This window comes from Ambystoma mexicanum, chromosome 3q (assembly GCF_040938575.1).
Source record: "Ambystoma mexicanum isolate Mex_15411 chromosome 3q, UKY_AmexF1_1, whole genome shotgun sequence".
Lineage (NCBI taxonomy): Eukaryota > Metazoa > Chordata > Amphibia > Caudata > Ambystomatidae > Ambystoma > Ambystoma mexicanum.
Genome location: NC_090926.1, coordinates 31,546,725 through 31,690,903, shown reverse-complemented (window position 1 = coordinate 31,690,903; position 144,179 = coordinate 31,546,725). Strand labels below are relative to the sequence as shown.

At 46.9% G+C, this 144,179-nt stretch overlaps 1 protein-coding gene across 1 annotated transcript; it reads right to left on the bottom strand.

Annotated features, from left to right (window-relative positions):
• Positions 1–40,803: 40,803 nt before the first annotated feature.
• SLC16A8 (solute carrier family 16 member 8) lies at positions 40,804–111,258 on the bottom strand. The gene is made up of 4 exons (XM_069604453.1): positions 110,321–111,258; positions 97,656–97,799; positions 93,152–94,006; positions 40,804–41,312 (listed from the first exon to the last, which is right to left on the bottom strand). Exons 1-4 carry the CDS (start codon positions 110,547–110,549, stop codon positions 40,804–40,806), a joined length of 1,737 nt encoding a protein of 578 aa, XP_069460554.1. The 5' UTR covers positions 110,550–111,258.
• Positions 111,259–144,179: the final 32,921 nt, after the last annotated feature.

Here is a 144,179-nt window from a genome sequence, read left to right as displayed (position 1 = left end):
TGTCTGGTGAGTTTGTCCTTGGGAAGCAGCTAGCATTTACCTCAACCTTGGATTATGAGTGCATCCTTAGTATTACAACTATTAGTGTTATTGCAGATGTTGCTGGTTTCTGGCTTTCTTTCACGCTTTTCACATCTGCCTCAATTACACATACACTCCACTGCAGCTAGTAGCAGCTGCCACCTTATGGAATCATGTAAGACTGTGTTGAGGATTTTTTACTTGGCCGGTCATATTTGAGGAGAAATAAGTAATCTGTAATTTCTCTATTAACAGGTCCTCCATTGTCAAGACTTCTTCTATTTAATGACATTTGAGGTTCATGTTAAAATAAACTACACACTAGAAGGTACTATTTCCACCTGTCTTTTTGTGTCTATTGTCTATAACTGTCTTCTACATCCTTCATATATTATTGTATACATATTTTTACATTCGTCATTTTCTTTTTTGAGTTTAAGGGTTAGGGTTGCTGAATGATTTATTAGTGCACCAAGTATGTCTATTGAGCCTCTCTTTACCTAATATTTTAATGTTTTGTATTGTTTTATTTTTAATTGGTGTTACAAATACATTATACTTAATGTCTTATGTCATGACTTGAGCAGTCCATGCTTAGAGTGGACATATCTGAAGCATGTTCAGGGGAGACCATTGATGGTTGTCTCTGACATTTGTATTTTTTTTATTTCTCTTCAGTCCACGGGACCAGGGGCTCTCCTTATCTCCCGCAACCATACAATTTGTGCAATGTTTCTACAAGTGTATATCATTCTATTTTTTTTTTTTAATTTATTTTATTATTTTTAATGTAACATCAGTTTGATACAAAAGAAAGAAAAAACTTTAAGTTACATCACAGAAGTCAAATAAATCTCAGAATCTCGTGCCTGTCACTCTGTGTTGTTTATCCTCAAAGCGTCCATGAAATTTATAATTGCACAGGTTAATTGAGTATTAAAGCCTCCAATCAAATAACACCACCAAGCATCCATATTTCCCGACAAGGGAGCAAAATGTGCTAGGTGTAGGGATCTCTGAACTTTAATCGCATCACATTCAATAATTAGGTGCCGCACGGATTCAGTTGCTTGACTGCAGAATCGACATGAGGCATCCTGTACAAGTGGATCACGCCTCAGTACTTGAGTCTCTTTGGTTTTGTAGAGATTGAGCCTTAAACGTAGGAACATGTTCCTGTGGTAACTTGACGGAAATCTATCCAAGTACTTTGGCGGAGCATCGAGTTTATTTATGGCACATCCAAGATCTAGGGAAGAAGCCAGATTGTTTCGAATTTCTTCATTTGTTATCCAATTTTGCAGACGAATTTTCTTTTTTGCAATCTGCGGACGCATCATTACTGTCTCAAGAGACACATCAGCGTTATGCAAAACAAGATGTAACTTTTCTCTCCACTCATTCAATAAGAAGGCAGAAGGGTGCTCAGAGACTGTGTGCATTATTTCATATGGTTTCGCTGAAGGCTCCAACCGCATTTTCCTAAATGCGGAGATTGATTTCCACAGAACCGATCCATAGAGCGACTCAATACACAGTTCGTATCGGATTGCAGCAACTGAAGAGTTGTTCGGAAGTCTTAACACTTTACGCCAGAATTTCACTTCAAGCTTGTTCCACACGTTTTGTGGGATATTCCAGCCTGATTCGCTCCCAAAGGTTATCGCGGGCACCACCTTTTGAAGGTAAAATGTTAGAATTGGTTTGAAGGAAAACTTTCCGTATGCCGCATGAAATTTTGCTCCCTGTAGTGCAAACATTTGCATCTAGGCCAATAGATCTTGCGTCCAGTCCCACTCACGAATGGAATTGTTGAATAGAACACCTAGCTATCTGATGCTATTTGATATTTCAAGGTGTTCTTCCATTATCTTCCACTGGAAATTCCTTGACTTTTCTTGCGTTCCTTTGCCAACGACAATGATCTTAGACTTTTTGGAGTTTATTCGTAGATCATTTTGCAAGCAATAGTCTTTAAATGCATTTAACAGTCACTGTAGACCAGTTGGCGTAGAGTCCATGAGCACGATGTCGTCAGCGTAGATGACCCAACTTATTTTCTGCCCGTTAACTGCCGGTGGGAAGACCCTTAGGTCTTTTAAAGCCAGTGGTAAGTCTGAGATGAAGAGTTTAAATAATTGCACTGCGAGTGGACAACCTTCCTTCACACCTCTTTTTGTATGAATTTCATCGGATAAATCACCCTGCTCGTTTAACCTTACTCGAATGGATGTCTTTGAGTGAAGAGCAATCAGGGGCGCCAACAGATCACTTGGACAGTTCCAGTCGTTTAGTTTTTTCCATAAAAGGTTGCGGTTTATACTGTCAAATGCCTGACTCAAGTCTATGAAGGCAATGTATAACTATCTCTTCCGCATCAGGGACTCTAATTTCAAGCAGTTTAGAAGGACCAGATTTAACTCGACTCCGACTCCTTTGGTAAATCCTGTTTGCTGAGGATCAACCACGGCGACCTCATTCGCCCAAAGTGCCAGGCGTTTTTGAAGAAACGAGCCAAAGACCTTGGCAATTGTATCCAAAAGGGTGATTGGGCGATAGTTGTGGGGATCGTCCCGATTACCCTTTTTGAATATTGGCACCATTACCGCCCTTAGCCACGAATCCGGTAGGACTTTTTCAGATGCAATTCTTTCAAAGAGTGTACAAATCAAATTGGCCCATAGAGTTTTATGAGTTTTCAGCATCACTTTAGATATTCCGTCGGGACCTGCTGCCCTGGAAGACTTTAACTTCTGGATTGCCCATTCAATGTCTTCTACTGAATCTGCGACGTTCCATTTTGCAGTGGTTAGGTATAATGATGGAACCTCAATACAATTGTCATCATCGAATACTTGTGTAAAATGAGCGACCCAACTAGCTCCATTCACTCCATTTGGCATTGAGTATGTGTGATTCAAACTGCCAGTGTTGATAATCTCCCAAATATGTCTGCTGTCTTTTTGTATAATGAGTTTTAACATCTGTTCTGCTTGGTTCTGCACACGAGACACATTGAAAGATTTGATCCAATTCCGATAGCGTTGGCGTCTTGTTTTTATTTGCATGATGACGCATCCTGAGTAATCTTTTTTCAAAAGCCTTATATCGGCTCGAAGTTTTTTCTTTTCGCTACTTATTGTTGCATTGAAGGGATGTTTTACTTCAGTATCAAACCCCTTATGTGTTTTCTTCCTCACTTTAAAATGGTGCAGTAACAATGGGTAGTTTATCCTTGAGGTTGCTGAATTTGCGTTTTCAAGGTTACTTTTCAACATTAGCAACTGGGGTGCACTCAATCGCAGTCTATTTGCTCCATTATTGATAGTAACGCTCTTGTGATATTTGAATGATGCAATTTTTGGAACTTTTAACCAATTTAGCAGCATTGCGTCATGGTCGCTCTTGTCCGTCTTTTTTACTTCAAGCGATATGACTTGGGGTAGGAATTTCCTGGACACCCAGATATAGTCGAGAGTCTTCTTACTTTCGGCTCGCTTCCAGGTAAAGCTTGGGGGGATATCCCCCCGGGTGGATCCATTCAGCATTGAGCACTCTCTTAGTGCCATCTCGTTTAGCCATCGGTCACCACAATCCTGCATTCTAGCATTGATCTTTTGTCCAGATGTTATACATTTTGTCAATGGACTATTTAGCCAGGCATAGTTAAAATCTCCACATATTATAATTGCAGGATCTTCAAAGGATAGTAAACATTCATTGACAGCCGACATTACTGCTCCAATAAAAATTGCTTGTGAAATCATTTCAGTATTCCAGTAAATGTTGACAATCAGTATCACTTGACTGCGTGGAAAAGATGTCCAAGAGTTTTGGATTGAGGTTACTTGCACAAACATATTAAGGTTTTTCGATAATACAATCTTCCAATCAATATTATTTTTAATCATGGTAACCAAGCCAGAAAAGGGTCGACCAAAGAGATTCTTTCCAGCAGGGTTTAGGAAAACTGTATATCATTCTTAGTACTTTTGCTGTGTACATGCCCATACCACTATATCCGCACAGGTAATAATGCCATGAGAGAGCTAAGAGACAAATCAGCTTTCTGGATGTCAATAATATTTTCATGATATGAAATGATTAATTAGTAAAAAGCATTGTATGTCACCATCAGCTTCTTGTAGCTATATATAAAGCAACACTGTTTTAAACCATGCATGAGTTAGACCTTTTCTATTATGTGCACTGAGCTGAATCCCTGTTAGGTGATCCCAATGTCATCAGTTAAGCAAAGTAGGGCCCAGTGCAGTAAAGTGATTGCTCAGGAGCACAGCCTGTGGTCAACTGTAGAAGCTGGGATTTTAGCTGGGATTTCCAATTCATAATTTAGGCAGTACCATGACATGTGCCATTCCATCCTTAGTTTTAGAATTAATGTAGAATGCCTCCTCCATAGCTGTCTTTCAAAATCTAAATAAGTATTCTGTCTTGAATAAAACTGACTTATATAGCTCCAGCTCACATGATCAATCAACCGGACAACATATAACAAATATTTATTGAAAAACATGCTAGGGTAAAGAAATGCAATTCTCTCCTAAATGGGGAAAAGCAAAACAGAGATGACATCTGCAAAATGACGAAAAGGCCTTATGTGGTTTAAAATGTATCTGTGGTGCTGTTCCCTATAGTACAAGGCAAAATGCAAAGACGTGAAGAGAATGGGTATGTTACAATCAGTGATCTCTTCTGATGTACAATGAATTACTCTTTGGGAAGTTGACCTACTTGAATAAATAGACCAGACTTCCACATACCAATAGAGACAAGGAGCGGCTGAATTATCAAAACATTAAGACCACTTCCTAACAGAGCTTGCTCTTAGGTTACATGTTGAAGAATTGTGAACAATGTAATAGTTTTCACATCGAACTTCTCATAAGCCAGTGCATAGTGCTTGCAGTTCTATAGCTTGAATTGTGAGCCAAAGGACTCGGGCAGGAAGGGCTCTGTCATTTATTGTCTACTTTGACACAACGTAAATTCACCACTGTCTGGTAGGACTTCTCCACTTTGCTCACGCAACCCCCCTTTCCATATTCCATCACTCTCAAAGATGAAAAGAGACGACTTCTTGAGGGGTTTCAAAGTTACCCCAAGCATATGGCTAAGCACATGGGATGTGTCAGTGGACATACATGGAACCGGGTTCTTCCTCTCTTCACCCTCTGTTCCTCACAAAATAGGTGAAACTGGCTGTTCGTATATCAGCCCTCATCCCTACACTATGAAAGGACATTTTCTCAACACACCTCCATGGCTTGTGTCAGTGGTGAGGGAGGATTTTAAAGCTCCACTTCCCACCTGTCTCCCCTTTTTTTCATACCCCCACTCATCTACTCTCTTTGAAAGTACTAGTAGGGCTGTGAGAAACCAGAGGATATTTTCACTCCTATTCCCCACGGGTCCTCTGCGCAGGTGGCCTGGCAAAGGCCATCGCTCTTGGATCCTGACCCTAGGGGTGGACAAGTAAGGGAGTGGGATGCCCTTGGGAAAGACCTGGTATCCCCCTTTTCCTACTAACGACCAAACCCAACACTTTCCCAGCATTGATGGGGTATTATAAACCAACTCCCCTGACTTCCTCATATAAAACTACAAAAAGTACTGAGACGAGGAAGAGGCAACCGGGAGTAATGAGGACCAGTTACTTTTACCACTCTGGTACTGGGACGAGGAAGAGGCCTGCTGAGAGCAGTAGAGGTCAGACATGTCCTCTTAATGATGGTCAGGCAGGGCTAATTGTAAACCTGTACCTGCAGCCTGTTAAGGGGCCGCAGGTGTATAAAAAGCCCTATCAAATACGAGTGAAAAAGGCAGCGATGACAGGAGAAGTGGCAACAAAATTGCAGCAGCAGAGAGGCAAAGAGACACAGTGGGGTGCAGCCTGTGTGGAAAACGCATATGGTTTTGGGAAGAGCGGCCCGGGAACTGGGGCTCTGTGGAAATGAAAAAGCCTTGAAAGGGTAGTCGTGTCAGAAGACTGCCCCTTTTTCTATTGCTTGAAGTGCTCATTCTCCTGAGTGTCCAAGGGTGAAGAGGTGGAGCCCTGAGGTAACGACCAGAAGGCCGGCAGATCTGCGCTGCAGGAACTCACATCAAAGCAACTTATATGTTTCTAATCAACAGAAAAATGGATTGCGAGTGGTTGATCTTATGTGCAAGGTTATTTTGTATCAGACTGGTCACGTGAATGGTGAGAAATGTTTCGAAGGTCTCTGATCCGAATACTTTCAAACCAGCAACTAAGAAGACTTGTTAATCCTTGAACCAATGAGATTACTTTGTTACGGAGTGGTCAAGTGCATATGAGAGGACGTTTACGAAAGTCTCTGAAAGTGATAGATGTGTCTGAGGGGCTGAAGCATAGAGTTTTGGGGGTAATTGAGGGAGAAGAAGACTACGGGTGGAGGTGCCTGAGGGTGTTAGATGAGAAAAAGTTGCTGAGCACGGAGAGGAGGATTAAGGAGAGAATGTATGAGTGATGAGAAGGAAAAAGTGAGAGTATTTGAAGGTGATGGATGTCAGAGTATTTGTGTGGGTGGTGTAAGGGTGCAGAAGAAGGTGGCATATTTGTGGCAATAGACTTATATTAGTAAAAGTAAAGCAAGAGAAACCCCCTCTTGTCCTAATTCTAAGAGGGGTTTCCCTGCCTCAATTCAATATCTAAGGTGACTGTCAGGATATCTCTTAAAGTAAAAGTGTCCACCGTCCTGTGTCAAGAAAACCCCACTTCTGGCCCTAACACTATAAACTAATAAATAACAAAGCATTGGGCTGATCCCAGGTGAATGCCCCCCTTCTCCTGGATTGTCAACATTCCACACAATATCTCCTTGGTGGGCCAGGAACTGCCTCCCTTCTCCTGGCATTTATTCCCAGTCTCAAGTTAGCCCTGGGGAATGACTACCTTCCCCAGGCTTGTTGGACCTTCCTCCCGGTCCACATTACCAGGAGAATGACTCCCTTCTCCTTGTATTTACGACAGTCTCCTACAACCATGGGTAATGACTCCTTCCCCCTGGCCTTCTCATCATTAGATGTCACACTGACAACACCCAGCTCTGAGTGCTGTGAGGGTCTGCAACCCTAGTTTCTCTTCTTCTTTGGTTTGTCCCGTTTGGTCCACTTCCCCGCTAAGTACTGCCACGAGGAAGATGACTTGTATTGCACTCTTGGTTTGGGTCCTCAACCCTTGTTTCTCTTCTTCTTTGGGTTGGTCCACTTGGTTCACTTCCCTGCCAAGTACTGCCACGAGGAAGATGACTTGTATCACTCTCTTGGGTTGGGTCCTCAACCCTTGTTTCTCTTCTTCTTTGGCTTGGCCCACTTGTTTCACTTTCCTGACAAATACTGCCACGAGGAAGATGACTAGTATCACTCTCTTGGGTTGGGTCCTCAACCCTTGTTTCTCTTCTTCTTTGGTTTGGCCCACTTGGTTCACTTCCCTGCCAAATACTGCCACGAGGAAGATGACTTGTATCACTCTCTAGGGTTGCATCTTCACCCCCGGTTTCTCTCCCCCTCTCTTTACGTCCCCTTGGCTGCCTTGCTGGCCAGGTACTGACATGAGGAAGATTGTCCTGCTTGCAATCTCTGTACAGGGTTTGTGCTTCTGGCAACTTTTGGGCCCCTACGGTCCCCACGCCTCTCCTGTTACCATGTCTGCACCCGGGATGCATGCCCGGTTCTTCCTGGGGTCCTTCTCCTGCTCGGAGTGTTGCACAGGCTTCTCCACATCTCGGTTCCTTTGCCTTGTGTATCTCCTGCCCGGCCCTTGGAGTGATGGTATTGACGCTGCTTCCTGCGTTCACGTCACTGTCTGCCAGCTTACTGGTACCGTTTGGACGCCATCGGGTGAAGGAGTCCAATTGTCCTCTTCACTCTGGGAGCCGGCTGTTCTCTGCTCTTTCCTTTCCTGGCTTTCTGTGCGTCTCCTTCACGGTCTCTTGTCCTTTTTGTCTGCATCTCCTCAACGAGCAGTCCTTCTTTGGTCTTTATCGCATAAGCAGGACCACGCCTCCGCGGAAGTATATACCACTGCAGTTCCATCTTGGCATTGTTCTTCATTGCTTCTGTGTCCCACCTCGTCCCAGTACTTGAGATGGCTATGTTTCTGATGATGTTCTTCGTCTCTGCACTTTCAAGGACCTTGAGGTCACACATAGGCCTACTCTCTACAAATAGATTATCAGAGGAAGAAGAGGCTAGAGTGTGTGGCAGTGTGATATTCCTATAAGGGCTACACCTTAGATGGTCATCCTTCTCCTTAGGGGGGAGACCCTCCCCATGAAATCCTCTCTAATTGAACCACCACCAGGGGGACTATCGGGTAGCAGCCTCACCTCCCTGGCCTCATGGGAAGGGGGTCCCCCTCTAGGAGAAGTGTCTGAGGGGTCCAAGAAGAAAGAGGAGAAACAGTGTAGAAGGGGGGTGGAAGAAGCGAATGTACTGAGGGTGCAGAAAATAATGATTTCTGTGGTGGCAGAGAAAGAGGACCTGAGGGGGCAGAGATGAATGAGTGCTGGGTCAGCAGAGAATGAGGGCCTGAAGTAGCAGAGAAATATGAGTGATGGGGCAGCAGATAATGATGGCCTGAAGGGGCAAAGAGAATGGGTGCTGCAGTGGCAGAAAATGAGGACCTGAGGGGGCACAGATAAATAAGTGCTGGGGTCGTGGAAAATGAGGGGAAATAAAAGTGATGGGGCTATAGAGAATGAGGTCCTAAAGGGGCAGAGAAGAATGAGTGCTGGGCAGTGGAGGTTGAGGGCCTCGGGGGCCGGTAAGAGTGAATGCTGGAGTGGTGGGGAATGAGGGTATGAGGGGCAGAGAACAATGTGTGCTGTGGTTGTGGAAAATGAGAGCTGCAGAGGGCAGAGAAGAATGAGTGCTTGGGTGGCGGAGAATGAAGACCTGAAGGGGCAGTACAAATTGAGTGTTGTGGTGGTGGAGAATCAGGGTCTTAGGGGATGGAGAAGAATGAGTGCTGGGCCAGCGCAGAATAGGGGCCGGAGGGGGCCCGAGAAGAATGAGTGCTGGCACTGAGGGGAATTAAGTTCTGAGGAGGCAGAGAAAAATGTGTGCTGGGCTGGTAGAGAATGAATGCCCGGAGGGCAGAGAAGATGAGTGCTGTTCAGAAGAGAATGATGTCCTAAACCGGCAGAGAAGAATGAGTGCAGGGTGGCTGACAATGAGGGCCTGAGGTTGCAAAGAAAAATTAGTGCTGGGTCAGAAGGAAATGACATCCTGAGGGGGCAGACAATGAGTGCTGGGGCAGCGGAGAATTAAGGCTTGGGGGCAGGGAAGAATGACTGCTGGGGTAGCAGAGAATGAAGACCTGATGGGTCACAGAAGAATGAGTGTTGGGGCAGCAGGAAATAAGGGCCTGGGTGTGGCAAGGAAGAATAGTGCTTGGCTGGCACAGAATGAGGGCCGTAGGAGGCAGAGTGTTGGGGTGGCGGCAAATGAGGACCTGAGGGGGCAGAGCAGAATGAGTGCTGGAGCAATGGAGAATAATGACCCGAGGAGGCAGAGAAGAGTGAATAGTGGAGAAGCATAGAATGATGGCTTGAGGGGGTAGAGAAGAATCAGTGCTGGGGAGGCAGAGAATGAGGACCCAAGGATACAGAGAAGAATGAGTGATGGGGTGGCAGAAAATGAGCGTCTGAGGGGTTAGAGGAGAATGAGTGCTGGGTCATCAGAGAAAGAGGGCCTGAGGGGCAGAGAAGATTGAGTGCTGGTGCTGTGCAGAAATAATTCCTAAGGGGACACAAAATAATAAGTGTTAGGGTGGCAAGAATGGTTGCTATGTCTGCAGAGTATAACGGTCTGAGGAGCAGGGAAGAAAAAGTGCTGGGGCTGTGCAGAATGAGGGTCTGAGAGGCAGACAAGAATGAGTGCTGGGGCAGTGAAGAATAAGGGCCTATGGGGCAGATAAGAATGATTGCTGGGGTGTCAGTCAATGGTAGCTAGAGGGGAGAGTGAAAAATGAGTGCTGGGGCAGCAGAGAATGAGGTCCTGGAGGGGCAGAGAAGAATAAGTGCTGGGGCTGTGCAGAATGAATTCCTAAGGGAAAACAAAACAATAAGTGCTGGGGCGGCAGAGAATCAGGGATATGGGGGTTAGAGAGGAATGAGTGCTGGGGCGGCAGAGAATCAGGGCCTGAGGTGCCAGAGAAGAATGCGCACAGGGGTGATGGAGAATTAGGACCTTTGGACCTTGTTAAACACCTTATTAAACACTAAAAACCAAACTTTGTGAAATTATTCTCCAGGTGTGGCAACCAGCCGACTGCTCCATCTCAAAACATTGTTTCCCCCATTTTCCAACCAAGTCCACTCCAGGCCAAAGCTCCCCCAACCATTATTGCCTGTGCACCTCCTGCCTTTGCAGGTGTTCCTGGGCTGGAGGAGTGCCGTTTTTGCCGGGGGAAGCCGAGCCCTCATCAATACCTCCAGGGTCCTTGGCGCTATGCCTCAGAGGAGCGCTGATAGCGAGAGGAGCGAAAACCCTTCCTGCTTTTCCATGGCTCGTTAGTAGTACCTACAGTGTCACTGGTTGCTAAAACACTGCCTCGCCGTTATGCGACTGCAACAGTGAAGCCTTGCACTTTCTTCTTGCCGAAATCCTTATGTAGGGTGGGTGGGAGGAAAAACTGCTCTCGACCTTGTTCCTCTGGCACTTGTTGGGTGAAAAGCTGGTGCTGCCAGTGTTACGCGCCGCTCTCATCCTCAAGGGCACGCCCCCTTCCATTGTTGCCCTTTCGCTGACTTCTCGGCATGTTTGGCGAGCTTCCCGCCCCCTCACATTCTTCCTGGGCTAAAAGACCCGGCTTCGCTGGCTTTTGCCCAACCCCTCCCCCTTACCCAGGCGGGAGGAAGGAGGACGCTGCCCTGTTATCTGGGTGCCTCCTCAAGAGTTTAACCCCGTTGTCACCTCCATAACCTGGGCATTTGTCCACCATAGTTACACCAACATTATTGCTCTTTCCATTAGCTACCCTTACCTCCCTCTTTTGGAAAAAGGTGCAGATTGAGACATTTTTCTTTTGTTGGCATAAAAGGCTGCAGATTTATTTTCCCAACATTATTAAACACTACATGCTTCTCATCACTGCAAAACCAAACTTTGCGAAATTGTTCTCCAGGTGTGGCGACCAGCCGACTGCTCCATCTAAAAACATTGCTTCCCCCATTTTCCAACCAAGTCCACTCTAGGCCAAAGCTCCCCCAACCATTATTGTCTGTGTCCAACCTGCCCTTTCAGGTGATCAGGGGCTGGAGGAGGGCCGTTTTTGCCAAGGGAAGCCAAGCCCTCATCGATACCTCCAGCGCCCTTGATGCTAGGCCTCAGAGGAGCGCTAATCGCGAGAGGAGCGAAAACCCTTCCCTCTTTCCCACGGCCCATTAGTAGTACCTACAGTCTCATTGGTTGCTGAAACACTGCCTCGCCGTTCTGCGACTGCAGCGCTGAAGCGTTGCACTTTCCTTGCTGCCAAAATCCTTATATGGGGTGGGTGGGAGGAAAAACTGCTCCCGACCTCATTCCTGGTGTTTGTTGGGTGAAAAGGTGGTGCTGCCAGCGCTCTGCTCCACTCTTATCCTCAAGGGAACTCCCCTTCCATTGTTGCTCTTTCACTGGCTTCTCGACATGTTTGGTGGGCTTCCAGCCCCATTAGTGTCTTCCTGGGCTAAAACACCTGGCTTTGCAGGCTTTTGCCCAACCCCTCCAACTTATCCAGGGGGGAGGAAGGAGGAGACAATGGGCCTCATTACGAGTCCGGCGGTAACCGAGGCGGTAAAACCGCCTGGTTACCGCCGGACTCGTATTACCATTCCGCCTCCGTGATTCCCGGAATTACCGGGGCATTACAACCCCGGTTTTCTGGGAATCACGGAGGCGGAATGGTGTTAATCCCCATTCCCATTGAGTCCTATGGGACTCAATGGGAATGGGGATCATGGAAACACCGGCAGCATCTCGTAATGCTGCCGGTGTTTCCTCGTCCGCCTGCAGGCGGGCGGTGTTAAACCCGCCAGGTCAAACCTGGCGGGAACATCACCTCCCGCCTGCAGGAGTTGTGATCGCCCGGCATTGGAAACAGCGGTGGCGGCGGGTTTACCACCACCGTTGTTTCCATACCGGGCGATTTGTAATGAGGCCCAATGTCCTGTTACCTGGACGCCTCCTCAAAGGTTTCACCCTGTCATCACCTCCATAACATGGGCATTTGTCCATAGTGACATCAACATTATTGCTCTTCCATTAGCTACCCTTAGATCCCTCTTTTGGAAAAAGGTGCAGATGGAGAAATGTTTCTTTTATTGGCATAAAAGGCTGCACATTTATTTTCCCAACATTATTAAACACTACATGCTTCTCATCACTGCAAAACCAAACTTTGTGAAATTGTTCTCCAGGTGCGGCAACCAGCCGACTGCTCCATCTCAAAACATTGCATCCCCAATTTTCCAACCAAGTCCACTCTAGGCCAAAGCTCCCCCAACCATTATTGCATGCACCCCACCTGCCCTTGCAGGTGATCCTGATCTGGAGGAGTGCCGTTTTTGCCGGGAGAAGCCGAGCTCTCATCGATACCTCCAACGCTGTTGCCGCTAGGCCTCAGAGGAGCGCTGATTGAGAGAGGAGCGAAAACCCTTCCCGCTTTTCCATGACTCGTTAGTAGTACCTACAGTGTCACTGGTCGCTAAAACACTGCCACGCCACAGATGGGTCCATGCCCCTCCGTGGCTCCCCCATCCTTGCTCATAACTCCAGCAGCTTTGTGCACAAGTTCCAAAAAAACAAATCCATGCCTGCCAGAGACCAATGCACTCTGTCCTTCTCGTAGTACTCCAGTGATTTTAGGTTGATCAAACCGTGCCTGACCAGAGTGAAATCTCTGCCCCTGCAGAGCTTGGCCATTGCGCCATTTAACTTTTTCCTCGATCTTTCCACAGCTGAATGACTTTCAGCTCCCCTCCATTTTTGCCTTGATATAATTTTGGACCAGACGATCTCTGTGTCTCCAAACTGGGAGGCCAATTCCTGCCGGGGGCCCATCATTTCCTTCATTAATACCCTTCTGCCAAAGCTTGTAAGGGAATTACCCCCCAAATGAATTATTAACATCTCAGACCTGCAATGTCTACTACACAGTTTTTGCACGTGACCGTGCAGCTGCCCCCATCTCATCCTGGGCATCCCATACCACCAGATCCGATAATCGCCACCCGTCATCCTCTCCCTTTCCATCGTCCATTTATCCTTGGCCTTTGTCACAAAAGAATGACCCACCATCCACACAGACCACTTCCTCCTTTGAGCTGTTGTTTTCGAGAGGAGATGAGAATGTGGCATATTAACATCACATTTTGTCCAGCCTTATATATCTCTTGAAACAGCTAGACTGCCATACCCCTTTTTTCATAATTGCTTCTGGCCTCATGCCCAGCCCCGCTGCTGATGTGGCTGCCCTGATTCTGAATTAATGGGTCCCAAAAGAAACTTCTGTCACTCCCATGTCTCCCATTACGCTCTTGAACTGGTACCTGCTCAGGGACATCCCATCACTGTGCAAAAATAGGGGTGAGCCTGCTCCCTCGGGCCGTCTTACTTGCAGGTATGCGGCCAGACCAGCTACCGGGCAAACTGGGCTTTCCTTAATACAGTAGAGTGTGATCGCTCTCCTCATCCCTTCTGATCCGTCTTCGACTTCCTTAGATGTATGAGGACCTGATCCTCTGCCATTGTAACATCTTCATGCCTCAAAAACTCTGAATCCCGGCCCTCTTTATTCTCTGGAACGAACTTGCTTACTCTGAAAGACCCAAAGAAGGCCAAAGTGAAGGCTGCCCTGAACAGTACCATCTCTCCTTCACTCCAGTATGTTTTTGGAAGTATTCCTGTCAACTTGTGCAATTTCAGAATATCTATGGGTCGCCTGGGATCGGTCTTTTTCTCAGTGCGCTTCGCCCAACCTTTCATAGCCATCATGACGTAATGCTCCTTAGTGGGATACGGCATCCCTCCCAGCGTATGGTAGTGTGCTATCACTGACAAGTGATAAGCTACCCAGGCTCTAGTTTTCTGATTCTGCCAGCCACACCCGATGAAGGCACGCACTGGCGATCCCTCTTGGTGCTTAGAATTGCTCCCAACACACTTTGTATCGTCTTCCCATGCCTGGCGCCAATGCTGTGTCAATCAGTGTGCTCAAATTTTCCCAATCATACCCCACCATGGCCCTTGAATGGGGTCATCCTCTCGCTTGCTTCTGGTCTGTTCTCCCAAAACCTTCCCCACTGTAAATGAGAGAGAGAATCAGCTGCTACGTTCCTTACCCCTGCCATGTGCCGTGCTCTAACATCAGAGTTTAACCTGAGAAGGCTTGTTGTCAGCTCCCTGAGCAACCTCAGCACCCTTAAATTGCTAGATGTCCCTTGATTTATGATTTATACCACTGCTAGGCTATCTGATGACAAGCTCACCCTTTTATTGGCCAGTGGCTCCTTCCATAGCCTGAATGCAACTACGATGGGAAACAATTTCAGCAATGTGATGTCTCTTGTTATGCCCTCCTCATGCCATGCTGTCGGCCAAGCCTACCCGCACCACTCATTCCCTAGTATTGCCCCAGAATCGTGGGCACCTGAAGCATCTGTAAAGAGTCTCAAATTATTGCTACTAGCCCACTGCTAAAGCCACAGTAGGACCCCATTGAACTTATCCAAGAAACCCTCCCACATCTTCAGGTCCTCCTTTACTTCAGCACCCAAACACACGTGCTGGGGTGTATACTGCAGCCTCACTGTCTTTAGCTCAATGCTCCTGGCAAACACCCTGCCAGCTGGGATCACCCTCCCAGCGAAATTACATTTCCCTGCCAATGATTAAAGCTCCCTCAATGTGGCATTGTTCTTGCCCCTCAACTCCTTGATAGTGTCCTTTAGGTTCTCCATTTTTTCCACTGGAAGCCTTGTTATCCGTGCCTCTGAATCAATCCTGATTCCCAAGAATGTTAACCTTGCGAGAGGACCCACTGTCTTTCCTTTCGCTAGGGGAACCCCCAGCTCCTGCCTCAATGCCTTAAACCTGTTCATTAGTGAGCAACATTCATCTGTTCCTTTCCTACCGATGAACAAGAAGTCATCCAAGTAATGCATCATTTTTCCCATCCCCGGAGCTCTGCTTTACCGCCTATTCCAAAAACGTACTACTTTTTTCAAAGTACGCACACGTAATTGAGCAACCCATAGGCAAGAATCTGTCATAATAATACAAGCCATTGACCTTGAAGCTCAGCAAGTTATAGCTCCCTTCATTGATTGGTAATAACCTGAAGGCTGACTCAATGTCTGCTTTCCCCATTAGAGCCCCTGTCCCCATGGCCTTCACCAGTTCAACTGCATCCTCAAAGGAGGCATAATGCACCCTACAGTTCTCTTCTGCTATGCCCTCGTTTACTGATAATCCCTCTGGGAAGAATAGGCGTTGGATGAGGCGAAACTGCCCTGCTTCTTTCATGGGCACCAAACCCAAGCATGATACCCTAAAGTTCTTGAAAGGGGGGGTAGTGAAAGGACCGGCCACCCTACCTGGACTAACTTCTTTTGCAATTTTTTGTTCCACTACCTCAGTCATTTTTAGCACTGACTTCAAGTTGTCAGCCTCCATGCTACCTACTGGCCTTACAACCCCCCCCCCAAAGCCCTCCCAAATCAGTTTAGCATCTGAACTATTATGGTAAAAGTTTAGGAATGGCATCATTTCAGCACGCGTATGTGTGAGGGCAGAGGGGTGTCAATTTCGCTTAGCATTCTCCTTTGGCTTGGGGTTGGAGCTCTTCTTTCCCCCATCGCATGATGTCGTGCTATGACTCCCTGCACATTTGGTGCACGCATGCTTAAATTTTGCCAAAGGGGCAATAGCCTTGCTCAAATTTCCAGCTTGTCACTTGTTCCTCCTGCTGATAGCTGGTTTTACTATTCCAGGAGGAGGGGCCGCGAAAGGATCGTCTCTTCCTGTCCCCATATGTCCATTTCTTTTTCTTCTAATAGGTCCTCTCCCCTTGTGCCCTTTGCCCCACCTCTTTTGCTGATACCATCTTTTCAATGTAACCAGTCACATCGGCTTCATTCCATGACATAGCTGGCCTAATATGTTTTTTCAAACGGAAGCCCCTTTCATATTTCAACCATGCTTCTCCACCATACGTTAAGTAGGCGGTATGAATGTATTGCTCATAGGCAAATAACGCCCCTGCTTCCTCAGGGAATTTCTCTACCATAATGGATGCCAGCATTGGAACTCTGCAAGCCAGTTGTGAATATTCTCCTCCTTCTTAACCTTCTCTCTGTCTTTCTTCTGCCTTTCTTTTTCTGAAATCTGGTGCATGTCCAGCCTGATTGGCTCTATGTCAAGGAGGCTGAAAATATCAATGAATTCCTTTTGCCAAATCCTCTCTTTGAATGCTGTTGGGATATGCCACACTAATGCATTCCACTTACCTCGTACTGGTGCACAACTTGGCATCCCTCTCCCATAATTGGTACTACTCCGAAAAACCTCTCCATGCCCCTGGGTGCTGGCTGCCATTCCGGTCCCCTGCTGTGAATGCATGGCCACCCCTTGTGGCAGTTCCCTAGGCACTCCACCTGCTTGGCCCGGTGTGCCAGGATCCACAGCCCCCTCATGGCTGGGCCCCACGCCACTTTGGGCAACCCCCTGTTGGTGAACCACTTCAGCATTCCTCCCCACCTGATTAAAAGCATTAACATTCCCACACAGCATTTGCCCATTCACCCCATTGCCCCATGCTTGCAAACATTGCATCACTATACCTTTTACTTTCTCCAAGGATGAAGGTCCCTCTGGTGCCATCGCCGCAATGGTGGCCGCATGCGTGCTGAGTCCTCTGCCACTGTTCCCTTGGAACACCTGCAGGCGAAGCTGCCAGGTTGGCAACAGGCACCTGCTTCTTCCCTCTGCCTTTATCTCCCCCAGCTGCTTTCTCCGCTTCCTTTTGTTTCTTGGCTGCTTCATTCTGCTGTCTAATCACCTTAGCTTTGCAGTTAAAGTCCTTTTTCTTTTGGACCCAGCTTCCTCTTCTTCAATGGCCAGTAACTCCTGCATGGCCTGCTCCTCTGTGTAGATGGGAAACAACAAAGGGGACTGTGACCGGTCATTTGAAGTACCAGCTACTTCTCCATCGAGCTCTGTAGCCACCCTTTGCAGCCAGTTTGCCCTGTGCCTGGCTGGAGCCATTCTAGCCATTTGTAGGAACTGCTCCAAGTCCCTTTCAATACTGCTAGTGCCTGGTGTGCCAGGCCCCTGCACCTCCATCTTGTAACGGGCCTTGTGTAGTTCTATACATTCTCCGCCGCGGCCTGAGTCTTACTAGAGTTTTCCCTGCTTGCAATTGCACGTTGCGACCTGCTTCCGGCAGCGGCTTTCCCAGCACACACACTGCCGCCTTCCATTCTCAGTACCTTGCTATTTCTGCGTGTGCTGCTTGTTGCGGAAATGATTTATTGATTCGGATATTGAAGCTGCTGTTTCAGTCTGAGTGTCCTGAGACGTATCTCCCTTTGCCGCGGCCCGCCAGGCACATGCACCACTCTGGGAGCTGCTGCTGTTTCAAAGGCTCAAATGTCATAAAATGTTATCAAATGTTCGCCTTGTTCACTGCCATGGCCCCTTGTCTTTTCTGCTCCGCCGCAATACTGCAATTCAAACGTGAGCATTCCATTCAAACGTTCGCCACCCACACACTGCATGCTGCAGCTCCTCGAGCTGGGCGCGGCTTAGGGCCGTGAGCGCACTATACTGCAGACGTGGAAGTATGCCCTCTCTTCACCCTCAACTCACCGTGCGGCTTCCAATCTCCCATGTTCCACACGACAGCTGCAGCGGCCTTCAGGCACATGCACCGCGCATTGGCTCGAGTCCCAGCTCTGCTGCCTACTGTTGCTCTTCCACGCCAGCGCCTTCCTCGCAGCCGTATTCCCGTCGGGATGTTCCTCATCTTCATGGCGGCCTCCTGGTACACGCGCCGTCTACTACGAAGCCGTTCACAGCTGACTGCTTCCCTCTGTCCAAAAACTGCTCCCGACCTCGTTCCTCTGGCGTTTGTTGGGTGAAAAGATGGTGCTGCCAGCACTCTGCACCACTCTTATCCTCAAGGGCACGCCCCCTTCCATTGTTGCCCTTTTGCAGGCTTCTCGGCATGTTTGGCGGGCTTCCCGCCCCCTCACATTCTTCCCGGGCTAAATCACCTGGCGACGCAGGCTTTTGCCCAACCCCCCTTACCCAGGGGGAGGAAGCAGTATGCTGCCTTGTTATCTGGGCGCCTCCTCAAGGGTTTCACCCCGTCGTCACCTCCAATTTCCTTATTTAGCAAATATCTGCTTTTGCCCATGGTATTATCAGCAATGTGTGAGAGTGCTATTATTAATGATTAATGTGCTCTCTTCCCAATGTTAAAGTGATGCTAAAGTAAGGGACTTGTGTACCATTCTGACTAAAGCGAATAGACTCAGCGTCCAAAACTGTGACCGGGATAACATTAGTGTAGAAAGGTGGCCTTCTCCCCTCCAGTTTCCAGCACCACCATTCTGAGCTGGGTGGAAAGATTGGAGAGGCAATGTTGTGCTTTCCAGCTGTAAATGGTGATAAAATATGTCTTTATGAGGCCAGCGAGTGCATCAGGTTTCTAAAAAGTAAGCCACTTTTCTTATTTACGAAACCTGCAGCCACCACCTTCCTTTAATGTAACGCATCTCTATATTGCCAGGCTGCTAATTTTGGAACCCCCCACCCACCCACCGCACCAGTTTGCAACAGCAACCCCTGCAATGAGGAATACCGCCACTTTGAAAAAGGCTTCGAATCATTGATTGCGGGGCTTTCATGGGCTTTGGCGAGGCTGGGTCCCAAACATTTACAGGGTAATTCATAGAATTTCACACAAAAGTGGCGCACGCAGGTGGCGCACAGTGTGCTTGTGCGAATGTCTGCGGCAGCCGCGTGCGCTAATATCGATATCTGCGCACAGCGTATTGATGGATTTTAGCCTCCAAAAGCAGCCGTGGCGCAGAGTGGCGCAGCGACCTTGCAGCAGCGCCAGTTACGCCCCCCAAGAACGCCCTCGCGCAAGGAAAAGCCATCAAAATTCCCAATTCAGCACAAAGGGCTGCGCTAACCCTGGACCAGTATACAGGGCTGGCAAACAGCAAACGCAGAGCGGGGAACGTGTATTACTGGGGTGCGCGGGAAGTTCCACACGCGATTTCAGCAGGGTATGTGTATTTCTGGGGTGCAGGGAAGTTTAACACGCAATTTCAGCAGGGTACGTGTATTTCTGGGGTGCGGGGAAGTTCTACACGCGATTTCAGCAGGGTACGTGTATTTCTGGGGTGCGGGGAAGTTTAACACGCAATTTCAGCAGGGTACATGTATTACAGGGGTGCACGGGAAGTTCCACACGCGATTTCAGCAGGGTACGTGTATTACTGGGGTGCGGGCAAGTTTCACATGCGCTAGGCCCTGTGCGAGTGGGGTACGTGTATTTTGGGGGTGCAGGGGAGTCCTACACGTGAATTGGCAGTGTGGGTCCTCCCAGGTGTTCCCTCTAAACCCTCCACGGCCCCTGCAGGCAGACCACACCACAGGGGACAACCCTGCACCCCTGGTCATGTCACGCAGGCAGCCCATCCACCATGGGCATGCCCCACCATCCAAGCCACATGTCACCTTGCACTAGTGATCACCAACGCATTACCCCCTTGCACCCCCACCCCACAGCAGTGCAGGGCACCTGCCAGCAGGCCCCCACTCATGTCCCCTTGCACCCCCACCGCCCAGCAGTGCAGGGCACCTGCCAGCAGGCCCCCACTCATGTCCCCTTGCACCCCCACCCCCAGCACTGAGGGGCACCTGCCAGCAGGCCCCCACTCATGTCCCACTCATGTCCCCTTGCGCCCCCACTCCCCAGCACTGAGAGGCACCTGCCAGCAGGCCCCCACTCATGTCCCCTTGCTCCTCCACCCCCCAGCAGTGCGGGCCACCTGCCAGCAGGCCCTGACACATGTCCCCCAGCCAACACTTCATCACAATCTAGATCCCTGGCCCTTATGGCCAGCCTCCACATGCCAAAGACCAAATCAAGTATTGCATCCACCCACATAGAAATGCAAATTACATGATACAACCCCAATGGCAAGTATGTAAATGAACACATGTCCGTCACACACACACAATGGGTGCAAGTGAATGTCAAAACACATATCATGACATGCATGAAACCAATGAGATGATACCACAAATGGAAGTATAAAAAAATATATATTAAAGATAACATGAACGTAAATCAAAATAAACACACAACAATGGGAATAACAAAAGAAATGGTCCATGTCCGATAAATTATGAAAATCAAGAAAACATAAGCAAAAGAAATCCAAAAAGAAATGTTGTCCAAAGTCACAGTTCAAAAAATCAAATCCAAGGGAAAATAAAAAGTAAAATCCATTGCTCCATGGAAAAGTCAAAAAAGAAAAAGCCGACAAATGCACACTCCAACTATTTACAAGGATGAAATCCTGGGTCCATGAGCCCAACTGGTTAAAGGAAACCTACAAAAAAGCCTACAGAGGAAACAACTATGTACAAAAATGTGGGGCATAGTCCATGCGCCCCAAAGGAAAGAAAAAAAGAATGGAAACTTAACACTAATGAACTATATACAATGGCGGCGGGCAAGTCCAACGGCTCACTGGTTGATGTCATGGGCCAGGGCATCATCGAACTCCTGATCAATGGCTTGGAGGCGGGCATGTTCACTGGCCCCGAGGTCTTGCAGGGATAATGCAGTGTCCAGCTCCAACTCCCTGCGTATACCCTCGAGGCACTCAGCCCACTTCAGCGCCCTGCGCATGGAGTTCTCCGCCCTGACCATTGTGAGCCGTACCTCCTCCGCCCGCCGCCGCTCCGCACCTATCTGCTGACCCAACCGCTGCCAACCGGAAGACACTCCCATTCCAGGGTTCTCCTGCCCTCCGGCCGATGCCTGCCCCTCTGATGTAGATGGCCCGAGCCATGATGCCTCCCACGTCGAGCCTGCCGCTGCCTCCGACGCAACTGCCTCTGCCAGCATGACGGCATCCAAGCTGATGGAATCCACCGAAGCCGTCGTGAACGTGCCCTGCCCGATGATGCCAGCACATCCTCCATCTGCTGGGGTCCAGTTGCTGGTGTGTCCACCCCTGCTGGACCTCCGACCCCCGACTGTGGCAGGGATGGGAGCCCCACCGAGCTGGCTGCGTTGGTCAGGGCAGGTCCACAGGGGGCCCTGGTGGCATCTGGGCCGGAAGACGGCATGGAGAACGACTGGCGCATAGCCTCCACAGAGGAGAAGAGGGTCGCCAGAGTGGCCGACACATGTATGAAACCCCCGACCATGGTCGCTCCCAACTGGGCCAAGATGGCACGCTGCTCTTCGTGATGACGTGCGTGCTCTCCCCGGAAAGCACGCACGTCATCACGAATGACACCCTTGCGCAACGCAACACCATTCATGAGCTTCTCCAATGCGGCCAGGGGTCCCCTCGTCCGCAGGTAGAGGAGTGTCAGATGACATGGACATCCCCCCTACCTGCGGACGGGCCAGGGATGGGGCATCCCTGCTGGTGCATGGTGGTGCAGTCACAGTGTCAGGGACAGTGACATGCACAGGCCCCTCCACGGCGACCTGTGCTGCCTCCTGCCCCTGCCCTGCACCACTTGCACCAGTGGTACCACCCCCACCAGGCCCCATGTGCAGCTCAGTAGCGGCCTCCTCCTCCTCTGTGGAAACCACCAACCTGGATGGCTCCACACCGTCTCCCGCCGTTGCAAGCCCTTGTGGGGGCTCACCCACCCCTTCCGCTGCAGCCGTGGGGGCATCCCCGCCGCTTTGCTCCACAGCGCCGTCTCCGCCCTCTTCTTCACTTGCCGCTGTGTAGAGGGAGACATAGAACACAAGCATCAGGGTACTGTACAATGGTCCCCTAGACAGGAAGCAATAGCAGATGAGTGGCACTTTCAAACATCACTTCCATCATGTCCCTCCACAACACATGGGTCAGTGCAGGCAAAACACATGCAGTAACAGGCATGGCACATGCTATGGACATTAGCATACATTTCCAAGGGACTCTTGAAACATACAATGTTGGTTTGAGACTCACATGCATCATGGGTCATGCCTATCACATGCACACACTTCACCGTAGTTTCATCCATCTGGCCTCGTACACCCCAGACACAGTGGATACAAGGATGACTAGGCTGCATCAGTGAATCTGAACATTGTCACAGACATGTGTCATGCATCGATGGCATTCACAAGTCACAGACACGCAGGTCAGACACACAGACATGGACACCATACATGTACATGGCATCAGCACCCATCCCTCACCCCCACCCATGTCCAGGAACAGAGACTGGCATGCTCTCATGTGCCCATTCCGCATAGAGCTCCCCATGTTGCATTTAAACACATGCACCAACCATGTGGTTCACACATTACTGGTCTCACATGCATGACCATGATGTCCCTGCACACACACATACGTACATGGCCTATGTCACACATGCAGGCAAGTATCAGACAACCAGCACACTGCAAGATGCCCCATCTCACACAGCAATGCCTGGCCACTTACCGCTCAACTCGAGACAGGTCTGCCTCTCAAGGATCTGGGCGTGGAGTGCTGGGCGTACGCGTTCCAGGACCCTCAGCTGGATGGTACTCATGCGGCCCCGGCCCCCCTCAACGAGGCGCCGGGCCTTTAAGAGGGTCCTGGACCTCAAGTCCTCCCAGCGCTTCTTGACTTGCTTTATGTTGCAGGTTGCCACCCCCTCCGCGTTAATGGCAACCACAAAGTCATCCCAGATCCTGTCCTGTCCTTCCTTGTTGGTGCGTGATGATCCGAAGAGGGCATCATAATGCCCCAGGACAAGCTCCACCAGGACACCAACATCCTTCTGAATGAAGATGGTGGCCCTCTGCCCCTCTGGCTGGGGGTCGCCAGTGGTCTCAGATGGTGTTTTCCCCGACACGGCGACCCCCGAGGGGCGTGGGTGGGCAACTAGGTCCTGGGGCTTGGCTGTGGAGCGATGGTATACCAGTCGGGAGTCTTCTGTTCCAGCAGGAGTGGACACAACAACTGGACCCCTGCAGATGGCAGATGCGCAGGCACAAAATGGCAGGGCATGATGGCAGCAGGCAGGCAGGCAGCAGCAGATGGCTCGTGGGAGGCTGCTCGGGGCTCTGGGGGGCAGTAATTCGGCCTTTTGGGCAGGAGCGTGGTCTTCCATGTGTTTTCACGTGGCCAGCTTGATACGGAGTGATTTGGCACGTGAAATTCTTGCACGTCAGCGTGTAATTCGAGGAAAGGCCCTTAGTGTGTAAGCGTGTCAGCACGCATACGCGATTTCATTGGACCAAAGGCCCTCAGCGCGTAAACGCGTCTGTGACGTATCGTGCACGGGCCTGTACGTGCTTTTCGTGGGGTGCGGTGCGTGTGTTTTCCAGGCGTTGGGGTTCACACGCTATTACTTCACAGCGGGTGGGTGTTGGTTACGCGTTCTTCTACACGCAAGGCAGGCGGTGAGTCGTACCCCGCTCGCCCAGGCCCAATCGCGTGTGAAACTTCACGCGCACCCCTGAAATACACATACCCAGGCCAATCGCGTGTGGAACTTCATGCGCACCCCTGAAATACACGTACCCAGGCCAATCGCGTGTGAGACTTCACGCGCACCCCTGAAATACACGTACCCAGGCCAATCACGTGTGAGACTTCACGCGCACCCCTGAAATACACATACCCAGGCCAATCGCGTGTGAGACTTCACACGCACCCCTGAAATACACGTACCCAGGCCAATCGCATGTGAAACTTCCTGCGAACCCCAGATTTACACGTACCCCGCTCAACCAAGGCCTATCGCGTGTGAAACTTCACGCGCACCCCTGAAATACACGTACCCAGGCCAATCGCGTGTGAAACTTCATGCGCACCCCTGAAATACACGTACCCAGGCCAATCGTGTGTGGAACTTCACGCGCACCCCTGAAATACACGTACCCAGGCCAATCGCGTGTGAAACTTCCCGCGAACCCCAGATTTACACGTACCCCGCTCAACCAAGGCCTATCGCGTGTGAAACTTCACGCGAACCCCCGAAATACACGCACATGCTATTTTTCACACAGCGGGTGTCCGAGTTTGTCGCGTACCCCTTTGCACGTCATTTGTCCTAGAGGCCCACAGTATGGGACATTCTACATAGCTGTATATACCTGCTTTTTGTGGGCGCACATTTTGGCGCACATTTTTTTCATGCGCAGGGACGCGACCGCCTGCCTTCGTGTGGCGGACGTGTTTAGGCCTGTGCGCGTCTTTGCCCTTGCGCTGTTTTGCCCTATTCAATTCCATGAATACGTGTTGTAGGCGAGCGTGTGGGCGTTCCGCGCACTTGCCTCCTGTACTTCCCCCGTGATGCCCACATTTTCACGAGTTGTTCCCCATTCCGCGTGTCACGCCCTGTGTTCCGCCTATTTTTGTTATGTGCGCCGCGCTATGTGCGCTTTCGCTGTGGCCTTAACGCATGCATTAGATGACCTGTGCGCCAGCGTGCGCCGCGCACTTTTTCAGCGCACATCCCAGATTTTACTCGCGTACAGACTTCCATGAATAGATGTGCGCTGGTTTCCCTGCGATATTCGCACTTACACTGCGATTTTCGCACTTTCACTGCGATTCGCACGTTTTCGCACGCTTGCGCCGATATTTTCAGTGCACATTAATTCCATGAATCGGCCTGTTAGTGAGCCCCTTTATTATTTTTTGCCACGCCCCCAAAAGGAGATTGGAGACGTTTATGGATGGAGGGTCCGGAATGTGAGTGTTCTTATGATTGCAAATCCTGCAAAAGGTAACACATCCACTCTCAAGACAATGATCAATGGACAAGGGTAATAGCTGCATAGAAGTGTCCATGCACACCACCAGACACCAATACACACCAATAACTAGTTCCTAGGTGGGCCTGGATCAACTCTTTGCGTCTCCATGGCAGTGCAGACGACCAAATATCCACAGGCCACGAATGAATCCAGAGAAAGCTGTTTGTAACTCATTGGCTGATATTTCCAGAAAGCAAAAATGAGGACCAACATTTTCCATAGACGTTTGCTTGAGAGCCGCGAGTAGTAACTATCGGGTGCCTCTCCCTCACTCTCTAAAGCAGTGCCGTACTCGCCCTGTCAAGCCTTCACAGCACCTTCCTTCAGAGAGGAAAGACCCACCTTTGCCCCATAAGTATTTTTTCCCCAGACATCCTCCTTCCCTTTGTGCATGCCAGTTATCTTCTGCGCATGCTCATGCCTGCCTATGAGGAGGCACCTATCTCAGCCGGACCCAAATATCCCCAATGCTAACTCAAAAACCCTCCACTTTGGACTTGTAAGCGCCCTGCAGCGGCACCCCTTTGCCTGAAGGTTTTGGAGCTGTGTAAAACAGCAGTATAATGCAATTAAATGATTATGCTATGCACCGTGTCTCTGTGGGTAAGACTGGCCCGACCATGTTCCAGAAAGACCTAAAGACCCTACTCTTCAAAGAACATCTCGCCCATCACTAATCTCTACACTCAGCCCTACTTCTCCCCCTCCAGAGCTCCTAGCTCCGCTGCGCACCCTTCCAATTCCAGCTCTTCTAGCACCTCTGCACCCTGCGTGTAATCCAGCCCCTGGCCCCCATTGGGTGCGTCCTCAGTGCACAGCGCTCCGGTGATTCCCAGCTAGGTTTACACTCCATAGATCCCATGCATATATGCATAATGCCCCTGCATATTAAGCTTCTTCGGCATAGGCAAGGAGTGGTGGCCCACTATTACTGGCAGATTCCTGCCGGCTGGCGAGCCACAGAGACAAGGCATTTCAAACAAGGGGTGCATGGAAGAAGCCTGAGAGAAGACCCCAGAGAAGACGAGGGCCATTTTACTAGTGTGAGAGGCGGAGCAAATGGAAGAAGAGATTCTGTTTATGCCCTGGAAAAGGATGCAACATGTATAATGGATCACTTGGTATGTACAGATTGGCCAAGCCTTCCATTATTTGAGGGAGTCGCTGTGATTGTCTAACAATCTCTTTGATCCTAGTGTTCCGTCCAAGCTTCCAGTCAACAGACTCCAGTCCCTCCAAAATGGTCCCACAAAGACACCCACATGAATCTCATACAACCTTGGAGGACATCTCATTTGGCCAGTTGGAAATGGTTTCTACTGGATTTTGCTGCTGCACATGGTGGTTTGACATTGGGCCAAGATAAAAGAAAAGTATACAAGGGGACTTGTACCTTATAAATAATAGAAACTAAGCGCACACTTCAGAATCACATGAAAAACCATAACTTGTCTGCCTTGGCCTCCATATGCTGCATTTCCTGCATACATCTCTGAAAGACTCATTTAAAGACTACGAGCAAGGAGCATGGTAAAAAAGAAATTGCAATGTTCTCCACAGAGTACCTATAGGTAAAATGCTGTGCCTTTTATAAAAGGCATTTTGAAGATGCATGGAAAATGAAGGAGTATTTACTTATATTAAAAGTCTTTTGTGATGATGCATAAACAAGGGTTCCTATGCATATTCTGCTATTTGGATAGGTTACCCAACTGTCAGGAAAATAGAAGTCTGCATCTGTATCCTGTAGAGTCAGCCGACCCATCCCTTCCGGCTAACTATCACCCGATCTCTATCACCCCTTTCCTGGGCAAACTCCTAGACAAGTTGGGCATCTCCCAGTTTCATCTTCACACTGAATCTATTGGTGGTCTCCATGACCATCAGTCTGGCTTCACAGCTGCCAGAAGCACGGAAACTGCTCTCCTGAACATCTGTGAAGACCTGCTCTCTAACCTTGACTCTAATCTCCCCCTATCCTCATCCTACTTGATCTCTCCTCTGCCTTTGATATGGTCAACCATGCCATCCTGCTCAACCGGCTCCGCGATAACCTGGCCATCACCGATCAGGCTCTGACCGACCCGCTCAGGTCCAACTTGGGTCCTTCCTCTCCTCTATCTCTCTCTCCACCTGCAGTGTTCCCCAGGGGTCTAACCTTTCTCCCTGGTTGTTCACCCAATAGCTGGCACCTCTCGCCACTGCATTGCTGCTCTCTCCTCCAACTGCCAGTGATATGCGGATGACACCCGGCTCGCTTTCAGGCTCCCCTCTGCTGCCTCTTCTCCTTCTCTCATCCCAGATTGTTTGTCTGCAAGACAAGACTGGTGTGCTGCCAATGATCTTTGCATGAAGGCCAGCAAGATGGAGATCCTCCTCATCGGCTCGCCTGCACCTCTCTTTCCCCTCACTCTCTGGCCTGCCTCCCTTGGCCCTCTCCCTGCTCCAACCTGTGAAGGTAAGAACCTCAGCGTTATCGTCGACTCCACACTCTCCTTATCTTCTCACATCTCCAATTATCTAATAAGTCAAACTACCAACTGCACCTACTCAGTGGTATTCTTCCTTTCCTCTCCTTCCCCCAGAAGTTCACTGTCTCTAGAGGTCTGGTTCTCTCTAGACTTGACTACAGTAACAACCTCTTTATAAATCCGACAGCCTCTACTCTCCATCCTCTACAACTCATCCAGAACAGGACTGCAAGACTTGTCCTTTGCCTCAAGGCCAGGGATCGTATCTCTCCAGCACTGAAATCTCTCCATTGGCTCCCAGTGGCTGCAAGGATCAAGTTCAAGACCCTTTGCATTGTCCACAAGGCCTTCTGAGACCTAGGACCAAAATATCTCCAGATTTCTCTTCTGAAGTATCTTCCTTCTCGAGCTCTTCGCTCCTCCACCTCCAACTACTTGAGGGTCAGTCGCTTTTCCAAGCAACGAGCTGGGGGCAGATCTCTCGCTTCAGCCGGCACCTCCCTATGGAACAGCCTTGCAGCCTCTCTGAAACTTGAGCAAAGCCAATTCCAGTTCCGGAAGCAGTTCAAGACTTTTCTCTTTGCTTCTGCCTTCTCTCTTCCGCTACCTTACTGATCTCCTGTCAGATACTGCACTGGCTTCCTGGCTAACCTATGAACCACGGGGCCTGGTCCCTGCCCTCCCAGTTGCACACCTGCACTGCCTCCTGGCAACCCTGCAATTGGGGGCTGTATCTGCAAGCCTACAGTTCCCCTACCCGCACTATCTAACACTTGGGGTGGATGGGAGAAGAGAAGGCAGTGGTCACTCCAGGAGAGAGGAGTGGTCCGAGGGGTAGAGAGGGGGAGGCTAGGGGAGATCATGACATCAAGTGTGTATCCAGCAGAGTGCGTCGGGCCAGAGGGAAGGATAGAGAGGAAGAGGGAATCACAGAGGTTTCGAAAGAGCAGAGATGAGGGACAGGAAGAATCGAGGTGGATGTTGAGGTCACCAAGGAGGAGGAGCTGAATGGTTGAGGCAAGGAGGGAGGAGGAGAGGTCAGCCCATTCAGAGAGAAAAGAGGAGATTTGCCTGGGAGACCGGTAGAGAGTAGCAACAGTAAGAGAGTGGTTAGGAGAGATTGAGAGCCTGCAGTCAAGGCATTCAAAAGAGGAGTAAATCTGAGTGGGAATGATAGTGGCAGGAATGCCTTGAATACTATAAGCAGTGCACTATTCATATCATTCTCTTAGTGCGGCCTAGCTAGCAGATGGAAAGCAGTGCACTATTCATATCGTTCTCTTCGTGCGGGCTAGCTTGCAGACGATAAGCAGTGCATAATTTATATAATTCTATTAGTGCAGCCTAGCATGCAGACTGTAAGCAGTGCACAATTTGTATCAGGTGCTTAGTCCAGCCTTACACAGGTGCTAAATGGCACACTGTTTGTCTCACGCTCTTAGCTCAGCCTGGCACAGAGTTTGTAAATGGTGCACTGTTTGTATCAAATACTTAAATGCCTGGGACGCAGAAGACAGGAAAAAGATGACTCTCATTTTTTACTCACACTCCCTGTTATTCTGTCAATTTCTGCCCTTCACAACTCGAGGGCTACCCATAGGGCTAACCTGCCCGGTCCGCACACAACCACAAACAACATAGATATCTTCATACTGGCACACAGGTAATGGTTACTTCGGGTCTGCAGGCATCAACACCAACGGTCTATGCTTCTGCCTTCCTGCTATCCGATGAACACACCCTGCCCTCCTTTCTTACAGAACCATGCACAGGGAGGCCAACATTATTGGCAGAAGGGTGCTATATTTACATAGGAACAGTTAGGGCCTGCTTCATGGAACGTTTTCCTATAGGATTGTGCCATTATAAAACACTTCCATGAATCGGGCCCTTAATGTTCTACCTGAATGGGTCATTGGAGCTAATCGTATGTGATATGGCATTTAAGCCTTCGTCTGCTTTTAAATGCATCATTTTACACTACCCCTCGCCCCAGCCTACTTGGGGAAGCCACTGCCGATCTCCTTTCGAAAGAGGTATTAAATCCAGTTAATTTCTGGCCAATAATACCAGAAGCATGTGTATTCAAAATCCACCAGTTTCCCCAAATGTCTGCCAGGAGGACACTTCTAGTACAGGCAGAGAGGAAGCCCACACGACTCCTGTTTTGGTTTGAAAACGTTGACGGGTATGAGGCACTTGACTAGATGTTACGCAATTCGTCTTTAGTAGGACGATAGAGAATGCTGAAAAGGAAAGGTGTCTAAAGTAACTCTGATAGGAAGTGAATCACGGTTCCGTTTCTCCCAAATAACCTGTGTACTTACTTTTTGGCCGACCGGGACGGTGACAAAACCTTGGGTGTAACCACCAGGCAGTTTGGCCCCGTCACATGTGCGTATACCTACAATAGGCCCAATCGCCTTAGTGGTGACCCTAGCAGACTTTCAACTGAGTGGCATTCGACTGTGGCAACAGGAGGCAGCTGGTGTGAAGGACGCAGGTGGGGTTGGACCAGCAATGTCAGCATTAAGATCCTGGAAGGCACTGGCACCTCTTTTCCTGGCAAGAAACTGTGAAACGCCACCTAGCTGCAGCACAAATCTTAGGCTTGCCCTCAAGTCCAACCTAACTGGCAACTCACGAGGCTGTTCTCGTAGATCAGGGGCAAGGAGTCCACGGCAATTCAAGGGAAGTAGAAAACAGCTGAAGCAACAAGATCCCAGAGAAAAGGGCATTAACACACAGGCCACATTTTAAATATAGCAGCAACACAGAAGTTATGTGGGCTGCAGTACCAATGCAGGCCAGAGACTTGTAGCCGCACAAGAGTGCTATGTATCCCCTAGCATAGGCACAGAATTCAGATTAGCAGCCTCACATAATGTACAAGTGCTAAAGTATAACATGCGACAGACGACTGGAAGCAACAAAGAAAATGCCGATACCATGGCATAGATAGAGGCAGGTTTGGACGCGGGCACAAAATTGTCTCGAGCACCAATGAAAAAGTGGGCCACAGTTGCAAATGGCAATTCATTCCTTTTGTAACAGACTGTTTGAGTAGTACCTAAGGGAGGCGTGGGGGGTGTTGATAAAATGTGATGCAAATTGGGCATTTCAAAGAATATTTATTCAGCAACACTGGTCAAAACTACTAGACGCATGGCCAAGTGACTCATCAAACTTGCCCACAATGGCCAAATAAGTGCTCCACTTTGATCAACAAAAACTGGCCCACAATAGCATTTGGTGTTTTTGATTTGGGCATTGCCCTATTGCCCTATAGGCCAGTCTGAGCCTGGATAGAGGATATGGATCAGAGGTTACCAGGAAGCGCATGCATCCGAACATAGACTGCAATTAGAGTATGGCCAAAGCTTTCAAGTGCCATGAGTGAGCAGTGGTGTGCAATGCAACAATAGTCATTACATATGAAGCAAAACTACAGCTAGCTAAACAAGGAGCCAGGCTTTCTCGAAGAGTCAAACCTGAGAACTAAGCTTCTCTCAGGAGCCAACAATTTTGAAACACTCAGGGAATGGAAATTGTAAAATATGAAATGAATGAATCAGGATCACACACACTGGTTAGATGTTGAAGCTGGGATTTGAGCCCACTCTGTAATTTCGGCACTTGATCATAATGTTTCCCAGTTCTTGTCATACAGCAAATGTAATTATTAGCGAATGTTTGACATTCATGAACTGAAACAATGCCCTGCTTTGTAGACCTGACTTGAAAAGTACAAAACTCACGTGATAACTCAACATGACAAAATAATTTATTTAATCCTAATAGAAATGTGTTATGTAAAGGGAAAATGATTCCACTGCAGCTTTATTTTCTTCCTTCTTGAAAGGAAGTCTACATGCACCAGAACACGAATTACTTTGAGTGTAAAAAAAAATCTCATCTGGTTTTAATAGTGTATTTTAAAGATTTGAATACAACAAACAAAAGAATATGTGTTATAAGGTCACCTGTGTATAGTTATTTGTTGACACAAAGTCGCAGTTTGTTATTCATGTTGTGATGAAGAACATTTGAAATTGGACAAAAAAGTGCATTGATGCTTGTGTCAAACAAGCAGACCTGAAAGTAAGCTTGTTAGAGACCTGTGATATGGTGGTGCCTCGCCTGTCTAGGATGCCTTCCACTCAAATGGCTGGCACGAAAAGAAAACAAGCCATGGACTAAGCAATGCCACCAGTAGGCAAAGCTTTTCACAGCAGAGAGCTTAGTAGCGTAGAGTAAGATAAGATGATTTTTCCAGGATCACAGTATCGTCCAATGGCAAGGCTAGGATATAAGCGTCAACGTTTTTAGTTCCACATTATCACTTTTAGCTGCCTAATCACCTCTCACCACTAATGCCTTATGCTCTTCATTGAGAGTGGCTGCCCAGTTTTTTCATCCCTTGTTGGGAGGGACCAAACTCTAGACATGCATATTATACGGTTTTATAAGTAGTGATTTTTGTGTAAGTGCATTGTTTAGAAGCACAGCAGGTGTTACTGTCAGATTTTTTTTTTTAGCAATCTCAGAGAGAGGAAAAGCTGGGTTTCCGGGATTGTGTCCTCTGAAACCTGGATCTCTGCAACAAGTGCTTAACACACTGTGCTGTCTTCAGAATGATCGCACATTCCTACATGTTAAAATGCATTTCAATTTTGGTTATTGCACATGATCAATATATTCCCCCTCACCTCCAAAAAAGGTGAAACCGCTATAGGTTATGCTATAGTGGACGCCGAGGCTGCCTGTAGAGTGGCGAGGACAACGTGCATTACAGCGTGACCCATTGGTCAGATCTGTAAACACCAGGCAGCTTGCAGGGTCAGAGCCGCAGCAGCGCAATGGACAACATTATGGCATCTGCTATGTAGGCTTTGTAAAAATAATGTGCACTGACTTCTTTACATCGTAGGAGTGTGGTCTCTGTGTTTGGGGTGTCACCTTGAAGCTCTGTGAGCATCAGAGCCTCATCCAGCTGAGAGGGGGGTCAGTGCCCGATTATCCATTAAGCCAAGTAGGTACCGGTCTATGGGCCCCTCTCCCTTTAGGGGCCCTGCGACAACGGATCAAAATAAAGCGGTGCAGAAAATTAAAAACATATTAGGAGATAACTTGCGAGGGGGGCCAGACATTTCAACTATGTAGGGGCCTCCACAGGGTTCAGTCTGGCACAGGAGGGGTTGGAGGGGCTAGCAGGATCAGAGTGGGAGCTTAGCATGAGGGCGAGGAAGCACCACAGAGCTGCACGTCTGCAGGAGCTCAGGAGAAGATGTGCACCCTTGATCCTCCAGACAGCCCTCCCCCCACCCCCATCTGCATGTCTAAACCTTTTGGTAATCCGCCTTCTTCGCCCTAATACTGTGCCGGCAAATCAGGCAATGCACAACAGCACATCTCTGCTGCAATGTACGCCTCGATGGGTAGGACAATCAGATATGGAACATTCCCAGGTGCCAGCCATTGCACCATCATTGGGGGTCACGCCCCATACGCCCCCTCCTTTCCCCCATGACCCGATCCCTTATTATTTTACCCTGTGCCCCCTACCGCCGCCACCAAATACCGCTTTAAATTGCAGTGAAATGTTCCGTGGTACAATACAGTAAAATGGCTACGGACAAATGGCGGGGTGCCAGGAGGGGCTGCTTGCCTCTAAGGTGGGCAGGCAGGCTATAGTGTCTAATGCCGGAAACGCTTTGTCAGCGAGTGGGCACTCTGGCACAAAGAGAAGAAGGTACTGAAATTCAGCAAAGCTCCCCCCACTTGGCACCTGCCAAGTACATTCTAAGTACTGTTGGCTGTGGACTCGGACTGGTCTGCGCTGTTCCCTGGATTTTCTTTGCAGCGCCGCCTTTGCTCTGCGCTGTACTACTATCTGCCTCTGGACGCCGTGTGTACGGCTCTGAGTTTTTTGAACGCCTGGAGGACGTCCTACTGTGCTACACACAGTTTGCCTGGCCCTCGCTCGTGGAAAGGAGGTGACTGTCTATTATGCTCTGACTTGTCCCTGCCCATTGATCTGCCCATTGAACTGCCTATTCCTTCCACCTTCACCTGATTTGCCCGCTGGGAAAGGGCCCCTCCTTGTTATATTATCTTTTGTCCTCTCATTGTTTCAACTGTGTTCCCCGCTTTGTGAAGTCCCGGAGGTGTGGCTAACGTGCTTTCTCTGTGTTTCTTCTCCCTAGGCCCCGCCCCCCTGTGTCGAGTGACGCCCAGGAAGCCTTGTTAACACCAGCCTCCTCGCGCACCCGCGCCGCGCACCTGCCAAGTACATTCTAAGTACTGTTCGCGGTTCGCGGGAGCGCGGAGGAGGTTCTCAGGCTTCCGGCAGTGTCCTGTTTGATCTAGAGGCACGAGTGGTTTGTCATTCTTCGTTCATAGTTTAGTGCAACTTATTTTGACATTTCTGTTATATTTTTGAGTACCGTGGCCTAACAGCTCAAGATTTGGGGGGTCCCACTGACTGGGGAGGTACTCTGTGAGGTGCTCTGTGTGGGGTGCCTCTAACATCGTGTCCACAATTCAAACAAATGTGCAATTCCATTGTCATTATTCTATATGTTATTTCAATGTGTTTAGAGGCCACGTTTACCTTTTGGTAACTCTCTCTTTAAACCTATAGAGGCTTCGCCTCGAAGTGTGGTTTTGTGCCAACATAGCTCTTGGCACATTGTTACTTGGCCTTATCCTTCGCCTTGGCTAAAAAGGGGCGGACTTTACGGCTTGACTTTGGGGTGTGTACCGCTCCTGAGTATGAGTCCGATTCTAAGAAGTGGCTGTAAAATCGGCTCTCCCCTGCAAGACCTCGCCCCAGAGGCTATTACTAACTCGCTAACCCCCGCTTTTCCTCAGAATTTGGCAGCCACTGCTCCTTTTCTACCCATGTCTACCCTCCCTATAGAGAGAGGGGTGGGACTGGGTCAGGTGGGACACAATGAGTCTGCCTTATCAGCCGCACCATCTTTGGCCAGCTCCCCTTCACTGCATGGTCCGTTTCCGGCTTTGGCTGTGTCAACTTTTTCAGTCCAGGACGCTAATGACTATGCTGGTGATGAGGGTGAGGTGTTTAATCATGGTCTTGATGTAGACTGTTCTTCTACACAAGGCCTTCGAGGCCTTCCTTGTCTCACTGACACCTCTATCTTGGCACCCACGATTGTCAGCGAATTAAGTAAACGAGTGCGGCTCTCCTTGGGCCCTTCGTCTCCCGCGTCGTCCGCTTTTCCCTTTCGTGAACAAGTTCACTTTCACATTCCCCCCGAAAATAATAGGGAAATAAATGGTGACCAGGGGACGGCTCCGTCGACTTTCCATCATAGGGCATTGGAAGGGGGATTTGCCACTCTATATGACAACACACCTTTTGGCAACGAGACGGCGGCAGGGCCTTCGTCTGTAGGAGGTGTGGTTCCCTTTTCCCTGGTGAATGAAGAGGCAGATGCTACTGCTCCAAAGGGAGAAGTTAGATCGGCCTCTACTCCAGAGGAATACTGCTCTCACTCGCAGCTAAATGAACCCTTCAATTTTCCAGTTATTTCACGCATTCTCAATTTACTGGATAAGGGACACGAGCTCACACACTGTTCTTTAAGGGAGATGCAATCTTCATTTTCTCTTATGAAAGACAAGATGGCCAGATTGGAAGGTTTTATTCTAGCTGAAGAGCACTCCAGATCCTTCTATCTGGCCCATTTTGAAAAACTGTTGGAGAGCGTCCCACATAGAGCACCTCAGCTCCTACCTTCTACTATGACTTACACTCGGGGCTCCCAGACTGAGCCGGGAATGCGTTCTCAAGTTGTCCCACAGATTCCTTACTCTCAGGTAGTGTCAGGGGCCAACCCATTGATGATGGTACATACTAACTCGGAGGCTATTGACTTGGTGGAGGTTCTCAAACTCCAGCACGAACGTATATTACAGGTTGAACAGCTTCTTTATAAGTTAGCTGCAACCCAACAGCTTTTGGATCCAGCAGACCCCCCTAGAGAGGGATCCAATGTTATTCAAGGTCTTGCTGCTCCCTCGGATAGTCCCTCTGCCCTGACTGACATCATTGAGGCTCCGCCTTCTCCTGCGTTGTTGGCAGTGGACTTAGGCTCGGACTTGGAGGAAGGACCCGTGGTGCATGAAGGAAGACACTTTGTCTCGCGTAAAGCGAGAAAGTCCTTCCTAAGAGCTCAAAAACATCTAAACCTTACCAAGGCTGGACGAAAGAAAGCTAGTATTTACACACCACCTCCGGTCTGTGCTTTGACGATCCCCGAATCTATAGCAAACTTGGGTACGGGGACCACCCACGATGATCTTGGCCTAACCCTTTGTGACCTTGATGAAGAAAGTAGGAAACATCTTCAGGTTGCAGCTTTGAAATCTGGGAACACACAGATCGCCTCCCGTGGCCCTCAAGGAACTTCCACGGCCAAGCTCCAATCACAGTTACATTCTTATTTTCCCAACATCAAACCTAGAAAGGCGAGCACGACGATGCCAGCCGAGGCTATAGTTACACCTGTTCTGACTCCAAGTAGTGCTCCCCCCCAGCTGGAAACCGTTTTGGTTGGGACGGATGTAGTTACCATTCCCCTAGCCCCCTTGGTGCTGAAAGAGGGGATCTTGGTTGGCCTCCTCCTCCTTTAGAAGTACCTGGGGTCTCGGCGTCTCTAGGATGGCCTCCTAACGTGGAGGCTATGCATCTCCCGCCCATAGCAGTAGGGAAATCTATTCCTGACGTCTTGTCCTTCTCGCACACACCAAAGGACATGAAATTAATTCTTGGTTGGGCGAGCAATCCAGAGACAAACGGCCCTGCTCGCATAAACAGGTCATTTTTGATGAACTCTTTCTTCCAAATTCCAGCCCTTAGGAACCTTTCATCTAAAGATCTAGATTGGGTCAAATTGGCAACCCACAACAATCATAGAGCCCTGTGAAGAGTCCAATCGCAGATTATTACTAAAATGCTGTTGGACTTTGCTGAGGACTTCCACTCCATCGGTCTTACTCCATGCCTATTTCTGGACATGGATGGTGCATGGGCCTACCTTGACTGGGTAGCTCCCACCTTGCCAGTATGTCCAGTGGGGCTGGGTACAGATTCATCTGACTCTCAGGTTACGCAACTAGCACTCCAACTAGCATCGCTAAACCAAGCATTGAGTGGGCTAGCTTGGCTGGAACCCCTGATAAAAACAGCTGCAGCTATCAAAGGGCCCACTCCAGGCTCATAACTGGCCAGCCTGACTATTGCATCCTGGAATTGTTGTGGCCTGGGCAATTTGGTTGCATGGCACAAGCGGGTTGCCCTTGATCAGAAACCCGACATCTTATTTTTGCAGGAAACGATGAGCCTATCCGAGCTTACTCTCGATGGGTACTCCAGTTTTTCGGTGCCAGCTAGTCGCATTCTTACAGGCCGTCCTTCGGGCGGTATTGCTGTCCTTATTAAAAATGGTCTAAAAGCAGTGGCCTCTATTCTTGATACTTCAAAATCTTGCGTTTTAGTGGAGTTGTCGTTTGAACCCGCCGAGGCCGTCCCTTTGCTTCTAATGTCGCTGTATTGGAATCCCAAGTCTGTTTCCTTTCCCCTGCTCGTGGATGATCTCGACAGGATGTTGGGGCATGCTTCAATCTCGTGTCCCTACCATGAAATTGTGATTGGAGGTGACTTAAACTCATACCTCCAGTTCTTTCACTCACTAGGATCTTCTCCTTCCTTTTCTCCTTATGCCCACCAAGCTGCTCATAGAGGGTACCATTTGCTAAGTTTCTTTGAAAAATGGGGTATTTACCCAATTCAATTTGCACCTAACTTCCCACATATCTCATGGTCACGGGGCAAGCTCTCATCCCTTATTGACTACGTTCTTGCATCCAAAGTGTGTTCCGGGCTGCTTGAACCAGTCTTAATTCTAGACTTGGGTCTGAGCGACCACCACATGCTGTGTTCAATACTCCATATGGGGTGTGAGGTCTTCAGCCCTTCACCTCCCGTTTCTTTGGCGGTTCCCGACAGAAACACCATCTCTGTCAATTGGAAGCCGTCCGTGTGTAGGAAATTGGTGTTCTTGGTGAATAGAGATCTCATACCAACCCATGACGACCTTATGTCGCTGGGGAATATTAAAAAAATCAACGAAAGAAACATCAATATGATTCAGCATCACCTACTATCTTTAGCGAAGGACGCTTCGGTTAAAGGCAGCCCTTTGGATGCCAACCCAAACTTGAACCAGATAGCAATATTAAAAAAGCAAAAAAATCGGGAACTGGCTACTTTAAGAAAAAAGGCCCTTAGCCCTCTCACCTACCATCGTGAAAAAAACCATATTATTGGGTGCTTTAAGCACCAGACCAAGTCTCTTTTTCAGGCTGCCTTCACTCTCGCGAATCAAGATATGATTAGTTTGCTCTGCAAAAAAAAAAACTCGAGAGATATGGGCAATCTTAAGAAACCCTTCAGGTAAGGTGGATACTCGATCTGTGGCGACCATCTCGGGCTCTGAATGGGAGAAGTATTTCTCTCAAAAATATGCCTTGCCTACTATCTATGCCACAATTGAGAGTACAGACATGTGTTTGCCTATGCCGCGAGTCTGTCCTTGGGCCTTAAAAGATATCATATGGGCTATTTCCCAATTGAAGTTCTCCAAAGCAGCCGGCCCTGATGGGCTTCCTCCATGCGTTCTAAAAGACGACCCTCACTTTTGGGCTAGTTACCTTCTTCCCTGCTACCAGCTGATCTATATAACTGGTAAGATTCCGGAATCATGGTTGACCGCCATAATCACTCCAATACATAAAAAGGGTGTGTTAAACAACCCCTTAAACTTTAGGCCTATTGCCCTTATAGACACTGCTGCAAAAATTTTTGCACGTTTGCTTCTATCAGAATTGGAAGGCTGTATACATGAGCTAAAAATTCTCTCCAAAGCACAGGTCGGTTTCCGCAGAGCAATGGGCACCCAATTAAACGCTACGATCTTAGCCCATCTTCTTCGGAATGCACATACCAAAGCCAATGGAACCATATACATGGCAGCCTTGGACCTCTCGGCTGCATTTGATAATGTACTTCGTACCCGGCTCTGGCAAAAGATGCTGGCTTATGGCATACCATCTCCACTAGTTGCATTAATCGCAGCATTACACCAGCAGACATCATACCGAGTCCGCATTAATGCGGAAGGGCTATTGACTGACAACATACCCACGTATATAGGCGTCAAACAGGGCTGCAACTTGGCAGCGGTCCTGTTCAATCTTTACCTTGCCGACATCGATAAGATCTGGCAAGGTTCTAACTCCTTCCCGGTTATATTGGGTTCTATGCGGCTTCATTGGCTAGCATTTGCCGACGACATTATAATATTCGATAGAGTGCCGTTTGGACTCCAAAATAAATTAAATCTGTTTGGAGAATATTGTAAGCTCAATAATATGACTATTAATTCACTTAAATCGCATATATTGGTTTTTACTGCTAAAAAAAAGCTTCCAAGATTCAACTTCACAATAAATGCTCAGGTGATTTTGAGAAAAGAGGAGATTAAGTACTTGGGCTATTACTTATCGAATGGGATGTCAGTTAACAAGTGGCGCTCAGTGTTGATTGCAAAGTTTAACCCCCTTCTGGCCCAAATGAGAATTATTTTCACCAAATATTGTCGTTACTCTCTTTTGCCTCTGATACAATTCTATACTATGAAGATAGAGCCCATCCTTCTTTATGCAGTAGATATTTGCCTTTTGAATTTGGGGCCCCTCTTAAACATCCTAAAGGGTAGACTTTGGAAGAACATATTGGGGCTTCCCGGATACCTACCCAACGCCATAATTATTCATGAATTGGGTCTATATCCATTAGAAGACAGATTTATTTGGCGGACGGTATCTGCATTCTCCAAAATGATTTCCCCTCCCCCAAACTCACTTTATGAGGATTTTCAGGAAATGTTAGCCGGAACGTGTCCAATTTCAATCACCATTGTGAAAGACAAAATACAAGCGATTTTAACTTCTTTGAATATGACGCAGGATGATCTGGTAAATACCCCTGCCAAAGTTAAAAGGCGTTTTTTCAAAAATTCTTGGGCTCACAATTGTGATCGGATTGGAAGCTATTCTTCCTTTACTGTATATGCCACTTTTAGACATGCAGTTGCACCTCGGCTGCCTTATATCCTGTCTTTCCCAGACAAAGGAGCAAGAAGGTATTATATGCGCTTCCGCATGGATCTTATCCAGACGGGTGCTTGCATTAGAAATTGGAACGGCTATAGGGCCTTGGCAAAATGGGAGGGATGCAGATTTTGCCTAAATACATCTGAGCCTGAAACCCTGGCACATCTTTTCATGCATTGTAATTTCTTTCTCAGGCATAGACAACGTTGCTTGGCCGCATATCTTACTTCGTTCTCTCTGTTTGAATGTCATCTAGTATGGCTGAGATGTATGCAGGGAAATTCTAACTCCATCATACTAGCAACCGTTAGACTGGTTGCAATAATAGAAGAACAACTGTTGTTACTCAATAGGACCCTTTGGAAAGGGTAAATTTGTAAATCTCTGAGATTTTGTTTAATCGATGACTATTGATATTTGCCAACTGGTTGTGGCAAGATCTAAGTTGGTGGAGGCTTGCGACGCCCTACTATCACTATTATGTTAGGTAGGTTAGGTTAGGTTAGGTTAGGTTTGATACTTGGTATCGTAGTCCTCCACTGTGATTCGGTGATGCTATGATTATGTGACCTTGTGATTTTGTGATTCGGTGAGTTCGGGGATTTATGTTGATGCATTAGGAAATGTTTTAACGTTCTAATGATTTTAGTATTGTTTGGTTTTGTAATTCTTCGTTCTATTATGTTTGTTTCATGAGATTTTATATGTTTTATATGTGTTATGTACAATTTGTAAAGGTGTAAATTAATTTTTGCTACCAAAACAAATAAATAATAATAATAAAAAAAAAAAGCTCCCCCCACAACAGGGAAAAACCAAGTATTGAAGGTAATCTGCCAATCATGATAGCATGAAATCATGTGGTGTATTCTTACAAGAGTTGTACTGTCTCAATGGGTGAGACCTCTCTGTGGACCTGCTCCCTGATTCAGAATAACATGTTCTACTCTTCCAGGCCAGTTGCATTACTCCACCCCTGGCCCGAAGGGTGATTCCCTTATCACCTCCTTAACCCTTCACTGAAAATGTGCATTTGTTCTTATGCCTTCAGCTGTTGGACTCTGACCGCTAAAAACTTTCTTTTTCAACAGCTTCGTCAGAGCTGACATCGCCCGCCGCCTGCTGCATTTCACCTTCGACAGACTCTTCCTCATCCTGCTCCTCCTCTTCTTCCTCATCCTCCTCATCTTCCTCCTCGTCATCCTCATCGAATGTTGCCTCCACTATTCTTTCCTTCCCTTCCATTTTGTCTTCTGAGGTTTGCTGGGCCGGGCTGAGCTGTGGGGAGTTGTACTGGTTCTGGCTGTGCTGGACCAGGTCGAGCTGTACCAGGCTCTGCAGGGAAACCTCTGGCCCATCAGTAAGTTGGGCCACTCCATGGATATTGTCACTCTCCTTGGGCTCTGGTTCCCCGTAGTTGTCTTCTCCATCATCTGCGGCCGATCGCGCAGGCTCCGATTGTTCTGTCCTCAGGAAGAAGAACGTGGCGCTAGCCAGAAAAAGGGAGGAGAAAACAATCTCGCCCCCCGACATGTAAAAGATGAGCTCATAGTTCTTGAAGGCATCAACCAGTCGCCCTGAAATCAGAACAAACATCACAATTACTGGGAGAATCACAAAAGGTGCCATCAATTCGAAAGAGCTTGTGTTTGATTCAATGGAGAACTCCCTCCAGCAAAACCGTCAAAATATCATTGGGAAAATAAGGGCCTTAAAAACAATCTGGCAAACAATACAGTAGAGCATTCATTGAAATGGGTTTCATTGTTAAGACATTCACAGTTTGGATTCATTTTAATGTTGTCTTCTGATGGAGATTCTTCTTGCAGCTGGAATTGGGGATTTGAGGTGGTCCTCTCTCGCCTACTCCCAAACCCCCTTCAAGACAGTGGTTCATTTTTAGTTTTGACTAATAGGTGGTGCTAAAGCGCCATCTATAAGCAAAAACTATTGCATTCGAGTAGAGCTAGGGAGAAATGGCATATGAGGAGGGACACAAAGCTTGTAGGTGTTGTTTGCCAATTTACCCACCTATTGACTGTCCATGGCCATCCTAATTCCTATTTATACAATAAAAAGGGTATCCAACCACAGGAAGATTTATGAAATTACATTATTCATGGTATGTCACTCATAGTTTAAAGGGTCTAGTAGCATTAAGGAATTTGCTATGTGCAACCAAACTCGACACCATTTTGGATATGCAGGATCAAGCTGCACACACACCAACAATTATTTGCTTGTAGAACAGCTTTATTTAGTTCGCCGTCAGTTTACCTTTTAACTTTAACACTTCTATTTTCTATTTTTTGGCATGATTTTTTGAAAAAGCAGTGTAAAACAAGATACAAATTGACAAATTCTTTGAATATATATAAACAAACAGAAATACAGTGTAGAACAGACAGTGTGATCTAGCAGGTGCTAAAGACCGTCAAGGCAAATTATAAAAGGTCAACAAAATAAATGTAAGGCATTTTAGGCGCTTGTACATGCAGGAGAACACAACCCCATTGTTGATAAATGATGCTCAGATTGTGTGAAACACGGTCACAAGGTCAAAGCCTGTATCCTAACAGCAAATGGAAGTAAGGGGTGACCAATCCATAATCCCTATGCCATTCCCAGCCACTTCCTGCCCCTCTCTGCCCAAACACACCCTCCTGGGAGCTCTTTGAGCTAGGTTTCTCAAGACGTTGGGCCTCATTACGAGGTAGGAGGTAGCCATGGTGCTATTAGCACAATGGCTACCCCCTTACCGCATACCGGGTCCGGGTTCCCGAAATAGGGACTTACTGGGTCATTCCAACCTTGGAGGACCCGGTAGGTCCCCATTCCGGGAACCATTCCCCATTCGAGCCCCCATACTTCCTGCATTATCTAACTTATAGACATACATTTTAAAAAACAGGATGTTTTCCGAGAAGATTCTGCTTATTCCACCTGTGGACTCTCATGTCATTTCACTGCTTCCCCTTGACAGCATGCCGCCTATTGCACAACTCCTCTCTAAACCCATGGTCGCCATTTCTAATTTGTGGGTGAGCCCCAGCCTTGGGATTGGCACCTTGGTAGCCTCTTAATGTAAATAAAACATTGTACTACAGGCCCTGCTTGGGGTCCACCTCGCCTTCCTTATTCTGCTTAGTTGGTCTTCAAGGTAGGAGGCTGGTCCTCAAAGGTTTCACTTACCTGCACAATAACCAGAATACTCCACCCAGTTGGGGATATTGTTGGGCCTAACATGATCTGCGACCGATATCATATCATATCACTCTAGATTACACATGCCCGAACCCAGGAAAACACAAGCCAACTGGGTCAATGTCAGTGGGTCAGCAAATATCATATGCTCCTACTCTCAGGCGATGAGGCAAATGTGCATCTCTGGAACGAACTGGGTGTTGGCTATCAGCTCTGACTCTCGACTGCATGATAAATGGGTACGGCGTTCTTTCATCGACAGATTTTTTTTGCTGAATTTTTTGCCGCCGATTTTCGGCCGAAAAAACTCATTGAAAAATAGGGGACATGTAAAGGTATATAAGGGGAGGGGTGTGGACAATAGGTATTAAATAACTGGAAAGAGAGGCAATGGGGAGGAACTCCCCCAAATAAAAAATAAAAAAGTGATGAGTTTTTTTGCCCTAAAATCAGGGGCAAAAAACCTGGCGATGGATGAATGCCAGACCAATATATCATGCAGTGGCGACGTACATTCTGGAGCACAGCAGGGGAAATGAACTGGCTAACGCCTGTTCTAGCCACATGCAGTCGCTCTCGGCAACACAGAGGTGTCAAAAGTGTGCATGGCTACAAACGAGCTGCCCACAATCAGATCGCCAGCGGCTAAACAGATCCTTATTGGGATCGCAAAGATTCACACAAAATGTCTGATTATTGTAGAGGATCTATAGGATTTGGACAAATTGTAACTGGTTGAATGCTTCTTTCACCACATTTTTTTCACCAAATGTTTTACTGCCAAAAGCAAGGGGGGCAGAGACGGGGGGACGCCCCATGTTCTTTCACCCTTCACCCCCTTTCTAAATGCCTAAACCCAACCCACCATCTACCTGTTTGCAGTAAATAAAAATTGATTTTAAAAAATCAGTTGGCATTCGACCAAAACACATAAACCTTGCCATGGAAAACGTGCACTCTGAGAGTTGAAACGTAGTAAGCTCAACCACTTTGCAGTCTTCCTCTTACCGATGCATCCAAAACCCACAATGAGTCCAAGGCATACTAAGTGTATCAGGTAATCATACAACCTGCCACCAATGGCACATCAGCTTCAGACGGTAATGATGGCCAGGAGGTATTTCTAATGGCGGCAGTATATAACGCTGGCAACCACGGTGCAGAGTGTGCAAACACGGTCTGGATGTCTTCACTGCTTTTACCACCGGAGACTGAGACCATGTACTATTGCCATCTCTGCCCTCACCCTATCCTGGTGCCCACCATCCTGCACAACTAAGCTTTTCGAGGTGCAGTTCCTTTGTCACTGGCTGTTGCTTTCTGCACAAAATCAAGACACAGGGACAAGAAAATAATGGTATCCAGTGATTATCACGAATACCAAAATAACAAACCTAAAATAACGAATTTGGAAAAAAACAAAAAAGGGGTTGGGAGGGGGGAATAGTGGTTTTGGGGTGGGGGGAAAGTATTAATAACAAAAAAAGGGCTGTTTGGGTGGGGGAAACGCCCACCAAATACAACGAAAAATGCATTTGTTATTTGGGTATTCGTTATTATGGTATTCTTTATTTGGATTTGCTATTGTGGGGTGCATTTAAAGGCCCCAAACAGAAGTCCATTTTTACATGAATAGCAGGCATTTAAACACTGCAACCAAACACAGCCTGGCTTTTGCTTTCCCTGTCACATGAATGGCAGGCATTTAAACATTGCAACAAAAATGGCCTGGCTTGAAAGTTTGATGTGGAAAGGGGCCTACCTATCATTATCAATGGACAAGCAGCTTTGTAATTCACACAAGAAGGAGGAATCAAAGAATCCTGTGACATGGAAAACAGGATTTTTAAACATTAAAAGCAAAAACATCCTGCACACATGTTTGCAAATAAAAACTACTTTAAAAAGCCACAATGGAAACAGATATCACTGCTCACAGAAAAAGGTCAGGAAAGCAAAACATGATGTGTGGCATGACCAAAGCAAATTTATTTTATGTTTCACCCCCAAAACTCCAGTAACATGTGAAGAGACATTTACTTCAGGAAAAACCTGTTCTGGCTGAGGTCAAAACTTCACAATGAAAAGCCCTGGATGTCGCACCTCCCATATATTGACGCCCTGCAATACAATCTGCTGCTGATGGTGTTTAAAGCCCACTCTTCCCCACACTGGCTGGCCCTGAATGCAGTTAAAGCAGGGACTTCAAGGAAAAGTCATCCCTAGCTGAAGCATGACAAAAAGGTGTGAGTCCTTGTTGCACCCACTTCAAAAGAGCCCACACTGACTTCAAAGAGACTCATAAAAAAAACTCTGGTCACAGGCGAGCCCAGGCAGACAGATGGCTGTGGGGGATGAAGTTGCCCTCCCATTTGCTGAACAGACACTCCCATTTTCCATGCGGATTTGAGGGTATAAAATGCATCTACCTGTGACTCTGGGAACTGTAATGGCCAGTTAGACTAGGTTTCTGGCTGATTTGAACGTGTGACAATTGTGCGAGTTGGTGAAAAGATGGAAAATGAAATTAGGAATATGCTTGATAACTTAAATATTCATAACTGTTGTACATTTTATGAAAACGACAAAAATGTGACACATAGCCATGCTACATCCTACGGATTTGGCGGTCGGCTTATCTAATTGCCCATGATCAGCTGAAACAGAATATATGTTTCATATGGCAGTTGCTAGTACAATTATGAAGTTATGATACATCACTAGTTGTTGCCAGAAAGTTGAAAGGAGAACAAAGGCTGGTGATGAATGGGAAAAGACAGGGGTTGCTCCAAAATCCCTAAACCAATCCTTAGTGGGGGCGGAGAGAGAGAGAGGGTAACTGTCCAATCCTAGTGGCAGGGATTATTGCAGGGTACTTCCCCATGATTGTAAAATTAGTGATGTCATTTCTGCTATATAAAGGGGACTGTACTAGGACTCAGGACACACAAAAACCTGGGAGACAGAAAAAAAGGAGGACGGAGAGAAGGCTGCTGAAACGTAAGATCTTTGAGCGTGTAGTGACCAGACCCCTGTCCTGTTTTTCCAGATTGTCCTGAGATCCAGCTGGCTTTCCTAGAACTTAAGCAAAGGCTTGCTATGTAGGTAGCAGTAACCCCAGCCCTAAATTGCATAAGCCCTTCATTTTGTAGCAGTGCATCCAATATTTCCCCATAGAAGAATCTCTTGTTTGCCTGTGTATGTTAGCATATCCCCATTGAAAAAACCCTCATTTGACTTTGTAAATCCTTAATATTTTTGTAAGTAAATCAATTAATTCCCCCATTGAATTTCAGAAGATCAGTATTTTTGGCGATCGAAACCAACAATCTTTTTTTCAGTGTTGTTGTTAATTGTTATAGTCATTAAAGGGTTACGCTCACCTGGTCTCTGCGGAGGCATTGGGGCACGGTTGCAGCCCTCCGTGAACTTGAATCACCCCCTTCAGGCCTCTCCCTCAGTAGAAAAGCTGTGAGCAGTGGTACGTGGTGATACTGCTCCTGCATGGAGATAAGAGTGTGTGAGTGCGCCAATCTGTGATTGTTGTACCTCTCGAACCCTTCACTCCAAGTACGGTTTCTGTGAGCAAACGCCGGCCCATAAAGCTCACCTGTGAATTATGGAAGATAAGCTCTCTGTCCTGCTACTACTGTCAGGGGTGCGTCGAATGGGATCTAGTTCCTTCACTGATACCTGATAAGGATTAGTCCAGTCCAGCTGTGACTATGCTTCTCCTTATGATTGGTAAGTCTTTCTTGAGCTCTTGTGATGCTGTTTGTTCTGTTTAATGTCTTTACATGTTGCTCCTATTTATGCCCGCAGTAATGTCTCTCTTCTGTTTTCTTCCCTTAGATGAAAACGCGGCCTCAATGCAGCTGTGAGACGTGGCCGGATGGAAGATGGATGCTACTGCAATATTCGACACCAGGTAAGTGATGGTTTAAAGAAAAGCACGAAGTATGGCGAAGTGAAACCTTAAACTGACTGTTTTTTCGATGTCTAACCTTGTCTTCTGTTTTTCCTTGCAGGCACTGCTGTCGATGATGGAGCGTGTCGTGCTGCGGTGCCAAGATGAAGATTTCTGTGTTCCCGAAAGTGTAAAGATGAATACTTGGTTCGCCGAAGAGATGTACAGCTTAAAACAGCTTCCCCCAGTTGGTAAGTATGCTCGCAGGAAGCAGGATGTCCAGGAAGCAGGATCATCAAAGGTAAGTCTGACCTCAAGCGATGGTGAGCGTTACGCTGCTTGCAAGTGCAGAATAACGCAAAACGTCTGCCTTGAGGATTGGGGCAGCTTATATAGCTAAGATCGTGGGCACGCCCATTAGGGCCGGCTTACCAGCCACACACTGCCACTCCTAGAGAGTGAGCACATGCAAAGGCAATCCATTAGCAGCCACACCCAAGAATACACTTGGATCTGATTAATGGATGGAATGTTCAAGGTTAATGCATCCTGCTTAATGGATGGAATGTTCAAGGTTAATGCATCTGAAGTGCTATGTTCATAATAAAAGCTTTTTGGTGTTAAATGGATGTTCTTGTTTACTTTTGTTCATGAGCCTGGCACCGAAGGCGCCAGGACAATGTCCACCCAGGTCTCCTGTGCATGCGACCCCTGCATACCTGTGCCCCTGACTTCATGACCATGAAGCACACCCCCTCAAGGCCCCTCTCAAGGGTGGTTCTCCTCCCGTTCATGGTTTGGTAGGATTATAGCGATGAACTGTCTGATTAAACGCAGAGCATGGACATGTTCACTGGGTTCCCACGTTCGGTCTTGAGGTCCGTACCTTTCCAGTCAATTAGGTAATACAATTTTGATCGAACCACCTTGGAGTCCAAAATGGATTTGACTTCATATTCTGGTTCTCCATCTATTACCTTGGGCTCTGGCGGAGAACTAAGCCGTGTATTGGACTTCATTGGTTTGAGGAGAGAGACAGACATGAAATACGGGGTGAATTTTCATGTGAGATGGTAACTACAATTTCATGGCGACAGGATTGATTATGGACTTTATAGTATAGGAGCCCAGGTATCCTGGCCGGAAAGCTCTTGGCTTCTTCAGGGGAATATATTTGGATGCTAACCACACCTTTTCTCCAATCTGCAAGGCGGGAGCTTCCTTCCGATGTCGATCAGCAAACAGTTTTTGTCTTTCCTTAGCCTTGGTCAGATGCTCTGTCGCCTCCTTAAGAACCTGAGTGATGGTTTTATGCAAGTTTTTTATAGTTGGCATTTCCAGGGTATCGGGTGGTTCAAATACTGATGTCCTCGGATGTCTTCCATGCAAAGTGTAGAATGGAGTTTGCCCTGTGCTTGTGTGAACTGAGTTGTTGTATGCATGCATACTCAGCTATCCAGAGTATATTTTTCCAAGAATCCTCAGACTGTTGCAACATACACCTGAGATATTGTTCTAAAGTGTGGTTGGTTCATTCAATTTGCCCATCAGTTTGAGGGTGATGGCTGATGGACAACCGGAGATCGATTTTGACAATCGTGCAACACGTTCTCCAAAAGGCAGAAACAAATTGTGTTCCGCGATCAGATACTAATATTCATGGAAATCCATGGAATCAAACAATTTGCTCTAGGAACACAGAAGCGAGAGTTGGCGCAGTTGGGAGTCCCTTCAGAGGGATGAAATGGTCCATTTTGGAGAATAAATCCACAATGAATAATATGGTGTTGTATCCATTGCAGGGTGGAAGATACGTGATGAAGTCCATTGACAGGGTATGCCAAGGTGCATGGCAGGGAATGTAGTAAGCCAGCGGGGTTCTGTTTCTAAGACTTGTGTTGTGCACAGACACCGCAGGTTTCAATAAATTGGGGGATGTCTTTTCGCCAGGTTGGCCACCAGTAGTTTTGTTTTACCTTAGCCTGAGTTTTGGCTATTCATGGGTGTCCTTCCACTAATGAATCGTGTTAATTTGTGATGATTTGTTTTTGCAGTTCTTGGTCTTGGACATATAATCATCTTTGGAAATACGATAGATTGTCTTTGATGGTGTACTGGTCACCTTTTAACAGCCATTCCTGTTGTGTTGATTGTTCCATCGGGGATTGCAAACTGGTTCCTTGGTCATCCACACATGCGGTAGCAGCTATTCTGGTTTGAATCCTTTTTGTAGGAATTATGGCCATGGGATCGGATGCTGTAAAAGCCTCTTTTTCTTCGATCATGCGTGATAAAGCGTCTGCTTTCCCATTGCGTACTCCAGGTCTTTAAGTGATAATAAAATTGTATCCTGCGAAAAAGAGAGACCAACGAAGTTGATGCGAGGATTGTGCATTGGCGGTTTTCAAGTATTGCAAGTTACGGTGGTCCGTGATGACAGTGATCGTATGTCTCGCCCCAAGAAGGTAATGTCTCCAGGCCTTGAATGCTGCTCTAATCGCCAGTAATTCCTTATCTGTGATTGCGTAGTTCAACTCGGGGGCTGAAAATCTGCAGGACCAGGGTGCAACGGGGTGTAGTTGTCCTGTTTCAGGGTCTCGTTGTGACAATACTGCTCCCATGGCTATTTGTGAAGCATCTGTCTCAACTATGTAAGGTAGGTCTGGCCTTGGGTGTCGAAGGACTGGTGCTTTAGTGAATGCTAGTTTCAACTTTTGGAAGGCTTCTTCAGCTTCTGTCGACCAATGGAACTTTTGATTTTTCTTTAACAAGTAGGTAATTGGATGTAAAATTTGTGAAAACCCAGGTATAAACCGACAGTAAAAGTTGGCAAACCCGAGCACGCTTTGCACTCCTTTCGTTGATGTTGGTGAGGGCCATTGGAGGATTGCATCCACCTTTTGTGTATCCATATGTACGCCTTGTGGTGTGAGCATGAAACCGAGAAACTCGACCTCGGTTACATAGAAAAAACATTTTTTCAACTTGGAATACAACTGGTGTTGTCGAAGCTTCTCTAAGACTGCCCGGACATGGCCTACATGTTCTTCCATGGAATTTGAGTAGATAAGAATGTTGTCAATGTAAACAAGAGCGAAAACGTCCAGTAGTTCACAGAGTACATCATTCATAAAGAATTGGAACGCTGCAGGGGCATTGCATAGCCCGAAGGGCATTACCTGGTATTCAAAGAGCCCGTACTTCGTGCAGAAGGCCGTTTTCCACTCGTCTCCCTCTTTTACTCTTACAAGATGGTATGTTCCTCTGAAATCCAGTTTTGTGTAGATTTGAGCATGTTTCACTTGGTCCAGGAGCTCTGGTATAAGTGGTAAAGGATGTCGATTTTTTATTGTGATTGATGGCTCTATAGTCAATGCAACTTCTTAAGTCTCCCTCCTTTTTAGGCACGAAGAATAAGGGCGAGGAGGCAGGTGACCTAGGACGGGCGAATGAAACCGTTCACCAGGTACTGTTCCAGGTAAGTTCTAAGATGCTGATTTTCCTGTTTTGTCAGAGCGTAAATTTGGCTTCAACGGATCTGGATTCCAGGTACAAGATCTATTTGACAATCGTCGGATCTGTGCGGGGGCAGAACGTTTGCTTGCTCTTTTTTGAAGACATCCTGGTAATCTTGGTATTCAAGCGGTAAGGAGCTGATGAGGCCCAACACAATTCCTTTCTTCGGTTTCAGATTGGTGTCATCTTTTTTGTAACATGTGTCGGCACAATCATGAGGAAATGTCAGAACTCGTTTTCGCCAGTCGATCGTAGGATTGTGGGTCTCCAGCCAGGGCATTCCCAATATCATCTGCAACTGAGAAGCACCAATGAGATTGAAAGTATTGTCCTCTTGATGCCCGTCCAGACACAGAAGCTTGACTTTCTCAGTGTATTGTGTCACCGGGCCGTATGATAGCTGACAAGCATCCACAGCATTGACGTTTTCCGATTTCTGCTTCTGTCGGAGAGGAAGGCCTATTCGGAGAGCCAAATCTTGGTCAATGTATTTACCCACAGCTCCACAATAAATATATGCCTCCAAGGCATGTATTTTTAATGGTTGCTTGTGATTCACCAAAAGCACTGGCAGGACTAGATGTGAGGTCTGTACGGATTCCATTTTCATGTTCGACAAGCAGACCCCTACACTTGCCGGGCATTGGCATTTACCGAGTTCTGTTCTTCTTCTTCATCAGTTTTGTCTGTTGCCCCAACCGTGTTCTTGGGTGGTTTTACCGGGCAGGCACGGAGGAAGTTTCCTGCTTGTCCACAATATAAGCAAAGCTGTTGTTGTCTTCTTTTTTCCCTTTCTGCTTTGGTAAGGGGACTTTGTAATCCACCAATTTGCATTGGCTCAGACTGTTCATGTGGTTTAGTCTGGTTCTCACAAGGTCATACGTAAACTGACTGTCCCTCTGATCTAGCTCGATCCATTTTCCGATTCTGCAACCTATGATCGAGTTGCACTGTCAGGTCTACGTAGTCTGCACACCTCTCAAGGGGATTCACCAGTTGCGCCAACACATCCTTAAGTTCTCCACGTAACCCTCGCTAAAAGAGTGTAGTCCTCTTCTCTTCTGGCCACTTGGTCTGGGCTATGAGTCAATTGAAGGTTGCAATATAGGTTAATAGATCTTGACTCCCTTGTCTGAGTGACAACAACTCATTGTACAGAGCTTGTCCTTGAGTATGACGGGAAAACAATTTCTCCATCTCATGTTGGAAATTCCCAAAGTTCCGGAGTAAAGGGTCGTCTTGATTTACCAAAGGTATAGGCCAGTCCGCCGCACTACCGCCTAAATACGAGAGTACAAACGCCACTTTGGCTTGGTCATTAGGAAAGTCTCCTGGTCTGCACAAGAAATGTAGGCGACATTGGTTCATAAATACAGCAAACTTGTTTGGGCCGCCGATGAAGCATTCGGGAGGGGCTAGAGGCACTGCTCCTGGAAGAACCACCTGAACCAGTGTTGATTGTTGTGGTGTGGAAGAATGGGTCACTCCAGGCAGTGGAACCTGTCCTGCCTGTGCTTGTAGCATTTGTCTTGCCAATTCGTCAGTTCTTTCTCTCGAGTTACAATAAGATCCCTCCATAATGCATTGGTTTCCTGTCTTGAAGCATGTACTTCAGCCTGTAATTCCCCTAGTAAGAGGGCTACCTGATCTGTTTCTGAAGTTTCCATAACGCCCAGGCAGAGAGTATTAGAGGCTTTGCGTTCTGTAACGCTCACCTGGTCTCTGAGGAGGCGTTGGGGCATGGTTGCAGCCCTCCCTCAACTTGAATCACCCCCTTCAGGCCTCTCCCTCAGTAGAAAAGCTGTGAGCGGTGGTAGGTGGTGATACTGCTCCTGCGTGGAGATAAGAGTGTGTGAGTGCGCCAATCTGTGTTTGTTGCACCTCTCGAACTCTTCACCCCAAGTACCGTTTCTGTGAGCATACGCCGGCCCATAAAGCTCACCTGTGAATTATGGAAGATAAGCACTCCGTCCTGCTACTTCTGGCAGGGGCGCGTCGAATGGGATTTAGTTCTGTCACTGATCCCTGATAACGATTAGTCCAGTCCAGCTGCGACTATGCTTCTCCTTATGATTGGTAAGTCTTTCTTGAGAAGTATGGCGAAGCGCAACCTAAACTAACTGTTTTTTCGATGTCTAACCTTGTCCTCTGTTTTTCCTTGCAGGCGCTACTGTCAACGATGCAGCGTGTCGTGCTGCGGTGCCAAGATGAAGATTTTGGCATTCCAGAAAGTGTAAAGATGAATACTTGGTTCGCCGAAGAGATGTACAGGTAAGAACAGCTTCCCCAAGTTGGTAGGTATGCTGGCAGGAAGCAGGATGTCCAGGAAGCAGGATCTTCAAAGGTAAGTCTGACCTCAGGCGATGGTGAGCGTTACGCTGCTTGAAAGTGCAGAATAACGCAAAGCGTCTGTCTTGAGGATCGGGGCAGCTTATATAGCTGAGATTGTGGGCACACCCATTAGGGCCGGCTTACCAGCCACACCCTGCCACTCCTAGAGAGTGGGCACATGCAAAGGCAATCCATTAGCAGCCACACTCAAGAATACACTTGGGGCTGCTTAATGGATGAAATGTTCAAGGTTAATGCATCCTGCTTAATGGATGGAATGTTCAAGGTTAATGCATCTGAAGTGCTATGTCCATAATAAAAGCTTTTTGGTGTTAAATGGATGTTCTTGTTTACTTTTTTCATGAGCCTGGCGCCAAAGGCACCAGAACAGAGTGCACCCAGGTCTCCTGTGCATGCGACCCCTGGATGCCTGTGCCCCTGACTTCATGACATAAAGTGTTGCCCAAAAGAATTAATCCCCTTGTGAGCTGAAAGCCGAATTTGTCCCTATGTCTAAATTAGGCCCTTCTAAGCGAATTTTCATTTGCCAGTGTCATTCCTATTTGCATGTGTCCTATTAAACCAAAACTGTTGTTCCCATTGTTAGTAATCTCTTTGCCCAAAGCCTACCTGTTAGTTGCCCCTGTCATTTTCACTGAAGACCGTGGTTCCTATGTGCCTTTCTCATTGTTGAAAGCGTGCCTGTCATTTTCAGCCCCAGTAAAATTAGGGTGATTTGCATTTTCGTTTTTCTAAAGATTTCCCTTCACTTTAGAAAAAGCGTTTTTCCTACAATATTCCCCTTCCCCTATTATATTCTGAGCGCAGATTTTGAATTGCATTTCCTTTGTTTTTCATGGCTTAGAGCTTGCCTGTCATTTCCGGGCCAAGCAAAAAATAGGGAGATTTCCATTTTCTTTTTTTTTTTTTAACTGTCACTTCACCTGTTTAAACCCGTTTTTCCTACTTTATATCTCTTCCCCTACTGTATCTTGATCGAATATTTTATTCTGTTTGGATTTTTTTCATGTTTTGTGGCTATTAAAATAGAATTTCCTATGTGTGCTAGCTAGTCTGTTTGAAGCCCTATTTGTCTTCTAGTGTAGCAGCCCAACGTTCCTTGTGTGCTGTCCCATAGAGTGGTATTAAATCATTGAAAAACCCATTTTTCCATTACACTCCAAAACGAAATTCCCCTCCTCTTTACTGGTTCCCCAGCTTGTGTCGGTTGGCACCACCCAAAACCTATTTGTTCATTGTATTGTTACCCCTGCCACTGCCTTCATTCAAAGGGATTCAATCCAGTTGTTGTTTGGGGGGTGGAGTGTCGCAGGGGGAGTTCTTAACATTCCTGCAATCATTTGAGTGAAATGATCTTGTACTGATTTACATAAAACAAAATAGGAGTGGCATTACAGTATCTCTTAACCTGGTAACTTTCTAGAAGTCAGTGCATTTGTATTGCCACAACATTAGTGGCTATTGTCCTCTATTGGTTCTGATTTGGTATTAAAATAATAAATTAATAAAGTATTAATTAACACACCAGCCTGTTTCTTGGTCTATTGTGACAAGTGGTGTTGGTGGAGGTTGGGTGCGAGACGGGTTGGAGGCCTACTCAAAAAGAGTCCATAGTGTACTAAAAATAAAAGTTATTGTGCGCCACATTCAGTGTAGGGGAAGGAGTTCCCTGGCTGGCGTTTGCTGTATAATAAACTGTGACATTATAATTACAGGTAACCGAAAATAACTGCCACATTAATTGTTTGGGTTGCATTGCACATAGACGACACTGGCCAATGAGGGGTGCTAAAAACCAACAAATATCATTCCATCCGCGTGCCAAAGTGAAGGAAGATCTCAAGAACCTTCAGGATGTTGACATAAAAGAGTGGCGGGAAGAGGCCTCTCCACCATTTGCCTCTGTCATCCTAGTGACTTGTGTGCCTTAACAGCTGCACAATGTGAACATGCATAGACATGTGGCTTCCAAATAAGGCCATCAAAAAAGAACGACGTCACAAGTCCACGGTTGCTGATATCATTGCTGACCTGCAAAGAGCACAAGGCGTGTTCACAGATCAGCAGTACTCTTGGTCACTTAGGGAGAGAAGGGGCTAAAGGATTCAAGAACAGTCATATCGTCAAATCTCTGTTGATGGTCCCTCGCTGCCTATATGGCACTGCTCCAGCATACCTAAAAAAGAAATTCAAATGGTATGAACCAAGCCGAAGCTTAAGATTGGCTAAGCAAGGACTACTTGAAACCAGTCATGTCAGAGTAAAAGCCACTGGCTTAGGTAGGGCCTTTCCCACCAAAGCTATCACTCTTTGGAATGAGCTACCCTGCAACCTTAGGCTGGAAAGCAACTTTCTCTCCTTCAGAAAGCAGTTGAAAACTTTACTCTTTAGGTAATCCGACACACTAACCACTTCTGGACTCATATTGAGTCATTCTCCTCTCTTATCTGTATAGTCCCGTGATTTCTTCGTCTCTGTTGCCTTGTCGTGCCCTGATGCTTGCGAGCTTTGGCGAGTTACAAATATATAAATTAAATAAATAAATAAATAAATAAATCGTAGAGAGTGGCAACCCTAGCTCAGGACAGACACTAAGGGATTGCCAAAATGAAGGCTTGTCTCCTGGAAAAGCTGCAGTTTCCAGAATTCGAGGAAACGGCTATCACCTGTTATGATGTTGTGTCCTTTGGCAGCACCACTCAGATCATCACTGAGAAGCACCAAGCCCTGACAGAAGTTAATCAGGGACTTTAGCACCTTCCAGTTGTCTTACACTTCAGAATAGTGGTAAATGAGTACCCCAATATCTGCTAGTAGAATTGTCAAGTCACTCAACAGCTCCTTTGCTAAAATAATGGCCCTCCCATCCATGGCCACAGATTACAGGAATTTCCTAAATCATCTGGTTAATCTTAATGTGGAAATTATCTGTTTGGGTTTTAGGAGAATGGGGGCATGGATGATGGAGAGGGTCATGCATTCCCTTGTACAGATACTTAGCGTAGCACATGAGCAACAAGAAGACATAACATGGTCCATTTACCATTTCCACTGTGATTACCGCACCACACCACACTCATCTATGGGGCTACCTATCCCCAATAGAGGCTCTGCTGGGTCATGCGCTGCGTTCCACAGTACCAGCACACCCATGCAGACAGGCACCTGCCATAGCTGGTGATACCACTCAACTTAAATGAGAGGATGCCAACTTCAATGAAAGATATGCAAAAGAACCCGCAATCGCAGTAAGTGATTGAGAACTGGTGCATAACAGGAATGGGAAAAATTAATACAGTTTGATGTTTAAATTGAAACGCCAGGATGACAAAAAACATGGTGACAAATGAAAAATGACCGTAGCTAAACAAGGACAACACAAATGACTCCCAATTTGGAACATTTCAAGAAACTACAAGATGATCCATTAATGAACACGTGACATCAGCGGTCCCGCAGAGTGTTGTGGAAAGTATGACAGAACAATCTTCTGATCTGCCAGCAGCAAGTGACAAAGGGCCTCATCATGAGTTGGGTGGTAGCCTTTACGTGCGGCAGTAACGCTATTACCGCAGCATTTAAGGGCTGGCCCTATTATGGGTTGGGCGGAAAGTTTGGAGTTTTACCTCCAGTTTTTGCTGGAGGTAAAAATCCTGCTTTCTGCCCATTTTGGGCACTATTAGCCAGCGCTAATTGCTCCATGAAAACCCCATTGGGTCCAAAGGGACCCAATGGGGAATTGGCAATAATCACCCAACTGCTACTCGTGATCCGGTGCCAAGAGCACCGGACCGAGTAGCGGTAGCGCTGTTTCTGCTGGCGGTATCCCAGCAGTATTACCACCTGGCTACTGCCAGATTCGTGTTGAGGCCCCGGTCACCAGGGCACAGACCTAATGTACTATATCATCTACCTGCCCAGCAACAAAGTCTCATGTGGCACGGGGACTATAAACTGACAATCCAGTTGACGCAGACACATTTCATCTAAGTTGAGGAGACTGTTGTGGTAAATAACACAGTTTATGAAGGGGGCAGTCGAGCATTCACGCACACATGCAAACACACCCTATTAATCGGCAAGAACACACCATCAACCCCATCTTCCGCCTCTAGCTTCACTACCACCTTCAGTGAACGTATTTCTATCCAATGTATTGCTCCCACCCTTATCACTATTATCATTTACCACCCATCCAGCACCCGAAATCACTTTTCTAGCCTAGAAATGCTACTTAAAACACTTCCAGATGATGGCCATCATAAAGGGTGACCTCAAACCCTCCTATGTTAACGAGGTCCACCAACTGCAGCTGGACTCTCTGGTCACTCCAGTCAACCTCTATAAGCGTCCTGAAAACACCCCATGGCTCCATTGATCTTGATCTCATCTTTCTATCCTCCACCCTGAACTCATCTGCTCTCGCCATCGCCCTCTAAATGCTCACTTATCCACTTCCCCATCTCTGGTCATCCTCGCTTGATAAACGAGTGTGGGGATGAGAGTCGAGGAACTCTCGTCCCCTCACTCAACTATCATCAAAAGGAAACTCAAACCGACTCCATGGTCCCTTACCTGCATCAAGTCAAGTCTTCGCTCCAACCCCACTCTGCTCCACTTGCCCACTCTATCAAGCCCAACTTTGAGTTCAACAATATACTCTACTTCCTTCAACTGCTGCTGTCTTGCTTGCTCTTTCATCCCCTCCCACCTGATCCCTCACCTATGTATCTCTCCTGCCACACATAACGAGTACCACGATGCACCGCCGTCTACTTAGTTGGCACAAAGATCACTCCCCTAGACTTTTTACTGCCTACAAAATCTCTCACCCAGGTTTCAATGTGCCAAATCCTCCTACTATAGTGATCTTATAGTCCCACTCTGCTCACACTACTGCAAATTATCTTTGATCCTCAAGATTATGCTTTTCTCACCTAAAAACCACTGTCTATCCTCTACTCTGTCTCTCTGCTGATCTGCTGATAACTTTGTTTTTACATGGTTAGCAAGAATTTTTAGAAACACCACTGGTGTGGGGTTCCAAGAGGCCAACCAAGTGGACAATAAACAGTTTATCACACTTGATGTAATCAAACTCTGTCTTGGTAGCGCAGGCTGAGCAGCAAGGTTTACACTTAGGAGATTAGGGGATTGGTATGGAGGTACATTTACAACACATTGATTATCAAAGAATAGAGAGCCACAGAGATGTGTAAAATATACTATATATTAGAACAAAACACATGCATATAAAAATCAAGCATAGTATACATAACTACACATACACAGATATATGTGCACAATAGGTAGCCCGAAACAGGGATTACACAATGCTTTTCAATTACACATAGTTATGAACAATAATACAAAGCGACAGCACAACTGTTCTACTTAAAGTTGGAGTGCGGAGGGGCAGGGGAGTTGCTAGGTCTGGAAAAGACCCGGGGCTACGCTGGTGTCGGAACTGTTGGGACTGGGGGCTAACTAGTCTTTTGGCTGTAGCTCCTGAGATTCTATCTGGGGCTACAACCAAAAGATCAGGGGCTATAGCCCCCTTAGCCCCCCCCTAGCAACGCCCCTGCGGAGGGGGAAGTCGTTAGACAAATAAAAACAATATACCGTATAGTTAGAAGTCAGTTACCTTTAAAACCTACGCCGGCCTTCTCTAGTCGTGTAAGTAGGGTCACAGTGTTCTAAACGAATCAGTTCACAGGTAAGTACCTAGATTGGGGTTTAGGAAGTCACAGTCCTCTTTCAGCAACACTTGGCCAAAACCAGCAGGTACATTGTTTAAAAGTTAAAAGCACATTTTGTACAAATGAGTTTCTCAAATCCAACACGGTGAGGGGTGCCCACGGAAGACCGAGTGCCGGCCAGGACTCCACTACCCACAGTCAGGTAAGGGGCCAGGGGTTGGATTATATGTCCATTGACTTTCAAAGAGACGTGGGACCAAGAGTGGTAAGTACACTTTTCTCATGAACTCTGATTCACAATACTACCACTCCCACTCCCAGGTAAGTAGGAATTGCTGGGTTCAACTACTCATTCCTCAGGTTTGGATTTGGCGGTTCCGATCTCCCGCCGTAGGTGATGACACAGGGATTCACCAGCTGGGCAGGACAGATGACATCAGATAATGACCACTGTTACTGCCATGGTGAAAGATGACCCCAGGACACTGTAAGCATGGTGAGTTGGGAAAGTAACCCCGGTCAGATTCACTCAGTCTCGGATTTTGGCTGCAGTGAAACACAGGTTCCAGATAGGCCCCCTTCACAGAATAGAGCAGCTGAGTCAAGAGACGAGGTTCCTGGGCCACAAGGCAATGATCTGCACAGTGGCAGGCTTCTAGGAAAGACATTACGTGTTTGGAGGTATTTCAGAGGAAAATCCTCCGCAATACCACCAAACGGATTTACCGTTACCATCACTTGGTCAGGCAATTTCCGGCTCATTACAAGTGGCTGTAGCGGTGTAAATCCCCATTTATTTTGGGTCCATTGGACCCAATGGGGCTTTTTTTGTGGAATTCATGCGGCAGAATTATTGCAGCAGTAATTCCGCAAATTCTACCGATATTTTGGCATGGAGTGCCAAGATCTACCTCCAGGGTTTTCCTGCAGGTAAATCTTCAACTGAAAGCCAAAACTCCTATTTTGACTAGTGGTAAAATTGAAGGTAACTCAGTTACCTCCAATTTCACCACTTACCACCATACTACGACTATGAGGCCCAAATGTGCAGTGCAGCCTTGACTCTGATGGATGGACAGACCCCAGGCCACTCCACAGACACTTCTGAATTCCTCCGAAGGAAGACAGCTGTCTGGACATGAGGTGGGTTAGGCCCACCATTCTAGGCGGGGAGGGCACTAACAAAGGTCTTCCCTGGTCGCAGAGGAAGGATCAAGGTTCCCTGGTGGCTGGTTTTGGCAACGCTTGTTGCCTCAGCAAGAGTCGTTCAGATATGTTCTGTATTGTCTTAATTCTTCAGACTCTTGGTTCCAGTAGGGAACCTCCACAATGTCTCCAGACCCTCTCTTCTTATCCAAAATCTGAGTTGACAGCTGCCCCAACCCACCACTGGGAGGAATTTGCCACATTCTAATGAGTAATGGCTGTCCCTTCCTGAATAAACTGCTGCCTCACATCTGCCTAGCAACAAACATCCCCTTGTGGGAATGTGTTTTGGGACTGGACAGTCAAAATCACAGTTTCAACTAGGTTCAGTCATCCAAAGCACTAACGGAGGATAGCACGGGGGCAACACGCTGGTCTTGGAAGCAAGACCACTCAGAGCAACAGAGGTTCAAATCCCGGATCCGTGCTTAGAAACCGAACTCAGGTATTGGGCGCATTATAAAAAAACAATTAAATAAATAACCGGAAATGCAAGGTTGGAACCTATAAAAGTACATTCATTACAGACAGTTATAAACAATAATGCGAAGTAGTACCACAAAGGCGAGATGGCGCAAAAGGCAGGACTTTTACCCCGAGAGGCAGCATATGTGAGTATATGGTACAGGAGAACAATTGGTGGAATGACTGTAGACTCTGCAATTAGGATCTACAACGCAAAATCAGTTGCAACTGGTACTAATGGGGCACGCCTTTGGGGCCACTGCGACCCTATCTTGTTAGAAACTGCGGAAAACCAGTTGCTTGGCACAATAATGGGCTTGCCCCAGAGCACCTCTGCCTTCCCACTGCATCGAGAATGAACCCGGAGCACTTTTTCAGATCTGACTGCTGTTAGTCCACTCTTATACTGGGTCCAATTAGGGGAGAACAAAAACCGAGACTCAAAAGTTTGTTCGCGACATGGTATCCTCCGACATCTGCTCAAGCGGTTCCTGGCTGCTCTACATCAAAAGGGAACTATTGAAATGAGACTTCGCTTCAGTCACTGCAGCAGTGGCAGCTGCTATCATAGGGCGGCCGGGCGCCGCCCCCCCCAGAAAAGAAAGAGAAAAGAAAGAGGAAGCTAAAAGAGATTCAATCAGAGAACTTCTCTGATTGAATCTCTTTTTTAGCTTGCATTTCCTTTGCCAACAGCGCGGGGCGCTGTGGCAAGGCAACAATAACTAAGGGCCGGGCCGGGCTGCTTTCACAGCGGGGCGTGTCCCGTTTTACTCTAACTTCTTCAATAGTAGAGTGTGTGGAGCTTGTAGCTCCACGCACTCTACGTAAGCCCCTTTAATTAGAAGGCTGGCGGGGCGCTTCAGGGGTGGCCCCGCCAGCCTAAAATGTGCGCAAACAGCGCACTAGGTCAGCGAGTCCCTCCCCTGCATGGACACAGTAATATCATTGGCTGTTTGCCAGCCAATGACAACCCTTGCATTGGCTGGCAAACAGCCAATGACATTACTGTATCTATGCAGATCTCGTGCTGGTGCAGGGTGTGTGGGTGCGCCTGTGCCACCTTCACACTCTCTCCCGTGGATTCTTTCTTTGAGGACGATGGCAGGAGTCACACGACGCAAGCTCAGCTGCCCTGCCCTGAAGACCACCAGCCCAGCAGAGACGGCCTGGACCACAACACGAGTTGCCGGCGGGTAAGTACCCAGGTGGTCCCAGATGTTGTTCTGTTTTGGGCCCGGGGACGTTGTCCACGGCCCCAGTCAGCAACACTGAAAGACGTGTAGGCCTGGGCCTATGTCTTTCAGTGTTGCTGACTGTGACTGCCGTCACCTTGGGGCCTTGTGTCTCTCACTCCGGGCGTTGGTGGTAGCGGGCCCGGGCCTGCCTACCACCAAGGCGGGGGCCAAGGCGGGGGCCGCCTGACCTGGGCCTTTCTTTACCCCCCGGTCTGTGGGCCAAGGCCCAAGGGCCTTGGGCCACGGACAGCAAGGCCCAAGCAGGCGTGCTGCTGCTGCTGCCCAGTGCCCGCGTAGAATCTTCTCCATCCAAAATATGCCGTTTAATATTTTCGGCATTTTTTGTCGAAAAATGCTGAAAATATAAAATGGCACAAGTAGAGCCCTGGCAGCATGAGGGAGAGGCCTGGCACAGTGGCACCACCACGGCTGGTGGCCAGGCCTAGCATGATGCGTCGTGGGCCGCGGCTGCAGTGGAGACAGTGCTTTCCCCAGACCAGCACACACGCCATCGACAGCAGAGCCCACACTTTGACCGCTTAAATTGTCACATCTCCCCTGCAAGTGGGTTACGCGGTGTTAGCCCTGGTATTATTTCTTTGATCATTCCAAATTGCTATTTTCCCCGTTATGACTACAAATACGAGCATGCTAGTAAAAAATACAACAGGACAAGGCAAACTACTTGCACATTATACATGAATGTATACATGCCTGGTTTAATTCACAACCCACTGGCTATGTGCTTACTGCTGTACACTTGCTTGCAAAACCCGACAGCAATATGGATTTAGTGAATGTAACACCAAGCACAGGCAAGAAAATGTGCTGCACAGAGGTGCAAATGGTAAGCCTTGTGCTAAGCAGTAGGACTCCTCCATCTCACTGTTTTGAAGATAATCTGAGACAGTATAACATCTTTCTGTTTTATATTAAACTAATCGGTCGTTGTCCGACCTGTGGGCCAGCCAGCATCACCAGAGTCCAGAGCTTGTCTCTTGCTGCTTCAGGGCTGCTGAAAACCACCCCCTCCCCTCTTCCCCCCTGTGCATCTCAAATCAAGGGCTGCCTCAACAGAGACAAAAGAAAATCACAGATTAGCAGGCCCTCCCACCAACAGTCACCAGTGTAACAGATGGCTACATCTCTAGATACATACAGTCAGCTACACAGCACATGCTCACCTGTAGGAGAGACAGCTCACCGTGCTAGGCACTTGCTGCTGAGATCTGTGCTCACACTGAATTTATATGTGTCGTATACATGTATAGTTGCTAATATCAGTTATGTTTGTTTACCATGGCTTGTGTGTTCTGCTTTTGCACGCTTACTGATTCATTGTAAAGTGCTTGAAAGAGGGCATTTATCCATCAAATAGCGACCCATTTTAGCATTGGTTCAGAACGTTTTTGTGGCAGAGCTTCTGAGGGCAGAGACGTTTACAGTGGTGTGCATGGATGGGAATATTTCAAATGGTCTTGAACTGAGCAGAAGTTCCATACTGCCAACGCAGATAGATGGTGGCCTTTTAGTCAGCCCATTGTTGCGTGCTGAAATGCAAAAAGGGATCAGACTGAGATATGGCAGAGTGGAAATGTATATAATGAAGAGGCAAAGGAGCTCAGAATGTTGGCCGACTGGAGGTCCAACATTTTTTAATTATTTTAAAAATATCATTTGTATTGCCGTCAGTATGTGTGGTGTGCACTGCATTTCTCAACATGATCAGAGTAGAGGGAGGGTTATCTGCACATTTGGGTATTCCTGTTAAACCAGATGGCCCAGGTATGTATACTGTTGGTGACCTGAGCCCTGTACTATTGGACTATTTAATTGGTTCCCCTTAGAAAACTTCTTGTACATCCTATAGCTTTTTGGGCAACTTTTCCTGGAGATTTTGCTGGAATATGCCCCATTTTTAATAGTATAACAATAATTCTCATGGGGAGCACGCCCAGAACAGAAACCACTTGTTGGAGAAGGTCTCACTTGCTTCGCTCGCACGTACATCTTTGGTAACAACATTTACGCCCCACCACTTTCAAAAAGCACCATCCGCCACTGCGCTGCAGTTATGGAGGCAGGCATTAAAGTAAAACATGGAGAGTTGCAGAATCAATTTCTAACAGCCAGGCACAAGGAGAGAGAGAAGGTACAGTCTGTCAAACCCCCAGTGAAAGATCATCTGCCTTCTTCAGCACATCAGCCCCAGAGCCAATATTTGCACTGATCGACTAAATTAAGGCACAGAGCACTTTGTATGAAATTATAAACAAATACACTCCCTTTTGTTGCATCCAAAAGACGACGGGATACTAGGCCTGGGAGTAAATGCCACTGCAATAACGTTTCAAATGAAGACTTAATTCATTTATTATTCTATCTGCATTAAGCGGCAGCAAAAAGAAAGTATGCAAGAATTAATTCATATTTGTTCGACCAGACCAATACTCGGCAAATGTAATCTATCACTAAATCGAACATGCACTTTATTTAAGGAACAAAATGTCTTGCACTGCCGAGACAATCCCTGATTCATGGAACTGTGCAAAGTGTATTTTTGCCGTGCATAGTCTGGGCAAATAAATTTTGAACTGCAAAAATGACTATGCGCTGACTTTCCCCGTACTTTGCACTGCAAAAATACTCGCACTGCAAAGTCACTTCTCAGCCGTGCAAATTAACTTTGCAAATATTGCATGAATCAGGCCCAAAGTGTCCCCATGACACAGTATGAAGGTGGCTTGTGTTACAAAGCAAAAAAAAACAGGAAAAACGTGAATGGGGAAAAACTGTACATGCTCTGCTAGCCTTAGGGACTGACCACTGACCCCCAAAACATGTGATTTGAGCACATGAGAGGCTAAAAAGAATTTGCTCAGCCCAAAAACAGCCAGAATACCAAGTCATAGAGAGATATGCTGGGGTTCCATTAAAATCAACGGAGGGAAAGATGCAAAAACAAAGCACTAACATCCTTTCAAAAAATCACCAAAAACTGTGACACTCTTTTTACCTTTACCGCCCCTCATTTTCACCTTCTCCTGTCACCCCGCCCAGCCTCCCTGCCCCTCTCAGACTTGAGCCGGACCCCTTAATTCTGGAAACTTCTCAAAACTCTGCTTTTCTCTACTTCGCTCCCTCTTTCCCTTCCATGCTAAACACCCCACTGCTGCTCAGACGGGTGGCCTGGTCCACATGAATTTCACAGGCTAATAGGCCCTACACCCAGTCGACACAGGCAGCATCACCCCCTAAGCACTGCCCCCAATGCCCACCCTCTGATTCGTCTGTCTTAGTACTTAACCTCAGGCCCTCCCTTGACTCCACTTGGCACTTCCTTTTGGGCCCCAAACAGTATTTGTCGATTTTTTGCTCCTTTCCCCTCCCCACCCTATCTCCTGCACTTCTCACTGCACTTCCACATCCGAATGACACAAGGCCTAGTAGGACCACGATTGTATATTTACTGTTTTTGCTAATGTTATTTCTCCCCTTGTTCCCTCCCCATTTTGCCTTGAAACACCATTCAGTTATATAGACGCCTAACAGATGCACAGTAAATAAATAATTAAATAGATGCAGGGGGTGCTGCAAGAGGCTTGTGGACAAGGCTCTGTACTGAAGTCTGTATGACCTGTTAGCAGTGGTGTTGCTAGGTCTGGAAAAGATCTGGGGCTATGCTAATGTCGGGACTATTGGTACGTGGGGCTAGCTAGCCTTTTGGTTGTAGCCTCTAAATTTCAATCTGGGGCTACAACCAAAAGACCCGGAGCTATACCCCCCTGAGTCCCCACACTCAGCAATGCCTCTGCCTGTTAGTATGTTGAGGTTCACAGTTGCAGTGAGGTGCTGCAAGGAGGCGTGTCAGCCAAAGTTTACATGGTTTTGTTAGGTGTGTTTAAGCCCACACTTGCAGTGAGGTGCTGTTGTGGTACAAGGTGCAGTGAGGTGCTGAGACTACAGCACTGAGGTGGTGTTGTAGTACAAGGTTGCAGTGAGGTGCTGTGACTACATTGGCATGTGATACAAAGTTTTGGGAGGATAGCTCAGGGGCAACATGCTCGCCTTGGAAGCAAGACAACACGGAGCAGCACAGGTTCGATCCCGGTTCCACGCTTAGAAACCTCTGGGTATTAAGTGCGTTATAAATAACCTATCATATCATACATATGATCTCTTCATGTTTTGGTGGTGGTTTGGGGTGTGGTGTTAGCATTTAGGGTGACACCACATTGTGCACAGTGGATAGGGGGTCAGCTGCTGCACAGTTTCAGTCTCTTTCGATGTTAGTTGTGCCCTCTTTGTTGGGTGGTTGGTTTTTAATGATTGCCCTATTATCATTGCTGGGGTTCTTACTGCATGCCAGGTGGGATTGCATCAATTTATGTGGTGGTCGCACGTGAGCTGTGGAGGGCAATGTTGTGTTTGAATGAAGGTGCTCATGCTGGTCGCGCCTCTTTCTAGTTTAGCGAATGTTGTTTTGGGTAGTGTCATGCCTGGTTGATCTTGGTGGCGTTTTGCTGTTGCCCAGTTTCCTATGCGTAGAATGCTGTCGGCGACGTGATGGTTAACGGAAGGTCGAGTGTTGTAGTGTCATGTCGCGGTGTTCCTTGTGGCGTTCCTGATTGCCTATGTTTGTGATGATGTCAGCAAATATGTTAATAGTTAACAGGTGGTGAAATGTTGTAGTTTAATGTATCTGGAGGCTGACATGTTGGTGATGTTAGAGTAGTTTGTGTCATAGTGGAATGTTCTATCTAGTCATAATGGAATGTTATGTATGATCTGAAGCCACGTTCCAGGAGTGGCAGTTACATGTGGGGCTGGATAGGGTGCGTATGGCCAGTGGTCTGTCTATCAATCTTATCCTGTTAACCTACTTGGAAGTGTGGTCTTACTTGTGTATGGCGTGTCACAAATATTAAAGCTACTTACTTGAAAGCACAAGTCCAGGCCAGCGTCTTCTATGATCCCAGGATCCCACTTGACGACACACTCCCTGGCTTTGATGTGGAAGCCAGGTAACTGCACAGTTAGTTAGTTAGATGTTAGTGGAACAGCACAGACTGTGCCATCTGACCTCACTGAAGAGCTCAGATAGATGCAGGCACCAAGATCAGATGTGCGCCCACCAAGATCACATGTGCACTGACAGAGCAAGGTTATGCAGGGCACAGGCAGGGGCACTGCAGGATTGTGTATCTGCAGCCCCTGTCAAGGCCACTTGCTGCACTAGTGCCCTTGTCTCGAGCAAGCAGGCCATGGACATGGCCAGCAAGGACAGCCCAGTCTGTGGGTTGTTATTGACTCAATAGTCATTTTTAGACTGTGAAATCCTCCCGTGCTATCTGGGATTCGAACACCAGCCTACACGGCATACACAGAGTCTTTACCATTAATGTGTTTTAAAGGAGTTAACACACTGAGAGAGGCCACCTCACTGGAAGGATTGGGAGGGTTTTAAGAATTGCATAATGACATGTTAGAGTGATCCTGTGCATGGCTCAGCCTGCACAGCTGGAAGAGAGCAGAGAGGGGGTCATAGCCCAATCTTGAGGAGTAGCAGGGAGCCATGGACCACTGTGCTTGCAGAGTGAAGGCCTCATTTTGTTTGGTTTCCTTATTTTCTTAGTATAACTAAGTTCCCATTGCTACCATCTAATAATAATAATAATCACCCTAATAATAATGTATTGCACCGTGCTCCCATTTGAGTTGGTCTTGCTGCACGTGGCTCTGAAAGAGAGGAGGAGGAGGAGGAGATAGTTGGAGAGCAGGAGAGGCAGATGGGCACCGTGTGATGGTGATGGGTGCAGATTGGAAGTATCTGGTTCCTTGGTGTTGGAATGCCTCTTTGGAATTGGCATAATCATGAAGTAGGTTATCCTGAGGGGAGAACCCAAGGATGGAAAAGTGCAAACAGTGCTTAGGCTGGTGTTGCCTGTTAATATGGGGGGATGTGATAGAGCTGAAAGGGGAGCATAAGTCATTGCTGGGTAGCATTCCTGAGGTGTTGACTCTCCTTGTAATCACCTTCAGTAGGGGGTGTTGGTGTAAGGTGGAAGGATGAGGTTTTATTTATTTATTTATTTGCATTTTTAAAGCGCACAACTGCCCTGGGGCATCGTGGCGCTGTTACAGAGAGCTCACTTGTCATGGCAGAGTGTTAACATTGACATAAGTGCAATATTGAAGAAGCAATAAACAGGCTTAGTTAAAGGTCAATGGGAACAGTGGAGCAGGAAAAAAAGCTTATTTGAATAAGGTGGTCTTCAGTGCCTTTCTGAAGGCCAAGAGCAAAGTTTCCGATCTCAATTGAGGTGGTAGTGAGTTCCAAGATGTTGGTGCTAGGACTTCACAACTCGACCCACCGGCTTTGGTTCGGTTGAAGGTAGGAATTGAGAGTGTGTGCATGTACATGTCTCGTTTTGGTCTGAGTGTCGGCACTGGATGAACCCTACCGTTTTAGAGGGTGGTTGGTTAGTTAGGGGATAGACATTTGGGGCAAGAGTAGTGGGAGAGGGGGTACATTTGAGCGGAGATGTGGGAAGGTATCTGTCTAGCATGCACATACTGATGAAGCAGGTGGCCAATTCATTAAGGTGTTTTCAGTGGTGGTTGTTGGGTTCCCTTTTGATTTGGTGGCGTCCGATTTGTGTAAGGTTCATTATAGTAGATTAGTCCGTGGAGTGAAAGAAAGGTACTGGCGGTTTCAGTTGTTTTACTCTTTCACTGTGGGGGTAGGGAGGGTGCAGTGAGCATGTCTGTGACTCCAGGGTTATGAATGGTGATCGTTTGGGGGAATTAGTAGAAGAGCGGGGTCTTTAGGTGCTTTCTGAAGATAAGATGGCCTTCCTGTGTACAGAGGGGATTGGGTAGGGAGTTACCGAGTTTTGTTGCTATGAGGGAGAAAGTGGAGCCTCTTATTGTTTTCAGCTAAAGTTTGGAACTGTTACTAGTGCCCTGTTGCTAAAATTTAGAGTTCCCGGTGGGAGGTAGAACAAGAATTTCCTTTTGATGGATTCTGGCCCTTGCCATTGTATGAACAGCCCCTTGTTATTGCTTTCACCTGTGGCTCTAGTGTGAGTTTGGTATTCGTTGGGTTCCATGTAATAATATCCCCGCAAAAATGTCACCTGACAAAACAGTTGCCGTTTACTGCTGAGACATAATTACATTTAACATGCGGGGGACACCCCTGCAACCCGTCCCCATACATAATGTCACCATATATAATGTCGCTAATGGCTTTTCCCGGCAACATTATGTATGGGGACATTATTACCTGATACGTCCGTTGTGAGTCTCAGGTTGCTCACTGTAGATGTAAGGAGTGGGCAAGGACTGATTACTTCAGATCAGGGAATTGGTGCAGAGGTCGATGGTGAGATGCACTTGTTAGGGAGAATTCTCTCTTTAGGCTGAATTTCCTAACCTAGTGAGTCCCCCAGCAGCTTTGCTGGATTTCTGGAGTTTGTTTTTTTTCTCCTGCCAAGAGTGAGACTCTTTTTCTCCCACTCTTGGACATGATTTATGGTGTTCCTTTGACTGTTAATGTGTTTTATGGGCGATGGGGTCTTTTACTCCATAGGGTCTCATGTGTTTTTACTATGTGTGTTACACAGCACCCTCCGTGCAGTAACACAGGGGTGTCATAGTGACACCCCACCATAGACTCCATACCCTGGGACTGATTACTGTCTCCCAGGGCATGTAAAGTCACCATTGGCTTTACTAGTCCCAAATTATTAACAGAAACCAGTACAAACCATCATATTGTGGACGTACTGGTCGGGGCAATTCGATTGCCCCGGGGTCTGTTAGTCGAGGGGGCACGTCTCCGTCCCCCCGATCGAGTTTTGGCTGGTGGCAGTGGAAACTACTTTTTATATTCGAAGTGGGTTTGCTCCTGGTTATCTTGCTTCGATTTTCGGTATAAATAATCCTTCTAACATGGTAGTTAATGCGATGCAGGTTCGCTTTTATTATTGGTATTTTGAGCGATTCCACTTAATACAGATACAATGGTCAGTGTGTAGAACACTGTTCTGGCATTTGTGCCCTAGTTCGGTCAGCCGACACGTGTTTCAACCCAAATGGTCTTTCTCAAGGCTGAACAATATTCAAAAGTGCAAGGTGATGTGTGGTAAAAGACATTTCGTGACCAGCATGTTTAATTACATTCATTAAACGTGGTGGGTGATGTGAGGTGGTGGTTAGAAATTAAAAGCATTACATGATTGTACATTTCATTCAAGGTTGGATTATTAACACAGTGGAAAGAAGAAGTTGAAAGGGGGAGAGATAAAGAGAGAGGTTAGCAAGAGGGGTGGGAAAGGACGGATGGTAGGAAAAGATATTGGAGAGGAGAGTGGTCCTCTTACCAGGTAAGTCATGCTGCGATCCCCAGGTGGGGTCCTTGTTGTGTTATTGGTGGCTGTCCTTAAGGCAGTCTGGCTCCTATTGGGCTCTGAAAATAATTCATAAGGAAATAGTCCGTTTGATAAAGAAGGTGGATGGCTTTGAGATTATAGATTGGAGAGCATAGTGAGAGCCCCTAACAGAATCCTGTGCCGTTAAGGCTGATAAGTAGCCGAAAGTAATAATCCGAAGTGCCAAATGGCGTTCCTTGTTGGAATGGGCGTGTAGTCTGTGCGTTTTGAGGCAGGCTAAGCCCTCCCTTGGTGTGGCGTGCTGGGGCGGGGGATAAGAGGGGGCGATAATGCTTACCTGTGTACGAGTATTACCCGTGTTGGGTTGCTCCCTGCGGCTTCAGTGGGGAATGAGTGCCGCCATGATTATGTACTCGCGCATGCGCCAACCAGTCGAGGTTTGACTGGCGGCGCATGCGTGAGTGTGTAGTGTCCCTGCGGATGGTATCGCACGTGCGTGAAATAGTATTGTTCTTTGGAAACAAACCGCGCATGCACAAGTGCGAAAGTGCAATAGCAACGTGTGCACGAACCGGTGTTAATCTGAACGTGCCGTCGCCCGCTGGATTAGGAGGGTGTCAATTAAGACAGGGTGCCCTGTGAGAGCAATTGGGGTGGGGATCAACCTGAGGGGGTCAGGATTCTTGTTTACTGGTTGCTGGAATGAGGGAATACCTCATTATGTGTGTAAGTGCGCCTCTTTGTGGGTGAAAGAGGGTGACAGAGGTTACACTAGCTTGAAATGCTCATGTGGGGCCAAGTGAGGTTGATTGCTCACATTTGAGGGAGTGAGGTGAGGTATGGTTGTGGGTAAATGGAGTCCAAGCTATTTCTGGGAGCCTGGTTTGGATGTGTTGGGGGATGCCCAGATGGATGGTTGATAGCGGTCTGTCTTGCAGTGGGAAGGGACGTGTCAAGGTGGTGAAACCATCTTGAGTTGATGGGAACAAGTTGGTCCTCCAGTTGGGGTGAGGAGCCTGTGGTGGCTCTGGTCCGGTCCTCGGTGGCTAGGGAAGGGGGTCCATCCCGAGGTGTGGCATAGGCATCGAGTTGATGGGAACAAGTTGGTCCTCCAGTTGGGGTGAGGAGCCTGTGGTGGCTCTGGTCCGGTCCTCGGTGGCTAGGGAAGGGGGTCCATCCCGAGGTGTGGCATAGGCATCTAGCCTTCCGGAAGGTCCGTCGTGGCTTTAGAAAAATATATTGATGTCAGAAAAGTCTGTTCGTATTCGTTGTTAGGGCCAAGGTGTAATGCCCATTGGAGTATGTCAGAGTGGGGGCTTGATAACGTGGATTGAGAGGGTTACAGAAAGATATTGAGGTCGTGATCTTTGTTTAAACCATTTTTAACACATCTGAAGTGGCAGATTAGTCGTGCTTCTTCTTGTCTGAGTTTCTGGATTCTGTCGCCTCCTCTCGGGCCCAGCCGGACGATTTTCAGTCCGATGAACTTTATCTCACTTTTGTCGTCCATTTGGTGGTTCTTCTGCCAGTGATTGGCCAGTGGTAGTTTTGGATCTTGTGAATGTATGCTGTTCATATGTTCCCTTATCCTGATGCGAGTTTCTCGGATGGTGCTGCCAATGTATATCTTGTTGCATACGCAAATCAGAATTTAGATCACAAATTTGCTTCTACAGTTAATGTGCTCCGTGATTTTTAATATTGGGCAACCTGCGAATTTGGCATATTTGGTTTGAGTCGCATACTTACACATTGAGCAAGTTCCGCATTTGGTGAAGCCGATAGGTGTTTGCTTGCTGAGCCAGTCTTGTGCCGTGATGTTTTCATCCGAGAGAAAGGAAGGGCTCAGTAGGTTCCTTAGAGTTGGTGCTCTGCTGAACGACATGCTCGGATACGCTTCTAATTGAGGTTTAATATGTTCATCCATACGGAGCAGTTCCCAGTGCTTGGTCAAGATTTTTTGGAGGGCATGACTGTCTTGGTTGTATCTTGTAACAAATCTAATCTTGGGGTTGCACTCTTGTCTTCTGGGTTTGGGTGAGAGCAGTGTAGATCTTTCAATGTGCATAGCTTGTTCTCTTGCTGGTGTTAGGCTTTCGGCGGAGTAGCCTCGACATCTGAATCTGCGGTCTAGTAGGTCGCATTCTTCTGTGAAGGATTTGTCTGTGTTGCAGTTCCTTCTCGCCCGGATGTATTCTCCTTTTGGGATATTTCGTAAGACACTTTTCCTGTGGCAACTTTGTGCATGCAGGGTTGAGTTCACTTCCGTTGGTTTACGGAAGGTTCTGGTTGTAATTTTGTTGTTTTCTATCATAATCTTGAGATCCAAAAAGTCTATTTGTTCAGAGCTGATGTGGCTAGTTAGTTCAATGCCATAGTTGTTAGCATTCAGGTAATCCATGTATTGGTTAAGTTCGTCTTCAGTCCCTTTCCATATCAGGATGATGTCATCTATGAAACGCGCCCAGTGAGGGAACCAAATCCTTCCTGAAATTCTCACTTAACAACAACATATTTATTTTCAACGGTGAATACTACAAGCAAACTAAGGGGATCGCTATGGGAGCCAGCTATGCTCCAGCACTAGCTAACTGCTCCATGCATGCCTACGAACAAGAGCATGCAATGAAGGAAATTAAGTACACCAGCCTTATTGTCAACTGGGCGCGTTTCATAGATGACATCATCCTGATATGGAAAGGGACTGAAGACGAACTTAACCAATACATGGATTACCTGAATGCTAACAACTATGGCATTGAACTAACTAGCCACATCAGCTCTGAACAAATAGACTTTTTGGATCTCAAGATTATGATAGAAGACAACAAAATTACAACCAGAACCTTCCGTAAACCAACGGAAGTGAACTCAACCCTGCATGGCACAAAGTTGCCACAGGAAAAGTGTCTTACGAAATATCCCAAAAGGAGAATACATCCGGGCGAGAAGGAACTGCAACACAGACAAATCCTTCACAGAAGAATGCGACCTACTAGACCGCAGATTCAGATGTCGAGGCTACTCCGCCGAAAGTCTGACACCAGCAAGAGAACAAGCTATGCACATTGAAAGATCTACACTGCTCTCACCCAAACCCAGAAGACAAGAGTGCAACCCCAAGATTAGATTTGTTACAAGATACAACCAAGACAGTCATGCCCTCCAAAAAATCTTGACCAAGCACTGGGAACTGCTCCGTATGGATGAACATATTAAACCTCAATTAGAAGCGTAACCGAGCATGTCGTTCAGCAGAGCACCAACTCTAAGGAACCTACTGAGCCCTTCCTTTCTCTCGGATAAAAACATCACGGCACAAGACTGGCTCAGCAAGCAAACACCTATCGGCTTCACCAAATGCGGAACTTGCTCAATGTGTAAGTATGCGACTCAAACCAAATGTGCCAAATTCGCAGGTTGCCCAATATTCAAAATCACGGAGCACATTAACTGTAGAAGCAAATTTGTGATCTATGCTCTGATTTGCGTATGCAACAAGATATACATTGGCAGCACCATCCGAGAAACTCGCATCAGGATAAGGGAACATATGAACAGCATACATTCACAAGATCCAAAACTACCACTGGCCAATCACTGGCAGAAGAACCACCAAATGGACGACAAAAGTGAAATAAGGTTCATCGGACTGAAAATCGTCCGGCTGGGCCCGAGAGGAGGCGACAGAATCCAGAAACTCAAACAAGAAGAAGCGCGACTAATCTGCCACTTCAGATGTGTTAAAAATGGTTTAAACAAAGATCACGACCTTAATGTCTTTCTGTAACCCTCTCAATCCACGTTATCAAGCCCCCACTCTGACATACTCCAATGGGCATTACACCTTGGCCCTAACAACGAATACGAACAGACTTTTCTGACAACAATATATTTTTCTAAAGCCACGACGGACCTTCCGGAAGGCTAGATGCCTATTCCACACCTCGGGACGGACCCCCTTCCCTAGCCACCGAGGACCGGACCAGAGCCACCACAGGCTCCTCACCCCAACTGGAGGACCAACTTGTTCCCATCAACTCAAGATGGTTGCACCACCTTGACACGTCCCTTCCCACTGCAAGACAGACCGCTATTGACCATCCATCTGGGCATCCCCCAACACATCCAAACCAGGCTCCCAGAAAGAGCTTGAACTCCATTTACCCACAACCATACCTCACCTCACTCCCTCAAATGGGAGCAATCAACCTCCCTTGGCCCCACATGAGCATTTCAAGCTAGTGTAACCTCTGTCACCCTCTTTCACCCACAAAGAGGCGCACTTACACACATAATGAGGTATTCCCTCATTCCAGCAACCAGTAAACAAGAATCCTGACCCCCTCAGGTTGATCCCCACCCCAATTGCTCTCACAGGGCACCCTGTCTTAATTGACACCCCCCTAATCCACCGGGCGACGGCACTTTCAGATTAACACCGGTTCGTGCACACGCTGCTATTGCACTTTCGCACTTGTGCATGCGCGGTTTGTTTCCAAAGAACACTACTATTTCGCACACGCGCGATAGCATCCACAGGGACACTACACACTCACGCATGCGCCGCCAGTCAAACCTCGACTGGTTGGCGCATGCGCGAGTACATAATCATGGCGGCACTCATTCCCCACTGAAGCCGCAGGGAGAAACCCAACACGGGTAATACTCGTACACAGGTAAGCATTACCGCCCCCTCTTGTCCCCCGCCCCAGCTCGCCACACCAAGGGAGGGCTTAGCCTGCCTCAAAACGCACAGACTACACGCCCATTCCAACAAGGAATGCCATTTGGCACTTCGGATTATCACTTTCAGCTACTTATCAGCCTTAACGGCACGGGATTCTGTTAGGGGCTCTCACTATGCTCTCCAATCTATAATCTCAAAGCCATCCACCTTCTTTATCAAACGGACTATTTCCTTATTAATTATTTTCAGAGCCCAATAGGAGCCAGACTGCCTTAAGGACAGCCACCAATAACACAACAAGTACCCCACCTGGGGATCGCAGCATGATTTACCTGGTAAGAGGACCACTCTCCTCTCCAATATCTTTTCCTACCATCCGTCCTTTCCCACCCCTCTTGCTAACCTCTCTCTTTATCTCTCCCTCTTTCAACTTCTTCTTTCCACTGTGTTAATAATCCAACCTTGAATGAAATGTACAATCATGTAATGCTTTTAATTTCTAACCACCACCTCACATCACCCACCACATTTAATGAATGTAATTAAACATGCTGGTCACGAAATGTCTTTTACCACACATCACCTTGCACTTTTGAATATTGTTCAGCCTTGAGAAAGACCATTTGGGTTGAAACACGTGTCGGCTGACCGAACTAGGGCACAAATCCCGGACAGTGTTCTACACACTGACCATTGTATCTGTATTAAGTGGAATCGCTCAAAATACCAATAATAAAAACGAACCCGCATCGCACTAACTACCGTGTTAGAAGGATTATTTATACCGAAAATCGAAGCAAGATAACCAGGAGCAAACCCACTTCTCCTACGCACCAAATTGGGGTCCAGGCTAAACCCCAAACCACTCCTGTGATCTTGCGACACCAGAACAACCATCCAACCCATAAGTGGTGCTCAGCACGGGCAGGTTCCATTCCTAGAGCCAACACAGACCCTCTACTTTTTATATTCGACCACGAATATTTCCCTATGGGATTTTCCCATTGTTCGAGGCTACCAACTTTAATTATTTAATTCTCATAGCCTCGAACATACCGCCGGTTTATTTATTTAATATTAATTCGCCGGTTGGTATTTTTTGCCAGGACTCGATTCTAAAATGGCGTTTGTATTCTCTTCTGTGACTCTAACCCAAGTCGAGCCCTTTGTTCCACTTTTTGGCGGGCTTCTCCACAGAAGCCTCCAAAAGTGGTGCCACTCTGTCTGGGTACCACAGGGAGTGTGGGAGGGGGTTTAGGCACCCTGGACTGAGTTACCTTGGTAACTCAAGTCGCACTCTTGTGTGATTGGCCCAAGTGGTGAGCCGGCCGGCTCACCACTTAGCATGTTTGATTGACAGCTAGGCTGAGTGAATGGGGGTATGCTGCATAAAAGCAGGGCTTTGGGGACTGGAACTTCAGAAGTCGCCACAGGACCTGAGAATCCGACGAGGGAGAAGCTGAGCCGACCTACTACGACGACACCACCGGTGGAGCCATGCGGAACCGACTCACCACTTCCCGACGACAGAGAAGATCTCCTGGCTGGAGAGGCTTCTTCCCCTGACTGGTGGGCACAACCAGTTTACCTTCTTTCTTCGCACCCCAGACCGGTTTGTGGTGGAACTGCCCGTGCCAAGCACCCCGGCAGCCGGATAGCCACTCACCACTGAACCGCGAATCAACGGACTGCTCCTTGTACCCGAGAAACTCAGCGGCTGGTTTCTTCCCTGGCAGTGCAACGGACTCCTGTCTTCCTCCCTGACGAGATCCTCTCTTCCCCCGGGCGAAGCACCGACTTGCATCCGCTGCCAGGAACAACTGCGCCCGCTGGAGTGTTCTCACCACTTTAAGGTTCTGTGTCCGCCAGGCCTCCCTTTCTAAAGATTGCTACAAGGTAATAATAACCCCTTAACCTTCTGGACTGGGCTGGCCACCTAGACCCTCTAACTGGTCCCTTTATTTGGTCCAACTCCTTTTTTGAACTGTTACAAGACTTTCGTGTACTGCAACCGTGTGACCTTGGACACATTTCGTTTGGATCCTCTTAAGCGGATCCGGCCTACTGACTCTGAATTCCTCGTGTTACTTTGCCTTCCTTACTTGTTGTGTTTGTGAAAAAGTGTTGGGATCAGTTTCAATGTATTCTATGTTTTTTCTCTCCCTTTAAAACGAATTATTAGTGTCATCTGCGTTAAGCGCTCACCGCTGTCTGAGAATAAGTGGGTCTTTACTTACGACTTGTCTAATATTCTTTTAAGGGAGTGTATATCTTTTAGTGACCGTGTTTTTGAATTGCTTACTATTAGTGCCTGTGTGTTTTTCTAGATGTGTTTTTTTAAATAAATAATTATATCTCTTTTACACCAAGCCCTGGTCAGTGTTTACTTGTTCTATTGTGTTCTCTTGACCTATTGTGAATACTCTGTATACTGCCTAACTCTTCTTGAGGGAAGTCTGACTGCTCAGCCACAGCTACCAAGTGAATCTGTGTGGTACAGACTGCTACCAAGTGGGTTTACTGCCAATCACCTATAGTCCTAAATCTTTTGCAGTGGTCCCAGAGGGAACTGCACAGGTTTCTGCCTAACAGCACTTATCTGAAGTTCTGTGTTGGGTGGGTTGGTCTTAAGTCTATTGGCGGGCAACCAGGAACCCATCCATGTGAGGCAGGAGTTGAGGTCAGTGGTAACTACTGTTTGGTTATTTGGGAGTTTGTAGACAAGTTGGGTGTCAAGCTGGGTGTCATCTTCATAGTTGACGTAAGTGAATCCCATGTTGCTGATGAGTTCCAGTGTGGGGGTCAAGTACATGCTGAAGAAAAGAGGCAAGAGGCTGCAGCCTTAGAATACCCCACATGTCAAGTGGTGAGGAGATGAATTGAAGGTGACCATGAGTGTTGTTTCATTTCTCCAAGTCTGGAAGGACCAATCCAGAGTAGTGAGATTCCCTTAATCCTGATGTCCTCTGGGCCTTTTAGTAGGATCTCATGACTGATGGTGTAGAATACTGAGGCGATGTCCAGTGGCATGAGTACACACATTGGGTTGCTGACCATGTTTTTCTCTTAACCATGTCCCACATTGAGCATAATGTGGATTCTGTTCCTGTCATTTCCCTAATCTATGTTGGGATTCATGGAGGAGGTTTTCGATCTTGGTTTAGCCAATGAGCTGTGGGTATCCACATTTTTCTAGAATTTTGCTGATAAAAGGTGTCTTGGAGATGGGGCAGTAGTTGGCTGGCTCGCTTACGTCTGAAGTTGTTTTTTGAAGAGGGGTTTCATAAAAGTAGTTTTTGAAGGAAAGCAGAATAGTTCTTTGTTCACGTTGAAGGCATTGAGGAGATAAAGTGGGTGTCAAGCATGGGTGCTTTTATTGCTTTTAGTTGGTGGGGTGCAAGGGTCTCCTGCGGAGCCTGCCAGGTTGTTAGAATTGATTGATTACGGAAAGCAGTTCGTGAGTCATGAGACCATGGGAAGCAGTTAATGGTGGGGTTGAGGAAGATGTAGGCATCTCATCCCTAGATGAGTAGGGTACTCTTGGAATTTTACTGTCAAGGTGGTCTTAGATTTGTTGTATTTTGGTGCAGAAGCGTAATGTAATGGCGCCACGCAGTTCTTTTGCGTGAATTGGAGTTGTATTACTGCCCTTCTTCAAATTGTTTTGAGCTTCTGGTTTTCTTTTTTGATAGGATTCAGTTTGGTGGTGAACCACTTGGAGGCTTGTTTCCTGAGCTGGGTTTTGAATGCTTTTTGGCTGTATTGAGTGCAGTTCAGTCTTTATGCAGTTGTGAAAGGCATTGAGTAGGTGTTTAGTGGCAACACATTTTTACAGCAAGGTCGTCTTTAATTGTTTCCATGGTCTGGTTAAGAGTCATTTGTTAAGTTTCACCAATGCTGTGGCTTTTGTAAAAATGATGAATCAGATAGTGAAGTGGTACCTTCATGGTAGCCGTGCTCCAGCGGAAGCAGTGGTGGCATTCTCGTTGCAGGAGGCATCATCCAAGGTGTGTCAGGCATCATGAGTTGTCCCCTCAAACCTATTGTTTGAGGAGAAGTGCAATTCTAATGGGTGCTTTATTTCTCCTAGGCGATGGCCATCCCCAGTAAACAATTTGCAGAAAAGGAATGGAAAACATCCACTTTCAGACGCATATGCAATTCAAAATCATACCATACTAGGAAAGAGATCCTCAAGAATAGATCCTTTCTGCTAACAGCCGTCAGTCGTCGTAGATACACCCATTCTGACCCATTCAGAATAGAGCTGCCAGAACGATGTGCGGCCTAAAACTATGGCAATCCATCGTGCCAGCCCTGAAGGCTGTGTTCTGGCTCCACTAGAAGCAATAGTCGTTTTTATAATGCCTTGCAACATCCATCGAAAACACTAATTCCACAGATCTGAAATATCTCTCCTCCAATCTGAGGGTCTACCAATCCGGAAGAAACATCTGATGAAGGGGAGAGAGTAAGCTTTTACCTGCCACGGACAAGCAACTGCACCTTCTGAGAAAGGTCCTTCTCACCCATGGCACCAAACTTCTAAATGGTGGCAAACTCAGGAAAAGCCTAAATTCCTTTTTGTTCAAGGAAGCCTTCCCAGACATTAAATCATAAGAAAGACGCAGGCCCACCATCTCCCATCGTCGTAAAATGCAGGCCCCACAACCATGGAGATATTCAAGGATAATTTTACCTGAATCCTAACTTCACTCATCTTCAAATCGGTCTCTATTGTAATACTTGTTTGACCTATGTTTTTTCATGTGCTTAATTAGGCGTTAAGACCCGATCCGGGGGGCTGAATCGGGTGTTGTTGGCCCGGGGCCCGAGTTAAAGGCCAGCGCGAAGTCAATAACACCTGACCCGGTATGCCCGAAACGGTCTTAACGCTATTAGCACCCCAGGTTGCCAATCCGGTAACCCGTGGTGCTGAGAGCATTGTATTTTCATTCAATGAACGTCATTGCTGCGTCCCGTTCATTGAATGAAAATACTCCAGTAAGATGGCCGCCATGGATCTGGAAGACGGGCAATCAGGTAAGTGGGGAGAAAAAAAGGGAAGGGACGGTGGGGGGGGGAGATGGCGGGCAGTGGGAAGCAGCCATCAGGCAGCTTGGAATATAGGCTTGCATAGGGATATTCAGCCCACATTCCTTGCCTCCTGATTGGCTGCCTCCCCCGTGCCGGATGCTAATATGAAAAATACTAGTAATGAAACATTCTTATTTAGCGTTTCATGCCAGGCTCCTCCAGCTTCTAGACACTGTAATAAATATAGTGTTATTCCTTCATTTTGAATCGTGCTTATGTAATGCATGTCCGACTAGTATCCAGTATGTTGTCCCAATGATGAATGCTTACCCGATCCAGACCCTGTATTTTTCCTCATATGCGCTTGGAAGCACATTTGCTGCCTAATGAAACAACAATAAATAAATGAAGCTCGTCACCCCCTGCTGTGCTTCATTGGGGGTCAGGTCGACATCCTGTAAGAAGATCCTCAGAACGGTAGCCATGTGATCTGGACACATTTCCCCCCACAAATTCCCTGTTCCACGGATCTCTCCTGCCAAAACGTTTTTCCCAAAACTGCCCTTTGCGTTGGCAGCGTTCACTGCCCAAACGTTGCTGCCCAATTTCTGTTGACCCAAATGCTACTTTTTTTCGATTTTGGTATCCCCCTTTCTCCTTCTGCCCTTTTTCCCCTCATTTTGTACTCCCCACTTCTTTTCCATCGCTTTGTCCCCCGGTTGTTCTTTGTTTAAACCGGTAGAAAGAAACCTCAGCATATGTCATTTTTACCCTCGGCGCCCCATCGTCTTTTCTTCCTTACTCTTTCAGAGTTCTGCCTTTTTGGCAAGTCTTTCATGAGCTTGTCCCTCTGGTTTGTTTTATTGCGGTCACCAGCGTTTTCATCGCGGAACCTTTCTTGTGCATCCAATATGGCGCCTCACTGCGAGTGTGATGGTATTTGTCGTTTGCCATTAGAACAATTCCCAATCTGGCTAATCTAGAGATGGCAAGATTATGAGCTGCGGCACCACTGACTTCATCGCCATTGTTGGAGTCCACAAGGCTCCATGGGATTTTGGAGGATTACGAGGGGCGGATTAGAAATAAAAACCCTCCTGCATGGACTCCATTGGGGATTTGGATCATTTACCATTGGCTGTCACTTCCACTGCGGTAAATCCTCAATTGTTTGTAGTAATGTAGAGGAAAACCCTCCAGCATTTGGCTGGAGGGTTTTACTCCACATCACTTCGAGCCTGGGAATCTGGACTTGCAATTGGACTGGCAGTAATTCCGTTACAGCCCCTTTTTTTACCGCAATGCCATACTCGTAATGGAGCCCTATTATAATTTCGTTAGAACTGTGAGGCTGAAAAGACCCACAGTCCAAGAGAGCATAAGCCCCCCATCAAATCATATGCATACCACTGACATTTTTTGATACAGCTGTACACATTTTTAGGTTTGGCTATTATGTGGCGCTCAAGCGTCACCTAAAAGCTGAAACTATTGCCATGGAGTATAGATAGGGGGAGATGGTTTATGAGGAGGGACATAAAGCTTATAGGTGTTGTTTGGCTATTTCCCCACCCATTGGCTGCCCAGGGCCAAACTTTCAAACCAATTTACGGCCCCTCTCTGCCCAAAACACATCCTACTGAGATCTCTTTGAGCTCGCTTATCAAGCCTTAACATTATCCTGTGCACTCAGTGTGCCCGACTGTGTTATTTCAAAGCAGTTTTCTGAGAGTTAATGACTTAATTGGAGCTGTAAATACACAACTGCTGTAATAAAAATGTATTAAGCAGGTCTGACTTCATACACTTGAATCATAGGCAGTGTGCATATTTGTTTAATTTAATGTATTTATTTTTTGCTTGTTAGGCGCTTATACAGCAAGTAGAATACCGTTTCAAAGCACCCACGAGGGGAGAAAACAAGGGAGTGAAATACAAAACAGAACACAATATTTAATAAGAAAAGTCAGGGAAGCATATGAAAGGACGAATCTATTGTGCCTTGTGAGTATTCAGAACGTGCAAGTGCAGCAAGGAAGTGGGTAGAGGGGGTAAAGTGCTGAGAAGTCCGAGCTCATGGGTGAGCCACAGATGAACTGCTAGGGTTGTTGAGTGCTACACGGCCAGGAGCCACGTTAGGATTAAGTGCAAAACTCCAGGATGGAGAGAGTGCTAAGGGAAGTGCTGAGGGTATACAGGAGCTGGGCCAATTGGGTGTGGAGGCCTGGGGCCCCGAGGATGCATAAGAGCCCCGGACACCAATCATAGCAACTATGGGATAAGCAGAGGAAAGAAGAAGGGAAGTAGGAGATAAAGAGGAAAGTCTTGAGGAGCTTCCGGAATTTAAGAAAGTCCTGCTCAAGGTGCAGAGTCAGGGGTAGGCTGTTCCATAGCAGGTAGCGAGCTGAGGAAAGCGATCGACCACCTACCCTCTGTTTAGCAAAATGCTTTACACACAAAGAGTTGGTTCCAGAGGAACATAGTTGTCTAGGCGGAGAGTATTTAGTAAGATAAAGTTGAACATAGTGTGGACACCTGGTCCAGGCAGCCTTGCGGATGATGCAGAGAGATTTGAATTTGCAGCAACCAGGAGCCAGTTGAGACTTTTTAGGGCAGGAGAGATGCGGTCCCTGTTAAGGCCAAGGACAAATCTTCCTGCCCTATTCTTGATTAGCTGGACGGGTCGCAGAATGGAAGAAGGTAGATTCAGGACGAGGCTATTGCAATAGTCAAGCCTACAGAGAACCAGGGCTCAGGTAACATTGAGCCTCTGGGGGAAAGTGAGAAAGGGGAGAATTCCTTTGAGAAGGAAGAGCTGAAAGTGGGACTTCAGAGTATGAGTGAGGAAGTAGAAAGAGGAGTCAAAGATGACTCCAAGGTTTCTGGGATCAGAGGAAGGAGCAAGGGGAGAGCCCGAGGAGGATGGCCAGAGTGAAGGGAAGAAGGACAGAGCAGCAGTCCTTCACTGAGGTCCTGTTGAAGGCAAGCATTGGCAACACCAACAGTTTTGGTTTGTCTATAGGCATTTTCAAGGCACAGCTATGATATACACTGGTACTCGCACCATTTTGCACCTGCTATCATTAATGGCGAGTTACTACCATTAGGGCAGTGCCTGGCAAATGCCTTTCCCAGGCCTACAAAAAATCCAAAACTGTTGGCATTGACAATGCTTGTTAGTTTTGGCTATTAGGTGGTGCTTTGCGCCACCTATAAGTTGAACCTATTACACCAGAGCTAGGGGAAAAATGCATATGAGGAAGGACACCAAGCTAGTAGGTATTGTTTGGCTATTTACCCACCTGTTGACTGGCTATGGTCATGCTAATCTGTATGGCCATTCCCACTCACTCCCTGCCCCTCCCCCCACAGCACATCCTCCTGGGATCTCTTTGAGCTAACTTTATCAAGCCTTAACATAAGACCTTGTGCTCAAAGTGCCTGCCTGTGTTTTTTCAAAGCAGTCTTCTTAGTTAATGACCTAAGTGGAGCTGTAAACTCGCTACTGGTATAATAAAAATGTCAATCAACCAGGTCTCCCTTCAGCCTTTTGATTTATAAGCACTATGGGTGTCCTTCAATGAAGTCCTGGTAAAAACAAGCATTAGCAAAGCCAACAGTTTTGGCCTCTGTTTAGTATTAGGCATTTGCCAGGCACAGCTAAAATATGCCCAGGTACTCGCACCATTTTTCAGCTGCTACCATCCATGGCCAGTTAATACTGCTATGGCAGTGCCTCGTAAACACCTTTCCCATACCTACACAAAAGCCCAAACTATTGGCATTGCCAATGCTTATTATCTTTTATGTGAGGACTGTACCAACTGTACAAAAGCCCACTTTATTTCGCTAGCTTCCTCCCATCTGTCTCAGTTACTAAAATAACTTGGTGAAAGCCTATTGATGTCATAGCACCCTGTGCATGCTTGTCTTTGCACTTAACCACATATGATGTGTCTGTCGTCTGACCTGTACCTGACAGTCAGGCCCAGAATGATTGGAACCACTGGGGGGGGGGTGGTTGTGTTTCAATGCCTGGGAAATTGTTATTCATTACTTTTACTGAGTATCACTACTCAGGGTTTCCACCTGGCTGAGGTTGTGGCGTTGAACCGTAGGCTAGGAGTGGAGTCATGGCAGATAGTTGATAGTCTTGTAAAAAGTGAGAATAGGGCTAAAATAACAGTCTGTTTTATGGAGGTTTCTTGCACCGTGCACATATCACATAATAAACCAACCTGATGATGTATGAACTTTTATGGCAATGTGGAGCAAAAGAGAATTACTGTAGTTTTATATCTCTCCTCCGAATGGGACCCTACATTTAACAACATTCAATGTAATAGGAGCTGAAACAATCTCTGTGTTTTAAACCTCTATCAAAACTGAAAAAAGCAGTTAAAATAAATGCATCATACGATCACCTACCTGCAGACATTGTTCCCCAGCATACAGCCTTATTCACCCTCCCCTTTCTAATGACCCACCATTTGCAACATTTGGGGGATAGGGCACAGGCCACAACCATCTCCCATTTCCCACTCACTGCTTTGCCTGCAGCTATCTAACCTTAACAGTGCTTATATGTAAAAAGAAACACATTTCGGGCAACGGTGACAGCTGATCTTTGCCGGTGTATTGTTGTATGGCAACTTGGCCCTTGGCACTTGCTTTCCCTGGATTTAGGAATCCAGAGAGACCATTTTTTCCAGATTACAAATATCATCAGGAAAGATGGCCAAGTAACAGCATTGCTTGTACTTAGCTGCCTCTAACCCCAGTTTTGATTGTGTTTAGCTTCTCCCCTTTACTTTGATATATTTGTAATGCGCACCTGGGTACCCATAAGCTTAAGGGTGCCACTTGCAGACAAAGGCCAACAGAAAAAAAGTACAAACAACCAGGCCATCAGAGGAAAGGGAACGTCATGCAAATCATCTGAACAACAGTCTTCAGCTTTTTCCTAAACAAGGCCGTGGAGCTCAGTTCTCTAAGGTTAGGAGGAATAGCATTTCAGGCCCTGGGAGCTGCCACAAAGAAGGCACATTTGGTGGTCTGAGTAAGAGTGCAGTTAGGGATCTTAAGTTGATTAGTATTATTAGATCAAAGGTTCCTCATGTTAGATTTGTTGACCAAGGTGTCCTTCAGGTATAGTGGACTTGAGCCCACCATGCATTTATGAGTAATCAACAGGAGGTGGAATTCAATCATAGCCTCGATAGGGAGCCAGTGCAGGTCGCGTCCAGCATTTGAAACATGGTCTCTCCTACTGAGACCAGTGATGACCCTAATGGCGCTATTCTGTATGATTTGCAACCTCGCACATTCTGATTTATTGAAACCTACTAAGAGGCTACTACAATAGTCAATTTTAGAACAGATAATTGCTCTACCCACAGTCTCACAGAAGGTTCGAGAAATATAAGGGTGAAGTCGAGCTATGGGCTATTCTCCCCGGATCCCTTTTTGCACAATTTTCAGAGATAGGATTCATTGTGGCTGTTTTAACTGTCGAGCATTGCTCTCGGTGGGCAGAACCTGTGCCTAGCCATCTTGCGAGTGGACATTGCAGAACACTGATGCTCGACGCCTATTCTGTGGAATTAATGTACATATGTTAGAATGGTTTCTTTGGGGATTCAAAACATTTAATTGCTTGATAATCTGGTTTGTTTATTGACTGCTTTGGCTTTGGGTCTTACTTGCAAGGCCATTCGACCTATTTTCGAGGAAATGCAAAATATATAATGCCTCATTTAAAAAAGTGGTAATTGAACTGAGGGGGCCACCAACATTTGCACTCCCATGCAGTTGACTCCCCTCTATGCAATTTCCAACCATTAGTAGAAAAAAGTGTTAAAACAGCTTTTTTTCACTATGTTTGGGTAGAGTGTAAATGCCTCCCGCAACTAATGATTGTAAGAGGCAGTCACAATGGATTCCCATGGAATCTGCCATCTTTAAGCAGGTGCTAAAAACAAGCAGATTCCAAAGGAATCCATTGGTTTTCCACCAGCATAAAAATTTCCTGACCGCATAAAACCAAACGTTTTTGCAGGCAGAGTGGGAATGCAAGGCGGCCATGTTAAGTCTGTTATGTGCCCTCACTCCACATGAAAAAACAATCAAAAAACCCCATGAACATTAAAAAGGGTGTTATGACAGGTGTAACATATTTGCACCTGTCTTAGCACCTTTTTTAACACTTTGAGGGATGGACAATGAGGGCCATAGTTTGCATAAAAGGGAGTGTGTTTTGGGTCATTTTGTAGGTCCTGCAGATCAGTAAAATTGGCAGTAAAAGGAACAGTACATTTTTACCACCATTTTTACTGATCCCGGGAAGTCCCACAATTTGTCAGGCGGAGTTGGGGAGCAGGACAGACTTTACATGTCTACCTGCTGTGTCCGCTCCATCTGACAAACCTGCCTGCATTACCACCAGCATGTATTTTAATGCTGGCAGTAACGCAATGAATTTTCATGGATTCATGGCGTCCAACTGAAACTACCACCTTGTAATAGCGGGTGGATTCATTAGGAATCCACTCTTAATGTCTCCCACAATTATTAACTGCATGAGGAATTTGCACTTTTCCACAAAACTAGTGGTAAAGAAAAGTGTACTTTTCCACTACATGGTGGACAAGTAAATAAAATGCATGTAGGGGACCTTACACTTTAATGGCAATGGATGTGGTCACTTCCATGAAACTTAGGTTGTAAATTAAAATAACACCCATGGTCTTTTCCTACTAATTCCCTATACCAAATGTTGTGTCAGCACACTTTATCACTATTCTATTGCCAAAACTCAGGTGGTACACCCTGCAAAGTTAAAACGCCTCCTTTCTTGTCCCATCATATGTTCATGCCATCAGCATACACTATATACCCTGTGAAAAAGGGGAGTGCACAGTGTGAGAAACCTAAGGGTATTCTCCCAAGTAGACCTCGGGAATCCCTCTTTCAGGTGGCCAGGGGAGGGCTGGCACTCTCAGATCCCAACCCTGGGGGTGGACGAGCGAGGGAGGATCACCTGGCTAGGGGAGCACAGGTTGTGCTTGGGAAAAAGCCCCAGGTGAGACGCGGTATTATGCCGAGGAAGGAGGAGAGGAGAATGAGATCCCTGAAACCTTTGTAGGTTGTACCAGATCTATCTCGCTTCTTCCCAATGAAGCTCCCTTTTTAGAATCCCACCACCCATACACCTCTGGTAAACCAAATAAAATCCCAAACCCTGTTACAGTAGGAAACAACCTCTCTCATAATCCATGTTTTCACGTTGCCCAACAGAATACTCCCAACCATTCTTCTCCACGTCCCTATGATTATTCTTTCGCAAACACCTTGTCTACCTTCACAAAACGCTACCATTCCCACACACCCCAATGTTCCTTTCACAACAATAATCCCACTCAATCCCATGTATTTCACAAACAAACCCTGCCAAACTCATCCTTTAAGTTTACCAACCCTCTCAGTATGAGGGTTATAATTCCCTACAACACCTTTTCCCCATCCTACCACATAGGACATTTAGAAACACCAACTATTCCCCCATCCCCACTTTCCGACACTAACACTTTTGCACGCCACAGACAACGGACTAATATCTGAGCCGTTAACCTGACATGTCCCAATGAAAGGGTCAGGCAAAGTCAGGCAATTGACCAAAACCACACACACCTGACGGCCCGTTCCTTTCCCCACAGGGATAAAAGGTGGAACATGAGAGCACTGGACGAGCAAGGCAGACCGCACAGCGTGAGAGCTAACTCAGCACGGCAGTTCAAGAGGAGGAGAAAGACGGTGCATACGGAGAGGGTGATAAGGAGAGAAGCGGCCTTGCCATTCCCGACCAAGGCCTGTGAATCCTCTGCAAAAGTCATCGTATAACCACGAACAATAGCCAGCATGTGTTGCAAGACCCTCCTCCGCTGATAACCAAACTGGTGAAAGACGCTTTTCTCTGTGGTACCAACCTTGACTCCAAAGAGAAAGAAAGCCAAGCGGTTCATCACAGCCGGAGAGTCGAGGGGAAAGTCGATAAGAAACCGAACTGTGTTGAAGGAAAAGTAGCAAACGGCTAAGTTAATCTGCGAACAGCTGATAGAGCTATTGATGCAAGAAGGAGGAAAACCAGCAACAGAGGAGTCCGACACCAAGTGGGTGCTCACTCAGGGAACTCTGGGCGATTACCCGATTGTTGAAAACTACCATAACCAGAAGGCTGTGGAGCAAGGCAAAAAGGGGGTCAAAGTGGTCATACAGGGGTCTTGTAAAATCCTCTGTACAGTCGAAAATCTTTGGCCGACAGATGATTGTGAAGTTAAAGGAAGTGAATCCCGTATTGCAAGAATTGGGGAAGTGAATCCTGCATCGTAAGAGTTGAATGAGAAAGGTATGATTGGCAAAAGTGAACCCGAAGGAGGGATGCCGATAAGAGGGGGCAAAGTCTAAAGCCCCGAAATACAGTGTGTTGACAAGAGTGAACCCAACTGAGGGATGTACCAGTGAACTGTTTTGCAAAAGTTGGCAAGGGTGAAACCTACAGAGGGAGGCCGACAAAAAGGGGTGAAGCCTGAAGAACTGTTTAAAAGGACATTAAGATTTTTGAATGCAAGGAGTATTGTAACTTGGCAACTGGATCAAAGCACTGCAGAGGGAGATCCTGAAGCCTGAGCCCCATTGAGGGAAGCCTAGGGGTCCGAGCCCGAAAGAGGGAGATCCAGGGGTGGAAAGTGATCACCCAAAGTCTGTTTGGAAAATAACTTTTTGTTTGTTTGTTTTGTTGAATACATCAGGCCCTCAAAGGCAAGAGACTTTTCATTGAAAAGAGACTTAACTGTCAAAGAACCTGATAGCTAGTACGGAACTATCGGCTCATGCTTGGAAAGCTCGAATGAGTGCTGTGCTCGAGAGATCCACCTTGTCCCGAGCTCAAAATGTGGGCAAGGGAGACCCCGAGCAATCACATCTTGACTTATTATTTGTGAACACTTCTTTCTTTATTGAAAACCCTATCCCACACTCTTTCTGTAATTAGCTGTAAGGATTTTTTTTGTATAGGCCTTTTACTTTGACAAGACCCCACAAGGACTGCCTTATCTTTCATTTGATGGTCAAAGCTTGCTCCCATCTTAGATTTAGGTTTAGGTTAGGCGTCTTTCCACCCGGCATTTACAGGTTAATAAACACCCTTGAACTGTGATCACTTGTGACTGTCTTTACTGTTGCCAGCATGAGTTCCTTACAACAGAAAATAGCACGCATCTGCGAGAGTCCTCCCACACATCTTCACCGCAGTATGATGATAATTGGTCATAAATCCTGTAGAGGTATGAGAAAATGCCCACTAAAGCCCTAAAACACCCACAATGCACCAGGCACATTGCGTGTCTTCCCATGACAGCTTGACAGCTCTCCATCATCAGTAGGAACCCTCTTGGGAAAAGGCCTCCACTCTTGACCAAAAATGTTCCTCCATTCAAAGCTATTGCCAGGTCCAATCCAGGCACCGAGCTCCTCTCTCTCCTGGACTCAAACATCTCCCTCCCAATCACAATGATGCCAAAACTAAACCCAGGTGCACATCTACTTTCTCCTGAGGCTCCTCCTTCCAAGGGGCGAACATTGGCTTTCTCTCCAGAGATGTGAAAGAGAGAAGCTGATCTAGGTCTTTGTGGACAGCAAGGCATACGACTGCTACCCAAGACCCATCCCAGGACTTACCCTGTGAAAACAACTCAAAGGCCAAAGCGTAGCACAGGCCAACAATGTAAAACTGTGACCCAAACCCCAGCCTGGAGCAATGACTCTCAAGCCTTGGTACCCAAAATCGCCATTGCTAGATTCAAACACAAGTAGGTCTTTGTCTTTGCCGCTGATACAGTCATGGATCATGGACCCCCAGATTCCAGCATCCAGATTAGAATTCTAGTCCAGGACAAGTGAGAAACATTTGTTGTGGGCTTTCTTTTCTTTAACACCAGAAGGGAGGATCCTGCTCCTTGATGACCCTGACATTAATGGCCACTGCCCTTGAAGGAGGCTAATTTCTGGTTGTCCAATTAAGAAAGAGCGCGGGGTATGGCAGTGACTTCAGTGGGGCTCTCACACGAAAAAGAAAATCGGACTCCACGCTCCTTGGAGGCTCAACAAGTTGAGAGGTACGTCACACACTCCTTAAGTGCTGTGTCTCCCCTCCCTCTTCTTCCCACAGGTGCCATGTTTTCCATTCCCTGCTTCCATAAGGTGGCCCACCCATCCCTTTGCCAATCAGTGGAAAGAGGGACACTCCCGGATGACTATTGTGCACAAACCTCAATGAGCTCCTGAGGTCCTCTCAACCTGGCTATGTGCTGTTGGTGGTGGGTGAAGAGGGCTGTTTTGGCCAGCAATAGTTCGCTTCTTTCTCTTGTCTAAAATGGATAACCTGTGTGGGTCTTTAGAATTAGTTGGCATCTGATATGCTCGGAACCATTCTATGCAGATGTACTTAGCTAGCAAGTCCTGTTGACACAAGGGTTGAGAGGGCACTGAAGAAGATATATGTGTATATGTAGCAATTATCTTTGATATCTGACCAGGGCCAATTGTGGGCCTCATTACAAGTTTGCCGCCAAACTTGCACATTTTTCCGGACCCTGGCAATGGGGAAATACAGGGCAATTGCAACCCTGGCGGACCCTGTATTCCCCCATTGCCAGGGGCCGGAAACTTTTACTCCCCATTCCCATTGAGCCTATTCCCACTGAGCCCTATAGGCAATAACTCTCTCTCCCCTTGAGGTGGTCCCCTCTTCTCCCCATGCAATGTGCAACCTACACTGCTAGGCTTGGAAGTTCATAACGGTTAACTGAAGAGAGTATTTCTTCTAAGACTTCAGGTGGCTAGTCACAATGTTCCTGTAATACCTGTTCTGAGCATTGGGATTATTTCCCGGGTTTGTATGAGGTCTGGCAGCATCTGCTTCCTCATCCAGGGGTTCTTCAGGACGCACTTGAACATGATTTGACGTTCTTTACATTATGGACCTAAGTGGCTGCAATTACAGCTTTTCGAGATCCCTGTGGTTTGTAGTGTTGAGCTGATGATACCCCCAGGCGCACTTTTAATCCAGCTGTGGGCATTCCACGGGGCGGTATTGGCTATGCAATCTCACCCTTTTGAACTGCTTTGGATGTTGTTTTAACAGTGAATTGTTTTGTATTGGTTACCTCTGCTCCGTGTTTGTGTGAGTTGGGTGCTCTACAGCGTACAGGGCCTTATATGTGTTACCTTCCAGACACGTCCATTGTGTGATGTTTGGCAAGCCTTTGTATCTCAGATACTCTCAGAATTTCCTGTTAATCAAGATGTGGTTTTGCGAGCGCTCAATCCCAATCCTACATGTGCGCTGTAGTTCATCATTTGGATGGCCTCAGCAATGCAAAATGTTCTTGAACTGCATAGACTGTTTTGAATGTGGTAACAAAATCTTAGTTTCATTTCCTTTCGGGCTTGCCAGGTATGACACCCAACGTGATCCCTTTCAATAGGTGCAGAAGGGTGGCTGTTGCAGCGCCATATGCCGTTATAATCTGCCTCGTTTATTGCAGCCTAGTCCAATTCTGGAGTTTGTAGATCTTGGGCGAATGTTGAGTGTGTAAGGGTGTTGTATTGTGTATCTTTGCTAGTTAGTGACACAGACTTCTCTAAACATGTTTTATTTTACTCTAGACTCCAGCAGGGAAATTCTTCTCCCTCATTTGAGACTTTGCTGTTGATGCCTCTGCTTTTGGCTAGGATTGGAGCTATATTGGCCTGAGAAAATCCTGGGTGCACATTATGCTTTCCTTATTGGTCTTTTGTTGCTACAGCATGGGCCAGGAGGGGTAATGGCTCGATTTCATACTAGCCATCCCATTACACCGGCTTTTTTTGTCTTCCTCATGCAGTCATCAGGCTGCCAGTCTCTCTAGCTGTGGCCTGCTTTGACTAGACAATGGCTTGTTGACCTCCTGTGGAAGGAGGATGAGATTGGCTCCTTTCTGAGCTCTGGTTATATTTAATTAAAACAGGAGGCTAATAATATGCCTTTCTAAAAGCAAATGTGGTGACCACCCCGTCGTAGGCAGTGAAAAAGTCGAAAACATTATGTCGAAATACATAATGTCGAAAAAAAATGTGGGACTTTTTTTTCGAATGTTTTATTTTTTTATTTACATGTTTTTTTTGGGTTCCGCGAGAAAAAAAAAAGGGGTAAAAAAAAAACAAATAGACATTCGTTTATTTATTTTTTACTTTTTTTTCGACATTATATCTTTCGACATAATGTCATTCGCATTTATCACTATAAACCGACGGTCAATAAAGTAAGGGCTATTATGAGGAATGGGATTACCGCTAGGTAATGAAGTAATTCACTATAATGCCAACAAGACCTCCTCCCCTCTCTATCACTTCTTATTTTTAAACAGAGGTCTGGCCTGACAGTCTATGAAACCATATCATTTACTTTTTTATTTGCTATAGCTATCCTTTTTAAATCTTCCCTTTTTTCATTTTCTTCATAAATGACCTCTTTTATCGACAATATTGCATGGTGTTCGCTTACTTACCTATTGCCGCTATAAAACGCATGCTCCGTGTGTGTTTTAGCATCACAGTACCCTTCGTCCTGGGAAGCTTTGCCAAAGGGTAAATATTGTGCAGTTGTCTTGGGAAACATCTTTGGCTGTTTTACATCCACATAACTAACCTTTTCTCCCTTCCTCCTTTCCCTTCCTGCCTGCGGCAGGTGGTCTCTAAACAGCCACGTTTGTATGGGACTGGAACAGGCAAAGTCCATCACGAAAACCATTCACTCTGGCTAATGGGGGAAAGGAGGGTCATTTTCCAGGGAACCCTTTCCTTCCTTAAATGTTCTCTCTGAGTGATTATGTCACAAATAGGAATCCATTTTGTCGGACTCACAAAGAAAATTCCCTTTGGTGGATACTTCAGTTTCTGTGTTCTGGCTTCAAAATTCATATCCCTTAGGGTTCTGACCTTGTGCCTGATAAAGGGTGTGGGGGGCTCTTAAGAGGTGTTTCCCCACCAATCCAAACCCTACCATTTATGCAGGACAGAAACTGGCAGCCCTTTAAGTAGCTCACCGGATACAGCACCCACCCCAAGATTCAGTAGCGCTGGAGAAGGTATAAATTCGCTGGTTCCCGTTATTGCCTTCAAAGAAAATAGGCAACTAGACCAGACCATCTGTGACAAAGTCTCCCTTTATCCTCTAACACGTTTCCATTATCTCATGTTCACCAATCAGCTGCGCAATCCCTTTTCGGCAGGTGAACCACTTTAACCAATGCTACATATACCCCTGACTTTCAGACCATGTGCATTGCATGTAACCACCCTCTTTGGCATTCCTTTGTTAAGACTTATGCATGTTTGAGTTTCGTTTGCATACAAAAACCTTGTCTGTAGAGCCTTGCCATTCTCTGACTTTGCCCACCAGCCTGAAACTAAGTTCTCAATTTTGAATTAGCAACCCACAGTAAAACAGGCAACCAAACTACTATAATTCCTTCGTGTCAGCTTCTCCCTGGCTGGCAACAGGCATCAAGCCACCCCTTACTTTATTGCTTAGCATTGCTGTGGGCTAGGATTCTATGACCTAAATCTCAGCAACCAGGCAGCAACATTTACAGAGCAGTTGTTCAACTCACCTGCTGAAGGAGGCCCGATCAAGACGGCCACGGCTTCGATGAGCAGCACTAGCCCAATAGCACTGGAGAACGCCTTGGGGCCGACGGTTGCCATGAGCACCTCAAACTGTAGCGCCCCCACCATGCCATAGGAGACCCCGAAGAAGATGCAGAAGGCAACCAGCCCCCAGTAATTGGCAGCCCGGGCACCACATAGGTCCGTAAATCCATTGAACAGTATGGCAAAGCTAAAGAAATAGGCCACGTTTGGTCTCACCTGGGGCAGACCGGCCAAAATCCCACAAGAGGGTCGGGCCACAATGTCAACAAAGCCAATGATGGACAAGAGAAAAGCAGCATCCGCATCTGCCACACCCATGTCCTTGGCATAGTTTACCAAAAGGATGGGGGGTGCAAAGAGCCCCAGGACGAGAAAGAACTTGGCAATGGTGTAGATTATGAAGCCTCGGTTGGAGAACACAGAAAAGTCCAGAAGCTTCTTGGGTTTCTTCTTGGTCTGGCTGTCCAGTTCATCCATGGAGTCGAGAAAGTCTCTGGAATCAATGATGGCGCCTTTCTCTGCCCTCCCAATGTCCAGCATATCCTTGGACTCAACCTTTTCTTTAGGGTCCTTCAGAGTGTCCAGTGGCCGCATTAGCGCCCCACAGGTGCAACAATTTAGTAGCAAGCCTCCCATGATCAGGAAGCCTCCCCTCCAGCCAAATGTTTCCAGCAGGACCTGACCGAGCGGTGACAGAGTTGAGAGGAAAACTGGGCTCCCAGCAGCGGCCAGTCCATTGGCCAAAGGCCTCCGGTTGTCAAAGTACGTTCCCAGCATGATGAGCGAAGGCTGGAAATTGAGAGCCAGGCCGAGCCCTGAAGAGAGTGAGAGATGGGTGGGGTGAAAGGGGGAGGACAGGTTGAGATGGATAGGAAACACAACATATTGAAGAAAGGTCCTGATCAGCTCATCCCCAAACCATAGCGACAACAACCCTGCCTGTGTAGTCTGCAAGATGCTGGTGATCCCTTAATGTGGCGTGGAAATACTCAACTATCCCTGTGTGAGGGTGACACACCTGGGTTCCCTGTATAAGGATGAAACCTGCTACTGCCTGGGTGAGGGTGAGATGAGCAGGCACCCTGGGTGAGACTTTGTTGTACCCGTTGAAAGGGTGAGAAGCTACTCCTTGCAGTGTGAGGCTGATCTCAGGCTTCTGCTGAGTGAGGGTGAGAACGTTAGGCTGCCCGAGGGTGAGACGCTGAAGCTCCCTATGTTTTGCTGAGTTGCTGAGCCTCCCCCCTGTTAATGTGAGATATTTCAGCAACTAGTGTGAGAGTGAGATGATCAGGCTCCCAAAATGCAGCTGGGTCACTTTGCTCAAGGTTGAGAAACATAAATTGCAGAGCTAATCAGCAGTCAGGGGGGCTTCAACAGGGTCAGAGCAGGGAGCTCAAAGGTGGGTCATGTTTTCATTTTCAGCACAGTGCTGTTACAAAAACAGCTGATTCCATCCACTGTCATGCTCTGACTCCCACTCATGCTTGCAGACCATACATGGCTTTATTTGCGCTTTTACATTTTGCTACATCACCACATGTATGAATGAGTGCGTAACTGAAAGGCTGGTCTGAGCCATCACGGGGTGCGACACAACACCCACTCACCCCCCAAACATTAAAAACAAACCTTCAATCACACTATGTACAGAATGTAGGAAGGAGTTCACTGTCTCTGAAATATCAGTTTCTCCAGTAAGTATCCAGTCACGGAAATTGGACTGGTCTTTTATGATCATATCTCAGGGAACAGCCTCCTTTGGGCTGGTATCTCACTTCAGCGGTTATGTTCGTTTGAATGGGGTCCCCTGGTTCTTGGAAACTGATCCGACCCTAGAACTGAGGCTACTCAGCATCCATCACCCCCCACTGGACATGTTCCCATTGTCTCCATCTTCACCATTGTATTCTTTGGGCACCATCTCCACTGACTCCTTTGAAGTGGCTCATATTTCTAGTGACCATCTCGCACTTCTTCGACACCACCCATCACTGGTTGTGCTTCGAATGGCTAGACTAGCTTCTTTTTTACTTCCAGTTTCTGATGACCACCTGTCATGGATGGGCAAGGGACTGCCTTTTAATCTTGCACTCTCCCAGTGATGAGTCGCAACATGCCGTCTCAGAATGCCTCGTTATCCATATTTAGAATTGCCTTTGCCAAGTGGGAACGGAATTGAAGATCAGCATCAGAGTTGCTGCAAGGGTCCTCCCTGTTGATGACTGGGCTTGTTTCAGTATTTTCATAAGAGTATGTGGCCCGCTTCTCTGATCTCTTGTTGTTCCTGAGCCATTCTGAACGCTTTGCTCAGCGTACACATGAAACGTACTGCCTCTCCATTGGATTAAGGTCAACAGGATGGGATCTGTTTATGAGCAATCCTCATCTGAAATTCTCACCAATAGAAGAAAGGACCTTTGTCAGAAAATTCATTCTAGAAGCTCATTTGTAGCAAACATGTTCGCCAACTGTGGGATGACAGCAGCTGTGGCTGTTGATGTCATGAACTCCAAATGTGTCTATGGCCACTAATTAACTCCATCTCGGGATACACCAAAGTCCATATTGATGCTTTGCTGCAGGGAAATGCTCGTGCCTGGGGTAGTGACGGGGGAAGGTATTTCTGATGCACCTATCACTTGGCACATGAGACTGCTTTTGACTAGTTCTTCTAGAATGTTCTCGGAGTAGCGGAACCCCACTTTTTCACTGAGCCTCACCATTGTTTTGGCCATGGCTTCGTGCCCACGAGTACCAATCTAATCACCCCTTCTTCCAATCCATGTGATATCAGAAGCCTGGAATTCCCAAACACTAAATGCTTCACGTGCAATAGTGTGTTCCTGGCCATGAACATGCAATTCTGTGCAGCCTTCTGCCGTTTCACGCGACTGACGTTTCAAAAAACATTTCCAGTTCTGGTCCGCAATCACAGCATTGACGATGGGCAGGCATTCCTCCTTCCCAGTCGCCTAAGCAATCTCCTCCAGAGGCACAGCAGGTTGTGTAACATACCATAGACGTTCCTCCGTGTCGTTCAAGTATTTTTCCTCCATTGCACTGGCAGATCATGGGTTCATTGGAAGATAGCCTTCTGGGTTGTGAGGCCCAGAGTGATACTTGGGCTTCACCCTTCTGCAGCTACTGTAGCCAATGCGTGCCAGGGTACCATCCCATTCATGGTGAGTAGAAGGTCTTGGCGTCATGATACCAGAATGGTTCTTAGTTGGTCATTATCTTGGAGTAGCACTGCACCAATACTACAAGCACTGCTGTCCATGACAGGGTGGGCCCCGAAATGGAGGTTAAAGTAGGCCATCATGGAATCAGAATTCAGGGTACCCTTTGTGTCCTGGAAAGCTTGTTGGTGTACATCAAATGGGGTCCAAGGCAGATTGTAAGGCTTTGGGGTGTGTGGAATAACTCATCGTGCCCAGAAAGGATCCCATTTCTATTTGTGACACTGGTGTGGCAGCTGCTTTGAGGTATGCAAAATTCTTTGGGCCAATGAAGACCTAGCCCAAGAACCTAAAAGTTTAATTCATGATCTTACATGTCTCCTTGTTCAGTATTGGATGGTCCTATTTAAGCCAACACAGGCCTCTCGCCATTTATGCACTTATCACAAATCTCATCACTGACATTATAGGCACCAGGAAGGCCTGCCAAATCATCCCTGATGGTGCCTGGAAACACCTCAGTTGCTGCAGAGACTCCAAAGCATAACAGCGGGTAGAAATGAGTGTGTGCAGAAGGTTGTGATATACCTTGCCAAAGGATGAAGAGGACACTAGTGGTAACCTACATTGAGATCTAGTTTAGTAAATACTCTGGCCAGTTAGAGGTCCACGATGATGTGATCAAAGGTGGACACTGGGGGTCTTTCTCGCTTCACAGCTTTATTTGGAAGTCACCTGGCTATGTAAAATCTTACTCTGCACAGCAGTGCGGCAACAACTGATGATATTTAATGATGTCTGCCACTTCTGCTCTCTTCAGTTCTTGTTTCACCTTTGTGCAGTAGTGGAACAGGTGCAATCTGGCTTCACCATTATTCAAACACGCTGTGAAGAGGTATGTAATCTTCTCTATGTCAACTTGTTCTGGTATACCTCATAAACAAAGTGAGTTAACTGTGGTGATAAGCTGGTATCATGACTGCTTGATGTCTCTTTTCCAACAGATGCTGCATAGAATGCTTGGCGCCCCATGTGGGGTTCTTGTGTGATGGTAAAATACGATGACTCCCTTTGTGTGAGGACTGGGTATTCAGGCAATATACTTGGGACTATAGTGCCTCTGATCTGTGATGTAGGCTTCTTTTCTTACAGGGACCAGGACAACTTGAATTGGTGCCCCCAATCCTATAGAATGGGTCAGGGAAAACTCATAGACTATCACCTAATGAAGAAGGGCTCCTGTAACCATTAGGGTGTCATTCTTCAACCCTTGAATTGCACCTACCCGTCAGCACACCCGCCGTCAGGTACAGCTGCAGAATGTTTGTGGCAAAGGAGGCCAGGATCATTCCAGAAGAGGCCAGCAGTCCCCCAATGAGCATGACTGGACGGCAGCCATACTTGTTCACCAGAATGCTGGAGACAGGACCTGTGGATCGGGAGATATTCAGATTAAACAAGATGTGTCACCCACATAGGAAACTGGGGCACTGCTGCTTCACACAGAACTCATGCCAGTACTGCAATCCCCCCACAGCACATTAGAGCAGTGATAGTCCCTTATTAAGACATAATGGGCCTCATTACGAGGTAGGAGGTAGCCATGGTGCTATTAGCACCATGGCCTACCCCCTTACCTCATTCCGGGTCTGGGTTCCCGAAATAGGGACTTACCGGGTCATTCCAACCTTGGAGGACCCGGTAAGTCCCCATTCCGGGAACCATTCCCCATTCCCATTTGAGCCCCCATAGGACTCAATGGGAATGGGGATGGAGCTAATAACGGTACCGCAATTCGTGGTACCGGTATTAGCTCTGAAGTCCCTTAACAGGTCCCATCCTTAACACCTGATCAGACCAGGCGTTAAGGAAGGGTCCCCCTAAGGGACCTCGGAATAGGGTGGTAAGGGATTACCGGCACCAGTGTCCTTACCAGTGCCGGTAATCCCTTACCACCTACCTCATAATGAGGCCCAATGTTTCTGGCCAGCTAGAATCAGCTCTGCCTAGTTTACAGCCATGTCAATTTTACGGTTATACCATGTATTGTTTCCCCAAATGGGAGGGGGGGTCGTTTCCCCATACGCCCACGACTACCACATCAAACCGTCACCGCCCGCCCTTCCTACCACCCATGGTCACAACCCCTTAATACACATAAACACATGTTCATCCTCACAAAGTGATTTTGTTGAAGTAAATTATCACAAAGTAATTTATTTCGATCAAACAATGGGACAGTTTTACTGCTTTGAGCCTGCTTTTGAGAACCATTTAAGGTGTTCAATCGTAAGTGACCACATTCCCAAAAGTGCACTGGTTTTGGGAACAGTCAAGTCTCCTGCCCAGAAGCTCAACACACAGCATCTGTCCTCCCCTTCCAGACTCTCACTTTTATAAATAAGAAAGACGAGGGTTTGGCAGGTGACTACACTGCCGAAGTAAAGGCTGCCACCGTCGACCCTGCACTTACACTCGAAACCCTGGGAAGAGCTTGCATGGCAAAGAGGATAAAAGCAGCACCCAGCATCTATCCTATAATGCTTCGGGACTAGGTCTGAACCCCTTAGCCTGTGTCATCCACCGTCTCAGAGACCTTCGGCATGAAATTCGACAGTTCTAGCCTGGAAATGCCACCCCTAGCTGTCGGCGTAGGCAGTGCCCGGAAATGATCTGGCATGAGAAAGGCTGATCCCACACCTGCCACCTCAGAACCTTCAGCAGTCCTTCCCCCAGTGCAAAAACTAAAGGAGGCGAAAAAGCCCTAAACAATCCAGCCCCCCAAAACAAGGCTAGCAGCAATATAGACTCATGCCGTCAGTAGCTTGAGATGAACCTTAAAGGAAGAAGAGCAGCATTTCTGTGCCACCCCCAGCACCATGCATGCGCATCACTAAACGCAGCATGTGGGCGTCGCCCCGGCTGTAGGGGACAGACATGGCCCTTAACGGCTTGCCAGCCCGAGCCCAGATTGCGAGGGTCTCGGCGAGGGCTGTGGGCCGTTAAAGGCCATGTCCGCCCCCCACAACGGGGGTTAAAGTCATTCGCACCCCAGGGTTTAACTGGGGTGCAAATGTTTTCCCTCTCGGGAGATTGGCGTTACCAAAAAGATGGCGGCGGCTGGGAGATGGAAGGAGCACTGGACCAGAGCACAAAGCTCTGGTCCAGCAGGTAAGTGGGAAGGGAGGGAGGGGGCAGGAAAAGGGGAAGGATTGTTTTAGGGGGGGAAGTGGAGGTGTGCAGGCAACAGGGAGAGGTGAGGATGACTTTCACCCCCAGTGGGGGGGGCGTACATGGCCTTTAACGGCCCATAGCACTCGCTGAGGTCCTCGCTTTGCTCAGGCCTACCATGACTCGGGATGGAGAGGCTCCCTGTTGCCTCCCCACAGGAAAAAGAAACATGGCGCCACCCAGGTAAGGGCCTCCAGTGGCTTGAAGCAACGGCCAGTGAATGTGTATTCTTGCCCGCTGTTCCAGCCACCTGATTGGCTAAGCACCCTTCCCTAGGTGCGAATATTAATTTATCATTTACATGCGCTGGTTTCCCCCAAACATGCAGCCATTGTAAGTGATAGGTGGTCAATTAACTGGATGCTCTGAATGATCTATGAACGACTTATTGAGAAGCTCGCTATGGAGTGCAAGGCCCTTGATTATGCCACAGAGCATGGGCTACTGCTGCTCTTGGCCGCTAGAAGCATACAAGGAAGATTGAAGAAGTAGGTACTGGCAGGATCGTTTGTTATTTGGAAAAAACCTTAGGGCAGTATTGGCACGGGGTTCCGATGTTTGCGTTCCACCCCTCTGATCTCGGCTGCTTTTAGAACAGGAGCGGACAGGTGAGTGACTTGTAGTCACAAAGAGGAGCAACATGACCTTTCCTCATAGAGACACTAGTAAACAGTGGTAGAAGTGAGCGGGAGCGGATTACCGTTACTTTTATTTTTTACTGTTAACATTTCCACTACTACTTTTTACTACAATTTTCACCATTCTGGAACAGTTGTTTTGAAAGGTAAAACATTCCTCTTCATTTTACCACCCACAGCAGTTACAGCTGAACTCAAATCGGTTTCATCTTTGATTCACCAAGCCCGAATGACATCTCAGCCTGAATGACATCTCAGCCTGAATGACATCTCAGCCTGAATGACATCTCAGCCCGAATGACATCTCAGCCCGAATGACATCTCAGCCCGAATGACATCTCAGCCTGGAAGACCTATATATGACTTCATGTGAACTAGCAGACGCTGGAGAAGGTTCTGCTAAGACTAAGGGCCTCATTACACGGATGGCGGTAAGGATTTACCGGTACCGGTAAAATACCGGTACCGGTAAATCCTTACCGCCTTACTACGAGGTCCCTTTGCGGTTTGGGGGATTTAACGCCTGCTTTTTGCAGGCGTTAAAAACCAACCCGCAAAGGGACCCAGGGAGTTAATTACGGTACCGCAATTTGCGGTACCGTAATTAGCGCCTTCCCCATTCCCATTGAGCCCTATGGGGCAAAAATGGGAATGGGGAAGGGCAATGGTGGAAGGGGGAATTACCGCCCCTCCAACCTTGGAATGGGGCGGTAATTCCCCTTTCCGCCAAGGCGGTGCCGGTATTTTATTTTGGTTCTCCGCCATCCGTGTAATGAGGCCCTAGGCAACAACCTCTTGTGAAATCCCATTTCCCCTGATTTTTGGAAAACTTGTCAAGTAGTTATCTCAGGATAAATGCTTAGATGTTACAGTTAATGAAGGTCCAGGCCATTTCCACAGGATTGTATTTTAACATTAGGCGGCTGCATGGGATTTGCCCCTTCATGCTACTGGACAAGCGTGCAGTTATAGTAGGAGCTTTAGTGACTAGTCACTTGGACTACTGTAACGCACTCCTGTGGGATACTTCAGGACCACGGACTACTCATCCCTTAGGCACCTTCAGACCATAGGAGATCAAAGATTTTCAATCTTGAGATCCAGGCTTTGTAATAAATTACCCAATTTCTATTTGTGACAGCACACATTTCTAGTCGCGAGTGCCTGTTAAAGCAGCTGCTGTTCATGTAGGTGTTAAGTATGGGTTACAGCAGAGTTCAGATGAGCAGGCAGAGGCGATTGATTTCACAAGGCCATAAGTTCCAACTGACTGACCAACTGAGAGAAATTAATGAACAATAATACAGAGGGTCTTGTTGTGTTACCTGTTCCACCTACTTGTCTGTCAAGCTGGCCCACCCACAACCCCTTGAAACATGTGTTGCACATTGCTCCCTCCTGCTTACGCCATCCCCAGCCAGAGTCATAGTTCCATTACTTTATTTTAGCGTACCTCTACCACTGGTAGTAAATGGCATTAGCACCGTGGGCGGGGGTGCCATCCAATCAGGGATCCCGGAACGCGAGCTGACACTACTAGTGTAAGCAGCGTTCCGAGCTGCCCAATGGCTGGTTCACCCAAAGCCGACCCTGGTTTTTGTGTCATTTTTTCCCTCGTGCACCTTGAAACACATGTGTTGCGCCTTGAAACACTTGTGTATAGGCGCGCAGTAAATAAAATATAGCATATCATATCTCCCTCCCCCATCCCACTTACCTGATTGCAGCGGTGGGGACCTGCCGCCACAGCTCCTATCAATTCCCAGACCAGTGTGACCAGCAAGGAAATGGAAGAGGGTCTCCATTCGGAGTCCTGCCTTCCAATTCCATTGGGGCCATGTTGGTGTAGTATTTTCTCTCCCTGAACGGGATGCCGCGAGGCATCCTGTTGACGGAGAGAAAATACTTCATTTTTTAATTTTTTAACTACACATGTGCTTATGGGGATATGCCCTCCGGTGGCTGCCCCTGTGGGTAATGTACCGCCACCCTCGTTAAAGAACCCTTGTTTTGCTCAGGCCCTTAACCCGGGCAGCGGGCTGCTACCCACAGGGGGGCACGCCACCTCAGGTAGTGCAAGCAAAATACTACATTGAGAAGGAGAGGACCTTCCAGACATGCCGTTCACCAAAGAAATATCCATTACACATTACAATTTCAACAGGATGGTGTTTCAGAATTGAGGGCAGCTATCTATTAGCCATAGCAAAAACAAAACTCCAATTACAACTGTGCCGCTAAGCCTACCGCCACCGTTGTTACCAGACTGGAACAGTACGACACTGCGGGCAGGTGCCGTCCCGCCAGCCAGGGTTACACCTGGCGGGCGGAACAGCACCCACCCGCAGAGTTACACGGAAGCACTGGCACCGTTATTAACAGTGCCAGTGCTTCCGTGTTCCCATTAAGTCCTATGGGACTCAAATGGCAATGGGGATTTACACTTTACCGGCGCCTGACTTTCCGGAACGCTGGAGTTTTAATCCCCCAGTGTTACCGACAAGACTGGCACTGGTAAATCTTGCAAGTCCGGCGGAAACCCGCCGGTAGCACCAACAGGGTTATCGCTGGACTTGTAATGAGGCCCCAAGTCTTCAAGTCATCTCCCAGGAGCCTTCTAAGGGATAACTGCAGTGACTTTCTTTAAGGGGAACAATTTCCGTGAAGAAAGGTTTCTGACATGCTCTTTTGGGTCAGAACTCTGCCGGAGTTGCTACACCTACATTCTATTGGAATGGAGCGCAGCTCATCTGTCATTTGTACTGTGTTAAAAGGGTATGCTGGGGTCCTTTCAAACACCATTTGCTGCAGGAGAATTGGCCATGTGAAAAAAGTGTTTCCAGTGGTCATTGGACAGAACAGGGAAGGCACACGAGTGTGGATGCCCATGACTCTCGTGATTACACTGTACCTGCCCATCTCTTTTCGCAGACGCACAAGTGTAGATCCCATGACTCCCGTGATTGCACTGTACCTGCCCACCTCTCTTCCCAGACGCACAAGTGTAGATTGCACGGTACCTGCCACCTCTCTTCCCAGATGCACAAGTGTGGATCCCCATGGCTCTAGTGATTGCACTGTTCCTCCCCACCTCTCTTCCCAGATGCACAAGTGTAGATCCCATGACTCTAGTGACTACAGTGTACCTGCCCACCTCTCCTCCCAGATGCACAAGTGTAGATCCCATGACTCAAGTGACTACAGTGTACCTGCCCACCTCTCCTCCCAGATGCACAAGTGTAGATCCCATGACTCAAGTGACTACAGTGTACCTGCCCACCTCTCTTCCCAGATGCACAAGTGTGGATGCCCATGACTCTCGTGATTACACTGTACCTGCCCACCTCTCTTCCCAGACGCACAAGTGTAGATTGCACGGTACCTGCCACCTCTCTTCCCAGATGCACAAGTGTGGATCTCCATGGCTCTAGTGATTGCACTGTTCCTCCCCACCTCTCTTCCCAGATGCACAAGTGTAGATCCCATGACTCTAGTGACTACAGTGTACCTGCCAACCTCTCTTCCCAGATGCACAAGTGTAGATCCCATGACTCAAGTGACTACAGTGTACCTGCCCACCTCTCTTCCCAGACGCACAAGTGTGGATCCCCATGACTCTCGTGATTGCACTGTACCTGCCCATCTCTTTTCACAGACGCACAAGTGTAGATACCATGACTCTCGTGATTGCACTGTACCTGCCCACCTCTCTTCCCAGATGCACAAGTGTAGATCCCATGACTCTAGTGACTACAGTGTACCTGCCCACCTCTCTTCCCAGATGCACAAGTGTAGATCCCATGACTCCCGTGATTGCACTGTACCTGCCACCTCTCTTCCCAGACGCACAAGTGTAGATCCCCATGACTCTTGTGATTGCACTGTACCTGCCACCTCTCTTCCCAGACGCACAAGTGTAGATCCCATGACTCTCTTGATTGCACTGTACCTGCCCACCTCTCTTCCCAGACGCACAAGTGTAGATCCCATGACTCTCGTGACTACAGTGTACCTGCCCACCTCTCTTCCCAGACACACAAGTGTAGATCCCATGACTCTAGTGACTACAGTGTACCTGCCCACCTCTCTTCCCAGATGCACAAGGTAGATCCCATGACTCTAGTCACTACAGTGTACGTGCCCACCTCTCTTCCCAGATGCACAAGTGTAGATCCCATGACTCTAGTGACTACAGTGTACCTGCCCACCTCTCTTGCCAGATGCACAAGTGTAGATCCCATGACTCCCGTGATTGCACTGTACCTGCCACCTCTCTTCCCAGACGCACAAGTGTAGATCCCATGACTCTCGTGATTGCACTGTACCTGCCCACCTCTCTTCCCAGACGCACAAGTGTAGATCCCATGACTCTAGTGACTACAGTGTACCTGCCCACCTCTCTTCCCAGATGCACAAGTGTAGATCCCATGACTCCCGTGATTGCACTGTACCTGCCACCTCTCTTCCCAGACGCACAAGTGTAGAACCCCATGACTCTCGTGATTGCACTGTACCTGCCACCTCTCTTCCCAGACACACAAGTGTAGATCCCATGACTCTCTTGATTGCACTGTACCTGCCCACCTCTCTTCCCAGACGCACAAGTGTAGATCCCATGACTCTCGTGATTGCACTGTACCTGCCCACCTCTCTTCCCAGACGCACAAGTGTAGATCCCATGACTCTAGTGACTACAGTGTACCTGCCCACCTCTCTTCCCAGACACACAAGTGTAGATCCCATGACTCTAGTGACTACAGTGTACCTGCCCACCTCTCTTCCCAGACGCACAAGTGTAGATCCCATGACTCTAGTGACTACAGTGTACCTGCCCACATCTCTTCCCAGATGCACAAGTGTAGATCCCATGACTCTAGTGACTACAGTGTACCTGCTCACCTCTCTTCCCAGACGCACAAGGTAGATCCCATGACTCTAGTGACTACAGTGTACGTGCCCACCTCTCTTCCCAGATGCACAAGTGTAGATCCCATGACTCCCATGATTGCACTGTACCTGCCACCTCTCTTCCCAGACGCACAAGTGTAGATCCCATGACTCTCGTGATTGCACTGTACCTGCCCACCTCTCTTCCCAGACGCACAAGTGTAGATCCCATGACTCTCGTGACTACAGTGTATCTGCCCACCTCTCTTCCCAGGTGCACAATTGTAGATCCCATGACTCTAGTGACTACAGTGTACCTGCCCACCTCTCTTCCCAGACGCGCAAGTGTAGATCCCATGACTCTCGTGATTGCACTGTACCTGCCCACCTCTCATCCCAGACGCACAAGTGTAGATCCCATGACTCTCGTGATTGCACTGTACCTGCCCACCTCTCTTCCCAGACGCACAAGTGTAGATCCCATGACTCTCGTGATTGCACTGTACCTGCCCACCTCTCTTCCCAGACGCACAAGTGTAGATCCCATGACTCTCGTGATTGCACTGTACCTGCCCACCTCTCTTCCCAGACGCACAAGTGTAGATCCCCATGACTCTCGTGACTGTACCTGCCCACCTCTCTTCCCAGATGCACAAGTGTACATCCCATGACTCCCGTGATTGCACTGTACCTGCCACCTCTCTTCCCAGACGCACAAGTGTAGATCCCATGACTCTCGTGATTGCACTGTACCTGCCCACCTCTCATCCCAGACGCACAAGTGTAGATCCCATGACTCTCGTGATTGCACTGTACCTGCCCACCTCTCTTCCCCGACGCACAAGTGTAGATCCCATGACTCTCGTGATTGCACTGTACCTGCCCACCTCTCTTCCCAGACGCACAAGTGTAGATCCCATGACTCTCGTGATTGCACTGTACCTGCCCACCTCTCTTCCCAGACGCACAAGTGTAGATCCCCATGACTCTCGTGATTGCACTGTACCTGCCCACCTCTCTTCCCAGACGCACAAGTGTAGATCCCATGACTCTCGTGATTGCACTGTACCTGCCCACCTCTCTTCCCAGACGCACAAGTGTAGATCCCCATGACTCTCGTGATTGCACTGTACCTGCCCACCTCTCTTCCCACCTCTCTTCCCAGATGCGTTTAGACCAATGCAACTGGCATCCGTGTGCTTTAAAATGAATGCACTTTTGTAGCCTATAAAGTGCTCTTCAGTAAGTCCCACCAGTGTTTGACCAATGAGCATCGCCAAGATGACACCAGCAGGTTGGCAGTTTTGCAAGCGGAGCAGAATTTAAACCGATGGAAGAATAAAAGATGTTGCACACGCTGGATAAACGGACAGTTAGTAGTAGTTGAACGAGCAAAACATTGGTTTGATTTCAAAGTATATCTGGTTAAGTGCAAGGTTAGAATCTGTGATAAGTTCGTGAAATTTGAAAAAGATAAACGATTTGGGAAGAAAAGAGAATAACTGAATCATTCAAGGAGGAAACTAAATTGGAAATTGCCGGCATGTGGCGCGCCTCCCTCTGCGCCAGCAGTTCACGGCTGTGGTCAGTGGGCACTCTTGGTCCGTGTCTTGTCTCACTGCACCGCTTTCCTCTGTGTGTCAGTGAAAACGAAGCAATGCTCCTTTGCTTTAGGAAACAGTCATCTATAAAACAATGGCAATTTGGAGAAGAGCTGTGATTTGGTGGTGAAGGTTTAAGCGCGGAAGCAAGTAGGTTTGAGCTAGAATCCCAGCTTCTCTCGGACACACTGTGCGATCTTGGGAAGTTCGTGTATCTCCATGTGACCTTTAATTCATCCATGGCTTTAGGTGGCAAAGGCAGAATCTCACTATTGGAAGGAGCAAACGGCAGTCTCAAGCAGCACATGGCCATCTGTAATTATGTCGCTGCATTGTGTGTGTGCAATACCCCTTACCTGTTGAAGGCTTTGGGCTGACACTAATGTTTCCAAACAGGTCTTCTGGGAAAACGCAAAGTACACCCTTGAACGGGTCGCTACGTCCGATCAGGTTTAGATCTCTATAAATGCCTTAGTGTCCCTAAGGATCAGCCATGGGCCACTACGGTTCCCAAACATTGTTGGGTGCCCACTAAATACCCAGTTGGCAGAGTAGCTTATGTCTGTATAAGGCATGGACTACTGCTTAGAATGTATAGGCTGCACACAAGTGGTGGTGTTCACAACAAGTATTATTGTTCCTGAACTTGTTTTTCCATGTTTGCCCCTCAACAAAACCTAGAGATGCCCCTGTGTACGAGTGACCAAAAAGCTATTTGTTCTTTACACCTTGCCACAATGTGAGTTGCTTTTTCACAACTTCCGTCACCGTTTGCTACCAGCTGCTGCCTTTCATTTCTAATGCAGAAGTAGCAGGGATGTGTGCGCGCGGACTGAGTATGGATATCTGAATGGGCGAGTAAGGTCAGACGATCATTCAGCCTAAGCCGTGTGCAAAGGGATGGCGAATACCAGAATTTCGGTTGGACGTACTTTCGAAGAAAGAAGCATCCAACATTTGGGGTTCAGTCCCATGTATGAATGCTATGCCCCGTCCCTATTTACTGCACTTAAGTGCACTGCTACCATTTAAAATATGGCTTCTGCCTTCATCCCCTTGCCCAGGAGAGGTAATTGTATGCCCCAAACGCAAGCACACCTGCTTGGAGGCCCCTTCTTCAGAGTCTGGCCGGTGCACCAGCTGCACTGCTAATGTAAGTGAGTGGTAAGTCAGGGGGTCACTCTATAGGTCCCCGATCGGAAAAACCAAGTGTAATACAAAGACGGAAGATGTGTGGCCAATTTTACAAAATGGCTTCGCACGACACTTTAGACGCGGTAGCGCATCAGAAGTGGCTTGTGGTGCCAGGGGTCCATTCAGTGTCATTCACATCCTTCCACCCACACCCCGATCAAGTTTTGGTAACATAACACAACTGTAGGACCATCGTGCATGCAGGAAACTGACTGGTTAGAAATCTGTCCAGGCCCTGTGGGGTACACACGCAAATCTCCTAATTTGCATATTTCTTCACACCACGAGAAGTGACTTCACAGACAAGGGCATTGCAAGGAACATCACCAATCTTTGGCACCATGGGAAGTGGCATTACCTGAAGTTGCCATGAGTAACATGAGGGACAAATAACCTTGTGGTGTGAAATACATGAATGGTCAATATCATTGTTATATAAGAAGCAACTCTATTGACAAGTAAACCAAGGGCGAGGCCTTTCTTATAATAGCGCATAATTCTGTAAAAATATAACATGAGCTATGAACTGAGAATTCATATAAGACGCAGGCAGACTAAAATGATGTGCCCAGGACTGCACACATTGGTTATTTGGTGAAACCAGGAGGCGGGAATGTAAGCAGTTGAACACACATTTTCCCAAGTTTACTTGATATAAATATGTATTACGGTTTTGGTCTGGGTTTCATATGCATACCGAATACTTTGTTTATAGCAATGCCTTAAAAAATACACATTACATAATAAACTAGCTTTTAATAATGAACTGACCTTCCAATATATAAATCACATAACAAACTAGCTTTTGATAATGAACTGACCTTCCAATATATAAATCACATAACAAACTAGCTTTTGATAATGAACTGACCTTCCACTATATAAATCACATAACAAACTAGCTTTTAATAATGAACTGACCTTCCAATATATAAATCACATAATAAACTAGCTTTTAATAATGAACTGACCTTCCAATATATAAATCACATAACAAACTAGCTTTTAATAATGAACTGACCTTCCAATATATAAATCACATAACAAACTAGCTTTTAATAATGAACTGACCTTCCACTATATAAATCACATAATAAACTAGCTTTTAATAATGAACTGACCTTCCAATATATAAATCACATAACAAACTAGCTTTTAATAATGAACTGACCTTCCAATATATAAATCACATAACAAACTAGCTTTTAATAATGAACTGACCTTCCAATATATAAATCACATAACAAACTAGCTTTTAATAATGAACTGACCTTCCACTATATAAATCACATAACAAACTAGCTTTTAATAATGAACTGACCTTCCAATATATAAATCACATAACAAACTAGTTTTTAATAATGAACTGACCTTCCAATATATAAATCACATAACAAACTAGCTTTTAATAATGAACTGACCTTCCACTATATAAATCACATAATAAACTAGCTTTTAATAATGAACTGACCTTCCAATATATAAATCACATAATAAACTAGCTTTTAATAATGAACTGACCTTCCAATATATAAATCACATAATAAACTAGCTTTTAATAATGAACTGCCCTTCCAAAATGTAAATCGAGATAGAAACATGTTGTGCAAAATGAGTATGGCTTTAGCTTTTCCCCATCCAGCAATGAGCACCATGCAAAGTGATGTGAGCCTAAACACATCTCCCTTGCCTTTAAAGGCGTACTCATTACTTCACACTGGGTGCTGATTACGCACCCTTCCCATTTCTTAAGGGACAAAAGCCCCTGCAAGGATTCCCCGCCTATCGATATCTAATTGTTCCCATTATGCTCTGTTGACACAGCAACCTGTTATGATATATTGCAGACCCAGGGGAGTGACACTCTGCTGCCCTAAGCGCCAAATTTCACACTTAAGTGGGAGAGCTGGAAAGGCTTTAATCAGGCCCGAGGCACGTTTGGAATGTCCCTCATCCTGGAGAGGGTGTGTGCGGGACGCAGGACACAACCTATCAATTCAGGACAGTCTAGAAAAATACGGGACGGTTGGACGCCTTAGGTGTAGGCCATTTACGCTTTGCATTTATGTTCCAGAGTATTTAAAGGCACAGAATGGGATACACATTTCCACACTGCTCTGCCACTATGCCTTCAAATAACACCACGGTTTTCCGCCAGCATGTAATTTCCCCCGTGAATGCTGCCTACAACGCTTAATGTGTATGTGACATTTCCACTTCTTCCAAAACGGATTGGAAGAGTGAGGAATAAAGGCGATTTCGTCAATTTTTCACTCTTCACATTTCCACTCCATTTTGGACCTCACCTCAGTGCAGACAGACATGGTGCCCTCCCGTGCAGTTAAGGAGGTCTATAAAATGACCCCCAAGGAATGGCCAGCAGTTGACCGTGCCCTCACCTGTGCCGTACAACATGGCCAGCATGATGGACGATATCCAAGCCGTGTCGCTGTATCCCACCCCGAAGTCGCGCATAAGTTCCTTAAAGTAGATGCTGACCGCTTTGGGGAAGGCGTAGGAGAAGCCAGTGATGACGAAGCAGCCCAAAAGCACCATCCAGCCCCAGCCACCATCTGGGGGCCGGACCACCGCCTCTGCTGCCGCATCCTCCTGTTTCATAAGGCCCATGGGAGACGGAGAGGACCAGGTCAGTGTTGCTGGTGAAGGGTGAGAAATGCAGCTATACTGGGGCGGTCAAGGCGTATATAAAACACAACCAGCAGCCCCAGAGCTTGGTCCAGCGAGAAGGTGAGCGTGCCTGAATTCACACCAAGTGCTTGCGTTCATCTTAAAAAAACGGGATTTAGTGCTTCCATCCAGGCCATCTAAACTCAAAGGAGCCTATGGACATAGCACCAGTAGAAGATGGGCTCCCAGGACAATACATACGTTTATTGGAATCAGATGCATTTTAGCTGGACTTGGCTGTCTGTGATGAACCTAACTAAGATGGCAGCACAGCAGCGTGTCTTCCAATGGTCACCTCAGTCACTTAGTCTTTCACTGACCCCCAGGGTGACCTGCGTTTCCATCTTGGCTTCTTCCAAAGTTTCTCACGCCCTCTTGACCCCCAAGGCAAGGACAGTCTTAGCTGAGGCCTGTAGTTACGTGGGATGTAGAACACGCATAGCATGAACTAGTTCTCTGGAATCCCTCTCCTGGAGTTGGTAGCCATCTTTAGGTAAGGTTCTGTGATCCCCTCTCTGGGCGCATCCCCTCTCATCGGGTATAGGCTCCCAAATAGAGGGCAAGAGCAATGGTCTCTCCGGTTATCAGCTGAGACGCATTCTCATGTGCTGAGGGTGCACACACAGGATCACAGGCGATAAGTAGCTTACAGGGGCTGAGAAAGAGCCATTGTCTGTAAGAAGGGGCGAGGGAGGGAGAGACCGCAAAGACCCCTCGGGATAATCATCACGTGGCCAGCGAAATCCCCAGCCTCTGCCATCTGTCCAAGAGTGGCGCACCTCACTGCAAGCTTTCTCAACATCTCTCCCTCCGCTTATTTTGACTGCGTAAGCTTCTCCCGTCCTGTTTCTGCCTCACCTGGGCAGTTACCGTCCGTTTGGCTTTTCCTGCCCGTCTCTTCATCCGTGTCCCTCCCTGTCTAGCCCTTCCGGTTCCTCTCTACCTGCACTGTCGTCCCTCTCAGACGGTCGGTTTCTTCCAGATCCTGTCTGGCGTGGTAGGCAAATGCAGGTAGATGTTCATGCCGCGTTTGCCGCCAAGATGTAAATAAAAGAGAATGGCCCACCATTTTGCGGCCACTATGTATGACACGACTTTGCGCGCCTGTCCAGGCTTCCGACATGAACATTTCGCACATCATTTAAAACATGCGCATTGTTGCATGTGAACCCCTCCTGGGAGCATGGTAGCTCCCAGGATGTTGTAATGGGTCACGTGGCAGTAGCCACGCAACCAACATAATAAAAGAGGCGAGCCGCTTCCGGCTCGCCAGTCACTCCCATTCTGGCTCCAGCGTCGTTCCTGCTGCACCAGGCTGGTGCTGCGCTGTTGGTGCTGGGCCCACGGACGGGGCCCAGCTTAAGGACGGTGCCCCTGCCGGGCAACGCCGTCCGGACGGTGCCCCTGCCGGGCAACGCCGTCCCTGTGGGTTCCCCAGCCATGTGAGGCGGGTTGGGGATGTGACCCCGGCCTGGGTGCCCCCAGAGCCGGGGCCGCGGTGGCCAGGTGGACCTGGCCACGTGTGCGGAGCTCCGGTGCTCTGGAGCGGGGTGGGCAGAACCCCCACCCCTGAGTATGCGGCATGGGCGCCGCCTAAGTGTGTGTGTTGTCGGGTGCCACCCGACCCGAGCATGGGGCTGCCCGGTGATCCGGAGCAGCCCCCAACACGCATGCCGAAACAAAAACATAAGTACAAAGGAGTTCGATCACGTATCTTATAGTACAACTCAGTCGTAAACAACGGGCTAGACAAACACCCACGGAACACCACGTGCGCATTCTATCCGAAACAAGGTTTTATTTTGTAACAATTAATTTCTACTATACCAAAAGGTACACTTGTTGGTTACAGAAAGCACAAATGCATCACACTTTCAAGCAATTCTAAGACAACACTAACCGGCAACAGTCTTCTGCGTTTTGGGATGGCACAAGACATAGGAGAAAAATATGGATGGTTGGGGGTGACAGCAATAACCTGGAGGTACCACCAGCGATGTGTAGTGAAAGAAGATAAAGGAAAGAAACCTGAGGGAAGACATAACACAAAGGGGATCATTGTAATGTGACCCACAATTGCGCCATGAGCAGTGGTGGAAATGCAAACAATTTACTCTAGGAACGCACCCTTCTTGGGGTGGGGTAGGTTTAAATTGGTGAGGCAGAGCCCCTGCCCAGGTCACACACTTTATCTCTTCAAGGAACCCAAGCCTGGCGATTTGCATAAAAGCAAATAACATTTTGAGAACATTAAAATGCCCACATCATTTTATATTTGAAACCCTTCTGAGCAAGTAATCTTGTCACCATAGACACATGGGAAACAGAAGAGATCATATATATGACGTGCACTTTATTGTATATACACATATCGGCTATGAAGCCTGCTTGTCCTCCGTTCAGTTCTCTCTCTCTCTCCAACCGTCGTCCATTCCTGTGGGTTCTAGAACCCTTCGCCCTCCACTCCTCTTCCAGAATCAACGACTCTGACACTTCCAAAACGACATCTTGGTCATCGTAATTATCATTTATTTCCACATTTGTCATCATCCTGGACAAACAATCTGCTGCATAATTCTTTACACCCGGTATGTAGATCACAGTAAAATTGTATTCTTGTAGTCTGGACAACCATCTTCTTATTCTGCCGATACCTTGTCTGGGCCCTTTGAAGTGAACACCTCAACTAGGGGTTTGTGGTCAGTGTGAATTTAAAAATGTGTTTCCCACACAAAACTCCCAAACGTTTCTGTTTTCCATCTTATGGCCAAAGCTTCGTTTTGAATAGTAGCGTAAGCTTTTTCTGGCCCCTTTAGCAGTCTTGAAGCAAACGCTATCACGTGCTGCTTTCCTCCGTACGTTTGGGTCAGAATTGCGCCAAACCCATCATTGCTTGCAATAGTTGTGATAACAGTACTACTCCCTCTTTTGCAATTCTGCAATGCTGGTGCCTCTGCTAATGCTCTCTTTATGTGGTTAAATTCTCTTTCACAACTTTCGTTACATTCAAATTTTGTTCCCATTTTCATCACCTCTCTCAGAGCTACTGTGTGTTTCGAAAAAAAACTCAAATGAATCTTGAACAGTACTCAGCCATCACTAAGAAACTCCTTATTTGATCCTTGCAGGTCGGTGTGGCTATGAGCTCTATAGCCCCTGCCAGGTTCTTCTTTGGTGAAATTCCTTCCTTGGAAATCATCTGGCATAAATACTCGTTCTTTTCTTTTAATTCTCAATTTTTCCTTACTCAATGTCATCCCAACATCACGTAGCTTCCTGAGAACTCCCTCTAACCTCTTGCTGTGCTCTGCTCCTCTTTATTCTCTGCATACACCAGAATGTCATCTTGAAAGAAGACCACTCCTTTATCACCATCAAAGACATAAACTTTTGGAATACTAAAGCTACAGATTTGAGGCCAAACGGCATCCTTCGTTATGAAGTAGGACTTCAGGCCTTATGAATACTGTCAGATGCCTGGATTCTTTACGTAGCTTTCCTGATGGTGTGCCGAAGTGAGGTCAAGGGTGAAAAATACTTTGGATGGGTCCATCATGGAAACCAACCCTTGGATGTTGGGTAGGAGGTTTCTCTCTGGAATAACACATGTGTTGTGTTCCCTCATAGCAACACAAATTCTTACCTTCACAGAACTCTTCCTTACCACTACAAGAGGTTGCACCCACTCTGAGGCACTGATGCTCTATGGTCCCTTGCTCTTCAAGTTTCTTCATCTCCCTTTTCACTTCATCCCTAAGGGATATTGGAATGTTATACAGTTTCTGAGCCACTGTTGGAGCATTATCCGATGAGTAAAACCACGTAAACAGCCTATCTCATCTATAAATACTTCATCCTGCATTAGTTGGACATTTTTCATCGAATCCTCTGCTGCAAATACAAAATCTCTCACTTTTGGATCAGGTCTAACTTCTAACATTTTCTGATGCACCCAGCTCAAAAGCGGAAATTGAGGAGGGTATATTTTGCTCCAGAGTTAACCATCATCACAACTAGTACATCGTTAATACAGATCAAGGCTTTCGTACTATCCAATTCCACTTCTTCATTCCACACAGATAAAATGCACTGTTATGCGTCATCATCACTGTATCCCTCTCCTATCCAATTTGTGTAGATTTTCTTATTCTTACCCACCTTTCTAGGTGTCCTCTTCTATTTCAGATCTTGCAAATGATTCTTAGTGCTGGGATAACTGGACTGTTGGCCCAAGATGACAGGCTGTTACATCTGTAATGCCCTCTTGTTGGTGTGTCCTCTCTGGCAATATCTACCTCTTCCCAGTGGCAAAACACCAAATGTGGGGGCCCCCCTGCGAGCCATGCTGGGGGCCCCCACCAACTCGGCAACAAATAACGGGTCGCACTACAGTCTTAGCCGGCCTAGATTATTTATTTATTTATTTGTTTTGTATTTGTATAGCGCACTTGCCGCCCAGGGGCATCGAGGCACTGTTACAAGAAAGTGTAGGACTCAGTATTCAGGGAATATACAGAAAGTATACATTTGACCAAAGGTCTCTTGGTTACACAGATGCAGGCAAGGATACAAAGGATGCATGACATGAGTTATACAGATCCATACTGACGTAGGGAGCATTTCATACAAACAGTTTAGTCTTAATGGCTTTGCGGAAGGCTTGGTGGGACTCAATCATTCTAACGTGAGGTGGGAGTGTGTTCCAGTGGGTAGCTGCCTGGGTGGGAAAGCTAGATCCCCCGGCGTGCATTTTGCGTGTTTTAGGTGTGAAATCGTGTTGTAATAGCACATTCTTAAAGGTCTAGTGGCAGTGTGCTTGGTAATTCTTTGGGTCAGATATGGAGGAGCAAGTTCATGGAGGCATTTGTGGGTGAGTGTGAGTGTTTTAAAAACATTTCTTTCTCTGACAGGGAGCCAATGGGCATGTCTTCTGATTTCAGAGATGTGATCTCTTCTTGCGGTGCCTGTGGCTGCCCTAAGTGCATTATTTTGGATTAGCTGGAGTTTGACAATGTTTTTATTGGAGGTCCCAACAAGAAGAGCATTGCAGTAGTCTAGCCTTGATCCAATTATTGCCCTGGCGATGGTGACGCAGTTCTGGCGCGACAGGAAGGGCCTGGCTGCGTTGGGGACTTTAGAGTAGTATGCTGAGGATGCGGCGATGGCATTGACCTGTCTGTACATGGACAGATCGGAGTCAAGGTAGACTCCGAGTGTCTTCACGTGGTTGTAGACCTTGATGGGAGTGTTGTCAATGGTGAAAGAGGCGTACTGATCCCCGAGGTTACCCAAGGTACAGGGTGACCCTATAAGGAGGAGCTCGGTTTTTTCACTGTTGAGGCAGAGCCAGTTCTCTGCCATCCACGATTGGATAGTGGAATAGATGGTGGTGAGGGTTTTAGTGTCCACTAGGTAATCACCGTAAGTGGGATGGGTACCTGTGTGTCATCCGCATAGTTAGTATATGAGATGCCCAATGAATCAAGGATGCTGAACAGAGGCCTCGTGAAGAGGTTGTAGAGCGTGGGCACGATACATGATCCTTGTGGAACACCGCAGGTGATCTGGCTGGGAGTGGCACAGGCTGAGTCTGAGAAGATTTTCATGGCCCTTTCTTGGAGAAAGAAGGTGATCCATTTGCAGGCTTTGGGGGAGAAGTTGGCTTGGGTGGCTAGGTGTGGCACAGGGTGTTGTGATCCACCAGGTCAAAGGCAGCGGATAGATCCAGGAGCAATAGGAGGGCAGGTTTGCCTGCATCTCTGAGATCGTCCATTTGGTTCTTTAAGTGCAGGAGAGCCGTTTCAGTGCCATGTCGTGGACGGTAGCCGGATTGCCGCAGGCCGAGGAGACGGTTTTCTTCAAGGAACTTTTGCACTTGCAGGTAGGCTGCTTTGTCCAAAATTTTGAGTAAGAAGGGTACAGTGGTGATGGGCATATAATTCCCCGGGACCGTTGGGTCCAGCGAGGGTTTTTTGATGAATGGGTGTACCCAGGCCTCCTAGAGTCCAGTTGGAACATGGCCTGACTGGAAGGAAGAGTTAATAAATGCTGTTAGGAATGGAGCTAGGCCAGTGCTGAGTCTTTGATGAGATTCGCTGGACAGACATCTCCCTTGCAGTTCGAAGGTTTGATGGAGTTGAGCAAGGTGATGACCTCTGGCCCCGTGATGTCTTTAAAGTCAAATGGTGGAGAGGAGATGGATTTAGTAGTTGTGGGGGATTCACAGTGTAGGTTTGCTATGAGGCTGGAGAGGGCTTTTTGGTGGCCACGGATGTTGTATTGGAGAGTGTTGAAGTGATGACATCTTTGAAGGTGTTAGCTAAGGTTTCAGGGTTGTTGGAGAATGGGGCCTGCAGAGCCGGAGTGAGGAGGTAAGGTGCTAGGTTCTCGACTGTGAGTTGGCGTGAGCTCCTAGCGAGAGTCGCTGGGCATGAGGGGGGTGGTGGGAGGGGCCCTCTGTTGGTGCTGATATTGAATTGGATGTAGTGGTGGTCAGACCAGGGGATGGGAGTGTTGGCAGTGATAAGCAGGGAGCAGTTGTGGTGAGTGATCCAGCCGAGGGTACGCCCTTTGATATGGGTAGGGTCGGAAATAGAATGCGTGAAGCCCAGGGTGGATAGGGCATTCTTAAGGGATTTGGCATGGGAGTCTTTAGGGTCGTTGAGCCCTAGGTTGAGATCACCTAAGAGTATGACCTGGGAGGTCTTTTTGATGTTGTTGGACAGTGCGAGGATGAGAGTGTCGTGGAAATCGGTGCATGGACCCGGAAGTCTGTAGACAATGTGCATGGTTATTGTGCAGTTAGGGGAGGCATTCATCTTTAGAGGGAGGTATTCACTATTGCCGTCAAGGTGCCCTACCTCTTCTCTGATGGCAAGAGTTTCCCTGGCGATGAGGGCCACGCCTCCACCCCTCCGAGAGGTGCAGTCTTTCATGAAGATGGAATACCCAGATGGGCTAGCCAGAGATAGTGCTGGGCCTGAGCTCTCATTGAGCCAGGTTTCTGTGAGAATTAGGAGATCAAGGTTGTCCTTGATCAGGTCGTTGATGTCAAGGGCATGGGCAGGTACGGAGCGGGCATTGAGCAGGGCACAGCTGAACGTGTGGGCAGTTGGATGTGTAGGGGTGGAAGGTTTAGTTAGTATGGACGGTGGCTCAGGCATCGGGGGTAGTGCGGAGTCAGCGGTGTTCATGGAAGCAACAGCATGAGCATGCGGGATGGGAACATTGGGCATGGTAGGCAATACAGGCAAATCGTTAACACCTTTGGTCAAGGGGCCAGTAGCATGATCATTCAATATGGGCGCACTAAACATTGGAGGCATTGTAGGCAGTACAGGTAAAATATTCTCCAGCATGGGAGCACTAGGCATTGTGGTCCTTGTAGGCAGTACAGGCAAAACGTTAACAACTTTGGTCAAGGGGCCAGTAGCATGATCATTCAACATGGGAACACAAGGCCTGGGCATTATCACACTTGCGCAATACGCACAAACATGCTGCTGAAGGGGTATGCTGCACAATGCACTAGGAGAAAAATATAAATATGTGTTTTAATGCAATATACAGCACATTTTCAGAGAAAAATTGGCTAAAAAGACAGTGTTTGCAATTGTTTAGCAGGGTAGCACCAATCCAATAAATGCAAGTCACCAACAGTGCACAGGAACATTAATGCTTTGCTATTAAAAATGCAGTGTCATATTGAAAACATGTCCAACTGGCTGCACAATGTCGACCAGTGTAGACACATTATAACATTACAGTAAAGCATTCCAGGCCACATTTAGACATACCTAGATTGGTTGCACCAAAATTCCAGTCAAAGCAATAACACTCATTAAGAAGAGAGCACACATTCAAGCCCACGTCTTAACATGGCCAAACTCTTTAAAATCTGCAAGGAACTGGTCAATCATGTTGCAATCTCTACCTCTCCTGTTCCCTCGCAGGCAATCTGTATGGCTCTAGCCTCTCACTTCTCCACTTAAACTCAGGACATCCTGTCCTCTATATCCTCTTCATCTCCCTCTCTTGGGTCCCCTTTGACCATCTCTACCTCTCCTACTCCTTTCTCCTCTTTGTCTCTGGCAACACCTGACAAGGTTTTTAGACAAGTCCGATCTATGAAAGTGTCATCTAAACAGTTGCTCCCCTGCTCCTCCAGAACCATCAAGGACCATATTGACACCTTCGATCCAGCCTTGGCCGGTTTTTGTAACACTTTTTCGCCAGTCTTCCTTAAGCACTCCCTTGTGCACCCACTACTAAAGAAGCCGTCTGCCAATCCTACCTGCCCGGCAATTTATTGCCCAATCTCCATCACCACTTTACTGCGAAAACTCTTGGAAAAGCTGACCGTCTCCCAGCTTACTCTCCACACTGAATCTGTTGGTTGTCTCCATGACCATTGGTCTGCCTTTAGGGTTCCATGTGATTTTACCAGCTGCTTTTACATCGTCAGGCTTTTAAACGTACACATTCCATCGAATGTGCTCATGTTTTTTTTTTTTGTTTTTTTTTGGGGGGTCCCCCTTCTAAATCTACCACCCACACTTATTTTTTACTATTGCCCACCCGCCCCAACCCTCATTTGCCCTTTCCCACCCCCCTAAAAAATTTGATGAGCACATTCATTGTAATGTGCACGTTTAAAAGCCTGGCGATGTAAAAGCAGGCGATGAAAGGACGTCGTACCGCCTTTAGAGCTGCCAGGGGCACAGAAACTGCTCTACTGAACAACTGTGAAGACCTGCTCTCTAACCTGGATTCCAGCTTTCCTTCTGTCTTCATCCTCCTTGTTCTACCCTCTGCTTTCGAAATGGTCAACTACGCCATCCTGACCAATCGACTATGTGAGAACCTGGGCATCACAGATCCGGCCCTGGAGTAACTGACCTCCTTCCTCTTGGACTGCCCCTCCCAGGTCCAACTTGGTCCCTTTCTCTCTGCCACCTCTCTCTCTACCTGTGGCGTTCCCCAAGGCTATAGCCTCTCACCCTGGTTTTTCATCCTCTTCTTGGCCCCTTTGGCCCACCTCATCTCTATCTTCTCCTCTTATGCGGATGACACTCAGCTTTCCTTCATGCTCCTCTCCTCTCTCGGTCATTCCTGACTGTGTATCCACAATTCAGGATTGGTGCACCTCCAACAATCTCTACCTTAATGTCAATAAGACAGAGATCCTTCTCATTGGGACCCCCTCACCCTGCTTTCCCTCTCTCACTCTGGCCACCTGTCTTGGGCCCTCTTCCTTCGCCTTATTGCGAGGTAAAAAACCTTGGTGTCATCTTCAACTCCACTCTCTTTTTCTCTCCTCACATCTCGGACGTCGCCAAGAGGTCCCACTACCAGCTGCTCCTCCTCAAAGGGACTCTTCCCTTTCTCACTTTCCCCCAGAAGCTCACTGTCTCCAGAGCCTTGGTTCTCGCTTGGCTGGACTACTGCATCAGCCTCTTTCTTAATCTGCCTTCCTCTACTATCGTATCTCTCCAGCCCTGAAATCTCTTCACTGGCCCCCGGTGGCTGCAAGGATCAAGTTCTAGACCCTTTGCATTGTCCACAAGGCGTTCTGGGGCCAGGGCCCGCACTACATCCAAAGTGTCTTCCAAAATACCTTCCTTCTCGAGCCCTTCGCTCAGCTTCCTCCAACTCTCTAAACGTTAGACGTTTCTCCAGCAGAGAGTGGGAGGTAGATCTCTCTCCTCTGCAGGTGCCTCCCTCTGGAATGGCCTCCCTGGCCATCTCAAACTTGAGTCGGACCACCTGAAGTTCCAGAAGCAGCTCAAAACGTTCCTCTTCTCCTCCCCTCTGCATTCTCTCTCTCCCTCCCCTGCTGACCTACCTGTCTGCTGTATCAACTGGTTGGTTGGCTACCCTCACAGTCTCACTGAGTCCAGGTTCTTTCTTGATCAGTCACCCTTGCACTGCCTCCGGGACTACCACGCACTTAGGGGCTATAACTGTGACCCTACAGTCCCTTGTTCCCCTTGCACTACCCAGAGCCGCGCTGCCCTGGCTGTGCTTAATCGGAGCATTAATGCCCTGCTTCCCCTCCCCTCTCCCTTGCACTTCCCTTCTCCCTTTCCCCTTGCACTTCTCATTTTTGCACTTGCACAATCTGAATGACACAAGTCCTAGTAAGATCGTTTGTCTTGTCCCCCCTCTATCTTCCCTCCCTTGTCTTGTCGCACCTAGAAACACCTGTGTACAGGCACGTTATAACTGACTTATAACATATCATATCATTTTATCACAGATGCCCAGAAAAATATACAATGTCGCAGTAAGAAATGGCTAGACTGGCAGAACCCAAATGCCAGTCTAGCCAGGTAATTACACTTAGCAGGACTGCTTTATCAGAAATTCCCAGTTAAAAAAAGTCACACCAAACTGAGAAATGACTAGACTGGCTGCACCAAAATGCCTCAATAGCCACTAATCCCACATATCATGCCTGCTTAGCCTGGACATGGACAACCATTACGATTTATCACACAATCCCGCTCCCCACACATCCCCTTTCCCTCCCACCACCTACCCCAACCTCCAAAATCAGCTCCTTGGCCCAGAATTACCTCCACATCCCTCGATCTTGTTCCAGAGCTTTCATATGAGGCTCCATGTCTCAAAGGTAAGTGCTGGGACGAGGAAGAGTGGCCTTAGGAGTAATGACAATTACATGTAGCTAGGTCAGGTATTACCTCCATGTACCTCTACCCCATCCCAGTACTTGTGTATGAGGCAGAGTGCCTCATACACAAGTACTGCTTCATACACAAGTACTGGGACGAGGAAGAATAGGTCTAGGAGTAATGAAGATTACCAATAAGTAATCAAGGTATTAAACACAAGTAGCGGTGCAACACCATTGAGTTGACTGGCCTTCAGCACCCCCCTCTGAAATTTTGGGCTATATTGACTCGACCTGGCTGACCTTCAGAGCAGTTGCCGGCCCGAACAGGATACAGATGTTAAACGGCACCTGGGTTTTGCTGTTAACAAGGGCCCAGCAATTACTGATGTAAAGCATTTCACTGTTAGTACTTGCATTCAAATGCCACATTTTTTAGGCAATTGAAATTGTGATGTGGGTTTAGTACTTGCATGCCAGAGGAGTGATTGGAAGGGTAAAGAAGGAACAGGAGACCGCTCATTCTCACAGCAGTCCATAAGTGGGTGCTTTCAGACATAAAGGAGAGAGTTAACTGCTTGTAACACCGACACTGAACTAGAATAGTGTCATTAAAATGAGTAAAGTAGTTAGATGCCCCATACAAATATGTTTACCCCTCCTCCATCGCCTGTGAAGTTAGCACCTCTCCAACATTTGAAGTGTTAGCCCCCCAAATGTAGGTTATGTTGCAGACCTGAACACAAGCACACACACACACCATTCACCATATACACACACACATGCACACCCAGTCATCCATACATTTAAGTGTGCACCCTTTCACCATACAGGCACACCCAGGCGGCCACCCGTACATTTAAGTGTGCACCCTTTCACAATAAAGGCACACACACCCAGACACACACCATAGACTAACACAGGCAGCCACATATACATTTAAGTGTGCACCCTTTTACCGTACATGCACACAGCCACCCATACATTTGTGGGCACCCTTTATCATATACTCACAAACGCACATGTCATGGGGTTGAGGGAAGACCTATTACTTAAAAAAGAAATTGTTTCTTTTTGAAGTCACTCTGACTTCATAAAGAAATGATTTCCATTAAGGACTGAACCATAACGGAAATAATTTATTTATGAAGGCAGAGTGACTTTAAAAAAAACTATTTCTTGTTGAAGTCATAGGGCTCCCCCAACCCATGACATGGCGGCCTCCAGCCTAAGGTCTTCCATGTTATGGAGTGGGGGGGAGCCCTCACACTTCAAAAAGAAAGTTTCTTTTTGCAGTCACTCTGCCTTCATTAAGAAATTGTTTCTTTTACAAAAATAATGTCTTCATGAATACAGTGATTTCAAAAAGAAATATAAAAAAAAGTAGACTTTTTTTTGTCCAAGTGTGGACCCCTCCCAGGACAGGCTGCGGGTGGCCCTGTTACGCCAGTGCCTCTTCCTCTCTGATTATCCGTTCAAGATCCCTTTTAATATCTTTGTTGTCGCTGCTCCACTCCCTTCTCAAAACTTGGTTGCTTACGGTTAAAATTGATTCCGTAGTGGATTGAACTGGGATAGTGCCTGGAGTAACTTTAATGGCAACCTCCTTCACTCTGCTTTCCAGCATCCTGATGGATTTCTCAATGTGCTCAATTCTTTAGAGATGCGTACAACAGTTTCCAGTGGTGGGTCCATCCTCTGCCCACAAACTTTCTCTAACTTTACTTCTCCTGCATTCTAACATAAACTGGTCCCTCAGTCTCTCATCCAATTGTTGATTGAAATTGCAGGTCCTTGCTAATTTCTGTAGTGCTGTGATATACGGTTCCACACTTTCTCCTTCTTCCTGTATTCTTTTCCAGAACTTTCAACTTTCCAGGATTGTGCAGAGTTTTTTCTCGTAATGTTTACTCATCTTCCTTACAGATTTCTCATATTCGTTCATGTTATCACTCTCTTCATCAGGCAGATCGACAAACGTCTCCTGCCCTGCTGGTCCCAGAGAATGTAGGAATAGGGACTTCTTTCTCTTGGCACTACAAATAGTGCAACAGACCACGTTAGCATAATGTTCAAAGGACTTGAGCCATCGTTTCCATGGCATTATTAGTTCCCCCACTTCAGGTAGAAACATTGCTTGAGGAGGTACACTGTGCATGGCCATGTCTCCTGCGCCTATGGACAGCCGTGACGAGTAATTGTAAATCATTGTAACTGGTCCTTTATTCAAAATTCGTATACCCTCCATATCTTTATATGTTGATATTGCTTTATTTTGCCAACATATTTCTGGTGTCAAGAAGCAAAGTAAGTCAGGAATTGCACTTCACAGCATTTTCACAAATTATTCCACATAGTGTGAATTGTTCCTTTTGGATGACTCTACTTTGTTGTTTGATTTCCTCAAAAAACTGAGATGAAGAAGATCCTCCGTTTGATCATCATTATTGCCGGTTTCTCAAAAATGGCTGTATGCTGTTAAACGTCGTAAGGTCCTTTTTTCTGAAGTCATCCTCTTCGCCAATATTTAGTGTCTTGTCCCCATAGACACACGGGACACGGAAGGGATAATATATATATATTAACATATATATATATATATATATATATATATATATATATATATATATATATATATATATATATATATATGTTATGTTATCAGTATTTATATAGCGCACCGTCACCAACGGAATTGGTCCCCAGGCGCTCCAGTCCATCTGCAAAAGTGAAGGTCGGATGAGTTAGTAAGGTGAAGAGGGAGTAGGATAGAGAGATGGATGGTATACTGGTGGCAGTTTCAACTCGGTGGACACCGGGTGCTGAGCTTTGGTGCAAGTATTGGATCGGTGTCAGTCCGCGTGTGCTGTTGGTGCGGCTTATGTGTTGTTGCAGTGTTGTGAAGTGCGTGCGGCTTGTTGTGCGAGAGATGGTTGTGTGAGTTCTTCAGTGATATAAGTATGCATAGAGTTTGAGCTTGTATTGGTTAGTGGGTTATATGACATTTAACATGCTGACCTACATAGTTCTGTCTAAATATGGCACATGCCAACATTTGTGAGTTCACAATTCTATCTAGATACGGCGCAGGCTAATATTCTCAATTCTAGGTGGTAGATGCTAGCACTCGCAACTCTATCTAGATACGGCGCAGGCAAATGTTCTGAATTCCAATTTTGGCACATGCCAACATTCAGGTTCCATCTAAGTGTGGCAGATGCTAACATTTCAGTTCCATCTAAGTGTGACAGATGCTAACATTCACAATCTTATCTAGATGCGGCGCAGGCCAGTGTTCTCAATTCTAGGTGGCAGATGCTAACACTCACATATCAGAAACACATGTTAAATGTCAAATGTTAAAGACATTCGCACCGCGCACCGCCACCAACGGAACTGGTCCTCTGGCACTCGGGCAGATCCGCAAATGACAAGGTGGGATGGGCTAGCAAGGCGAAGAGGGGGCAGGACAGTGAGAGGAGTGGTGCACCGTCAGCAGCCCCAGCCCGGCACACTCCAGATACTGAGCCCCGGTGCGGGCACTGGATCGTTGCCAGTCCGCGTGTGCTGCTGCTCCGGCCCATGTGTTGCTGCAATGCTGCGAAGCGCGTGCGGCCCGCCGTGCGAGAGATGGTTGTGCGAGTATTTTGAGTGAGACAAGTATGCAGAGCTCGAGCCCACATTGGCTAGTGGGGCTACCTGACCCCTAGCACGCCAACATTCACAGCTCTACCCAAGTCTGGACATGCTAGTATTCACAACTCTATCCAAGTGTGGACATGCTAATATTCACAATTCCATCCAAGTCTGGACATGCTAATATTCACAGTTCTATCCAAGTCTGGACATGCTAACATTCACAATTCTATCTAAGTGTGGACATGCTAGTATTCACAATTCTATCTAAGTATGGACATGCTAATGTTCAAAGTCCTATCTAGATGTGACACAGGCTAATATTCACAATTCTATTCAAGTGTGGACATGCTAATATTCATGTTGCACCTGAGTGGGGGCATGCTAACATTCAAAGTCCGCAGGCCAATATTCACAACTCTATCCAAGTCTGGAAATGCCAACCTTCACAATTCTATCCAAGTGTGTACATGCAAATAATTCACAATTCTATCTAATTGTCGACATGCTAGTATTCAAAGTCCCATCCAGATGAGGTGCAGGCCAACATTCACAACTCCATCCAAGTGTGGGCATACCAATATTCACCATTCTATCTAATCGTCGACATGCTAGTATTCAAAGTCCTATCCAGATGCGACGCAGGCCAACATTCACAACTCTATCCAAGTCCGGACACGCCAATACTACAATTTCATCTAAGTGTGGACATGCTAATATTCACAATTCTATCCAAGTCTGGGCATGCTAGTATTAACAATTCTATCCAAGTCTGGACATGCTAGTATTCACAATTCTATCTAAGTGTGGACACGCCAATATTACAATTCTATCTAAGTGTGGACATGCTAATATTCACAATTCTATCTAAGTGTGGACACGCCAATATTACAATTCTATCCAAGTCTGGACATGTTAGTCTTAACAATTCTATCTAAGTGTGGACATGCTAATAATTCACAATTCTATCTAAGTCTGGGCATGCTAGTATTCACAATTCTATCTAAGTCTGGGCATGCTAGTATTCACAATTCTATCCAAGCCTGGACATGCTAGTATTCACAATTCTATCTAAGTGTGGACACGCCAATATTACAATTCTATCTAAGTGTGGACATGCTAATATTCACAATTCTATCTAAGTGTGGACACGCCAATATTACAATTCTATCCAAGTCTGGACATGTTAGTCTTAACAATTCTATCTAAGTGTGGACATGCTAATAATTCACAATTCTATCTAAGTGTGGACATGCTAGTGTTCAAAGTCCTATCTAGATGTGACGCAGGCTAATAATCACAATTCTAAGTGTGGACATGCTAATATTGAAATTTCATCTAAGTGCGGAGCTTGTTGCCCTTGACAGGCAAGTTAGTATGTAATGTAAGGCAACTTTGACAATCCTGTCATGAATAAGTTCAGTCAGGTGGTCCCAAATCTTTCTGAGTGTGCCTGGTGTGAGTCTATGGCAGTTTATGTTAATGGGAGGTAAAATAGAGTGGCAGGGGGTTTCTGGAGTAGAGTGATTGCTCCACTCCCCACCCATGCCACACTCAGTTTTTGTTGGTGTCTGTTGACTGCTGGCTTCACTGGCTTCCCCTGCGGACACCTGCAGACACATCTTGGAGCCGCCAATGTCGGAGCCGCCCTTGGCCTTGGGCCCTTAGCCGCGGGGGCTGCCGGGCAGGGGGCTGCCCTGGAGTTTTCCTTATGGCCGCGCAGAGCACCAATCCGGTCTCGGGGGGTGGTGCGGGAGGCGGGCACAGGGAATGAGGAAGCAGTGAGGCTTGCCGGGAGAGGCAGTCGCCGAGTGCGCTGCACGTGCTTTTAAAGCACATGTAAAATAAGGATGGGATGCTCTGGGGGGCTGGGGGCCTGGGCATACTCACCACGCCAGTGGGATTCGTAAATGGCACCGGTGCGACGAGCCAGCAGGGTCTTTAGGGCCTCTGTTGCTGGGTGCATTACAGGCACCAATCCGGTCTCGGGGGTGGTGCGGGAGGCGGGCACAGGGAGTGAGGAAGCAGTGGGGCTTGCCGGGAGAGGCAGTCGGCGTGTGCGCTGCACATGCTTTTAAAGCACATGTAAAATAAGGATGGGATGCTCTGAGGGGCTGGGGGCCTGGGCATACTCACCACGCCAGGGGAATTCGTAAATGGCGCGGATGCGGCGAGCCAGCAGGGTCTTTAGGGCCTCTGTTGCTGGGTGCATTCCAGGCACCAATCCGATCTCGGGGGTGGTGCGGGAGGCGGGCACAGGGAGTGAGGAAGCAGTGGGGCTTGCTGGGAGAGGCAGTCGCCGAGTGCGCTGCATGTGCTTTTAAAGCACATGTAAAATAAGGATGGGATGCTCTGGGGGGCTGGGAGCCTGGGCATACTCACCACGCCAGGGGGATTCGTAAATGGCGCGGGTGCGGCGAGCCAGCAGGGTCTTTGGGGCCTATATATATATATATATATATATATATATATATATATATATATATATATATATATATATATATATATATATATATATATTCTTTTCTTTCTTTAATTATATATGATTAAACTTCATTCAACCTTTACAATAACCATACATTATTTATGAACTACAAAAACAGTATAAAAGCACACATTTCAAAATGCATTACATCATTTTTACCATGTTTATAGATTTCATTGTTACTCAGTAACAAAGAAATACAACATTTAGAATAAACTATAGTCAATATATAAAAACAGATCAGCAAGTTAAAATGACATTATTTTCAAAAAGACACAAAAGAAAAGAAAAAGAAGAAAAGAAAGAAAACAAAAAGCAAAAAAATGTGTCGGCCAACCAACCGTCAATCTGCCATTCTCCCAACTTCAAGATGAATGAATTCACAGTTACAAATCCCAAATGCTTTAAAAATCGAATTAAAGCCAGGGTAAAGCTTACACGTTGACCACTATTTAAAGCTGTCCACTATCACTCATTAGCTCGAACCCTGAACTGGCTAAAGTATTTCCCCAAGAAAGTAGATCTAATATTACACAAGGAAGGGCAATATAGAAGGAGATGCTTTACGGTCTCGAGTTCTGTACCTAGCCTACAAAAACAGCAACCACGCGTCGCTTGGTTCCAATTCTGGCAAGTACCTAGGACCACCTTGGTGGGCAGCAGATTTATATGCAATCTGAGAAAGGTGCTTCTATGCTGTGGACAAGGGAATTTCCCTAAATAGCATGGCAAAGTATTAACAGCTTCACCTCATTTTTAAAATTGGCAAAGATCTTGTATTTTTTACATTGCATTTACATGCCTAGTCAGTTACTTGACCATACGTTTTGCTTAGCCTTATCAGGATTGTAAACCAGCATGTCCAAACGTATTCCTGCCACTTGCATAATGAGAAGACAATCCCTTTCACAGCAAGTCAGCGCACAGTCAGTTCCTGCAATGAGGGATCTTTGAACAACAGAAACAGACAGTTTGTCTGTGCCATCAGACATTTCCTCAGCAAAGCTAGCCTTCCATTTAACCATAACGAAGAGTAGGACAATCCTGGGAAGCAAGAGCACTCTCTTCCAAAATGCTGCATCGATATAGTTGCATGATGAAGCCAGTAAGTCTGATTAAGTCTCGGCTCCACAGACAAGCATTGGGACTACTTTTTGCTTATAGAAAATCAGCTCAGGACAAATAGCACCCATATTTACGATGGAATACTAGCTGAGGAACCTTTCACTGTCGATGCTAGAATTGGACCTCAGCGCCCTCCTTATTATTGCAAGTTAGTTTGAGTCGCATGAGTCTCGTAACAATGCGAAGAAAGTTGGTTCCTCGATTCCGTTCTAAACGTTTTTCTAGCTGCAGTTACTCTTTGTTGTATTCATGCGCCATAGAACAAAATAGGCTTCACACAATTGTTTGTGATAATAGGTAGTGTATTAATTGTACAGTTGCCCTTTATGATGACACGTGTTTCGACGGATGACACCGTCTTTTTCAAATCAGGGCTTAGGTAGTTTGAGCATTTCCATTTTATATAATAAAAAAACATATAAAATAACAGTATATTTGGTGAATTTAAGTGTAATTAGTGACCATTTCCCAAACGATGCAAACATGAAAGGAGGGGGAAAGGGAGGGATCATTTGGGGTAGAGAGAATGCACAAAAGAAAGCAATAACATTAGTTGGTTTTGACATACATCTTAATATTGCGTCTTGTTTTAGCAACTTGGTAATACTTGCAAATAGGATAATAGATTTCGTCTTACCCAATTTGTGTGTCTTGATCATTTGAATATTCTTTTGACATGCGTCTAAAGTCATGGGTTAAATCCCAACCTGTCAAGCAAACGTATGGTAAGTACCTGCCTATTTATTGTAATTCAGGGTATGTACCAATTTTTACAACTTTTGGGATATTATATATTAATTGGAGTCCTTGCTCTTAATTACGATTTTGCTTATATCTTATTTAAGATTTTCATGATATATTATTATTTCGAAGTAGGTCGGGACGCTTCCTGACTCATTGAACTTTCCTTAATGGTCCCTTTGTTGCATTTAACCATTACATTTGCTCTGTTTGCGACCGTCATGAAAGTAACCATATTAAAGTTCCCATAGTTGTAATACTATGGAGCAAGACGATGCTCTGAGTCGAGCATTGCGTTCTGCATGTTAAGGTCTTACCTGAAAACTATAAGCCTCCTAGCGTCCGTGCGTTCCAGTTCGCGTCCACCTGCATTCTGATTCACTGCTAGTTTTATTGTTCATGCGGTCTCCTGGCAACTGCCTTAGTCCTACTTCCTTGTCTGTTTAGAGCCGCCATATTTTGGACGCAAAAGGAGCTGCCCAAAGGTGTGAATGGATCCTAGCCCATTCTTAGTCATTTACTCCCTACAGAGATCGTGTTGAAGATCGGATATATGTTGTCTATTCATTTACTCAAATTGTATTCCGTGTGACAGTTGGAACCATCTTTAAGTGGATCATTAACCTTATGTTAATTAAACCAGCGCTGTTTTGCTAATTCCCATGTCAATTTGTAGAGTTGGCTTATTCCATTATTCAAACCAATTAACTCCGCTATATGAGTGTATCTCGGCCAATTTAATTCCCTATCTGACTACATAGAATCAGTTCAGAGTCATATTTAATGTGATAGTAATTAGCCCCCTAGTGGATGGCGCAATCAAATCAGGAGGGGACTTTAATTGCACATTAAATCCCAAAATGGATAGATCAGACGGTAAACCAGATGGGCCCACTCCGGCTGCAAAGGCTCTACAGGCTCTGCTGAAAGACTTTGGACTCAAAGATATTTGGAGACAGCTACACCCGATAGACAATATTCACACTACACGGCCCCACATAAACTGCACACGAGGTTGGACTATATGTTCGCCTCCTCGGAGCTGGTAGGAGAAATGACGGGAGCGGAATACAAGGCCAGAGTGCTCTCAGACCACTCTCCCTTGTTCCTGGAGTGGTGACACCAGCCCCCCAGAGCGAGAATCCCGACGTGAAAGCTAAGAGCGGAGGCGCTGCAGGACTCGGTTTTCCGGGAGGACCTGAGGGAGGCGATTATCGAGTATTTCAACACTAACACAGGAAGTGTGCAATCGTTAGGAACCTTATGGGAGGCGTTTAAAGTAGGGGCATGGCCATATCCAAATCCAAAGGACTCCAAGGGGTATAGAACGGGAGTTACAGGAATCAGAGAAGGAGCTAGAAGGCCTCATGCGTAAGGGGAGCACGTTACGGGAAGACGGGGAAAAGATGAAGCTGCTGCAACAAGCCAGCAGTGAGCACTGGGATAGATTATGCAAGCTGAGCTAAAAGAAGTACGTGGAAAGGCAACATGCGGGAGGAGACAAGCCGGGCAGGTTGCTGGCCTGGTTATATAAAAATTAAACACCACGACTAGTGATCAGGGAAATCAGAGGGGATGAAGGCCAGATTTGGAATATCCAAGAGGGGGTGAACGAAGGGTTCTCCAGATACTATAGATGCCTTTACGGGGATGTAGGTGATGAGATGGATCAAGAGATACAGGAAACACTAGAAGATATAGGCTTGCTTAGACTAGACGCTCAGGAGCGGGAGGACCTGGACGCCCCAATCACATTAGTCGAATTAGAGATGGTGGTCCAACACCTGCCCATGTGTAAAGCCCCAGGGTCGGACGGTCTTCCTAGTGAATTCTATAAAACATTCAAACAAGAGGTGTTCCCCCCGTTGCTGGCTATGCTTAATGAGGCGTTCGAACATGGTGTACTACCAGAGTCCCTACGGGAGGCGGTGATCATCCCAATCGCTAAACCGGGTAAGCCAAGCACAGACTGTGGGTCATACAGACCCCTATCGATGCTTAACCAAGACAGCAAAATACTAACGGCAGTGCTGGCTAACAGGCTCAAGCGAGTGATTGGCAAATTGATACACCCCGATCAAACAGGCTATGTCCCTGGCAGGAACATAACAGATAACCATAGGAGACTCCACCACATTATTGATCATACAGAAAAGGACCCTGGCGAGATGGCAATAATCTCGCTGGATGCTATCAAGGCCTTCGATTCGGTGAGATGGCCTTGGTTGCTGGCGGCTCTGGGGGAGTACGGGATGGGGCAGGGTATCTGAGATGGGTTAAAATGCCATATAGCTTACCAATCGCCAGGGTCAAAACAGGTGCAATAATCTCAGACAAATGGCAACTCAGTAGGGGCACTAGACAGGGCTGCCCCTGGTCACCCATGCTGTAAATCCTTGCGCTGGAGCCGCTGGCAGTCTGCCTCAGACAACAGTACGGCGAGATAGGGATCCATACTGCGGGGGGTACACATCTCATATCACTGTATGCCGATGATATACTCTTATATTTACGCTTCCCAGAGGAAAATCTACAATATGTCCTGGAGGTGATGGAACGCTACGCCACCCTCTCAGGCATAGCAGTAAACCCCAAGAAGTCAAGTATGTTTCCTCTGGGAAGATATAGACGTACCCAACCAAGAAGTCTTCCGGTCTTGCCGATACCCTGGCAGACTGAGACGTTCCGATACCTGGGAATTAATATATACCATGCGATAGAAGAGGAACACAAACATAACACGGAAAAGGCAATTGAAGGCATAAAAATAGTATGAGGTTCTGGTCCTGGCTGCCCCTGGCCATGATGGGCAAGGTGGCTTTGATTAAGATGGTAGTCCTGCCCAGAGTATTGCACTTTTTTGTAAACATCCCGTACGTGATCCCCAAGCGCTTCTTTGCGAAACTCCACAGTCTGTGCAGGGGTTTCATATGGCACAACTCCAGGAAGAGAGTGGCCCTCTGGAAACTGCAGAACTTGTGTGAGAAGGGGGGTATAAATCTGCCAAACTTCGAGTTAAACTACTTGGTGGGACAGCTGTAGTATGTGGTCAGATGGTTGTCTGAGGAGGAAACGGCGAATCCAGACTACTGTACAAGGACCCCGCGCCCTTCTTTCTCAGAGAGATGGTGTGGTTGCCCAAACCAAGGTTGTTGGGAATGGCGAGACTGTTGGTGTTGGGCTGGGAGATATGGCGCAAAGCATGGCTACTAGCGGGGAACCCAACCCCGCTCTCCCTACAGGTGCCGTTAGTGGCACTCTGCGGGGAGGACTCTCAAATAATTAAAGGGATCTGTAGTTACTGGGAACCAGTGGGCTTGACGACTCTGGGAGATATATGAGAGGAGGGGGTGGCACGAGACTGAGAGATTGATTGAGGACACTGGGATGCATAAATGCCAACATATTACCTACGTTAGAATCATAACACGAGTGCGAGAAAGGTGGCCTGAGGCAGTGCTTGCGGAACAACCTGACGCAACAATTGAGACGATGTATGATATTTCAGAGGGTGGGCACGAAATATCCCGTTTGTATGAGTTGCTGGGGACTAGGATGGGAAAGGAGCTGATTCAACTGAGGAGCGACTGGGAGGAGGCGGTGGGAAAGCCCATGTCGGATGGGCAATGGGACAGAACCCAAAGATATCATAAGAAGGTATCCCGAAATGCGAGGTTTCAGCAGATACAGCTGTATGTCACTCACAGAGCATACATGACCCCAAGAAAAATTGCAAGGTTTGGAGGCCCAATGGCACAGAAATGCCCAGAGTGCGGGGAGGAGGAAGCTGGGATGCTACACATGTTTTGGGCTTGCCCGGAGATGGGGAGGTTTTGGACAGGGCTGAAGATGCATCTTGGGGAAAAAGGGATCATACTGGAGGTGGAGTCAGCCTGGGCGTGCATGCTGGGGGGCTTTACCAGACCACGCAACCTGAAGCACATTAGCAAGATGAAAGATCTGGCTTTCATCCTGGCCAAACGAAGAATCGCAATGTGCTGGAAAGCAGCCAATGGACCTAGATTTGAGATGTGGTGGGCGGACCTCATAAAGTGGGCAGATGCAGAAACGACTGCATGGTACGAAGCAGTCAGCAGAGGGGGAGAGGAGGAGGTAGGACCTCAGATCTCATGGACACAACTAGTGGCCTCAATGGTGGGACCCTCCCAGGCCGACCACAGTGAGGATGATACAGCTGAGATAAATGAAGTAGACGTGCCTGGAGATAAATAAAATAGTGACAAGGAAACAAGACTTCAGTTTTGTGGGTGGGAGGGGGGAGGACTGACACGTTTGATTTGTAATACAATATTGTGAAGCTTATATGAGGATGTCCTCAACGTTTGTATTGTTTGGAATGTTGTTTAAAAAATAATTAAAATAATTAAAAATAAATGTATGTGATAGCTGATCCTATCCTGCAAATTCTTTAACTTCTGTTAGAAATAAACACTGTTAAGCTGTTTCCTGTGTCTATTCGTAACCATTTGCTCTGACATACATCAGAAACCATCCTAAATGTACATATTCTGTTTGAGTGTACCCATATATCCTCACCTCTATTTCTAATTAATAAAATGTATTGAGTGTAACAAACATGATTCACGAGATGTCCATGCACATTATTAGAAAAACACTAATTTATTAACAGATGGCTGAAACTTGTTAACGTGGTTTTTGTTCTTCTGTCTGTTCCATGTTACAGCATTTCACAACAGTCAATTACTGAAAAGATATGTACACGGTATTCATAAAAAAGAAGACATCTCGTTATCCGAGTTGAGGCCCCTGTCCACAGTTCGAAATTTGCAAATTAATTTAGCTTCTTCTAATTTAGCCTGAGTTTTGCTTCCTGATTTCCTCCTCTAGGTCCAAGTGTCACCTTCTTGAGGCCCAGGAATCTAATAGCTCTCTTCTCACTTAACTGATGATTGCCAGTGTTGCACTAGTGGTAGATTAATGTCCTGGCTTCCAATAGATGACATTTGCTCTCATATTCTCACTCTCAGTTCTCTAACGATGCTTCCTATATATATTTGATCACATTGGCATTTAATGGCATATATTACAAATTTTGATTTACAATTAATAAAGTCACTAATTTTATGCTTGATGCTATGCTTGTCCACAAAAATATCTGTGTTGTCCATTGCATATTTACACATGGAGCACGAGCTATGTTTCCTGAAGCCCATGGGTAATTGTTGTAGCCATGTGGGAGTGATTTTTGTTTTTTCTTCTTGGAGAAAAGAGGGACTTAGAATGTTTTTGAGTGTTCTTGCTCATCTGAAAATAACAGATGGACTGTCTTAGATGAGGTCTTTAATTTGTGGATCTAGCTCGGGGAGGTGCCAGTTCCTTTTCAAAATCCTTCTTAAAATTGAATTATTGGCACAGTATGTCGTTATAAAAACATATTCTTTCAGATTTGCATTCCATTTGCTTGTTAGACGTTAAAGTATTTTCTCTGCTCAGTTTCCTTGTTTTTTCTCGTGCTATAGTTATGTTTTTCTTACTGTACCCTCTGGCTGCAAATCTGGTTGTTAGCAACTCGCATTCTTCGTCAAATGTGTTTTGTTCCATACAATTTCTTCTTGCTCTTATATATTCTCCTTTGGGAATGTTCTTGATCACAGGATTGTGATGGCAGCTAGTAGCAAACAATTTTGAATTGGCCTCTGTTTCTTTCCTATAGTTTCTTGTCCTTAGTTGATTATTGACCACACAAATGGTTAGATCCAAAAAGTTCACTCTTTCTGCACTGGAGGTTCCAATGAATTGTATTCCCAGCTGATTCTGATTAGCCCTCTTCCTGAACTCTTCCAAGTCTTCCTTCTCTCCTCACCAAATTAACAAAACGTCATCTACATATCGAGTCCATAGAATGCCATTCTCCTCATACGCTCCATATTTGTATATGTGCTGGTCTTCATACATGGACATTACTAAGTTTACCAGGGCTGGAGCACATTTTATGCCCATGGCTACTCTTCTAGTCCGTCTGTAAAACTCCCCGTTGAATATGAAAACATTGTTTTGTAATGTTAGCCAAAGCATCTCCTTCAACATCTTGATGGAATGATAATTGGATGCTGTGTCCTCAGAGAAAAGATGTAATCTATAGTTTCCAATGCTGTGTCATGTCTGATTGATGTATAAAGTGCTTTGATGTCCCATGTTGCTAGAAGAAACCCTGTGTGTTGTGTGCCATTCTACTTCTGATAGATTATTAATTGCTGACGTTGTGTCCTTCAAATAGGATTTAACTGTGCTTACTCTTGGTCTAAGTATATTATCAATGTACTCGGCCAGGTCCCATCTGATACCACTTAAAATTGGTCTCCCCTTTGGGATCTTTTGAAATGCCTTGTGCACTTTGGGCAAAAAGTACATTGTTGGTAATACTGGATGTTTGGTTTCCAAAAATTGTCTCTCATGGTCAGTAATGAGACCTTGATGGTGCCAGCTTGTGATTGCTTCCTTGAGTTCTGTTACTATCTTTGATTTGGGGTTAAATGGTATTTTCACATGCCACAGTGGGGTTGTTAAATGATTGTTGGTCATTGTTATATAATCCTCCCGGTACATTACGACAATTTTGACCCCTTTATCGACTGTCTTAAAAGTAAACTCTGGGTCTTGTTTAAGATTATTCAGTGCTACTCTTTCTTTCTGTGTCAAGTTGTCAAACCTGTATCAGAATTTCTGGAAGTTCTTCCTTCTTGAGTCAGTGATATCATTGAGTTCTTTCGTTACAGATTTGTAGGATGCACCAACCAGATTCTCTGGCACTAGTCGCGGTGTGAATTTCCATTTCCTTCATTTCCCTCGTAGCTAGACTGGTCTGCTGTATGCGATGTTCCTATAAGGTTTCATGTATTGGGCGTTCCGTCGTATCCTGTAAGGATCTGAGAAGATGAACAGTATTTAAATCTTCTATCATAAGTTCACTCCTCATGATTTCTGGTTCAATTGAACGGTTGAGGTTTGATAATTATGTGGCAAAGAGTTTCTTCAACTTGAGTTTTCTGACAAATTTGAACAGATCGTTGTGTACATCTAACATAATGAAATCCGTAGTTGGGGCAAATGAGATGCCTTTATTCAGTAGCGAGATCTCTTGTTTCAAAATCCTTTCTGATATATTCAATACAAGATCATTTATTTGTTCTTTTTGCTGCCTCTCTCGCTCCCGCTCTGGTTAGTCGTCTGAAGTCTTCAATGGCATCTGGATTTCCTGAATCTTCCACGGGCCCACTTCCCCCTCCTCATGATGTAGATTGTTGTTGATTTGTCTGGACTGGTAATAAAAAACGTACTTGCTTTTGATAATTGATTCTGTTTCCTTTTTTATATCTTCTTATTTGATTCAGAAAGCTTTGTCCTTTTGCAGTTTTATTTGTTCGATCTACTTCCTTTTCTTGATCCCCTTCTGAATCTGCATGTGAGCTGCCTGATGAGGTATTCGGAGTACTCTCTCTGGAAACTGGTTTCGTAAATTGTTTATATTTATCCTGAAATGTATAGATTTTATCATCCTGGTAGTCTCGGTCATCCCGGAAAAATTTCCTAATTTTTCTCAATTTAATTTAGTCCTGATAGTCTTTAAGTATTTAAAACATTTTCTGATCGTATTTCTCCTTAGTAACTTCTAAAGCTTTTGCATCAGTTATTTCTTTTTAATCACTTCAATTTGCTCTGTGATGCTCTTGTGTTTCCGGGAGGCATATTCTACCAATAATTCAAACATAGTAGCGGAACATTGGTTTACATTTTTCTCCCATGATTCGGCCAGATCTTTATCTGCATCATGTGTGAAGTCGGGAAAGATAAGAATCCTTAATCCTCTTGGTATTTGTTGTTTAGAAATGTAATTTTTGCGGGAAATGATTTCCTTATACTTGCCCACTTCTCTGCGGGAAGCTCTCTCAAGTTTAATGAATTTGTAATGAAGGTCTTCTCTTGGTTTAGGCAAATTAGATGTAAATACATGAATATTGCTTCCTTTGGGAGTAAATAGATTTATTGCTTCTTCTTCTCTGTTCTCAGAAGTATTCAGCCATTATAATAAATATTTCACTTTGGATGAATCCTGGTCAGTGTGTTCCTTAGCATCAGATTCAAAAGGAATACTAGCTGAGGAACGTTTCACTGTGGGTGCTAGAATTGGACGTCGGCGCCCTCCTTATTATTGCAAGTTAGTTTGAGTCGCATGAGTCTGGTAACAATGCAGAGAAAGTTGGTTCCTCGATTCCGTTCTAAATGTTTTTTTAGCTGCAGTTACTCTTTGTTGTATTCACGCGCCATAGAACAAAACAGGCTTCACACAATTGTTTGTGATAATAGGTAGTGTATTAATTGTACAGTTGCCCTTTATGATGACACGTGTTTCGACGGATGACACTGTCTTTTTCAAATCAGGGCTTAGGTAGTTTGAACATTTCCATTTTATATAATAAAAAAAACATGTAAAATAACGGTACATTTGGTGAATTTAAGTGTAATTAGTGACCATTTCCCAAATGATGCAGACATGAAAGGAGGGGGAAAGGGAAGGATAATTTGGGGTAGAGAGAATGCACAAAAGAAAGCAATAATATTAGTTGGTTTTGACATACATCTTAATGGTTGTATACTAATTGACCTTTTCACAATTGACCATGGGAGAATTGACCTCGGGAGAATTGACCTAATTTAGAAAGTCAATTAGGACATATGTGGGGGGAAAACCCCCCGCAACCCCCTGCCCAATCTAAAAATCCCCTGCAACCCCTCACCCAATCCCCTTTTATTATTTATAATTCAAAACCAACCCAATACATATATAAAATAAATAAAATAATATAAAGGTCAATTGTGCAGAACGTCAATTAGGACCACTATAATTAGGTCAATTAGGACAAAAGGTCGATTGTAAAAGGTCAATTTGGGTAATACCCATCTTAATATCGTGTCTTGTTTTAGCAACTTGGTAATACTTGCAAATAGGATAATATATTTTGTCTTACCCAATTTGTGTGTCTTGATCATTTGAATATTCTTTTGACATCCATCTTAAGTCATGGGTTAAATCCCAACCTGTCAAGTAAATTTATGGTAAGTACTTGCCTATTTATTGTAATTCAGGGTAAGTACCAATTTTGACAACTTTTGGGATATTATATATTAATTGGAGTTCTTGCTCCCAATTACAATTTTGCTTGTATCTAATTTAACATTTTCATGATATACTATTATTTCGAAGTAGGTCGAAATGCTTCCCGACTCATTGAAGTTTCCTTAAGGGTCCCTTTGTTGCATTTAACCATTACGTTCGCTCTGTTTGTGATCGTCATGAAAGTAACCATATTAAAGTTCCCATAGTTGTTCTACTAGGGAGCAAGACGATGCTCCGAATCGTGAATTGCGTTATGCATGTTAAGGGCTTAACTGAAAACTATAAGTCTCCTAGCGTTCGTGCATTCCAGTCCGCATCAAACTGCATTCTGATTCACTGCTAGTTTTGTTGTTTGTGCGGTCTCCTGGCAACCGCCTAAGTCCTACTTCCTTGTCTGTTTAGAGCCACCATATTTTGGTCGCAAAAGGATCTGCCCAACGGTGTGAATGGATCCTAGCCCATTCTTAGTCATTTACTCACTACAGAGATCGTGTTCAAGAACGGATATATCCTGTTTATTAATTTACTCAAATTGTATTCCGTGTGAAAGTTGGAACCATCTTTAAGTGGATTATTAACCTTATGTTAATGAAACCTGTGCTGTTTCACTAATTCCCATGTCAATTTGTAGAGTTGGCTTATTCCATTATTCAAACCAATTAACTCCACTATGTGAGTGTATCTCGGCCCATTTAACTCCCTATCTGACTACATAGAATCAGTTCAGAGTCATTTTTATTGTGATAGCTGATCCTATCCTTATGCAAATTCTTTAACTTCTGTTAGAAATAAACGCTGTTAAGCTGTTTCCTGTGTCTATTCGTAACCATTTGCTCTGACGTACATCAGAAATCATCCTAGATTTACATATTCTGTTTGAGTGTATCCATATATCCTCACCTCTATTTCTAATTTAAAAAATGTATTGAGTGTAACAAACATGATTCACGAGATGTTCATGCACATTTTTAGAAAAACACTAAGGTATGGCAGTGTTTAGTAACAGATAGTTGAAACTTGTTAACATGGTGTTTGTTCTTCCGTCTGTTCCATGTTACAGCATTTCACAACAGTCAATTACTGAAAAGATATGTACATGGTGTTCATAAAAAGGGGGGCCCCGGGGGGAACGCGAAGCGTTTCCCCCCGGGGAGATTTTTGGCGATGCACATGGCCAGCGAGTGGCCGTGGGGCAGAGCGCCTCCTGGGGGGGGTATTTAAGGGCTCAGGGAAGGTTCGGGAGGCAGGCGACAGTTAGGACTTGATGATTGATGATTTCATTTCGTTTGTTTAGCGTGTGTAGGAGGGGTGCCGTATATAAGACACCCCTCGCGTCTTACCGGGTCTTCAGGTTTCCTTTTTCACGCCGAGGGTATCCCGTGAGCGGGGGGCGTGGGGGCTCCGCGGTGTGTGGCTGGTTTTGTGTGGGAAGTGTCTCCCGTGCTCGGGCCCGCTGTGCGTTTGGGGCCTGGGGGTGGGGGCGGAGATCCAGCGGCTTTGCCGCGGCTCCGCGGGGGAACTTTCGTCGCCTTTTTTGACGAGCGTTGGTGTCGTAGCAGCGCTCGTACAGTAAGAGGGTTGGGCAAGGTTCTTAAAGGGGCCGTGTCCCTCGCGTGTAGAGGGAGTGCGGTGTTGGTGTGTCACCGCCAGGGGGCAGTGTTCTCTGCCGGTCAGGGAGCACTAAGTGCTTGGCTACAGTGGTGGGGAGGGCTCTCGTGGGTTTCGTGTCCAGGGTAGAGAGGGGGGGGGGGGTTGAAGAGGAAATTTTAGTTATTTAGGTTTAAAAAAAAAAAAAAAAAAAAAAAAAAATTTATATTAATTTTATATTTTGCAATTTATCATTAAGGAAGCTGATAGTAAAAATAAAAAAAAAAAAGCTAATTTGGGAAGTTTATTTTGGGAAAATTTTTTCCTTTTATGAATTGGCAGTATTAGGGAGGTTAATTTACAGGGTAGCACACTAGGTGTGTTTTGTGGTTCTGGGGGGCGGTTAAGTTAGGGTGAGGGTTGTGAGGGTTCTCAGGGCCAAGGGTGCTAGTCCACGGGTAGGTCCCGGCTCGGGGGCATAGAGTAATTAGTGCAATTTTAGGGGGCATATTTCTGGGTATTTAGGGAAAATCTTTGAAAGGGTGATTCTGCTGGGCACACACATTTTAGTGTGCACAATGACAGGCCGGGGGGCGAGCAAGAAGGGGCTGGTGGATGCCGGGGCCTTGAAGAAGGCCCTGGAAATCATTAGCAGGGCCACTAAAGCCCAAGTGGAAACTGCGGTAGGGGAAGTTACGGGAGAGGAAGGGAGCGGTGGGGGCCGGCCGCAGCGCAGAGCGGCGGCAGACGGTGCATTGGCGGCGGTGGTGGCTTGCACCCCTACGGCAGGAAAAGGGGAGATTTGGGAATCTAGGGGCAGGAAGATGAGGAGGGAGATAGACAGGAGGGCAGATGGGGGTTTAATGAGTTCAGGGGGTCAGCCAGAAAGGGAGGAAGGGTATGATAGCTCCAGGGTAGAGGGGAGTTCTCGAGAGGGTAGAGACCGAGGGAACAACAGTGGGGGCAGGGGTGGAGGGCAGGTGGGTGTGGCAGGGCAGAGAGGAAGAGGGGGAAAATACCTGCAGAAGAGCGCAGGTGGGAGAAGGAGGGAGAGGTCCCCGTCAATTGAGGAGGGCAGGGTGGGGCGCGGAACGGCCCCCCCGGATAGGAGGAGTGGGGGCGGAGGGCGCTGCGCAGCCCCCGCTGTGCAGGTGGAGGGTGAGGGTTTCGGTACGGCCCCTCCTCGGTTAGTGCAAGGAGAGCCTAGAGGGCACAGCACAGCCCCTAGCAACGAGGACGTCAGGGTGGAGGTCGGAACGCCTCGCCCAAGAGAAGAGGACCAGGCAGAGGTTCCCACAGCCCCGCCGAGAAGACGTCAGAGGGGTGGCGGGGCGGACGCCCCGGGCTCGGAGGAAGATCAGCAAATCATCTCGGGCAGGAGCCCGCATCCTCAATGGTATTTAAGGGGTGATGAAGTTGGTTGGGAGGAATACGGGGGGCAATGGGAACGTGAGGATTACAGGACGGAAATGGAAAGGGCGAAGGAGAGAAGAAGTTCAAGGTGGGACGGGGAAAGGGAAGTACAAGGGGGTCGGGGCGAAGCGGGTCGAGGAAATTATTGGCTGGGCGATTGTGATGACATGTTTTGTCCCCGCAGCGGGAGCCCTCTAAGAATGGAGAGGAGGAGCACCGGTGTGGAGGCCAGGCCGCAGATGGCAGGCGTGGAAAGAGGTGAGAGGGAAAGGGAATGGTCATCTGCATGGCAGAGAGGGGTCACAAATAGGGGGTTGGGGGATGACCGGGGTGGTCTACAAGGTGTGATGAAGGAAGTAGGGGTGCAGGCTTTTGGAGCCGAAGGGGTTGGAAAGAACATTTGCTCAGTGGAGGTCCAAACGGACAAAGTGGTGGAGCCATTGGGGCTCGAGGTGCAGGCGGGAAAAGATAAAGAGGTGGAGGTAAAGGGAAAGGAGAAGAAATTGCCATACATGGGGATAACAAAACCATTGGGGGCACATTTGATGGCAGCGACCAGGGAGAAGATACAGGGAGGAGAATTTGTGGATGTCTTCAAGTTGCTGCATAGGGAGGTGAGAGCGAAAGAGGGGTCTAAGGAGGAAGAGAGAGAGCTGGCTTCACGCCCGAGGGTCCCGGTGACCATTGAAAATTGGACGTCGGCGTTTATCATTTATGCCAGCGTGTATTGCGAAAAATTCCCGGAGCGTTGTGTGGCCCTGCTTAAATACATGGATGTAGTAAGGAAGGCTTTCACGAGCTTTGGGGGCTTTGCTTGGGTAAGGTATGATGAGGAATTTAGAGCGAGAATGGCGGAGGACAGTCAGGCGGTCTGGGGGGAGATAGATATGGATCTTTGGCTGCAATGGATGGCCCCAACGAGGCCAGCCCCGACATTGCACACAGCGAGTGGGCTGCCTGTGCCTTACCGGCCCTTTCTTGGTCGCCCCGCCCATGAGGGGGTGGGGGGAGGAGGCGGAGGACAGCCCTCAACTGCATGTTGGGCGTTCAATAAAGATGGCTGCACGAGGTGGATGTGCAAATTTAAACACGAGTGCAGCAGGTGTGCGGGTCGGCATCCGGTTACAGAGTGTTTTCAGGCAGAGGACAGTGGGTCAGGGCGAGGAGCGGGGCAAGGAAGTGGGGGGGAAGGACCGCATACCAGGTAAATTGGGGTGTGCTGGTAGGTCGGGCTCAGTTTAAGGTAAAGTAGGGGGGGGGCACAAGGTTTGATGAAAGATGGTTGGGGGCAACTGAAAGGGGGGCAGAAGAAGGGTGAGGAGGAAGACGCGTAGGTAGGGGAGGGCCGCAGGGGGATGTAACGGTGGTAATTGTTAAGGGGAGGTAGCTGTCGTTTGGAGGGCATGGACGACGGGGGTGAAGCTCTCACGCTTGCCGCACGACAAGGTGAGTAGGCTTCAGGCTGCATGGACGGAGGTGCGGGAGCGCCTCTGGTGCAGCAGGGGGAAGTGAGGATTTGGGTCTGCATGGACGGGGGTGCACTAGGGCCCCTGGTGCAGCTATAAAAAAAAAAAAAAAAAAAAAAGTGGAACAGAGAAGCGAGGTGCCGGAAGAGGAATTTATGTGGAATGGTCTGCATGGACGGGGGCGCAGGTTTGGCCCCTGGTGCAGCGGTGGAGAGGAGTAAAAGAAAAAAAAAAAAAAAAAAAAAAAAAAAAAGGGGGCCTGCATGGACGGGGGTGCACTAGGCCCCCTGGTGCAGGTGGGAAACAGGTGGTAATGGACGCAAGTAGCTTGAAGATGGGGATATGGAAGGAACTGCATGGACGGGGGCGCAGGTTTGGCTCCTGGTGCAGCGGTGGAGAGGAGTAAGGCAGAAAAGGGGCCTGCATGGACGGGGGTGCATTAGGGCTCCTGGTGCAGGCGGGGAAAGAAAAAAAAAAAAAGGTGGTAATGGATGCGAGGAGCTTGAAGAGTTATAGGGAAGGGACTGCATGGACGGGGGTGCAGGTTTGGGCCCCTTGGTGCAATGGCGAGAGGAGGAATAAACTAAAGGGCCTGCATGGACGGGGGTGCACGTGGGCCCCCGGTGCAGGGGGGGACAATGCAGGAATGTAAAGGAATAAACTGGGCACAACAAGTGGAACAAATAGTTATTGTTTGTAGGGGAGCTGTCTGCGACTTGTTTTACGTGGTTATTGTTTGGGGGCTTTCAGGGTTTTTTGAGTTGGTCGGGGGAAAAGGGGGGGTAGTGGGACTGTAGTGGGAAGATGTTCAAATTACAGAAGAAGGTTTAGACATCAAGATTAAAAGGTCTAAGACGGATAAGAAGGGAAGGGGCTCGGGTTTTCGGCTGGGTCGTGGGAGCAAGGTCTTATGCCCAGTTCCAGGTGTTAGGGGTATCGCGGAAGGAGTTGGTGGCAGTGGGAGAAAAGGAAGAGGATTTCGGGACTCATTATTTAGGATGGGCGCAGCATCTGTGGGTACCAGGCTGGGTTTTTTCAGAAGACAAGGTGAAAAGATTGGGACGTTGGAGGTCTGGGAAATATAAGGGGTACGGCAGGGAGTTTGATAATGGGGTTGTTGAAAAGGTGGTTAGGACTTGGTGGGCCAACTGTTGTTGAAATATTTTTGACTTGTCAGTGATTTTGTATTTTCTTTTTCAGATGCTGCGCGAAAGGAAGGGGAGTTGGCGCAAGTTTTGATTTGTTGGCCATTGAATTGTTAAGTGGGTTGGGAAGGAAGTGGGGAAAAGGGGTTTGGAAGGTAACAGGGGTGCAGTTACAAGGAAGT

Coding starts and splice junctions, on each gene's coding strand:
- SLC16A8 (XM_069604453.1), bottom strand. CDS start 110,549: ATGGGCCTTATGAAACAGGAGGATGCGGCAGCAGAGGCGGTGGTCCGG. Junction 97,800..110,320: donor GGCCATGTTGTACGGCACAG/GTGAGGGCACGG, acceptor CCCGATCCACAG/GTCCTGTCTCCAGCATTCTG. Junction 94,007..97,655: donor GACGGCGGGTGTGCTGACGG/GTAGGTGCAATT, acceptor CACTCTCTTCAG/GGCTCGGCCTGGCTCTCAAT.